The sequence below is a fragment of the Eschrichtius robustus genome, chromosome 3 (genome assembly GCF_028021215.1).
Source record: "Eschrichtius robustus isolate mEscRob2 chromosome 3, mEscRob2.pri, whole genome shotgun sequence".
Classification (NCBI taxonomy): domain Eukaryota; kingdom Metazoa; phylum Chordata; class Mammalia; order Artiodactyla; family Eschrichtiidae; genus Eschrichtius; species Eschrichtius robustus.
Window position 1 is genome coordinate 124,446,126 of NC_090826.1, and position 133,356 is coordinate 124,579,481.

General features: G+C 38.3%; 1 pseudogene; it reads left to right on the plus strand.

Annotated features, from left to right (window-relative positions):
* The first annotated feature begins 75,588 nt into the window (after positions 1–75,588).
* On the plus strand, positions 75,589–112,262 carry LOC137760702 (flavin-containing monooxygenase 5-like; annotated as a pseudogene).
* Positions 112,263–133,356: the final 21,094 nt, after the last annotated feature.

Consider the following 133,356-nt stretch of genomic DNA (forward strand, 5'->3'; position numbering starts at 1 on the left):
ATTGGCTGAAAATCTATCCCACTACATACTGATTAAGCTTAGGGTGGTTGAATCCCTATTGTGCTGTGGAAAGTTGGTCTTCATACTCATGTCTGTGCTATCAAAACAGCCTCTCACTTGTCTCCATGAAAATGGTGACACCATTCTCCAAACTATCCTTCACACTAACTCCAGAATTTTCTTTGAAAAACAAACAAGCAAGCAAAAGACTTCATATATCTGATTACGAAAGTAACTCTATTCATGGAAGAAAATGCGGGACCCCAGAGTTGGGAGAAATTGCCAAGGGTGCCTAAATTGGTCTGTCACTTCATGCTTTGGAACCTACTCTCTGATTTTTCTTTCCAATGGGGACTTTCCATTGAGAGGAAACTCTCCACTCCCCGAGATAGCCAGTACTTTCCATCTTTGGGAAAGTGTGCATGACACAATTAAGCAGAAAATGTAAGTATGTGGGTCAGTTAATGCAAAGGTTCTAAAATAGGAAGGAGGTGGCCTTCCAGAGAAAGAGAAGTAAGGCCAGTGAGATTGCAGTGCTGGAGTTAAGGCGAGGTAAGAGAGGCAGGCCGGGGACACAAGATATAATTATAAGCCAGGGTTAGGAGTTAGAAGTTTATTCTAGTTGCAGAGAAAGTCACTGGAGGATTTTAGGTAGGAGAGTGATAGGATCTGAGTTATGCATTGGAAAGATTATTCTGGCAGCCCTGTGGAGCATGGACGTGGGAGGGGAACATGGCCTGAGTGGAAATAGGGAGACCAGTTAGGAGGCTGCTGCAGTAACCAGGTGAGAGATGATAGTGGTTTGGATCAGGGGTACAGTAGTGGGGATAAAGATAGATGTGGGTTCCAGATATATTTTGGAGAGAGAGGCAGTAGGGTTTTCTGATATATCTAATGTGGAAACTTTGGGCCTGAGCAGCTGGGTGTAAGATGGTATCCTTCGGTGAGATGGTAAAGACAGGGTGAAGAGCAGGGTTTGGTTGGGTTAGGATGCTGTATAATGACCTCCTTGCCTTCAGCTTCCCAGCCTCTACTCCTTCTCCAGGGGGAAACCCCTGTTCCACCTTCTCTGCCCATGGAAGCATCTCTTCTCAGCTTTTCCATTACTGAACCTGACCCTTTACTGAACTAAGGAGCCACAACTGTTTCTTTCTGGAGCCTCTGAAGTGGGCTTTATGCAGAGCAGGTGCGCCCCCTTTTGGAACACATGGTGAGCACTGCTTCTGGGAATCATGCAGACACCCTCCCACCTACTACTACAGGCAAGCACACCATGGGATAACTAAAAATAACAAGGGATCCCCTGGAAACACTTCTGCTCCTCCCAGGATATACTTTCATTCAGTGACACCATAAGATAAGACAGATGAGGCAACAGGTGCCCACAGTTGTTGTTCAGGTTACTGTTTACACTAATCCCAATCAGAGTTCTGGAGCCTGTAGGCTCAGTTTAACCCTTTTATATAGAATCCCCCCCACCAATATTTCATGAAGATCTCATCCTGTGTATGTTACTCTAATCCCTTCCAAACTTTGGCTCAGTAATTCCCCTTATGAAAGATAATCATAGTAGCTAATATTTGCTGAGTGTTTATTCTGTTGCTAAGTGTGTTACATGGATTATCAATTCAATCCCCATGAAAAGCCTATGAGTAAGTACTATTATTTTCACCATTTTACAAAGAATGTGACTGAGGCTCAGAAAAGTTAAATTACTTGCTCAAGGTCACACAGCTAGTGGGTCACAGAGCCAGGACTTGAACCCCCTTCTGTCCTCAAAGCCACACAAAAGTGGTTACACATAAAGATATTCATTGCTGCATTGTTAACAGTGATGAAGAATGGAAATAAAACATCTGATAATCTGGGAAGAGTGAACTAAATTATGTAAAGCATATGATAGTTTTCAGCCATTAAAATCATGAGCTGGAAGTAAATATTGTGGAGAAAATCTCAGTATTTCATACATGAAAAAACAAGTTATATAACTATATTTAGTGTTGGGCAACATTTCTAGGATATCTGTACTCATATGTACACTTTGATAAAGGAAGGGCATACAATTAGAGTTTTATCATAACATTTATGGGGCTTATCCAAGTAAACCTACTTTCAGGTATGATGCCTTTCTGTTGGTTAGCTGATCTGGAAGAGTGGTTGACTGGACCTAGCACAACTCCAACAGCAGCTTAACTGGGCAGCCACAGACAGGAAGACACATGAACAGGCATCTTAATTCTCTAATTCTGAATTTGTTTTCAGGAGGATAAAAAAAAGTAGACTTAGATGTTTAACCCTGCTGTCTGTTTTCCTTCCCCAGTGAAGACTTGCCAGTCATCTTCTCTTCTAATCTGTCTCTCCCTTTATTAGAAGCAGGTCAGCCTTGCCAGGTGAGAAGTGTCCTGCCCCTCCTGGCCTGGATGGCTCTCATTCTGCTTGAAATACTTTCCTCTGATGCTTCATAGTTGCTATATCCTCACTACAACCCTGCTCACAGGAGCTTGCTCACCAGGCTGCTCTGGCCTCTCCATCCTAAAGGTCTCAGGATGCAGAGCTGGATACACTGGCATCAAAAAGTCCTGACATTGAGAATATACAAGTGAGAAGGGGATAAAATGGTGGGCCAAATAGATTCTAAGTAAGATTCTAATTTGCCCACTTACCAACTTTAAATGGAGCAGTAGTGAGAATCCCTTGCTTGGAAAGCTTATCATGTGACCACTATCTCAGAATCCAACAAAACTACACAATGCCTAAGCATAGACTTGGATGGATTGGCTTATGTACTTCAGTGCAAGTGCATTAAAAGGAAAACAAACAAAAAAGCAGAAAACCAGTATTACTGCACTTCTTTGTTCCAGGTATTTCTACATGCATTGTCTCCTCTAATTGGCATAATCAAATGAGGTAGGTATTATTGTCAACATATTACAGATGAAGAAAGTAACAATTATTGAGTTTAAGCAGCTGTTCAGGATTACAAACTTAGTTGGTGACAGGCAAGATTTGAACCTGGGTATTTGACCTCCATTATAGCAATCTCTTGCACTCACAAGTGTTCAAGCAATGTTCAAGCAAGAACCAAATTTTGCAAGTGGGTTTACTTAAAATGCTCTCCAATCAGGTAACATGTTTAGATGCAATTATTTTCCATGAAGAATAGATTAAGCAAATATAATCCCTGGATAATATACCTGATTAGCCTTATTCTTTCCAACTTCAGATAAGCTTTTGTGGGACTCTTCTTGTCCATTAAACTGACTTCCATGATTAAATGCCATGCCACTGGACTGCTCTGGTTCAGAGAATCTATATTTGCTGGGCTCCTGATTTGTAGGATCATCTATATTGCCTAGTTTTTTCTACTCTGTATATTGGGATTCATGCCAGAAGGTCTTTGAGGGTAATTCTAATTAGCTTTCTTTGGAGATTATTATCTTGCCAATGTCTCTTTCTTTCATCAATATTCTCAGTGCAGTCTCATGCTTTTATCTTTGTCCAGGGCCTAATTTCCACTTGCCTGGTCTATTCTAATAACCTCCTAAGTGGTCTCTCTAGACTTTCATGCTATTACTTTTGTACAAAAACTCCTCTCCCCAGCCCCAAATCATAGGCTATACCTATGGAAAAGTTTAAATTCCTTGTTATGTGTTTAAAACTCTCGAATTTCTTGCTTTAGGATAATTTTCTAGATGTATTGCTTTCTATTCCCCCTCAGGATACTTGTTCTAACCAAACTGTTCCTTTGCTGTTCCCAGCACATGTTTTATGATTTCCTTCTCTCTACCTCTTGCTACATGCTGGACCTAAAGTGACCTTATCCCCGTCTTTGCTTGATGACATCTTACACCTTCCTAGCCCAGTTCAGATTCTACCTCCTTTGTGAGACCCTTCTCATGCTTTGCAAGTCCACCTACTCTCTCCTTCATTTCAGCTTCCCTTGCATTTTGAGTTTCTTACTATTATACATTTGATAGTTTCAGCCTTGACTTACAGTTGCTTGTAAATATATGAGTCTGTCTCACCACTCTATAACTTCCCTAAGGGAAGGACCATTTCTTCTTCATAGTTGTATCCTCTGCGAAGCTTAGCACAGCACCTTGCTAATAATAGGTATTCAGTAAATGCTTGATGACTTAAATACATTCTAATAAAGTTAGTGTCTGAGTGTGTGACAAAGGTTATGAAACCATTAAAACTGGATGTTTAAGAAGTAAGAGCTAAAATTATTTTTAGATTCTGCTGTCTTACTGACAGTATGGTATGTTTGGTCAGATGCTTTCTTTAATGTTATCCTTCTGAAACACCCAAGATCTTCATGCAAAGGAACTCACTATAATCTGCTTCTTTTTCTAGATGTCACACTTTGCCTGTTTACTTGATGAGTATTTTGGCTGCCTTTGGATAAAAGCAGAATAATTTAATCTAACCTGGGTCCATTATAGTGCTTTGTTATGATCTTATTGGCTTGTAAAAACTATGAATTGTTCTCTCACGATAATAGAGTTCTCTAAACTGTCAATGAGATACAATTCATGTCACAAAATTGATTATTGGGGGCCCTCAATTTTCACCCTTTGCTTCTTTCCAAATTTTCTTCTTTCTATTTTCCATTTCTAATAAAAGAAGGCTTGTATGAATGATAATATATATGTATATATCATTTATACATATTTATTATGTATCTGGTGTATTTTATATATACCAGCAGTGGAAAAACTCCAAAGAATGACAAACTTTGAAAGATAGTAATAACAATTTTTGGGCACAGTGATCTTAAAATGAATGTGCAAGTGCTATGTAAATCCTTTGTAAAATTAATTTAAGGTCTTTTTGGCCAAACTGTGCCAGACTAAGGCCAAGAAGAAAGTGTCCTTCAGTACCATGTAACATGCTTGTGTTATGTAACTCACCAGTTTGGTCCTAGACTAATGAATGAAGAGGCACATGGAGAAGTTGAAATGTGTTCTGAGAATAATAATGAAAATGACAAGGCTTTTGAAATATGATGAAAGGTTACCAAAGTGGATTAAGTAGCAATGAGAGGGCCTCCCTTGAGGCAGCGTTTTCAAAGTTGTACCTCTGTCGGCAACCAGCCTCCTTCTCCAGCCCAGTGGTCAGGTAGGTCTTTTCAATATCAGACACCTACCAGCTGGTGGTGAACCATCATTTCCCCTGCACAGTCCCTCCTGGACAAGACACTGACCTCTTCTCTCTTGAGACTACACACAGTAAACCCTACCCCCCTTCCTTTGTCTGTGATCATAAATGTGACACTTGCTTGTGACTATACCTATATCTCAGTGAGTTTTCATCTTTTGGGCAATGGCCCCTGATCAGAATCAGCTAAAAGGTATTCACCCTGCACTCTGAAAAATGCACATGCTCCCCAAAGCTTTGTATGTAATTCTGGGAGTTCACAGACTCCCTGAGCCCAGTCCATGGGCTCTAAGCTTATAATTCCTTCACTAGACCGTAAACTCTAGTTGAGCAGAGATTGTACTTTAATCACATTTGTATTCCCAATGAACCTGGCATGTCATACATACCTGGTGAATGCTTGATGAACTACCAAAAATAAGAAATTTGAACAATTATTTTGGAAAAGAAAGAGGGAAGATCTGCTCAATTAGTTATAAGAATGTCTATTACATTAGCTCTTATAGCTATTAGTTTCTAGCGCCATTGAGTATATAAAAAGGAGAAATAGGATTACTCCCACTAATTTAGTTTGACATTTAAGCTGGCTATAAAGGAGGCCTTCCAGTAGAAAGGCTGACATCTTCACGCTGAAGTGAGTTTAAAAGGCAAGAGAACTTCTCTGGCTTCCTTTTCGAGCAGGGTTGTTCTCCATGGTGGAACACAGCAGCATGAAGGCAGGGGAGCCAGGCTACTGAAGGACCAGTCTGGAGATGCCACCATAGATACTGCCTTCACACATGGGGGCTCTGCAAGCACCAAACTTCGAAATGAACTCTCTGTCCCCGAGGGCTTAGAACCCTAATCTGAGACCAAACATCAGAATGAATAGGACCCCAAATCAAGTGCACACTAGGTGACCAGAACGACACTGGAGGCATGAGGAGAAATCCACTTCAAGGGGTGAGGTAGGGGCTAGATTTAGAGGCGTGTGATGACACAGACTTGGAAGTTTGGTCCTGGCAATGAGGAAAAGAAGGTAACAGGGAATAACAGGAAAAAAGAGGCATCTGCTGCAGTCACTACTTGGTAAATGTCCACTCGCCATTAAATTCTACATCCTGGAGTCTACCCTCAAGGTTAGGAAGGAACAGAAGTCATTCCAAAGACCCAAAGTGTTTTACCAATGTTATTCAAAGGCTTAAGGTTTCCCAGAAGCATCATAGTTCAAAATCAAGTGTGGAATGCATCCAAAGAATGACTGGGGTCTCAAACAGAGAATGTTGTTGTCAACTCTCTCCTTGTTTTTCCTACCCTTTGCCTCTCTATGACCTTCTCTAGTTCTTTCTGCCACTCTTCACCATCTTCCTATTTCTTCCCTTTCCAACTAATTTTTGTTACTTTTCCAGGTGTGTGGTTTACTGGAAACAGAAACATCCTGGTTGGCTTCTGCAACTGTATGATTTGGAGCAAGTCACTTCACCTCTTGTAGCCATGTTTTGTCATCTGCTCAGTAAGGGCACTGGACAAAAATTTCTAAGTTGTGATGGTCTATGGATGGCTAAGGCTTACCCTCCCTTTCTCTCTATTCATTTCTCTTATCCCAATTTCTGGGCCCAGGAGAGGGCATCCCTCAGGGCTGAAATCTTTTTTACGAGTATTAGGCCATAACATTAATAATAATTATAGCTGTGGTAGATCGTATCTTCTGAAGATGGCCACCACCATATACCCCACCCCACATGCTCTTATTACACCATGGAATTGACATCCTCCCATTAGGTTGTGATGTCTGTGTCCCTTCCTCTTGAATTTGGGAAGAACTTGTGACTGCTTTGACCAGAAGAAGACAGAGGAAGTGATGCTGTGCTAATTTCTGGGCCAAGATCTTCGGAAACTCTCAACTTCCAATTCCTGCCTTTTGGGATACTGAGTCATGAAAGCCAGCCACCATGCTGAGAGAAACCAAGTACCCACACGGAGAGGCCCTGTATGGGTGTTTGGACCAACAGACTCTGCTGAGTTCCCAGCCAATAGCCAGCATCAACTGCCAGACCTGTGAGTGTAGAAGCCTTCAGATGATTCCAGCCTCCGGCTATAGAGTCACCCTCTCACTTCCCAGCTGAGGTTTCAGACTTTGTAGAGCAGAGGTAAGCTGTCCACACAATGCATTTTCCAAGTTCCTGATCCACAGAATCCAGAAGCATAATAAAATGGTTGTTGCTTTATGTCATTAAGTGTGGGTGGTTTGTTAACACAGCAGTGAATAACCAGAACAGTAGCTAACCTTTACTGAATGCTTGATGTGTGCTTAACACTATTCCAAATGCTTCACTTGTAATAGCTCATTTAATGCTCAGAGCAATCCTGTGAGGTAGGTACTGCTATTCTCATCCTTTACTGAAGGGAAATTGCGGCCTAGAGAAATTGAATAACTTGTCCCTATTTACCCATCTGGTAATCCAACGGAGGTGGTCCAGCCCTGGGGCCATACACTCTTAACCGTTATGCTATTATGCCACTCAAAAACAGGATTTTTGAGAAGATACAGATGTATTTCAACCATGGTTTATATCTGGAGGAAATCACGGGATCAGAAGCCTGGTATCTTGATGATCAGCTAAATAAAAAGTTAGGGAAAGGGCTTCACATGTGTTAACTCATTTAAATATCAAAGGACCCTGCCAGAGAGGTATTGTCATCTTCCTTTTCTTATGGATGACGAAGGGAGACCCAAATATAGGTTATATATAACCTGTTGCTTATATACATACAACTGGTTGAGGGAAGATTGGATTTGAACCCAGGCCTGTCAAAGTCTAAAAGCCGCTTTATCCTGTTAAACTATCCACCCTCCCACTAGGTCATGTAGGCAATAAGGACTGGAAAGATGAAGAAATAAGAGAATAACATAAAGAATACATTTTTTCTTATTATAAAAAGTCCTAATTACTATAATAAAAATATAGTATCAGGCAACTAAGCTCCCTGAGGGGTGACATTGTGCCTCACTTTTGATTCCATGATTACATGGCAGGCACTTAATCAATGTTGGTTTAATGTATGAATATGACTATTTTGTAGTTGTTCTATGCTAATGTAGATTCCTATTATTCAGATTCATTATTTATTTATTATTCAAATTTATTAATATTAAATTATTCAATATATGTTTATCTGCTTCTTCTCAAGTAATAGTTTAACCGTGTTAGGATACAGTTTTCAACAAGAAAAATGAGGTTTCTGCTCTCATGAAACTTATATTTTAGTTGGCAAGCAAACAAAAAATTGTATCTGTGTATACACAAATTATTTATATAAAATATGACAGTGACATTTAAGTTGAAGGCTGAATGACTAGGAGATGCCTATGTAAAATCTAGAAGGCAAAGCATTCTAGGCACTGGAAACAGCGCATGTAAAAGTGTGTTTAAGGGAAGTAGGAAAGCTAGGGCTCTTAGAATTGGGCACGAACCCAACATGTTTGACGAACGGTGAGAAAGCAAGTGGGCTGGAAAGAAAGGTGAGAAGAGTGGTATCAAGGGTCAGAAAGGGGAGCAGGGACTTGATCATGTAGGGGATGGATTTTATTCTGAGGATGGTGGGGAGCCACTGATGGTTTCAAGCCAGGAGTGGTATGATTAGACTTACATTTTAAAAAGGTCACTAGATGCTGTGTGAAGAATGGATTGAAGGGCCCAAAGTGGAAACAGGAAGACCTGTTTGGAGGTCATTTTAGAAACCCAGACAAGAGAAATTGTGCTTGGGACTAGGGTGATGGCGGCAGTGATAAAAGAGACAGCAGATGTTAGATACTTTTGAGAGGCAACGTCAATATAATCTGCTATTGTATTGGTCATGGGGGAATGAAAGAATGAAGGAAATCATGGAAGGCTTCTAGTTTTGTGTGAAGCACTTGGCAGGGGTGATGGTGCTAATTGATGAGGTAGAGAAGATGGTGTTGGTGGGGAGCAAGTTGGAGGAGAAAATAAGAGACATATGGTAGTAAAAACATGTCACAAGAGACTAAGTAAGTACTTAATGATAATGGCTGTAATTTCTCTAAACTGTGATCATGTGTACGATAATCCATAGCTCTTAGAATGCCCCCACAGTGCATTATTCAGCATCCACATTTTATTAATGACCTTACTGAGGCTAAGAGATTAAAGGAAGTATGCGAGACCACTCAGCTAAGAAGGGGAGGAGCCGGGATCGGAGCCCATATGGTCCGACTGAAAGATCTTCATTAAACCACACTGCCTTCCAACACCAGCAGGTTTATCCTCTAGGTCTTCATCTTGTGCCTCAGATTTTTTTTTTTTTGCTGGATTTGCTGCCCCCTGCTGTTCGTTCAATGTAACCATATGTAGTTAGGAAGGGTTATTCCAGAAGCGGCCATGTTCAATTAAGCTCAACAAAATCTACTGGGCACAAACTAATCACAAGCTTTTGTGGAAGGCTTTGTGGGAAATATACACGAAGAGGAGACAGGCTCTGCCCTCAAGGCATTGTAGAAGTGACAGACGTTTCTTGAGCAAAGCAGGGAAATGCCTTAATAGGCACAAAGAGGAGAGGAGGGAAGGAAATCCCAAAGGGAGGTGAGGGAAGTAGGGATTAAGGAAGACTTCTGGGACACAGTAGCATTTGAACTGGATCCTGAAGGATGGGCAGAGGTTTTGGGAGAAATGGCATTCCAAACCAAAGAGGTCGCTTGAGCAAGGGCAGACTGGCATCAGCAAGTCCCTGGAACACAGTGGGCAGTCGTGGTTAGAGCCTGAGCAGTGCAGTGAGAAGGCCTCCACCAGGCTCTATCACCGACCTCATAGGTGACCCCGAAATTTATTTAACCTTTTTGAGCCTCAGTTTACTTTTCTGTAAAATGTTGATAATAACAGAATCTACTTCATAGGGTTCTCATGAGATATAAATGTTATAATGAATTTGAAGGACTTAACACAGTCCCTGATTCATAGGAAGTGCTATAATTCACCTGTGAGTAATTGTGGGGGAAGGGAAGCCAGAAAGTCGGAATCAAATCTTGGAGAGTCTTGAGTGCCATATTAAACATTTTAAGCTTTATCTGTAGCCCACAGTAATTCATCAAAGGCTTGTGAGACGGGGACTGACATGAGTAGTTGGCCTTTTGTATTTGTGGATTCCACGTCTGCAGATTCAACCGAGGGTGATGGAAAATATTTGGGAGAAAAAATTCTGTAAAGTTCAAAAACTCAAAACTTGAATTTGCCACAACTGTTTACATAGCATTTACAGTCTATTTATAACTTTTTACATAGCATTTACATTGTGTTAGATACTATAGGTAATCTAGAGGTTATTTAAAGTATACGGGAGGATATGCCTAAGTTATATGCAAATATTACATCATTTTATTAAGGGCCTTGAGCATCCATGGATTTTGGTATCCCTGGGGGATCCTGGAACCAACCCACCGCCTCTCCCTCCCCCCAGACACTGAGGGAGGACTGTAATCTTCCAAAGATAATTCTGGCCTCTATATGTAGAGAGATAGGAAGCAGGTGACCAGTTAGAAGGCTATCAAATTGCCTCACTAAGGTGTATGTAAGGTGTGAATGTGTGTGTGCCTTGTATTTTCTTGCCTTCACAAATGTTATAACTGTGAATCCACATGAATCAAAGACTGATTTAACTTGTTGCAAAGGGACTGTGACTAGATGTGTTTACTAAGGGAAATATTTTAATTTTTCTAGAAATGCTTCATCAGTGGAAATCTATGTAGTACAGAAACTTCACAGTAAGACTGGGGCTCACTGGATAAGACAAATTTCTGTGCAAATATCTTTCCAAAGTAGAGATAAGGAAAGGAGTCACTCTCTTTTCAGAAATGCAGACAGAAATGATATCAACAAGGGCAAATAGAAAATATCTTTCTTGGTTTCATTGAACAAGCAGATTCAGAAGTGATCCCCCAACCCATGCAAAAAATTTTCCCCCAGGCCGCCCCTAAAAGGAGTTAAAAAGAGAGAGGAACAAGGTGATAAACACACTTGCTTTTTTTTTAATTTTTGGCTGTGTTGGGTCCTCGTTTCTGTGCGAGGGCTTTCTCCAGTTGTGGCGAGCGGGGGCCACTCTTCATCGCGGTGCGCGGGCCTCTCACTATCACGGCCTCTCTTGTTGCGGAGCACAGGCTCCAGACGCGCAGGCTCAGTAGTTGTGGCGCACGGGCCTAGTTGCTCCGTGGCATGTGGGATCTTCCCAGACCAGGGCTCGAACCCGTGTCCCCTGCATTGGCAGGCAGATTCTCAACCGCTGCGCCACCAGGGAAGCCCCACACTTACTTTTGAACTTAAGAAAATTTGTCTCTTTCACCACAGTTGTTCTCTTAACAAATTAATTTTTTAACCCGAATTAGTGAGGTTATTTGTAAATGTTTCGTGAGCAACTTCAACAATAACTCACAGGAAAATTGCTTGGGCAAAAATCAAGCAAACTGATTCACGAAAACAATACTTGCTATATGCAAAGAAATACATAAAACTGTTTGCTTTTTTTGAGCGTCATAGAGCAGAAGTGAGTGTTCTGATTTCCAGAATCCATAAAAGCACCAAAGCTGAGAAAGTTGTGAACAGAGGAAAGAATTACTGCCAAGATATGTTCCTGTTTGACCTAATGATTATAATTAGATTTAACATAGCACCTGAATGAATGTTTATTTTCATTATTGTCACTTTGTTTTGTTTTAAAGCAAACATTTACTGTCTTCTATTACAGGCATCCTCACAATATAGTCTCCTAGGCAGGAAAAAAAAAAAATCTGTGGCTTGATACATTGATTGGACTGTGACCTGACCTTGGGTGAAAAATGATTCTTACTACCTCATAAATTTCTAGCAATAATTTCTTGGTTTAATTTGAATTCAAAACATGCAAACTGTTCCAAGAGACCTGGATTTTAGCAATTGTACTGGGATGTGTGGTATCTGGTTTGAAAGATTGCACCTTTGTCTACCACTGGTTGAAATCACTGACCCTTTTATTGCCTTGAATATAAAGTACCAAGGTTGGTGACTTCTTTACAATCTGCGTACCTAAGCACATACCTACACTTTTTTTTTTTTGTTTTCCTGTTTATTTGTCCTGCTGTTATCACAGTAAGATAATAGCCTCTGCTTTACCCTCCATTTCTGTGTCTGTGATCATAAAAAGCCTGATGGATCAATACGAGGCTTTTAATGTACCTTTTCTGCCTTTTTCATTACAGGTTTGCAGCCAGAATACTAAAATACAGTTGAGACATAATCTCTTTCTAGTGTTTGTTTCCCAAGAAGTGCTTCCCAGGGAGAATGAGGGTCTACACATGGAGGCTTTCAAGAAATAAAGCCGTGGAGCTCCAGTTCCAACAATTTTATGGGACTTTTTCTTTCTCAGGCATTAGAGATTGTTGAGCAGATGCTTACGGCATCCTCCGTGTGCATTCTAAAACACTGTCTTCGTTTGAATGTTTCATTCTCATTGTGAGCCAAGTAAATCAATAAGCGTTTATTACAGTGCACATCAGTGGTGTGCTGGCAATGATTAACAACAGGTTCTGGGGGCAGGGGATAGCCCTGATTTGTAGCATTCGCTCATTTCTAGAGTGTAAATACTCCCACCAAGGCCAATTTCAAGCTACCAAATGATATCATCGAATGTGGAGTTGGGAAAGAGAGGCATAGTGGTACATCATTATGTAGTATGGTACAAATACAATGGATATTAAAAAAAAAAAAACCCTCACTAGTATGGATAATAGTAAAATGTAGCAAAACAATTAGGAAGTGATGGGGGTTGAATTTTCACTGTCTTTGTTTTTAACAATATTCATTTAGTTGTAAGTTTACATAAATTTTACTAATAACTGTTGTGGTCTGAACACGGGTCAGAAAAGAATTTCCAGACACAAGGCAGAACGTAAAGAAGATAGAATTTGTTAAAGGGAAGGGTCGCTGCCAGAGCAGCAGGCCGACTTCCTGATGATCAGGGAGAGTCAACCCCGAGCAAGGGTTACTGCTCTGTTTTTATAGCCAGGGAACAAAGGAACCTGCAAGTCATCTGCTGATTGGGCAGGATATGTATACTTTCAATGTGCAGAGCATGAGAAGAATGGGACAAATACCTTTCCATATGTGGGACAGGAAAGGCACAGGGCATGCTGCTTGGGAAGGCTCTGGGACATTGTAATGGTCGCAACGTGACAGAGTGATAGGAGTCCTGTAACTCTTTGTTCTGGTAATGTTGGCCCTTTGAGTTTATCTTGTTCTTTGTCCCTGGAGCACCACATTTCCTCCTCTCTTTATTTATAGGGCCAATCCTTTGGCCCTACTGGACACCCTGCTCATGCCTACATATCTGCGTAGCTCCTTCTCAGGTGTTCGGGAAACCTTTTTGTAAAGAGAAGGGGCGACGGTCTCTCTCCGGCTACTTCCTGCTGGGCAGGGAGGGCGTAGGGGCCCTGGGTTTCTGATGCCTGTTCTCTGCCAGGGTATTTCTAGAGAGGAGTAGGGGCTCCATGGTGGAAAGTGATGGTGGCTTGTTCAAGCGCTGTCCGGGTGTTGACTGGCTGGTATTCTTGTTGCCTTTCCATTTGGAGGTTCATTTGTTGTATTCTAGAAGAGACAAACTTAACAAGGAGGTTAAAAATACATGGCCCAAAGATCAGTAGAAGTAGGAAGGCTATTACAGGACCTAGGAAAGGGGTTAGCCAAGAAAACCAGGACCAGATATTAGTCTTGAAATCTCACCAGTCAAATCCCCCTGAGGCTCCCTTCGTGTAAAACCCGTTATCTCTTTTGATAATATTCCTAAGGTTAGTTTGAATTTTGCCCAATTGGTTGACAAAAAAACAGCAATTCTTGTTTAACATTGCACAGGTCCCACCTTGGTTAGCTGTTAGTAAGTCTAAAGCTCTCCTATTCTGTAAAACCACTCCTGCTAGAGAATTTATTTCTTCCTGTAGAGTGTTAATTTGAGCTGCTAGGTAGGCAGTCCGTTGTGTGAGTTCAAGAGAGAGTTATCGGGCAGTGAAAATAGAGTTTAAAAGTCCAGTTGAGCCTGTTCCTATCCCAATGATAATCCCTAGGACTGATATTACAGTGAGGGCTGCCCACTTTTGTTTATGTGATTCAGAGTATAAGGGAAGCGGAATGCTGTCATTTATAAAGGTAAGGTTAGGAATAATGTATGCAAGGGTACAGGCCCCTGTTCAGTTGGCTGGAAGGCATAAATAGGCATTGGATCTGCAAAGGAAATAGGTGTGATTTGTAGGGTCTAGGCAGACATCTAAAGTGATGTTGAAGTAGGGTTTTCCTAAATGGGTACGGGAATGTTCTATGCCCTCATAGGTAGTAGCTAAAGTCATTCCAGCTATAGGAGAGAGGCAAGCAACCTTTGAGGGATAAGAGGAAAAGTTATAAGCCCAGTTGAAAGAAGGAATAGTAGGGTTCCACCTTATGTCATAATCCTTGGGTGTCTTGAGTTTTTTGCAGTCCTCTTGCTTAATATTAGAGGGTTGGAACCAAAAATTCTGGTTCTGATAGGGACAACTTGGGGACGGGGTGGGGCAGATGGAGGTCCCAAAATAGCTAGCTTGTGTCCAGTCGGTGGTAATATTGGGAGGTCTGGGGAAGTACATGTTGTAGAAAGGGGAATCAAAATAGTAAGCATGGGGATAGTTAGCTTGAGCAATGTGTCTCTTCCCAGAGGTTAGCACTAGCCCTAGGAAAGTGACCTGCTGGGACGTGATTTGTGCCTAGCTGGGGAAACCCCATATCCCCGGTCCGCTAGATGTTTAAGAACAAGAATAGTATTATTGTCTGAGGTGGGTCTGTCTGGGCTACAAATTAAGAGATCATCGACACATTGGAGTAAGCAGTTTTTGCCTTCTAGTGTCAGTGATGAGAGATCATTTGCTAGTGCTTGGCCAAACAAATGAAGGCTGTCTCAGAATCCCTGGGATAGGACCGTCCAGGTAATTTGTCAGGTACATTTGGTATTGGGGTCTCTCCATTCAAAGGCAAACAGGAATTGGGAATCAGGATGGACTGGGATACAGAAGAAAGCATCCTTCAAATCCAGGATAGAGTACTACTGCATCTGTGCTGGGATCTGGCTCAGGAGGTTATATGAGTTAGGAACTATTGGATGAATAGCGACCACAACCTGATTAATGGCCCTTAAGTCTTGGATTAGACGGTAGGAGACATCAGGCTTCTTTACTGCTAAGATCGGGGTATTACAGGGAGAATTACAGGGGGCTAGTAGTCCCTTTTGGAGGAACTTGGAGATTAGAGGCTGTAGTCCCGTCAAAGCTTCTTCCTTAAGAGGATATTGTGGTACCCTAGGAAAAGAGTTAGGGTCCTTTAAATGGATGACTATTGGGCTGGCAGTGGTGGATCTGCCAGGAGTGGAGGTGTCCCACAGCTCCAGGGGAATTTGGTGGAGGATATGGGGTGGGACTTTAGCTAGAGTAGGCTTTGTGGTGGCTGTTAAGGCCATATTCACTTGGTGTAAATGATAAAGTAGCTTTACATTTTGTTAAAAGGTCCCGGCCTAACAGAGGTGTAGGACAGGCTGGGAGGACTAGGAAAGAGTGCGTGAATAGAGTATTTTCAAGAGAACAGGGTAAGGGAGGTGTAAAATGGCCATAAGAGGGTTGTCTGTCTACCCCTGTTAGGAGGATCTAGGAACGGCGAGTGGGGCCAGAGCAGGAGTTCAGGGCTGAATAAGTAGCCCCAGTGTCAATCAGAAAGGTTATAGTAGCCCCTGCCACATTTACCCAGGGCTCCTCCAGTCTTATGGGGAACATACGGGCCTGTAGGTTAAGCCCTGGGCACCTTCAGTCATCTGCATCCAGGAGCCCTAGATCTAGAGCACAATCCAGTTCTTGCTCCTGATGGTCAATTACCACCAACAAGGGCAATTGGTCTTGACTTTGGCCCAGGGGGCCGGGACCCGAAATACCCTGGGTGTTGGTGGTTGTGGCATTGGCCTACCCGCTGGAGGAGGAACAACTCCTCTTCCAGTGGCCCTTTGGGTGACAGTAAGGGCATGGGGTATGGGGTGGCGGCGTGTGGCAGTTCCTGACAGTGTGCCCCTGCTGACCGCACTGGTAGCAGGTCAGTGGTGGTTTTTGAGAAGAGGAGGGGATTCCCGTAGGTCCCTTTTGTGGCAGGGACCGAGTAATGGCAAGGGCTATATATTGAGCATGTCACTTTAATTATTCTTCCTCTCTTAGTTCTCGCCTATTCCTGGAAATTTCCTCCCTGTTGTTAAAGACCTTACAGGCCGTGTCAAGTAGGACAGAGAATGGGGTTTGTGGGCCCTGTTCTAATTTTTGTAATTTTTATCCGATGTCAGGGGATGCTTGGCTTATAAAATGAACTGCAAGTATGGCCTGACCTTCAGGGGTCTCAAGGTCTATGTTGGTGCATTTCCTCATAGCCTCTGCTAATCAGGCCTGAAAAAGGGCCGGATTCTCAGAGGGTTCCTGTGTAACTTCTCTGAGTTTATTATAATTGACAGGTTTGATGATTGCCTTTTTCATACGTTAGCAACCTCTCATGGGGGAAGCATATTGGGACTTGGTTTGGAGCGTTGGGCTGTCCATGACCGCATGTGGGGAGGGGAAAGAGGGTCTGCGTCCGGGTGAGGAGGTGGAGGTTGAGGAGGAGGCGGGTGCAGCGGGGACAAGAAGGGTCATCCAAAACACCTGATGGAGGGGGAGATGGAGAGGGGCAAGGTGGTAAAGTTGGCGGAGGGGGAGAAGGAGGAGGACGAGGCAGTAGAGTGGCAATGGAGAGACACATGTGGCAGGAGTCCCTCAGGCTCAGATTCTGACTAAGGGCCACGAAGGCCTGGATGTATAGAACCTCAGAATCCTTTCTCAGCCTCCAACAATAAAGATCAAGTTAGAGGATCGTGTTATAATTTAGCATCCCATTAAGAGGCCATGGTTCTTAGTCCCCCAGTTTGTACGGGGGCCAAGCCGTGTTTCAAGAAAATGAGCCTCTTCTTTTTTGAGATTGTCTGGGTCAAATTCCTTCCAATTCCTAAGAATACAACCGAGAGGTGAGTCTAAGGGGATAGATGTACCTGAACCCATTCTTAGCCCCAGTGCCATAGAATGGGGGTACTGAGAATCACTGACAGACAAAAAGGCATCCCTCTTTGTCTCAGTGATGTCTCCGTGCGACTAAGGCACCAGTGAGAACCGTGCCACTAAGACACAAAAATGCCGACCGTCTCAGCAGTCGCGTCCAACTGAGAGAGGTGGCCAGAGCAATGAGAAACCGTGCAACTGGGGCACCAAAAACCAGAGAGGGGAATTCCCATAGCCAGCCAGGAATTGACTCACCGTTAGAAGATCCTTGGGGACGGGGAAGAGTTTCTCAGGACGATCTAGAGGCGGCGAGGTCCTTTGGAGTCAGTCCGGGCTGGAGAGGAGGAAGCGGAAGTGACAGAAAAGAGGACTGAAGATCCCGCCTTTTAACCTTACTGAGGAGGCGGTGGCCAAGGGACTGTGGGCTTTGTGTTTTGCTTCAACCACTATGTACCTCACGTTGCACGGAAGTTGTCCTGATGGAGGCAGACGCTGTAATAGCCTGGTCTGTTCCATGACCCCCTTATCCTTTCATGGGAGTCTTCAAGCGGCAGGCGCCCTAATGGCTTTTAAATGCCTGACCCCTGCCTGCACAATACCAATCGGCCTCAGTCAGAAGGAAGACAGAGGGCTTCCCCGGTGGCGCAGTGGTTGAGAGTCTGCCTGCCAACGCAGGGGACACGGGTTCGAGCCCTGGTCTGGCAAGATCCCACATGCCGCGGAGCAGCTGGGCCCGTGAGCCACAACTACTGAGCCTGCGCGTCTGGAGCCTGTGCTCCGCAACAAGAGAGGCCGCGATAGTGAGAGGCCCGCGCACCGCGATGAAGAGTGGCCCCCGCTTGCCGCAACTAGAGAAAGCCCTCGCATAGAAACGAAGACCCAACACAGTCAAAAATTAATTAATTAATTATAAAACAAAAAGAAGGTATGGGGAAAAGTTTCTTTAAAAAAAAAAAGAAAGAAGACGGAGGGACCCTCACCTATTCTGGGCGGCAGTTACTGGGGCGAAGTGAGCTGTGGAGCCTTCGGAACACACCAGGGTGTGGCCCTGGCCAGAGTTCCTCTGTTGCTTCCCCGGCAACTTGCCTGTTCACAGAGGGTCCCAAGGAATGAGGGGAGGAGGTGGGGAAAGAGATCCCCTGGAGATCCCCGTAATGGCCTCCAGAAATGTTGTGGTCCGAACGAGGGTTGGAAAAGAATTTCCAGACACAAGGCAGAATGTAAAGAAGATAGAATTTATTAAAGGGAAGGGTCGCTGCCAGAGCAGCAGGCCGACTTCCTGATAATCAGGGAGAGTCGACCCTGAGCAAGGGTTACTGGTCTGTTTTTATAGCCAGGGAACAAAGGCACCTGCGGGTCATCTGCTGATTGGGCAGGGTATGTATACTTTCAGTGTGCAGAGCGTGAGAAGAACAGGACAAATACCTTTCCTTATTTGGGATGGGAAAGGGACAGGGCATGCTGCTTGGGAAGGCTCTGGGACATTGTAATGGTCACAATGTGACAGGGTGATAGGAGTCCTGTAACTCTTTGTTCCGGCAATGTTGGCCCTTTGAGTTTATCTTATTCTTTGTCCCTGGAGCACCACAATAACTGTGTTTAACAGTAGGTTTGCAAAATTCCTTAAAACTTAACAATTGGGTCTGACAGGCTAATTCCAACAGGCTGGTGCACAGGATTTTCTGATCAAAAAATTACGTTTTCCTAGGTAAATGATCACTTCCACAACGCCTCTGGCCCTTAGGGGAGAAATCCCTGCAGCCATTTTCTGGAAAGCTGGTTACATTTACAGAAAGCAATCAGAAAGCAAAATCAGTTGTGGTAGCAGGCTAATGCTCATCATTCAGAGGGCAGACCATCTGAGCCCAGTGCTGGGAAGGCTTCAGATGGCATGGCTATAACCCAGTCAGCAGTGGTGTTCTATGAAAAAACATGGAAATTTTACAATAGGGTTCAAAACTTCTGCCTTGGAATTCAACTTGAAGGAGACATGCTATATGCTGTTAACATATTCTTTTAATGGAGGTAGGGGGATGGAATTGGACTTTAGGTCAGTGATAAGTTTTTCACATTATTTGCTCTTGGTTTAAGAGTACACGTTGGCCTCATTTCCTGAGGTAAAGCTGTCTTTGGTAACATGCTCATTCATTCTTCACATACTTATTGGCTCCCTATGGCAAGCAAGGTGAGGCATGAAGCACAGTGTGTTTAAAGACAAGTAAACTAGTCTCTTCTGTCCTGGAAGTCACAGTCTAGGGTGGAGACAGATATGTATATAAATCACAATTTAACATATTAATATTTTATTGCAGAAATAAATAAAGTGAGCCATGGGGATGAACAACTGATTGGAACTTTTCATAAACTTCTTGTTAAAAATTTGGGGAACTAAGTAATAATTTAAAGAAATATCCCAAGAGGTGCATGATGAAGAAAGGACCCACTGTTTCAGGCTAGTTTTATTTCCTGCTTCTGTTTTGGTAAAGCTGCCATATGTAGTGGCATCTGAGTTGTCTAGTCAGCACCGTTTGTAGGAAGGGCTCAGTACTCTGACCTCACTGGGACTCAGATTGACCATAAATCATGGCACAGAGTCTAGCTAGCTAAAGATATTTGGGTTATTTCAAGATACAGAGAACCACAGGTGTTTGGGGAAGCCAAGGACCTATCTCCTTCTTTAAGAGCTGGGCCATTACTCTTCTGCTTCTCTTGTCTTTTCCTCTCTCCCTGCTGAGTGATGTCCTCACTTTACCTTACCCATGGCCCAGAAAGGCTGCCCTAGCCTCCTCTGCAGCATTGTAGCTCTCCATATGTTACATCCCTTTGACCGCTCTCCCTCAATGCCAAACCTTGAAGGGCTAGGGGCTCACTCCCCGTCTAGTAGGCTGATACCAGGGCTGGGAAAAAACACACTGTCCAGAGCACAACTGTTTAGGACAGTAGGTGGTCCAGGCAGGAATTCCCCAGAAGGAAGTGTGGATGGATGGGCATTGCAAACTCTGGTGGGCAGGTCCCAGGAAGTGCTGGGGAAAAGCATCTGGCCAGAAGTCAGTCAGCCTGTGTCCTTGGCCTTGCTTTACTGTTTGCTACTTGCAGACTTTAAACAAACGACTTCCCTTCAACGAGTCACAGTTTTCCTCTTCAGGAAAATGGGCTTGTAGCAATACTTGCCTTACCTACTTTTCCTGAGGACCAAATTGGAAAAAAAAAGTTTACTAAGTGCTGGGAAGATGACAACTAAGCATTGAACGAATATAAGATTGCTGTGAGAATTTATCTAGGTACATATTCAGAAATAGCCACAACATGGGCAGTTGCTGCAGACCAAGGTCCCACCAGGTAATATCAGCCAGGTCCTAGGGTTGGAGGATCTAGGACTGTGCTGAGCTACACCATTGGCCCTAGGGGTGAGTCAGTAATGCGCTGAGTCCCAGGAAAGTGATAACACTCATCTGTCATGAGCTGACAGAGATGTGTTGGAGGAGGATGAATAGAATTCAAGTTGAGAAAGCATGCAACAAAGGTCATTGTCTTATAGAACAACTCCATGGAGTCCTGTGGATGCTCTCTGCCTTGCAGGTACTGGAGAAGTCTAGCAGAAGTTCAGATTCGCACATGCCTCTTAAAACACAATCTTTCTCTTCTGCGTTATTCATCAGGAACTCGTTGGGAATGTTTCCCTTTGCTTTCTAAAAAAGAAGGAGAAGTCAGAAGAAGGAAAGCCCAGCATCATAGATCTGTGAACATCAACACTTCCAAGAAGTGACCTGCTTCAGTGTCTTCCCCATACCTGGTCATTTTCCAAATTACATTCACAACTCACAGCTCCTGGAGTATTTGAGGCTGTATGCCAAGCACCTTGACCTTGTGAAATATATCTGTTTCCAGGTAAACTTTAGAATTTTTTGTCATCTTGACCCTTGAGAATCTGATGAAAGTAATTGTCACCTTTCTCCAGAATTGGACACATAAATTCATTTTTCATGCAATTTCAGGGATTAAGTCCACTGGTTTAGAAACACTGACTACTGGGGAATTCTCTGGCGGTCCAGTGGTTAGGATGCCATGCTTCCACTGCCAGGGCCTGGGTTCGATCCCTGGTCGGGGAACTAAGGTCCCGCAAGCCGCGTGCGACCAAAAAATAAAAATAAAAGATAAAAAAATAAAAAATAGAATCACTGACTACTGAATTAGAGGCAATATTGTGTTTATTTGCAAAAGCTTGTTGCTCGCATAGTTGTCTTTTTCATATATGCACACATCAACCATGTAATTTTCTCATGTGTCATTTTCTTTGCAGAAACTGAGACTATTGATACAGTCCCCTTGCAGAGGGGTATCTTTCCAGATTAAATGAATTCATGCATAGAAAACACTTAGGTCAGTGCTTATTGTAAGAAAAACACTCAGTAAGCATTAGCTACTATCATCATCATCATCATCATTTTTCTAGACTCATAGAACCTTACATTTGGAAATGCTTTGCCAGAGTTATCTCTCTTGCAATTCATTTATTTGATAGATGGATATCTAGTTCCTGCTTGATTACTGCCCACAGCAGGTTTTTTACCACCTCACAGGAGAGTTTCATTTAGTATTAGGATTAGCATTATTAGTATTAGCATTTAATGTGGCATAAATCTCTAAAAAGACAACTTTTAAACATGTGTCCATACATTTACCATCTCATCTGTCTGTTAATCCAGTTTTTAGATCAGTGGGTCTCAAACTTTGATATAGTAGAAATCACCTGGAGACTTTGTTCAATCACATTGCTGGTTCTAACTCCCTGAGATTCTGATTCAATGTGTCTGGAGGATTGTAATGTAATGTTTTGATGACTGGCCCATGGATCCGCCCTTGACAGGGTTCCCAAGTGCTGCTGCTGCTGCTGCTGGTCTGCAAATCACATTTTGCATAACAAGGCTGTATTACTATATCATGCAAGCTTGGACCAGATGACTCTAATTCTCCAATTACGGGCATCCATAATAATAATCATAGAAAAAAACATAGTACACTGTATGAATTTGGGTATCATCAAAATGAATTTGTAAAAGTATATATAAAATAACTTCATGTGTATACTATGGTAAATCAAATTTCCGTTAGTAACAATTGATGTTTGTGTATCATAGAAGGACCAATGGAAAAGAAGTTGAATGTGATAATATATAGATTTTAGTTTTAAAGTGGGATAACTATGCAACTGTGCAAATACAATGTAAGAGCTAATGTCAACTTTTTGTTTCTAAATCTAAACTGATATTTTCCATTTTTTTGTTTACAAAGCGATTGAGAAGTTCGAAGGTCAGTATTTCCACAGCAAGGCATATGCAAGTCAGGAGGGGTTTATGGGGAAGAAAAATCCTTGTGATTGGCACTGACCTGGCTGTGGAGTTCAGCCACACAGCAAAGCTGGTTTGTTTTCGTATAGTTGTGTGTTGTTGACAGGGGATTCTTCACCTGCCTGTGCAGATGCACAAACCTAGGAGAGCTAAGATTCAAGGCTTTTTAAAATCGTTTTCCACTAAAAACATACATCTATACATGAGAGGCAGGAGAGGTTTGAGCATGTTGGCTGGGCCAAATGGTGGTCAATAATCATGAACAGAAATAGTCAGCCCTTTTGCTCTTTGTCAAGATCCCTACTACTTAACACATTTATATTAGGGGAGACTACATGCTCGTTAGAAAGAATGAAGCACAATTACATGTGCAGATATCAGAAGATACTCATTAAAAACTCAAATTGTAGGATCATGTACATTTGTGATAGCATTTTCAGGAAAAAAACCTTAATACCCATGGTTGCACATGTATATACAACTTCAGGAAGATGCAAAAAAACTGTTAACAGTGACTTCCTCTGGGGATAAGGAATGTGTGTGTGTGTGTGTGTGTGTGTGTGTGTGTGTGTAAAATAATAGTGAAGCAAAATAGACAGCAACATGGATAATAAATTCAGCCCATCACTTTGCTATCCTGACTGGCGTGGTTTAGAAATATCCCTACCACCTGCAAAGAAGAGTTGAGCAGGGACGAGGAAGGATTTAGAATGATCTAGATAGATGACTTAAATATTTCAAGTTTTCCAAATAGGTATTTAACATGCCACTCACTTTGAGGTCTGTGAACAATTTTTACACATGTGTTGTTGTGCCTATTTAGTATGGTTAATATGGTGCAAATAGATCAGTTGTTGGAAATGTGTTAAGTAATGGACAATTATTGAGTTGTACGCTGAGGGGAGCTAACACACCGAGGTAACTCATCTGAGCCAAGGGTCAGTTTTGTCGATGTACAAGCTCGCCCTCTGCTGCCCATTCTTGAAAAATAACAGCTATTCTAAAGCGACTGTGTCTTCTCTATGGTCCAGATCATTCATTCATTCCGAGTATTGATCACCTACCATGTGCCAGGTGCATATATGAATCATCATACATGATACTTGTATGTCTGTTGTATGAGTCTATTTACTTTTTTATACATTTAAATATTCTTATTAAAAAACTATCCAATGTTAAGAGGAAAAAGGGTCAGAAAAATATATGATAAACAAAATTTCATATCTTAAATTCAGATGGTAGTTCTTTGGACCAATTAAATGAGGTAAAGTCAAGTAATATATAAAATATCATAATATCTTAGAACTGCGTATGGCTTAAGAAATTATTTAGTTCAACTCTTTTTATTTTAGAGCCAAGAAAACTGAGGTTCATGGGCATTAACAGCCAGTGTAGAGGCAGGCAGAAAATTAGAAAGAAAAAAAAAAGCCAGTACTAAAATTTAGATCGCCTTGTTAGTGGATCTGCCACATTTTCAACCTAAGAATAAAAGAAATAATCAAGTTGTGTGTGTGTTTGTATTTTTTTGTGTTTACACAATGACCACTGGTTTGACAAAAGAAACGAATAAAGACCAGTTCAAACTGTTTGCATAGAGATGTATATTTAAGGTTAATCCACACAGAAGTAAATAGCTGACATTAGAGAATGGATGAGGACACCAGGGTGTGAATTGAGAAGAAAAAAAGAGGAAAGCTAATCCCAGACCTTTGCAAGATGTAAGATTTAGGAGATCCAGCTGAGAAAGTGCTCATATTAATCCAGGGCTAGAGACTGGCAGCGTTCAGGACACCCAGGGGGTGAGAGGACCCAGGCGCTGCTGGGGAATTTGATACATAAAAGACGAAAGCACTTGATCTTGAGAAGTCTATAGATTAGGAGGAAACATATAGTTACTCCATCCAAATATTGAAAAGACTTGGTTTACTAAGTCTTTTTTAAAAAGAGGAACACACACTAAAGTTTGGGGAAGAGTTGAAGGCATTTGTCTTTTTCAGCCCTTCTGTCAGTTCACAGGCCACCATCCTCAACAGGATTTACAAAGCAGTGAGAGGGCCAGGTTATGTTCCCAAGAGCCAGCAGCAGGTGTTGAAGTGATGGAAAGGGGAGGAATTCTGGCTCATGCATAATTCCCAGACGTTTACATCATTTACCTGGTGAAGTAGATCATATGGTTTTGTTTTTACTGAAGAGGTCAGAAACTTCTATGTCTTTGCCCTGCCCCACAACTGCCTGACTACTCCACTTTGAACACACTTTATTTTATTGTAGATATTTCTTAGATGCAGACAGCCTGGGTATTGAACTATGTATGGGATGAAGGCTAGTCCCATGGACACTGTCCTTTTCACTTGCTTTAATATCATCAAGAAGACCATGGAGGCATTTATATTGAATAATTGGGCAAAGAATGAATTATTTTTGTTTTTATCTCCACTACTCTAGGAAACAGATCAAAAAATATATTGCCGCAATTTATGTCAAAGAGTGTTCTGCCTAGGTTTTCCTCTAAGAGTTTTATAGTATCTGGTCTTACATTTAGGTCTTTATTCCATTATGAGTGTATTTTTGTGTATGGTGTTAAAGAATGTTTCAATTTCACTTTTTATGTGTAGCTGTCCTGTTTCCCCAGCACCATTTATTGAAGATACTGTCTTTTCTCCATTGTATAGTCTTGCCTCCTTTGTCATAGATTAATTGACCATTGTTGTGTGAGTTTATCTCTGGGCTTTCTATCCTGTTCCATTGATCTATATTTCTGTTTTTGTGCCAGTACCATAATGTTTTGATGACTGTAGGCTTGTAGTATAGTCTGAAGTCAGGGAGCCTGATTCCTCCAGCTCCATTTTTCTTTCTCAAGATTGCTTTGGCTATTTGGGGTCTTTTGTGTCTCCATACAAATTTTAAGACTTTTTGTTCTAGTTCTGTGAAAAATGCCGTTGGTAATTTGATAGGGATTACATTGAACCTGTAGATTGCCTTGGCTCGTATAGTCTTTTTGACAATATTGATTCTTTCAGTCCAAGAACATGGCTATCTTTCTATCTGTTTGTGTCATTTTTGATTTATTTCATCAACGTCTTATAGTTTTTGGAGTACAGGTCTTTTGCCTCCTTAGGTAGGTTTGTTCCTAGGTATTTTAATCTTTTTTGATGCAATGGTAAATGGGACTGTTTCCTTAATTTCTCTTTCTGATCTTTTGTTGTTAGTGTATAGAAATGCAACAGATTTCTGTGTATTTATTTTGTATCCTGCCACTTTACCAAATTCATTGATGAGCTGTAGTAGTTTTCTGGTATCACCCTTAAGATTTTCTATCTATGGTATCATGTCATCTATAAACAGTGACAGTCTTACTTCTTCTTTTCCAATTTGGATTCCCTTTATTTCATTTTCTTCTCTGATTGTCATGGCTAGGACTTCCAAAACTATGTTGAATAAAAGTGGTGGGACTGGACATCCTTGTCTTGTGATCTTAGAGGAAATGCTTTCAGCTTTTCACCATTGAGTATGATGTTAGCTGTAGGCTTGTCATATATGGCCTTTATTATGTTGAGGCATGTGCTCTCTATGCCCACTTTCTGGAGATTTTTTTTTTATTATAAATTTGTGTTGAATTTTGTCAAAACCTTTTTCTGCATCTATTGAGACAAACATATAGTTTTTATTCTTCAATTTGTTGATGTGGTGTATCACACTGAGTGATTCGCAGATATTGAAAATTCCTTGCATCTCTGGGATAAATCCCACTTGACCATGATGTATGATCCTTTTAATGTATTGTTGGATTCAGTTTGCTAGTATTTTGTTGAGGATTTTTGCGTCTATGATCATCAGTGATATTGGCCTGTAATTTTCTTTTTTTGTGGTATCTTTGTCTGGTTTTGGTATCAGGGTGATGGTGGCCTCATAAAATGAGTTTGGGAGTATTCCTTCCTCTGCAATTATTTGGAATAGTTTCAAAAGGATAGGTGTTAAATCTTCTCTAAATGTCTGATAGAATTAGCCTGTGATACCATCTGGTCCTGGACTTCTGTTTGTTGTGAGTTTTTAAATCACAGTTTCAATTTCAGTACTTATGACTGGTCTGTTCATATTTTCTATTTCTTCCTGATTCAGTCTTGGGAGATTGTACCTTTCTAAGAATTTGTCCATTTCTTCTAGATTGTCCATTTTACTGGCATATAGGGCTAGTAGTAGTCTCTTATGATCCTTTGTATTTCTGTGATGTCCATTGTAACTTCTCCTTTTTCATTTCTAATATTATTGCTTTGAGCCCTCTCCCTTTTTGTCTTGATGTATCTGGCTAAAGGTTTATCAATTTGTTTGTCTTTTCAAAGAATCAGCTTTTAGTTTCATTGATCTTTTCTATTATTTCTTCATCTCTATTTCGTTTATTTCTACTCTGATCTTTATGATTTCTTTCCTTCTACTAACTATGGGTTTTGTTTGTTCTTCTTTCTCTAGTTGCTTTAGGTGTAAGGTTAGGTTGTTTATTTGAGATTTTTCTTGTTCCCTGAGGTAAAAGTGTATTGCTATAAACTTCCCTCTTAGAACTGCTTTTGCTGTGTCCCATAAGTTTTAGATCATTTCCATTGGTCTCTAGGTATTTTTTTGATTTCCTCTTTCATTTCTTCACTGATCCATTGGTTGTTTAGTAGCATATTGTTTAGCCTCCATGTGTTTGTGTTTTTCAGGTTTTTTTTCCTTGTAGTTGATTTCTAATCTCATGGCATTGTGGTTAGCAAAGATGCTTAATATGATTTCAGTTTTCTTAAATTTACTGAGGCTTGTTTTGTGGCCCAGCATGTGATCAATCCTGGAGAATGTTCCATGTGCACTTGAGAAGAATGTATTCTGCTGCTTTGGATGGAATGCTCTATAAATATCAATTAAGTGCATCTAGTCTAATGTGTCATTTAAGGCCTGTGTTTCCTTATTGATCTTCTCTCTGGATGATCTGTCAGTTGATGAAAGTGGGGTGTTAAAATCCCCACTATTATTGTGTTACTGTCGATTTCTACTTTTATGGCTGTTAATATTTGCCTTATATATTGAGATGCTCCTATGTTTGGTGTATATATATTTACAATTGTTTCATCTTCTTCTTGGGTTGATCCTTGGTCATTATGTAATGTCCTTCTTTGTCTCTTGTAGCAGTCTTTATTTTAAAGTCTATTTTGTCTGATATGGGTATTGTTACTCCAGCTTCCCTTTGATTCGCATTTCCATGGAATACCTTTTTCCTTCCCTGTACTTTCAGTCTGTATGTGTTCCTAGATTTGAAGTGGGTCTCTGGTAGACAGCATATATACAGGTCTTGTTTTTGTATCCATTCAGCCAGTTTATGTCTTTTGGTTGGGTCATTTAATCCATTTATGTTTAAGGTAATTATCAATATGTATGTTCTTATTGCCATTTTGTTAATTGTTTTGGATTTGTTTGTTTTTATATTTTATTTTATTTCTTTATTTTTTAACACGTTTATTGGAGTATAATTGTTTTACAGTGGTGTGTTAGTTTCTGCTTTATAACAAAGCAAATCAGCTATACATATACATATATCCCCATGCCTCCTCCCTCTTGCGTCTCTCTCTCCACCTCCCTACCCCACCCCTCTAGGTGGTCACAAAGCACCAAGCTGATCTCCCTGTGCTATGGGCTGCTTCCCACTAGCTATCTATTTTACATTTGGTAGTATATATAAGTCCATGCCACCCTCTCACTTCATCCCAGCTTACCCTTCCCCCTCCCTGTGTCCTCTAGTCCATTCTCTACGTTTGCATCTTTATTCCTGTCCTGCCCCTAGGTTCTTCAGAAGCTTTTTTTTTTTTTTTTTTAGATTCCATGTATATGTGTTAGCATACAGTATTTGTTTTTCTCTTTCTGACTTACTTCACTGTGTATGACAGACTCTATATGCAAATTGATCAATGTGATACACCATATTAACAAATTGAAGGAGAAAAACCATATGATCATCTCAATAGATGCAGAAAAACTTTTGACAATATTCAACACCCATTTATGATAAAAACTCTCCAGAAAGTAGGCATAGAGGGAACTTACCTCAACATAATAAATGCCATATATAACAAACCCACAGCCAACATCATCCTCAATGGTGAAAAACTCAAACCATTTCCTCTAAGATCAGGAACAAGACAGGGTTTTCCACTCTCACCACTATTATTCAACATCGTTTTGGAAGTTTTAGCCACAGCAATCAGAGAAGAAAAAGAAATAAAAGGAATCCAAATCAGAAAAGAAGAAGTAAAATTGTCACTGTTTGCAGATGACATGATACTATACATAGAGTATCCTAAAGATGCTACCAGAAAACTACGAGAACTAATCAATGAATTTGGTTAAGTAGCAGGATACAAAATTAATGCACAGAAATCTCTTGCATTCCTATACATTAATGATGAAAAATCTGAAAGAGAAATTAAGGAAACACTTCCATTTACCATTGCAACAAAAAGAATAAAATACCTAGGATAAACCTACCTAAGGAGACAAAAGACCTGTATGCAGAAAACAATAAGACACTGATGAAAGAAATTAAAGATGATACAAACAGATGGAGAGATATACCATGTTCTTGGATTGGAAGAATCAACATTGTGAAGATGACTATACTACCCAAAGCAATCTACAGATTCAATGCAATCCCTATCAAGCTACCAATGGCATTTTTCACAGAACTAGAACAAAAAATTTCACAATTTGTATGGAGACACAAAAGACTCCGAAAAGCCAAAGCAATCTTGGGAAAGAAAAATGGAGCTGGAGGAATCAGGCTTCCTGACTTCAGACTATACTGCAAATCTACAGTAATCAAGACAGTATGGTACTGGCACAAAAACAGAAATTTAGATCAATGGAACAGGATAGAGAGCCCAGAGATAAACCCACACGCATATGGTCACCTTATTTTTGGATTTGTTTTTGTAGGTGTTTTTTCTTCCTTTCCTCTCTTGTTCTCTTCTATTGTGATTTGATGACTAACTTTAGTGTTGTGTTTAGGTTCCTTTTTCTTTTTTGTGTGTATCTATTGTAGATTTTTTGGTTTGTCATTACCATGAGGTTTTGGTATACTAGTCTATAGATAAACAAGATTATTTTAAGTTGCTTGTCTTTTGATTTCAAATGCATTTCCAATATCCTGCGTTTGTGCTCTCCTCCTCTCACAATTGCTGGTTTTGATATCATATTTGTGTGCAGATTATTTCCTACCTTTAATGTATGTTTGCCTTTACCAGTGAGCTTTTCCATTCGTAATTTTCTTGTTTCTAGTTGTGGCCTTTTCTTTCCCACCTAAAGAAGTTCCTTTAGCATTTGTTGCAAAGTTCGTCTGGTGGTTCTGAATTCTCTTAGCTTCTGCTTGTTTGTAAAGATTTTGATTTCTTCATCAAATCTGAATGAGACCCTTGCTGGGTAGAGTATTCTTGGTTGTAGCTTCTTCCCTTTCATCACTTTAAATATATCATGCCACTCCATTCTGGCCTGTGGAGTATCTGCTGATAACCTTATGAGAGTTCCTTTTTATGTTAGTTGTCATTTTTCCCTTGTTGCTTTTAACATTTTTCCTTTGTCTTTAATTTTTGTCAGTTTGATTACTATGTGTCTCAGCATGTTCCTCCTTGGGTTTATCCTGCCTGGGACTCTCTGTGCTTCCTGGACTTGGGTGACTGTTTCCTTTCCCATGTTAGGGAAGTTTTCAGCTATTATCTCTTCAGATATTTTCTCAGGTCCTTTTTCTCTCTTCTCCTTCTGGGACACCTATAATGTGAATGTTGGTGCATTTAGTGTTGTCCCAGAGATCTCTTAGACTGTCCTCATTTCTTTTCATTCTTTTTTCTTTATTCTGTTCTGCAGCAGTGATTTCCACCATTCTGTCTTCCAGCTCACTTATCCATTCTTCTGCCTCAGTTATTCTGCTATTGATTCCTTCTAGTGTATTTTCCATTTCAGTTATTGTATTGTTCATCTTTTTGTTTGTTCTTTAGTTCTTCTGAGTCTTTGTTAAACATTTCTTGTATCTTCTCATTTGTGCCTCCATTCTTTTTCCAAGAGCTTGGATTATCTTTACAGTACGTTCCCTACATATGAACGAGTTTCATGCTGAGAGCACATTTGTAAGTCCAATTTGTTCATAAGTCCAGCAAAGTTAGCCTAGGTACCCAGCTAACACAATTGGCTATATAGTACTGTACTGTAATAGGTTTATAATACTTTTCACACAAATAATTCATAAAAAACAAACACAAAAAATAAAGAAAACATTTTTAATCTTACAGTACAGTACCTTGAAAAGTACAGTAGTACAGTACAACAGCTGGCATACAGGGGCTGGCATCGAGTGAACTGGCAAGAAGAGTTACTGACTGGAGGAGGGAGAGGAGGTGGGAGGTGGTAGAGCTGAAGGATCATCAGCAATAGGAGATGGAGGGCAAGCTGCAATTTCACTCATGCCTGACATTGATTGCACAGGTTCTGCTTCCTTCCTGGATTCAATTCTATCTACCCTCTTGTAAAAATCAGCCAGTGATGTCTTTTTTTCTCATCATAGATGACAAGGTAGCACTGGATTGCATTCTGAACCGCTGCTGCAAACTTCATGTACTGTTCTATATTCGGGTCCTGTGCCTCAAAAACTAACAGTGCCGCCTCAAATAAATTCCTTTGCCATTTCCTGTGCTGTGAATCTCTTCAGTTCTTCAGTTACTTCTTCTTCCTTTTGTCTCTCTTCATCCTTTCTCTGGGCCTCTAATTCCATCAGGTCTTCATTAGTAAGCTACACAAAGTAAGTATACAAAAGCACAACCACTTGTAGAGGATGCACACACATGACAACGTACGCCAGACAACATGAGCTAACTTACGTGATTGGACATGAGAAAGCACGTTCTCATTTTTGAAAGCTCACAACTTGAAGGTTCATATGTAGGGGACTTACTGTACTATCATGACTCTGAATTCTTTTTTGGGTAGATTGCCTACCTCCACTTTACTTAGTTGTTCTTCTGGGGTTTTATCTTGTTCTTTCACCTGGGACATATTCCTCTGCCATCTCATTATGTCTAACTTTCTGTGATTGCAGTCTCCATTCCACAGGCTGCAGGGTTGCAGTTCTTCTTGCTTCTGTTGTCTGCCCCCTGGTGGATGAGGCCATCTTAGAGGCTTGTGCAGGCTTCCTGGAGGGAGGGACTGGTTCCTGATCACTGGTGTGTGGAGCTTGTCCCTCTGGTGGGCAGGGCTGTGTCAGAGGATGTGTTTATCGGGCAGCTGTGTGTTCAGGAAGACTTTAAGCAGCCTGTCTGCTGGTGCGTGGAGCTGTGTTCCCACCCTGTTGGCTGTTTGGCCTGAGGCATCTCAGCATTGGAGCCTACAGGCTGTTGGGTGGGGCCAGGTCTTGGTGAGAAAATGGCGGCCTCCAAGAGGGCTCACGCTAATGAGTACTCCCCAGAACTACCTCTGCCAGTGTCCTTGTCCCCATGGTGAGTCACAGCTGCCCCCTACCTCTGCAGGAGACCCTCCAATACTAGCAGGTAAGTCTGGCCCAGTCTCTTATGAGGTCATCATTTTTCTCCCTGGGTCCTGGTGCACACAAGACCCTGTGTGTGTCCTCCAAGATTGGAGTTTCTGTTTCCACCAATCCTGTGGAATTCCTGTGATCAAACCCTGCTGGTCTTCAAAGCCAGATTCTCTGGGGCTCCTCCTCCTGTTGCCAGACCTCCAGGCTCAGGAGCCTGATGTGGGGCTCAGGACTTTCACTCCTGTGGGAGAACTTCTGTGGTATAATTATTTTCCAGTTTGTGGGTTGTCTACCCGGCATGTATGGAATTTGATTTTATTATGATTGCATCCCTCCTATCATCTCATAGCTTCCTCTTTGTCTTTGGATGTAGGGTATCTTTCTTGGTAGGTTCCAGCATTTTTTTGGCAATGGTTGTTCAGCAGTTAGTTGTGATTTTGGTGTTTCTGTAAGAAGAGGTAAGCTCACATCCTTCTACTCTGCCACCTTTTGTCCCAGGCAAAGAATAAATTAAATTCAAGATACAACCATGTAAAGTACAGTTTAAATCCTTAGAAAAGATATTCATGTTGCCCATTAGGGTGCAATTATTTTGTCTCAGCTGATGTGATTATAAGAACTGGAAAGGCCAAACAGACTTCTATACATTATGGCCTGTACACTTCACTAGTGAGATGGAATTCAAGACAATCCCTCAGAAGATATTGATTCTTATTTTACAAATAATTCTAACCATGAGTTGTCTTGTTTGTCAGGTCAAAGCTACAAAAGAGAAGGGAAATACTTCTGGCTACAGATGCAGTGACAAGAGCCATAATAATGAAAAACATAGGGAGGAGACATTAAAAAGGTATTACAGCACTTAGGCAGTAATTAAGTTGCTTATAATGAGAATGAGCAATAAGAGAAGGTTATGCTCATTATGCATTGTTTAAGGAATAAGATGAATATAATAAATTTTAGAAATATTTTCATCAAAACATAAAGTAAAAAGTAAAAGAAGGATTTCTTCACCTGTGTAAATTTCAGTTCCTCAAAATTCTGATTATATGAAAGTGCCTGGTAAATGAAGCTTTACTGTATATACACAATCACCACCACCATGTGAAATTCCTCTGAAGCTCTCAGCACCTGGCAAGAGCTGTGTGCTAGAGCTGAGGCATCACAGCACAGAGAGAATGAAGAGTAGGTCATTGTGATAAATGCTTGACCAGAGTTGAGAATCAGAATCAAAGATAAGAATGGGACCCTCACATTGCAGTGTTTATCTATGCCACTGTCTTGTGCTAGTGTAGATAGCTATCTTTAAGGGCGGAAAGCTAGACAAAGCCTTTTGCACTGGAGGACCAGAATTTTGTTTTCCTGGCTTTTTACTGGCTTCTTAGTATGAGAATTGCCTTATAAAGGAAGAATAAAAGAAGAGGAAAAGGATAACCCTGGAGTCTTAACCTTTTCTAAAGAATATTTTCATCTCATTTATAGAAACAGAGGGGAGAAAAAGAGTAGCCAATAAAATTTTCTGGAATGAATAAGTGGTTAAGTGAATGAATAAATGAAGTGAGACAAAGGTTAATATGAATCATCTTCCCTGTTTTTACAGATTTCTAAACTCTCAAATGAGCATTCATGGCAAGCTTTCCAATCACATCATTTCTGGAAGAATACTGGTCAAATCCAGCGTGAAAGACTAAATGGAAATAGCCAACACTTTGAAGATGGTAGCACTGTGTATTGACGTGTTCATTTTTACCACAGGATATACCTTCTCATTTCTTTTCTTCAATGATATGTGAATATAATTTATGACCAAGTATCTTTATATCTTTGTGTATTTCCACTTCATTTGGAAAAGTTAACTTTGGCTTACATTGGTTTAATCCAGCCAGTGGTAACACCAACAATGGAACCCCACAGTCACTGGACCGGATGTGTATTTAAAGGTAAGAGAATGTTGCTGAATGAATTCCCATGGTTTCTCTGCTACTGTTAGGTACGCTGAACCAGAGGAGTATTAAAATCAAGCCAGTTTAAATTAAAGGACTGGACAATTACAACCAACATTACTATTCACTCATTTCTTTCTTTTAAAATAATTCCATCTTCCAGTCAGATTTTATTTAGCTTAAAGGTCATAACAAGGCCAGATTTTTTGTTGTGTTAGTTGCTGCTGTATAACAAAGTGAATGAGCTATATGTATACATATATCCCCATATCCCCTCCCTCTTGCATCTCCCTCCCACCCTCCCTATCCCACCCCTCTAGGTGATCACAACGCACTGAGTTGATCTCCCTGTGCTATGCTGCTGCTTCCCACTAGCTAGCTATTTTACATTTGGTAGTGTACATATGTCAATGCTACTCTCTCACTTCGTTTTGGGGAATTTAGAAATGTCTTAAAAAGAAAAGTAGGAGAAATCCATTTATAACAATTTTACAAATGTGGAAGACTTTCCCATCTTTTTCTTTTTTAAGTGATTCTGCTTAACAATATAAGAATAAAAACTCCCATCTCTGTTGCTAACCCGTAAAAGTCAGGTATGTATTTTCTTTCAAGGGGTCCTCTCTCAGGTCCTTTTAATCAGCTTTGGAGAAGCTCAGCACGAGAATCCCACTTTTTTAATTTCCTGGAACCATACTCTGTCTTTCCCTAGACCCTTCTTTATACTATATTTCCTTTCATAGGACTGAACATGTTGCCCTTCTCTGAGGACATGATGGTTGATATTGTCTGGAGAAGACAATATCTTCTTTGTGGGAAAAGGTGGGGCCCTCCACCAGTGGGCAATTACTGAAAGCAGGGTTTATGGGCTTAAGGAAGTGGGGTCTAAAAAGGCAAAATCGCTGAGTCAGATTTTAGACATAACTTCTAAAACCAGGGAGGCAGCTTCCAGGAATATTCAAAGAACAGATTGAAAGCTCCTTACTGTAGGCACTTATTCTGTCCTTGGCTTTAATATTCAGGTATAATTTGATTATCCTACAGGCTAAGAGAAAATATTTCATAATGTAGAAATGATAGAAACAAAGCAGAAATTCACTGATGAAAAATGTCAGAGTGCTTGCTATGTGCCAGAAACTTTGCTAGTCAGATGGGATCAAGGTATCAATAACATCATTCCCAACAACAAAGAGCTCCCACCTGATGGTGATTAAATGTTTCCCAACTGAGAGAATGAATCTTCACAGAAGCTAAGACAACAAGTGTGTCCTAAGAGATATTCTGAAGGTGGGAGGAATAATTTTAATGCTCTGATCAGGAAAAGACCTAAGGCAACTAGAACAGTTTTTAGACTCCTTTTTGCTATCTTTTAGGAGACTTCCACATAGGTCCATTTTTAAGTTTAGTAATGAAGGATAATGACCTTAACACTTAGAACAGGAGAAGAAAAAAGCCAAATTCAACCTTTTGTGGCCAGATTCTCCAAATGTATCCTTAGATAATTGCAGTGAATGGTTAAGTAAATGTCTACTCCATACCTAAATATTTGCTGAGACCTCTGTAGACTGTAAAAAAGACTATAAGATCTGATCATTGCCCACAGACAGCTTACAGCACAAGACTCCATGTGCACAGACCACACCCAGACAGTATACAAAGTAGAGACAAGCAATGGTAAGAGCAATTAGTTAGGGCAAGGGCGGCTGGCTGGGGAGAATTCAAGTGGTCAGAAGGGGAGGACTTGAGCTTTGCCCTGAAAATAACAGTTGTTTATGCAAAAGGGAAGGAAAGAGGCTGAGCCTCCCAAGATGAAGTGTGACCCCAGAAACTGCAAAGTCAGTAATGGTTTCTTTTCTCTCTGCACAGCCAATGAGAGCCATGTGGTTTGTTTACAGGTATACTCAGAATCTTTAGCAGAGGCTTCAGGAGGATTATAACTCCATGGACAGAGTTGTTTCTCTGGCAGGAATGAAACCCAGTTTGCTATCTCTCTTATCCACTGATCCCAAACTAGCAGTGGACGTTGTCTTTGGGCTATGTACCCCATACCAGTACCACCGGCAGGGACTGGGGAAATGGGATGGAGTGCAAAGAACCATTCTGATACACAGTGGATTCTCAAACCCATAAGGACCCTTGGAGGTACGTGAAGACATCTGCCAATCTGATAAACCAACCTGGTTCCAGTTTCTCTGTGCCAGCCTGGCCATCTCAGTGTTCATGATCACCTATTAACATGACAGAATAAAGCAAAGGCTACAGGGGCCCAAGTGTCCATCCACTTCCTAAGGCAATCCCTGCTGCCTTTGGATGGCTTAATTCCCCTTGCCTGGCTTGCTCCCAGAAAGGCATTTACTCATCATAGATCACTGAGACAGAAGGTTTGACTGGTTGTCATTGTCTTCCTCTATCACTGTCTATTAAGTGCTCACTTATGCACATGGCACTGTACCCAGCAATGGTAAGAACCCACACTGGTTGAGCATCAGTTAAACGACAAGTCCATTGTGGAATTTTATTTGAATTGTATCTCCATTCAGTAAGAACATTTAGATAATGGTGCCTTGACCGTATGATCTCTATGTATTTATTTGTAACAGAGTGGAATTTAAAAGATACCCACTTCCCTTAGTGTATGGCAGGAGTCTTGTGTAATTTCAATTGCCCAAGATTCAATGATATAAATATAAATAAATGAACATTTATTTTTCTACCATGAGCTAGCCACATTCTAGGTGCTTTACATGTGTTATCTGATAAACTTCACAACAGTATATACAAGGGAAGAATTTTAAATTCCTCTTTTAGAAGGTGTTAGCTAAGATTGCCCAAGATTATATATTATAGTAAATGGTGGTTCAGGGTTTGAACCTGATACCAAAGACAGTGTTCTTTACTGTATATCATGCTCCCTCTCATTCATTTTAAACTGCTACATAGTTTACATACTAGAATATTTAAAACCCTGCTAGTGTGATATGTTTTTTCTTTATTGCTGATTGCCTGCTGAAGTAAGCAAATTGTTACATTGTACATAGGCAAAAGATGTATTTTTCTAACAACACATAAATATTTATAACAGAATGCCTTGTTGAAGTTTCTTTCTTCCATATAATTTACAAATTGCATATTACCATGATGTGAAGCCAAAAATATTTTCAGTCAAACTATATTTCCTAACATGAAAATGTTTATCATCTCAGTCCATTTTAAATGTTTGAATAAAAGAATGTACATTTTTTTTACATCTTTACTGGAGTATAATTGCTTTACTATGTTGTGTTAGTTTCTGCTGTATAACAAAGTGAATCAGCTATATGTATACATATATCCCCATATCCCCTCCCTCTTGTATCTCCCTCCCACCCTCCCTATCCCACCCCTCTAGGTGGTCACAAAGCACCGAGCTGATCTCCCTGTGCTATAAGGCTGCTTCCCACTAGCTATTTATTTTACATTTGGTAGTGTATATATGTCCATGCCACTCTCTCACTTCATCCCAGCTTACCCTTCCCCCTCACCGTGTCCTCAAGTCCATTCTCTATGTCTGCGTCTTTATTCCTGTCCTGCCCCTAGGTTCTTCAGAACCTTTTTTCTTAGATCCCATATATATGTGTTAGCATACGGTATTTGTTTTTCTGTTTCTGACTTACTTCACTCTGTATGACAGACTCTAGGTCCATCCACCTCACTACAAATAACTCAATTTCATTTCTTTTTATGGCGGAGTAATATTCCATTGTATATATGTGCCACATCTTCTTTATCCAAGGAAGGTGCATTTTAAAGAATCTCCAGTTAAAAAGCCTTTTTTTGAATGATTAATATGGTATATATCACCAGCTCCCAATTTCTGGCTCACAAGTGAAACCTGAGGTAATGATAGTGTAAAATGTGTATTAACACTTATTTTCACATTATAAAATATTTGAAAAGGCATCTATAAATCCACCAATCTCATTGTGAGATTCGTTAGTGTTGTTCATCAAATATTTCTGGTTCTCCCTCTCTGATCACATAGTAGGAATTAGCTTTCTTGCTCCCTTTGAAGTTTGGTATGATGATGTGACTTGCTTTGGCCAAATAAATGTAAGTGGATATGAAATATTTCACTCCTGTGTAGAGTCTTTAAGATATAGTGGCAACCACATCTTTCTTCTGCTGAGGTTGAAATAATTGAAGAAGCAGTTGTACAGATGGAACCTTCCTCAGTCTGGGTCCCTGAGTGGTTACAGTGAGCAAAGTCTGATTTCATAGAATGAGGTTTGTTGTGAGTGACTGATAGGGAATGCATAATCTGTCTTATCCTGACTGATACATTGTTACATCAAGGGTCTCTATTTCTTCATGTTCCCATCACACTTTATATACATAAATATACAGTTTTAACGTGGACGTAATCCATGATAATGGACATAATCATAATCATATCTTCTTTGTCACTTTTCAAAATATTATATTGTAAACATTTTTCTCAGTTTTTAAATGAACATTGTATTTATCATTTTAATAGTTACATTGGGACTTCCCTGGTGGTGCGGTGGATAAGAATCCGCCCACCAACGCAGGAGACACAGGTTCCATCCCTGGGTCGGGAAGATCCACATGCCACAGAGCAACTAAGCCTGTGTGCCACTACTACTGAGGCCGCGTGCCCGCATGCCTGAGTCCGTGCTCCACAACAAGAGAAGCCACCACAAGGAGAAGCCCTCACACTGCAATGAAGAGTAGCCCCGCTCGACACAACTAGAGAAAGCCTGCGCACCGAAGACCCAACACAGCCAAAAATAAATAAAATTAAACCTTATAAAAAGAAATGGTTGCATAATAACCTACCATAGCAACATGCAATTATTTATTAACTATTTGTCTATTATTTAAGTTGTCTCTGTTATTTTATTTCTATCATGAATAACGCAGCTAAAATTATCTTTGGACATGTAACTTTTTTCTTTTTCAAAATTATTTTCTTGGGATAAAGGAAAGAAATAATTGCTTTCTTTTCAAGTTTATGGTATGGTATTTTACAGTCAAACTTACAGTACCCTTATCTTAAAATTGGCATAAGAATTTTGGTAATAATAAAATTGAGAAAAGATTATTCTTTATTTTGTCATCCTTTGAAATTATGACACTAATTGGTTCAAAAGATAATGTCCAGAATATTAAAAAGCTGTCTGAAAAGATATTCTTCTGAGATAAGATCAGGGCACCCTTTAAATCTGACATCCTGATAAAATAAACTACCTGATCATAGAATTTTTTACTTACTGTAAATGACTTAAAGTTATATGAGCATGTGTCCTAAAGACAGCTAAATTGTTTCTGCTGAGACTAAATTAGCAGTCTTTCACCCTCATGCTGAATGAAAGAAGCAATATTTCTATAGACTTTTTTTATTGGTGGTAAACAACTTTACACTACATTAATCCTTAGGAAAACCAGACTGGTTACCCTGCCGAGAAGCAAAAAACTCTGCTTTCTTCACGTTATACTGGTCATTTTGATGAATAAAGCAACTTTATTTCTTCTAATTCAGAGAATATATATCTGAGATTGTCTTCCACTTTTATACACCCACTATTTTATATTTGTCTAATACTATTTTCCAAGGCACTCAAAATGCTTCTTAGATATTATCCCATAAATGTTTAGTAAAATGATGAAGTCAGCACTTTACACAAATATTTGCACCATCCAGAGCCACCATCTGTGAAATTTTTTACTACTGCTAAGGTTTTCTCTTCTTTCCTTCTTCTCTTCCCTCGTTCTCACCTTATGCATTATTTTAGCTTTCTCTTAATTTTCAGTGACTAAGAGATTAAGATCACCGCATCTAACACCCTGACAGTAAAGATGAGTGCTGCACAGAGAGACGTGGGGGGCCCTTATTTCCCTAGTGCCCACTGATTTATGAGTGCCATTTATAAGCCAGGCATCTACTGACATTACCTAATCAGCACTTGTATACTGATTCCCCATGTGGGCACTATCTCTAGACTGAGCGTCTAAGAGGTGCTCCTGGGCAATTCTGTGAGACCTTGGTTGATCACATGGTCTTTTTAGCATTAGATTCTTACCTCTCAAATGGAACTAGTCACTCCTATTTTGCCATTCTAAAAGAGTGGCTGAGAAAATCAGATGAATAAAACATGCAAGAGTGCTTTGAAATTGTCTAGGTACATACATAACCACATTAATCTGATAAAATATAACTGATGCTATTATAAAACACTCTACCACTAAGGGAGAAACAAAAAATTTAAAAAAAATTTTTAAAGCTGCTTTCTCCAGAGGAAAAATCTTATGATATATTATACCCTATTGTGGGAAAAGAGAATGTGGCAGAAAAAAAACTTTGTTTTGAGAAATAGACATTTTACACTCACTGGCATTTTGCATTTATAAAAACTGAGTTCTTTAGAGACCCAGTTCTAAATTAGTTTTCTGCCACCACCCCAGTTATTCTCATCCACTGCCAGCAAACCTGAATTAAAATCTTGGGATATTCCTTTCGTGACTTTGAGAATAATCACCCTATCCTTTGGAGTCGGCTTCATTGTTAATGTGAGAATACTGAAAACACATTCCCAAAGATCAAAGGTGAAATTTTACATCGAAAACATTTTTATAAATTAAAAATAAACCAACACCTAACAGCATCCACCTCCATAAACTCAAAACAACATTTTAAAAGGGTATCATTAACGAATTCAGGTACCATTTCTAAATCAAAAAGAACTTGATCATCATCAAATGTTAGTAGAAAAAAAGGGAAAAGATGAGGTCATCATCACTCATAGAAATGTAGAGATCAAGTCCTCTTTCATTTTACAGGTGAGGACTCTGGGAAGGAGAAGGGGCTTGCCCTATGCTCTTGTGTAGCCTGACTAGGATCTGGCTTAACAGCGCCCTGATCAGGGTTTCTCCTCTTCTCTGCCCAGCCTTGCTCTGAGCCAACTTCCCACATTACCCTTCCCACTTCCTGCCCACCAACCCACTCACACCTGAGCCTACCCCTCTTCTCCCTGAACCGCAGCTCCAAAATCACCAATGAACTTCCAATTACCACAGCCGATAGACATTTCAATCCTTCCTGTTTTTAGTCTCTCTTTGGCATTTGTCATATAACTGCTCCCTCATTCTTTAAACTGTCTCTCCCTTAGATTTTGATGTTCCCACAGCTGCCTGCTTTCCTCTTACTTTCTTATCATACCTAGTTTACTTAATTTTTTAGAGCTATTTTCTTCTGTCCACCATCAAATATTAGTGTTTATATATTAATTTTCACACTTGCATAGACTTTACTTCTTGCCACGCACTGCCCTAAGGGCTTGACAAATATTCATTCATTTAAATGGCATGACATACAGAGTGAAGTAAGTCAGAAGGAGAAAAACAAATACCGTATGCTAACACACATATATGGAATCTAAAAAAAAAAAAAATGGTTACGAAGAACATAGGGGCAGGACAGGAATAAAGACACAGATGTAGAGAATAGACCTGAGGACACAGGGAGGGGGAAACATAAGCTGGGATGAAGTGAGAGAGTAGCACTGACATATGTATACTACCAAATGTAAAATAGATATCTAGTGGAAAGCAGCCGCATAGCACAGGGAGATCAGCTCAGGGTTTTGTGACCACCTAGGGGGGTGGGATAGGGAGGGTGGGAGGGAGATGCAAGAGGGATGAGATGTGGGGATATATGTATATGTATAGCGGATTCACTCACTTTGTTATAAAGCAGAAACTAACACACGTTTGTAAAGCAATTATACTCCAATAAAGATGATAAATAAATAAATGTCATGACAACCCTATAATGTAGGTACATATACAGTTGGGGGAGAGTGGGGTGTAGGAAGAATAAGTAACTTGCTGTGCTGCTTCCTACTATTCTATGCTAGCTCTGAGGTTATCAGAGCTCTCCCATTGGTCCTCCTGGCTCCTGACTTCATCTATTCTCATGAGGTAGTAGTAACATTGCCTGCCCTGGTCTTCAAAAGATCTGCATCCCAAACCTATATGTTTAGTCTCGACCCCTCTCCTGAGCTCTACATTCCAACAGCACATTGGATATCAGAATCTGGATTTACCATGGGCATCACAAATGTAATACAATCCAAACAGAATGCATTGTCTCTCCTCCCCAAACTTGCCCACCACCCAGTCTTCCTGTCTTTTTACCTCTCTGGGCCTTGGTTTCCTCATCTGTATAATTAATGGGTTGAAGGAAATAACCTCCACAAACATCCTTACCTTCACATTGTTTAATTCTCTAAATCTCTGTCCCTGCACTGTCTCCAGGTTTTATTCTCTCTCTTCCCTTTAAGTTTTCTTTATTCATTTATCAATTCTATAAGCAATAATTGAGCCTATTCTGTGAACCAAATACCGGGCAAGCACTGGTTGAATAAGAGAAGAAACGTGCACTGGGGAGCGGAATGTAAGGGAAGAAAGGCAGCTCATAGACTTCGACAGGGCGGACACTGTTGTCCCATGTGTCCAAACAGAAGCCAGGAGATGGGAGCATCACCACAGAGCCAGGTGCCAAACCAGAGGCCCACCAGTCAGCTTGACGCCTCTTTCTCCCTCACCAATCACTCCATCGGTCGCTGAGTTCTGTATCTTGACCTCTTCAATGTCGGTCTTATCTGTAACCTCTGCCTATGCAGGTCCTTGTTTCACGATGGCTCACCTCCTTCAGTTCTAGCTAATCAGTTTTCCTTCCTTGATATTTTCTCCACTATTTACAAAGTAATCCTTCCAAAACCCAAGTCTGACCACGGCACTGTCTTGTTTGAAATCCTTCAGTGATGTAGGAAAAGTCTTGTGAGTAGCAGACTCCTTCCCCATCAGGCCATGGAATCTGCCCCATCTTCTTTCAGCCCCTTTGCTCTGCCCTCCAGGAAAGCCTTCAACACTTGTAGTCGCCTGCCTGCCTGGACTGCTGTTCCCTTCTGTGTCTGTGTACACACAGATTCTTCAGTCAGTCTGCCTCTTATCTGGGTAATCTATTTCTATTTCTTCTTAGAATCTCAGCTCAGATAATGCCCCTTTTGAGCAAACTTCTCTGTCCCCACCTCCCTTGGAGTCATAAATTTCTTCTTCTTGTGCCACTTCTCTTCTATAAATGTACTTCTGTTACTGCCTGCAACATTGTACACATTGTAACATACACATTGTAGCTATTGCTTATTGTTTGTTTCCCAGCTACAGCAGGGCATTCTCTAGGGTGTGTACTGGGCTAGGTTAATCTCTGAACAGCCAGAGATACCTGGATAGCAACACATCATCAGCCTGAGATAAAGGTTTGCTGACTGGATGACGGAGAGGCACCACTTGGAAAAGTCGCAAGGGCCAGAACTAGAGTATGCTAGGACATCCGGACAAGAGTCCAAAATCTAAAGTCACAAAATGCAGTCAGTTTGGGCTACATCACTGGCATCAGAAGAAAGGAAAGCAGAAAGCAGCTCCAGGATGTGAATGAGATGACAACCACTCTCACATACCCGAGCCCTTCTGCACTTCATGTCTCAACTCATCTCTGGGACAGAGGTGTGGGTTTGCCTCAAGAGACAGATGGGGTCCAGACGGACTCTGCACTCTTTAGACACATGTGCAGAGCAATATGAACCACCTTACCCCAATATTCCACTGCCATTTAGGGCCAGGGTTGGGAAATGAAATTCTGTTTATGCAGTGAGATAGTTCTGCGGAGGCAGAAATTTGACTGACTCAGGTCCTTAAATATGTAATTAGAGAAATAATCTTTCTGCAAATTGAGGGTGGTGCAAAGGCTTTGTATGTGTCAGAAGGGATAAGCAAAGTCTTAATTTGTTGTTCTGCAATTCTCATGTCCTCCCCAGGCCTCAGCCTAAAAAGGCACACACAGGCTCATGTAGGCTCCTGGCAAATGCCCCAAATGCCTTGCACGCTATGGGCAATCAGAAGGTGACCCTTGGGTGAACAAGGTAGAGAGTACTTTAGCCCACAATTATTTTGTTTGTTCACTTGTATGGGCATCAAGCCAGGAAGACAGGCTGACTCCACATGGAATGAAAGCCTTTTTGAGAATGTAACCTTATCTTCTCTGTATTTTTGTGGCAGAGATAGGATGAGCCTATGACATGACACCAGTAGTGCAGCTGCTAAACCAGTGCTCAGATATTAGAAAACTGCTAAGCTCAATTGCTTTCTCAGAGGGTCAGCTTCTAGATTTCCTGTGCATTATGCAGCCACTCAAGTGATGAGTAAAGCCCCAGCTTTATCCTCTGCCACCCTCCTTCCCACCTCCCACTTGTACCCAACACACACTCAAGGCTCTGGCCTCTATAGGGGTCACCCTCTTGAAGTGTATGAGCTGCTTTTCTTCACTTACATTTCTCTCCCCTGTGCATGTTCTGAGGGCAGGGAACTTACCTTATTTAACCACATATTCCCAGAGCTCAGCCCAGGGTTTGACCCACAGAATATGCTTAATCATTGCTTGTAGAATTAATGAATGAATGAAAAAAGTTTAAAAAAGGAGAGAGATCAAGAGTAAAACCTGGAGACAGTGCAGGAACAGAGGTTTAGAGAATTAAAGAATGTTAAAGTAAGAATGTTTATGGAAATTATTTAGTTCAACTTAATTGTACAGATGAGGGCCATGGTAAGGAGCCTCACTTATTTTGGTGAAATGAAACTAAAATACACCTGTTATAACAGGAATACTATTAGGCTATTAGGTAGGTGGTTTTTGAACAGGGGATTTTTACCCTCCAGGGAACATCTAATAACGTCTCCTTTTGGTTTTCATGACTGGTGGTGGGTGGTGCTACTGGCATCAAGTGGGTAGAGGACAGGAATGCTGTTAAACATCCTGCAGTGCCCAAGACAGCTCCCTCCCCACCCCATCAACAAAGAATCATTCAGTGCAATATGCCAATAGTGCCGAGGTTGAGAAACCCATAGTGGGTCAACAAGATGAGTCTACTGGTGTTGGCTTCAGTCAAGTGTGATTGTCTCACCTTGTGCCTTTCTCTCCTTGCAGCCCTTTCACAGTCATCTACGATCTAGGATCTGCAATACATAGCCTAGAGTGAACTCAGAGGCAGCTGCTCCCATGGTGATATAATAAATTGTGATTTTTTGGAATCCATTATTAACTTAATTCATTTGGATTAATTTTATAGTCTATATAGAACTGGAAGGCTTTCATATAACATGATTGTTGGTTCCTAGTTTAGTGGGTAGTCCAATTACATGATATAGTTGCTTCTCCCTCTGCTGTCAAACAAGAAGCAAATGATGAAATTCTGGGACTTGTAGCTTCCATTTTCAAGGTTAGAGGAAATTATTAACAGATATGGGAAATATGTCCTCAGGACCATCTCTCTGGGTGCAAAGATCGGGTTGTTATGAGATCCAAGAAATGTAGAATGGCAGATGCCAAGCTTTTACAAGTATTTTTGTGTATGCCAAGTTTTTGTAATAGGCTTGTATATTTCAGTGCTTTTTGCCACTGTCGTATTTGCTTCGCTACTTTTAGCCCTATATGTGATAATTAGCTGTTTATGTGTTTGCCTCTTCTCCAGACCTCGGGTTCCTTGATGGCATGAGTTCCACATCTTATTCCCCCGGCTTGGCACGATGCCTGTGAAATACAGGCTCCTTGTGCTAAATAGTTATGATAAGAACATTCTGGATTCAGGCCCAGATTTAGAGTCCAAATTAAACTACTAATTAAAGGAAGAATAAGGATACAGGGTTTCAATTGTCAAGCTGAGGTCAGTTGGGATACAAGGAATGATGTCAAGAGTTAGTTTTGCTAAACCAAGATCAAGCACACTCAAAGTCAGAGTTGGAAGCTGTCGAATAAGCACTCTAACTTAGGGTCACAGGTAAGTTGAGAGCTGTACCTTTATCAGAAAGGGGTTAGGAGCTTTAAACACCTGGCCACAAATGATAACATCTTCCATTCTTATTCACCCAGTTGCAAAGGTTGACACCTGGTGCTCAATTTGCTTGCTTCTCCAGAGGGTTCTGACACTTTCAGTAAAGCATCAAATACTATTGTATATCTGCTATGTCAGGCACCAATGATATAGTAACGAACAAAAGAGGGACCCTGCTCTCAAAAGAAGTTTACTCACACAGGACTTATATACCATATTTACAAATGTTATACTTGCTGAGGAAGCCCAGTCTGAGGGTGGAGATTAAGAAATGGGTAAAATCTCCAAAGTCCTTCGCCCCTTTGTCACTGACTTTGCTTTGTAACTTGAAGCCAGATCTGAAAGTGGAACTTTGATTCTTGAATATGGTCTTTTCTATTCTCTGGAACTTTTAAAACATGAACACTATTATTAAATCTAATTGAAACTTTTGTTGCAAATATAGAATTATTGCTTGGAACATGTTAAAAATATTTATTGGTACTTTGTTTAGTTAAGTTTTGTTTTGTTTTAGTGGATGCTATAAGGTTGTAAAATATATTTTTAACTTACTGCACTCTCAAATAATGTTTATGGTACAGCCCAGTATACTTATTTTCTCTCTCTGTCCTTTGTGCTATTCTTATAATATATTTTATTTCTACATATATACTTTAATCTTTACAATACACAGCTGTTAACTGTACCCTCAGACATCTATTATCTTTTTTTTTTTTTGGTTGTCCATGGTCATATGATTTTTTTTTAATTGGAGTATAGTTGCTTTACACTGCTGTGCCAGTTTCTGCTGTACAGCAAAGTGAATCAGCCATACATATACATATATCCCCTCTTTTTTGGATTTCCTTCCCATTTAGGTCATCACAGAGCACCAAGTAGAGTTCCCTGTGCTAAACAGTAGGTTCTCATTAGTTATCTATTTTATACATAGTAGTGTATATATGTCAGCACCAATCTCCTAATTCATCTCACCCCCACGTTTCCCCCTTCGTATCCATAGGTTTGTTCTCTACATCTGTGTCTCTATTTCTGCTTTGCAAATAAGATCATCTTTACCATTTTTCTAGATTCCACATATATGCGTTAATATAAGATATTTGCTTTTCTTTTTCTGACTTACTTCACTCTGTATGACAGTCTCAAGGTCCATCCATGTCTCTACAAATGACCCAGTTTCATTTCTTTTAATGGCTGAGTAATATTCCATTGCATATATGTACCAAATCTTCTTTATCCATTCCTCTGTTGATGGACATTTAGGTTGCTTCCATGTCTTGACTATTGTAAATAGTGCTGCTATGAACATTGGGGTATATGTGTTTTTTTGAATTATGGTTTTCTCTGGGTATATGCCCAGTAGTGGGATTGCTGGGTCATATGGTAGTTCTATTTTTAGTTTTTTAAGGAATCTCCATACTGTTTTCCATAGTGGCTGTATCAATTTACATTCCCACCAACAGTGTATGAGGGTTCCCTTTTCTCCACACCCTCTCCAGCATTTATTGTTTGTAGATTTTTTGATGATGGCCATTCTGACTGGTGTGAGGTGATAGCTCAACGTAGTTTTGATTTGCATTTCTCTAATGATTAGTGATGTTGAGCATCTTTTCATGTATTTGTTGGCCATCTGTAGGTCTTCTTTGGAGAAATGTCTATTTAGGTCTTCCACCCATTTTTTGATTAGGTAGTTGGTTTTTTTTTAATATATTGAGCTGTATGAGCTTCTTGTATATTTTGGAGATTAATCCTTTGTCAGTTGCTTCGTTTGCAAATATTTTCTCCCATTCTGAGGGTTGTCTTTTTGTCTTGTTTATGGTTTCCTTTGCTGTGCAAAAGCTTTTAAGTTTAATTAGGTCCCATTTATTTATCTTCGTTTTAATTTTCATTACTCTAGGAGTTGGGTTTAAAAAGATGTTGCTGGGCTTCCCTGGTGGCGCAGTGGTTGAGAATCCGCCTGCCAATGCAGGGGACACAGGTTCGAGCCCTGGTCTGGGAAGATACCACATGCCGTGGAGCAGCTAGGCCCATGAGCCACAGCTACTGAGCCTGCGGGTCTGGAGCCTGTGCTCCGCAACAAGAGAGGCCACGATATTGAGAGGCCCATACACCGCGATGAAGAGTGGCCCCCACTTGCCACAACTAGAGAAAGCCCTCGTACAGAAACGAAGACCCAACACAACCAAATAAATAAATAAATAAATAAATAAAAATTATAAATAAATAAATAAATAAAAAGATGTTGCTGTGATTTATGTCAAAGAGTGTTCTGCCTATGTTTTCCTCTAGAGTTTTATAGTGTCTGGCCTTATGTTTAGGTCTTTAATCCATTTTGAGTTTATTTTTGTGTATGGTATTAGAAAGTGTTCTAATTTCATTCTTTTACATGTAGCTGTTCAGTTTTCCCAACACCACTTATTGAAAAGACTGTCTTTTCTCCATTGTATATTCTTGCCTCCTTTGTCATAGATTAGGTGACCATAGCTACTTGGGTTTATCTCTGGGCTTTCTATCCTATTCCATTGATCTATATTTCTGTTTTTGTGCCAGTACCATACTGTCTTGATTAATGTAGATTTTAGTATAGTCTGAAGTCAGGGAGCCTGATTCCTCCAGCTCCATCTTTCTTTCTCAAGATTACTTTGGCTATTCAGGGTCTTTTGCATTTCCATGCAAATTGTAAAATTTTTGTTCTAATTCTGTGGAAAATGCCATTGGTAACTTGATAGGGATTGCACTGAATCTGTAGATTGCTTTGGGTAGTATAGTCATTTTCACAACATTGTTTCTTCCAATCCAAGAACATGGTATATCTCTCTGTTTGTGTCGTCTTTGATTTTTTTTTCATTGGTATCTTAGAGTTTTCTGGTACAAGTCTTTTGCCTCCTTAGCTAGGTTTATTTCCTGGTATTTTATTCTTTTTCTTGCAATGGTAAATGGATTGTTTCCTTAATTTCTCTTTCTGATCTTTCCTCATTAGTGTATAGGAATGAAAGAAATTTCTGTGTATTAATTTTGTATCCTGCAACTTTACTAAATTCATTGATTAGCTCTAGTAGTTTTCTGGTGGTATCTTTAGGATTTTCTATGTATAGTATCATGTCATCTGCAAACAGTGACAGTTTTATTTCTTCTTTTCCAATTCAGATTCCTTTTATTTCTTTTTCTTCTCTGATTGCCATGGCTAGGACTTCCAAAACTATGTTGGGTAAAAGTGGTAAGAGTGGGCACCCTTGCCTTGTTCCTGATCTTAGAGGAAATGCTTTCAGTTTTTCACCATTGAGACTGATGCTTCCTGTGGGTTTGTCAGGCCTCTATTATCTTTTAAAGGTATTGTTTAATTACGAAAATACCTTTTATATTTATTTCCATATTTATCATTTTTGATGCTCTTCATTCCTTTTGTACATCTAATTTTCCATCTGGTATAACTTTCCTTTTTCCCAGGTAACTTTTTTTAACATTTTTTCATAGCAAAGATCTGGTAGTGAGGACTTCCTTCAGTTTTTGTTTGTCTGATAATGTTTTTATTTGACCTTCATTTTTGGAAGTTATTTTCACTGGATACAAAATTTTACGTTGATCTTTTTCTTTAAGTATTTTGGTGATGTGTTCCATTGTCCTCTGCCCAGGAATCTGCTGTCAATTTTATCTTTTTACCTTGAACACAATATGTCATTTTTCTCTGGTTACTTTTAAGATTTTTAATTTATTCCTTGTTTTTCAGCAGTTTGATTATGATGTATCTAAGTGTGGTCTGCTTTAAGTTTCTTCCAACTTGGGGTTTTTTGAGCTACTTGGATCTATTGGCTTACATTTGTTATTAAATTTGGAAAATTTCTGACCATTAATTCTTTACCTACTTTTTCTGTCACCCTCTCTCTCTTCTCATTCTGGGACTCCAATTGCATATTTAGATTGCTTGATGTTTTCTCACAAGTCACGAATACTCTGCTCATTTTTTCCTGCACTTTTTTCCCTCCCTGCCTCATTTGGATAGTAGCTATTACTGTGTCTTCAAGAAATTCACAGATCTCTTTTTCTGCAGTATTTATTCTGTTATTAACCTCAAGCATGTATTTTTCATTTCACACATTGTATTTTGCACCTCTAGAAGTACCATTTGTGTCTTTTTAGGTCTTCTATTTCTCATGTCTATGTTTTCCTCTACATGTTTTGAGCATACATAACTTTGCTATGATAGCTGTTTTAATTTTTCTTTATATCATCTCTTTCATTTTTGGTAAAAAAAATATTTTTTTTTATTTTTCTCCTGGCATGGGTCTTATTTTCCTGCTTCTTAGTTTTTCTGATAATTTTTTTTGCATACTGGACATTTTAGATTTTATGCTTTAGGATATTAGATTTTAATGCTTTTCTTTAACTAATTTTTACATTTTGCTCTGATATGCAGTTAAGATACTTTGAATCAATTTAATTCTTTTGAAGTTTGCTTTTAAGTTTGGTTATCGTTGATCTAGATCTGGTTTTAGCTTAAGACTAATTTAACCACACTGCTAAGGTAACACCATGGGGGGAATAGCGAAAGATATATCTAAACAGTTATACAGGTTGTTCAATGGTTCCAGTTATTATCACCATGTAGCAAGTTACCCCCAAACTTAGAAGCTTCAAATAACCATTTTTTATAATGCTCACAGGTTCTATGCATCCAGAACTCAAAAAAATGGTGTAGTAAAAATGACAGTCTCTGTTTCACTATATCTGGGACCTCAGATGGGAAGACTTGGCAATTGGGGGCTAGCAATCTGGAGGCATCTTCACTCTCAAGTCTGGTGGTGGACACAGTTGTCAGTTGGGATCTTTCCAAGTGTCCTGAGCTTCTTCATAATATATGGTGGCTTTGAGATAGCTGGACTTCTCACATGGAAGCTCAGGCCTCCAAAATGGGTGTCCCAGTGAATAAGACAAGCTGAATCACTTTTTATGATCTGGCTTGAGAAATCATGTGTTCACTTTCATTACATTCTATTGGTTATAAGTGAGTTAAAAACCCACCCAGATTCAAGGGTAGGAAGCACAGGCCCCACCTCTCAATAGGAGAAATATCAAAGAATTTGAGGCCATTTATTTGAAACCACCACAGCAATCATTAAAGGAGCTGATAAATCAGAGTGATGAAGAAAGAACTTGAATTTGGATAATCAAGGGTTTCCATTCTATCTCTACCATTTACTGGACAATTAATCTCCCTTGAGTCTCTTTCCTTGTCTATGAAAGGAAATAATAATTTTTGTAATTGAGTCGTTGTGGGGATTAAATGAGACTATACTTACAAAGTGCTTATTAACTTAGCACATAGTTAATGCTCAATAAATAATAGCTCTCTCCAACCTAAATTAAATCAAAACACTTAACTACAGTAATAACCTATGCTACAGAAATATTCCAGGGTGTAATTTTGAAGTCAGATTTTAAGAAAAATAAGAATTTTTGGAAATATCTTTTTAAAAATAGCAAAAATTAACTAAGAGGCATAAAATATGCTTTATATATTGAAGACAGGAGAAGAAAAAAGACTAAAGAAGATGTTGACACCACTATCAAAGAAACACTTCCCATCCAGAGTCCTGGGCAAAGGAACAGGAAGAAAAGAGTTCCCTCTCTGGCCTAGTGTACATCTCAGGGACATTAGGGGAAAGGGTCCCCAATGTCTCTCTTGCCAGACTTTCAGGCACCACTATGTGAAATGTCACCCTAATTAAAGAGCAGACCAGGGTCTCATCCCACATTGGCAGAACATTCCAACTTCTGACAGAAATGCTTTTTAAAGTATTAAATGCGGTATACATGGGGGAAAAAAATATAAGCTCAAATGAGGCTAAAGGACCAGTGGAAGAAGAATAAGCTGTGAACCATTTATTGTGCTCTCAAATTTTGGCCGATGTGCAAAATTAAGTTTTGTCAAACTAAGTGCCTATACTGTTAGGACAGTGAATATTAGATGGACATCGAGAATATTAATGTACGTAAGAAATGAAAGGCACAATGCCGTAGGGAGCCTGCACCAAAGAAAGACACACCATCATGTGTCTAATGGAACATGAAATGACTCTACTTCATGAGAGGGTGAGGGTTCAGTCAGGCAGTAACATTCTGCTCCAACAGCGTCACACTGTAAATGGGCAGCTAAGTGACACCGACCTGTTTAGAAGGGCACCGTTATACTCTGGCCATGGCTTGTTCTCTTATTGAGTCTTGTAATCCTTCCATATACACTGCTAGAAATTCTGACCCTAAAATATGCTACAAACACCCAAAAGTTGAAAACCAATGGCCATCTGACAGTCTTAAGTTTCTAATGAGGTTTCCACCACTTGAGAGTTGTGTGACCTTGGGGATCTTGGACATGTTATTTAATCTTTCATCATATGTAAAATGGGCATAATAATACCTACTTCCAGAACTCTTGTGAAGTCTAAATGACATATCAAGTATGGAAAAAGTGCCTACCTTTCAAAGTATCTATACCGTAGTATCTGACAAATAATAGCTATTCTTTTATTAGTGATATAGGTCTGTAGTACCTAGGTAGCTTAATAAAAATATTGACTTGGGATTCCTCCTTAGGGCATCCTGATTTAGTAAGTATAAGGTGAAGCCCAGAGAGAATTCACCATGTACTTATTTTGAGTTCCTTAGTGATTCTAATGCTCAGCTAGGTTTGAAAACCACCAAAATAAACTTCTAAAGTAATAAAAACCAAATGTGTAGCTTATGTTCCACTTTTGAAAGTATCTTTAAGTATAGCTTGTTATCCAAACCATATCATAATTCTGTGAGGTTGGTATTCATATATTATCATTCTTACTTTATATATTTTTTAAGAAAGAGGCATTGCTCTAATTCACACAGGTAATAGCAAAAATTAGAGAGATGAGAAATTCTTCTGACTTATAGTTCAATGCTTTTTCTCTGCACAATATTTCTAACTGCTTCATTTTGAATATTTACTTTCTGTTGAAACAGATGGATTTAGCTGTGTTTAAGGAAAGAGGCAACATATGACTGTCAATTATCTATAAATGATAGTCAATATTATAGTCATAATATGTCTATATACACTGTGTATGTAAATTACTTGTTTTGGATGTAACAAGAAAATTAACTTCCAGTTTTTACCTTTCTACACTCACTTCAGGAGGTCTCAAAGGAATGGAAGGTGTTGATTTTAGGGACTTCACCTTCTTCATATTCCATGAAATCACTAAAAAAATACCCTAGTTCAGTGTCTTTTTACCTTGTCTATTCTTAATTAATTATAATAATCACAATGTCCATTAAACAGACTCACTGGTTTTAACTAACTGAAGAAATATTGGCAATGATTTTAAAGGGCTAATAGATTTAATAAAAGTTATTCAGATGTGTCATAATGTTACAGTTCATTATCATGAAATAGAAAAACTTTATTATATAAGCTTCAATCTATTTTTTCATCACCTATAAAGCAAAACTTGAGTCAGCACTTGAGAACATGAATGTAGAAATTGGGATGGATTCAGTTCTTAGAACCTCTCCCATAATTAGGTATACCATTAGTCATTTCAGAAGTTTGTGCTTTTGACTAAGAAAACAAGCCAAGATGAGATGCTGGAAACAAGACAGCTGGAGGAGTTTCCATAAATTTCAACACCCTTATTAGTATATTTGTTCATTGTGTGTCCTGAAACTTTTGATTTCTAAACGCTCTTGATATGCTTCCACTATACATTTGATGCCGAGTGGGTCCCCACTCGATTGACTATCAAAACAGCCCTAGGTCAGCCCTCTGCCTACTTCTTTCTTTCCACCCAAGGATTTGCTTCCTTTGCTTTCTGCTTTAGACCTGTTAATACTCATTTTATTTCTGGGGGTTCCATGACCGTGGAGTGAGATATGGAGTCATTAAATAAGTAAACTAGGTGATTTTTTGTTTGTTTTGAGATCTTCCATTCTGGGAAATGGTCAGGGAGTAGCAGCAACAACACAAGTACAGGGGATTAAGAAAGTTTACTCAGGTCTCATGGTGAAGATCCTTGATCCACAGCTCCTAAGTTCAGTGGGAAGTCCTAATGGTCTCCTGTTCCCTCAAGAACACTGGAGCTCATCAAGGTACACTGCCCTTCCCTGAGTATACTTTATCTTTCATCAATTTTATGTCTCCATCAATTATCAATGTTAACTGACTAAATAGTCAATAAATATTCATTACCATCTCCTATGTGGTAGCACTATCCCAGGCACTGCTAGGTGGGAAAACCTGCTCTCTAATGCCTTGATCTTCTTTCAGCTTCTTTTTTTGATAATTTAATTTGGTCATCTAGGATTCTAAGATTTTTATAAGTTCTCTATAGACAAGAACTTTTTAACTTTTTTGGGTTTCATATGCCTTTAAGAAAGATAAACACTTTGGATAATTTTCCCAGAAAAATGCACATTCACACGTGCATGACCTTTGCAAACATCCTCAGGAAGTTCATGGACTCCTGACACCCATCCATGACACCTTGGATAGCCACGGGTTTCAGATTTAGAACCACGGACACAGGCATTTCTGTATATTGTTTTCTGAATCCCAGAGAAGAGTTTTGGACCAAAGGAAATAGGGGGAGGGACAGAGAAGGAAGAGCTGCAACAAGAAGATGGAGGACAATTTTCTATTTAAGATTTTGGTTCTGAAAATGGCCCTGGGAATGATTTGGCCACCATGTTGGAAGCATAGGTAGAGAATATTTTTGTCTTTGCAGAAACTTCTATTAAACAGCACTTCGCTGGAGAATCCTGGATTGGACATAAACTCTATGAGATGACCATCATTGGAAATTAGTGTAAACTTACATTACCCAGAGATGGAAAATGAGGAGGTGTCACACATAGCCTTGTGTAGTGGAAGCTAGAGGGCACAACTCAAGTTTCAAGAAGTGTTAAGACCAGTTGGTAAAGGGGTTGATGGTAATTACTGTAAGAAAATAGAAACTCGTGCTAATGGTTTTAAATGAATATAAGATGATTATCGTCTCAAGTTTTCTCCACCATTTTAAAAATCCATCTTTTCTGCCATTTATGCCATGTAACTCTACCACCCACTCTTCCTATTCTATGCTATCGTCTATTAACCTTCTAGCATCTTGGCACTTCCCTCATTCACTTCAGACTTTGGCACCTGCATTATAGCTTTCCTTTGCATCCCAAATTTGGGATGACTTCTGTCATAGTGGATGATCTATATAACACCCAGGTTTCTCTATTCCTTGACCTTCTCAGGTACAATGATGTTTTGTATTTAATTTTGCTCACTGACTTCCATAGCCACTCTGTGAATTACCTATAGCTTTCTAAACTCCAAAATAATTAATTCAGGCATTTCCCTTCCTCAATAAAACCACTTACTCTTCCCGTTTGTTTTCTTAAAATTCCCTTCTGTGACTTTCTGAAACTCTTTGGCACTTCTAGTCCATAGAATAATACTTCACTTTCTCTTTCTGCCATCTCTACTCTGCCTTCACTCCTTTAATCTATTCTAGAGTCCATGGTGTATAATTTATAATTTCTTAAAAATATACTAGCTATCTTTGTTCCTCTAGTCTTTGCCACTTCAACCCAAATCTTTGTCTTTTCTCTACTGTCACTTGGGCAAAAGCATCGCTGTTGAAAGTCATACAGCCAACTAGATAAATTCTGTTGTAAATTCATGGTCACGAATATCAGTCTTGTGTTTATTTGTTTTACATCTTACTAGTGAGGAAAGAAGCTAGGTCATATACAAAAAGAGAAGCTGCTGGATGGATGTTAGGAAAATAATAGAGACTGAATAATTAATCATTGGAAATAGGTTTGCTAGATAAAATACAGGATGCCCAAATCACCAAAACTTTGCCTACTCTTTGGCACATAGAAAGCACTGAATGTGCCACCTATGGTGAGAAGTCTAGATTTGCTTACTGAAGTAGCCCACACTTTTAAAAAAGATAATAACCAATGGGTTGAAGATTTTATTGTTGGCAGAAGTTTTGTATTGGACTGATCCTAGTTTGTTCTTTCAGTTTGAGCATGAGTGGCAATTAGGAAGCTCATCTTATCTTCTGTGCCCAAAAGTTCTAGGGGAAGAAGTAGAGGAAATGTGTCTTCAGATCTCAGAGGTACTTCCAAATCTTCATAAATACCTCTGCTTATGCTGGGTTAGGGTCTTCAGGAATTTTTGACCTCTCCGGAAATAGGCCTGATTGCCAAGTTATAGTTCAGACAGTCTTTAAAATATTAAGACTCTGCATATGTGGTAATTCTCCTGTCACTAAAAAGCCTGAGTATTTAATGTCTTTACTGGCACCAAGTTGTTGTCTTGCCTCTTTTTTTTTTTTTTTTAATAATTTAACCATTGAGGAATAATTTTCTATTAAAGTTTTATTTTTTCCATTATAAACATAAGCATCAAGGGAGAATTTCCTATTAAAATTTTATGTTTCCATCATAAAGATAATATAATCACATTATAAAATTTTTAGGCATGTGAGAAAAATATCACACATAATCTTACCTCTCTAACTCAAAATTACTAGCATTTTGGTGTTTTTATTTCAGTCTTTTTTCTTACACATTTTTAACCTCGCCATAACCAAGGGATACATGGAGTTTTGCGTTCTGCTTTTTTCTTAACATCATGTCTAAGCATTTTTTCACATGATCACATAACCCACTTAACCATTCCTTTAAATGACAGCATTATCATGACAGTTAATTTTATGTGTCAACTTGGAAAGGCTATGGTGCCTAGTTGTTTGGTCGAACACTTGTCTAGAGTTGCTGTGAAGGTATTTTTTTTTTTTTTATTGTGATTAACATTTACAATTGGTGGATTTAAATAAAGAAGTTTACTTTCCATAATGTGGGTTGGTCTCACCCAATCAGTTGAAGGCCTTGAGTAAAGACTGAGATTTCCCAAAAGGAAGAAATACTGCTTCAAGACTGCAAGATAGAAATCCTGTCTGAGTTTCCAGCCTACTGGCCTGTCCTATAGATTTTGAATTCAAGACTGCAGCATCATCAGCTCTTACTTGAATTTCCAGCCTGCCCTACAGATTTCAGAGTTGCCAGCTGCCACAACTGCATTAGCCAATTCCTTAAATAAATTTCTCTCTCTCTTTCTCTCTCTCTCTCTCCTCTCTCTATATCTTCAACAAGATATATATACTATAACTATCTCCTGTTGGTTCTTTTTATGTAGAGAATCCTGACTGAAACAATTGTATTCTACTGAGTTGTTAAATTTACTTAACTGTTATGCTATTTTGGATAGTTTAGTTTTTTTCCAAATTGTGCTACTATAAAAAACGCGTCAATAAACATATTTATGCACGTCTTCATATTTTGGATTACTCTATCTTAAAAAAGATTCCTAGAAGTTGAATTATGTATCTTCATAGTATGCTTACATACTTCTGCCAACAATATAATCTTCAACCCATTGATTATTACCTTTTTAAAAATGTGGGCCACTTCAGTGAGCACTCCAAACCCCTTACCATAGGTTACACATTCAGGGTTTACTACATGCAGGCTTTGTCTAGGTACGAGGAGCTTGCAAAAGTAAACAGAAAATTAAAAAGAAAGAGAATCTCCCCCACGCATGCCAGGCAGAGAGAACAGGAAGTGCAAGGCTAAGATCCTTCAGCAGAAATGAAGTTTGGCTTGATGAAAGAAGGCCAGTGAGGCTGGTGCAGAGTGAGCAATGGAGAGAGTGGCAGCAGATTGCCTGGACTGAAGGGTGTGAGGGTTATATCCCAGGGGTTTTACAAGCCATTGGAGAATTTCAAGCCTGCCATGCTGGCATGATCTGACTTATGCTTTTAAGGATGACTCTGGCTCCTGATTGAAGAAGCAAGAGTAGAAGCAGGTGGCCAGTTAGAACGCTATTTCAGTAGGCAGGTGAGGGATGATAGTGTTTTAACTGGAGAGGGAGAGATAAAGAAGGCAAAAAGTGTTTGGATTGGGAAACAAATTTGAAGGTAGAGCAGAAAGAACTGGCTGTTGGATTGTGTGGAAGTGATGGTGAAGGAAAGATAGGAGGTATAGTCTGTACATTTGTAACCTTTACCCACCACTGAATGCTAGAAAGCCTGTAAGACAATCAGCAAGAGAAGAATACCACCTCCCCACCCCCATACACACCCACTGGAGATAAGGACCAGCTTACATTTTCCTGAATCAAACACACACTTACCAGGCCCTGATAAAGTTTCAAACAGTTTTTCAATAAAGAGTTACCATAGTTGTTTCCAAGTTGTACAGAGGTGGAAACAGGAAAGACCTTATATCCATTAGAGTGACTGCTCCTTTATTAAATGACCACTGCCAAGGTCATTTGCCTTGGATTCTGGTGAGGCATAAAGGCTGGGTTTCATGGTTATGCCTTTGTTCCCTGCCTCCTCATCCTTTCCTCCCTGCAGCTTTCTCTCTTTAGTACTTTCCTCCAACTTATGTTTTCCTCCAAGATCTGCTGCCCCTCATCCTAGAATCAATTCTCATCCTCAACAAGCCCTTCCTTACGTCTTGATCATTTAACCATATTAGGCACAGACTAACTATTGATATCAGTGACTTTTCTTCTCTGCCCAATTACTGCTATTCCACAAAGGGAAGATGATTGCATTTGTGGGCTACTAATTTACGGATGAGTGAAGACTCAGTTTTGGTCCTTTGGATGAGACTAGGTGGTGACAGTAGAAATGATGGTGGAGACTGTGGTGGTAGTGTGTTATTAAAGTGTGTGTTATTAAAGGCAGTTTTCTCCTAGAGGTTTCCAAAACACTTTTCACAAACCACAATGATGAATTTCCTTTTCACCTAATCTCATCTGACCCTTATAAGAGGTATGTATTCCCCTTATTAACATAACATTGAACCATTGTTTTAATGAACTAGTGACCTTGCCTTTTAATATTGAGAGCCTCTTTCCTTCTTATTTTGAGCTATATTGCTAAGCTTTCTGCATTAATTGACAGTGAATGGTACCATTCACTTCTTTTTTTGTCTTCTTTCCAGTTACTTCTTTTTAATTAACAATTTTCTCCAAGCTAAGAGGAAAGGTGGACAATGAAAATTTTGGACATCTTACTGTGTATGGCCTAGAAATTCTCACCTCTGTGGAGATCACAAAATTCTGTCTGCATATTGCAAACAAGAGAAACACCATGAGGGTTATTTGGTGTTCCAAAGTTCTGCTTACTAAAGTGAGCAGAAGTTTGCATGGCATGCACCTAGAGAAAGAAGGAAACTGAATGCAGCTTCCACCTGTTCTTGGTGCAAGAGCCAGGCAAAGTGAAAGCCAGAACTTATGAGGAGTAACTTCTTTTTTTTTTTTTTTTTTGACAAATTTCTCTTTATTTATTTATTTATTTATTTATGGCTGTGTTGGGTCTTCGTTTCTGTGCGAGGGCTTTCTCTAGTTGCAGCGAGCAGGGGCCACTCTTCATTGCGGTGCGTGGGCCTCCCACTATCGTGGCCTCTCTTGTTGCGGAGCACAGGCTCCAGACGTGCAGGCTCAGTAGTTGTGGCTCACGGGCCCTGTTGCTCCGCGGCCTGTGGGATCTTCCCAGACCAGGGCTTGAACCCGTGTCCCCTGCATTAGCAGGCAGACTCTCAACCACTGCGCCACCAGGGAAGCCCAGGAGTAACTTTTTGAACATCACAGAGAAGAAATGACGAGGAGACAAAGCTGGGACTTTCCAATTCCGGTTCTCTTCCCACTCCAACTCAGACAAAGGATCACTGATGTGATTGTGTATTTTTTTTAAATGTATTCTTTTTCCTTCTTTTTTGGTCTGAGTTGTAAGAATTCAGATATTTTCCCTTCAAAATCTTAGACAGGGACATCCCTGGTGACGCAGTGGTTAAGAATCTGCCTGCCGATGCAGGGGACACGGGTTCGAGCCCTGGTCCGGTAAGATCCCACATGCTTCAGAACAACTAAGCCCGTGTGCCACAACTACTGAGCATGCGCTCTAGAGACCACAAACCACAACTACTGAGCCTGTGTGTTGCAACTACTGAAGCTCACGTGCCTAGAGCCCATGCTCTGCAATAAGAGAAGCCACCACAATGAGAAGCCTGCACACTGCAACGAAGAGTAGTCCTTGCTTGCTGCAACTAGACAAAGCTCACCCTCAGCAATGAAGACTCAATGCAGCCAAAAATAAATAAATAATAAATAAAAAGAAAAGAAAAAAACAGAAAAATCCACAAAATCCATCCCCTCAGACCAAAAGCTAGTTCTTTGAAAAGCACGATGAACTTGATAAACTCTAGACTGACAAAGAAAAAAAAACCTTAGGCAGAAGACATGTCTACCTAATTATAATCCAATACTTGGTGTGGCAGAGATATGTAGTTATTAATCAAAATCCATTTACTGGTTCATCTTTCAATATTATTCCCAAGTTTTAGATGGGTAAATGATTACCTAACCAAAGATTCCATTTCCCGGCCTCCCTTGCAGCTAGATATAGCCATGAGATTAAGTTCTGTCCAATAGGATGTCAGTGAAAGTGATGGGTGTATCCTTCCTGGCTGTATCCTTCCGGGCTGTATCCTTAAAGAGAATGAGCAAATTGGCCTCAATTCCTCCCTTCTTACCAGCTGAGATGCAGATAAGTTTATGAGAGCTATACAAAATACCCTAGAGCCAAAGATGAAATCTGTGTGTTGAGGATGGCAGAGGTGCCCTACCACGGATTGCCTGCTTCTTCACTGTTGTATGAAAGAGATAAAATTCTACCTGCTTAAGCCATCCTATTTTGGAGTCTCATTTTCAAAGCAGATTAAATTGAACTTTAATTAATATATAAGGTACGCACTACAATTGCAAACACCTAACATTTGAAGGCATTGTCTAGGTGATTGGGCAGGGAGCAGTGAAAACATAGATATTGTGGCTGAAAAGCATATGGCCCTTATTATACAAATAAGAGCAAAATATTTGTTAGAAGTATCATCTATGATACCTTAGAAGGATGATCATGTTCTTACTCAGCCTTGAGTTCTAGAAAACGTCATTGGAAAATATAGGAGTTTATTGGATATTTTTTGGCCTTTATGTTAAAAATTCTTCGACAGAGAACTCCGGCAAGAAGTAGCTATTTTTCAAGCAAAGGGAAAAGATATACAGCTCTGTTAAGGGAGGCTCATTCTTCCTTGAACCAGGAATTTAAATACCCTGGGATGACAGCTTTGAAAAAGAACAATTTTTCTCTCCCACCAACTTAGGACAAGAGACTGTGTCTTTCTCAAGTGCCTCGTTCTAGTCTTCTCTGTAAGACAAAGGGAACCAGCCCAGGAGCAGTATCAGACTAAGGGTGTTGTCTTCCCACCCAAGCCTGTTGTTTCAGGTGACTTCAAGATAGGCACCACTGAACTCAGTGAAAGAGAGATGGGTAAGGCACAGAGACCAATGAATAAGAAGAGAGTCAACAGGTTTAAGAATGTTGTCTGAGGAAGCACTTTGATTATGGTTATTTATATTTTTCTGGACATAAAACAAGCCTGGAGCTAATAACCTAAAATCCGATGAAGTCTTTGAAGAGATTATAATACTGAAGGAAACACAAACATTGTTTTCAAAGGTTTGTGACTATTCAACTCTAAAGCATCACCTGGGCTCCCAAACCTGTACCATCAGAAAGTGAGTTGTGAAATCTGAGAAGCCCCTACAGAAGGCATATTATTCCATGTCTACACCAGATGTAGCTGTGGAGTATAGGAAAGAAGAGAGCTCCACAGATTGTAGAAGCATGGTCTAAGCAAGACCCTTTTTCCAAAGCTCCATCTAACTCATTGTAGCAAAGAGGGTCTACCCCAGGTGCAAAAAGCCAAGGACACTGGAGCTCTGATTGTTTCCATTCCCAGCTCCTGCTTGTAGGGCAGAGTGTCCATGCCATAAGGGGAAATACCGAAAAATAGGGCTGCTACCCTCTTACATCTCCAATTGGTAGGGTGTGGTATTACTCTACAAAAGGTAGGCCACCCCGTTACCCTTGTCTCCACCTCCAATGGGATATCACAGCATATGCCCAAGAGCTGGCATGCTGCAACTAAAAGATCCCGCGTGCTGCAACTAAAGATCCCGCACGTGGCAATGAAGATCCTGAGTGCCGCAAATAAGAGTTGGTGCAGCCGAATAAATAAATAAATATTTTAAAATATATATATAAAAGAAGGGGGAAAAGTCTGAGCAGTGACATCAGAGGTTACACACCGCAAGGAAAATATACTTCACAGAATTTGTCCACGCAAGCCACCAAGCAAATAAACTAACAAAACCCCCCAGCAACATTAAAAAGCCCTGGAATGGGAGAAGGGAACTAATCAGAATCCAGACTTACTACAATAACTTAAATGTCAAGTTTTCAACAAGAAATCATGAGACATTTGGAGAAACAAGATAGTGTGATCTTTGTATGGGAAAAAAAAAAATAGCAGGCAATAAAACTACCTTTGAGGGGACCCAGATGTTAGACGTAGCAGACAAAGACTTCAGTGCAGCAATGATAAATGCATTCAAAGAACTAAATGAAACCATATTTAAAGAATTAAAAGTAAGTATGATGACAATGACTCATCAAATAAAGAATATCATTGAGACAGAAATTATAAAAATGAATGAAATAATAATTCTGTAGTTGAAAGTACAGTAACTGAAGTGAAAAACTCACTATAGGGCTCAATAGTATATTTGGCTGGCTGAATACAGAACTTGTGAACTTGAAGCGAGATCACTGGAAACTATATAACCTAAAGGACAGAATGAAAAAAATAAAGGAAAATAAACAAAGCCTCAGAGACCTCATTTAGTGCACCAACATATGTGTAATGAAAGTATCAAAAGGAATGGAGAATGAGAAGGGGGCAGAAAAAATATTTTAATAAACGGTTGAAAACTTACCAAATATTGTGAAAACATATTAATCTACACTGCCACGAAGCTCAACAAATTCTAAGTAAGATAAACACAAAGAGGCCCATGCCTAGACACATTATTATTAAAATGTTGAAAGTGAAAGCCAAAGAGAAAATGTTGAAAGCAGCAGGGGAAGACTGACTTATCGCAACAAGAGAACACCAATAAGATTACTAGCTTAGTTTTCATCAGAAATAATCAAGTGTGGAGGCAATGAGATAATATATTCAAAGTGCTTAAATTTAAAAAAAACAAAAAACTGTCCACCAAGAATCCTATGTTCAGTAAAACTATGTTTCAGAAGGGAAGGTGAAATAAAGACATTCTGAAACAAGGGCTGAGAAAATTGCTAGCAGGAAAATCACCTTACAAGAAATACTAAAGGAATTTCTTCAGACTGAAAGGAAGGGACACCAGATAGTATTTTGAATCTACATGAAAAAAAAAAAGACTGCCTCTGTAGGAAATTATGTAAAAATAATAGAAGACCATATATTTAAAAATTGGAGAGAATAACACTATAGTAGAGCAATGAAGTGACATCAATAATAACTTGAATCCACACAAAAAATAAAGAGAACTGGAAAAATCAATATAAAAACTTTATAAAGATATTTTTTCTTAGTTTCTTCAAAGACATATGATTATATAAAACAACAATTATAACATTGTGTTGTTGGGTTTGGAATACATATAGACATACTATATATGACAGTAATAGCACAAAGAAGGGGACAGGGAATGGAGCTATAGTAGGACATCTTTTCTACATCTCACTGGAATTAAGTAAGTATAAAATATGAAGTAGCCTCTAATAAGTTTTTTATTCTAAACTTACAGCATCTATTAAGAAAATAACTCAAAAATATAGTTAATAAACAAAAAAGGAATTAAAATGTGTATTAGAAAATATCCACTTACTAGGAAAGAAGTCAGTAAAAGAGGAACAGAGGAACATTAAATGAGACATATAGAAGACAAAAAGTAAAATGGCAAACATAAAATCACCTATAGCAAAATAACATTAAATGTGTATGAATTAAAGAATTTGATCAAAAGAAAGAGGTTGTCAGAATTGACTTTAAAAAAGAACAAGATTCAACTATGTGCTGTCTATAAGAGGCACACTTTATATTAAAAAATATAATTGTCTAAAAGATGAAACAATGTATAAGATATACCATGAAAATAGCAACCATAAGAAAGCTAGAATAGACATACTGATACCATATCAAACAAAATAGAATTTAAGATGAAAATGTTAATAGAGATAAAAGGGACTATTTTTAATGATAAAGGGGTCTATTTATCAGGATGATATAACAATTATAAATATATATATGTATCTAACAACAGGCCCTCAAGATATATTAAGCAAAAACTGACAGAACTGAAGGGAGAACTAGAAAATTCAACAATAATAGTTGCAGACATCAATATACCATTTAGAATAGACTAGAGTAGAAAAGAATAGAGTAGAACAGAACAACTAGAGAGTAAATCAGCAAGGATATAGAAGACTTCAACAACACTATTAAGAAATCAGACATAACTGATACCTATAGAACTCTCAACAACAGAACATATAATCTTAAGAACACAAGGAATGTTCTTCAGTATAGACCATAAGCCATAACAGAAGTAGCAACAGTTTTAAAATAATTGAAATCATTCAAAGTATGTTTTCAGACCACACTGTAATTAAATTAGAAATCAACAACAAACAGAAATTTGGGAAATTCATGAACATGTGGAAATTTAAAAACACATTCTTAAATAACCAATGGATCAAAGAAGAAATCAGAAAATATTTTGAGATGAATGAAATTGAAAATATAACATTCCAAAATGTTTGGGATATACATTGTGATAAACATTGCAAAAGCAATGTTTAAAGGAAAATTTATAGCCATAAAGTCCATGGTAGAAATAAAGAAATTAAATAATCTAACCTCCCAACTTAAGAAATTAGAAAAAGAAGGGCAAAGTAAACTCAAAGAAAGCAGAAGTATGGGAATAATAAAGATTAGAGTAGAAACAAATGTAATGGAAAATTTAAAAAAATAGAGAAAATCAACAAAGCCAAAAGTTGTTTTTTTGAAAAGATCAACATAATTAACATACCTTTAGGTGGACTCAGAAAAAAAGAGCAAAGATTCAAATTAGTAAAATCAGGAATGAAAGAGGGAACATTACTACCAACCTCACAGAATTTTAAAAATATTTACAAAAGAATACTATAAGCAACTGTATACAAATTTGATAACTATATGAAATGGAAAAATTCCCAGAAAAAAATAAATTACCAAAATTGACTCAAGAAAAAATTGAAAATCTTAATAGAACTATAACACACAAAAAGATGAAATTAGCAATAAAAATCTTTCCATAAAGATAATCCCAGGCCCAGATGGCTTCACTGGCTAATACCAAACATTTAAAGAAGAATTAATAGTAATTATTAGCAAACTCTTGCAGAAAATAGGAAGACTTCTAATTCATTCACCATTCATTCACTACCCTAATATCAAAAACAAAGACATCATAATGAAACTACAGGCCAATGTCTCTTATGAATATAGACAAAAATCCTCAACAAAATACTAGAAAATTGAATCCAACAACATATTTTAAAAAATTATACATCTTGAGCAAGTGGAATTTTTCATAGGCATGAAAGTTTGTTTTAATTTCTCAAAATGAATGTAATCCATTGTATTAGTAGAATTATGGACAGAACTACATAATATTTATTGATGCAGAAAAATCATTTAACAAAATCCAACACCCCATGATAAAACCTTATAGGACTATAAGTAAAATTCTTCAACCTGATAAAGGTCTTCTATGAAAAATCTACAATCAACATCATCATACTTAATGCAGAAAAACCGAATGCTTTTCCTCTAAGATACGGAACAAGGTAAGAATGTCTGCTCTCACCACTCTTATTCAACACTGTACTGGAGGATATAGTTGGGTCAATTAGACAAGAAAAATAAATAAAAGACATTAAAACTACTAGAATTAATAAAAAATTTGGAGAGATTGTAGAAAATAAGATCAACATACAAAGTTTAATTGTATTTTTATACACTAGGAATAAATATACTGAAAATGAGATTAAGAAAACAACTCTATTAACAATTGCATTAAGAAAAAGAAAATACTTAGGAACAAATTTAATGAAGGAAGTGCAAGACTTGTACATTGAAAACCATAAAGCATTGCTGAAAGAAATTAAAGAAGACATAAATAAATGAAAAACATCCCATGTTTGAATGAACTTAATTGGATTAGAAGACTTAATATTTTCAAGGTAGCTATATTCCCTAAATTATTGTAAAGATTCAACATAATCCCAATCAAAATCCCCGGTGGCTCTTTTGCAGAAATTGCTAAAATTCATATAGATAGGCAAGGGATCCAGAATTACCAAAACAATCTTGAAAAAGAAAAACGTTGGAGGACTTACACTTCCCAATTTCAAAGCTTACAACAAAGCTACAGTAATGAAGTCAGTATCAGTGTCTTGCTAGCATAGGTACGAACATATAAATTGATGGAATAAAAATGAAAGTCCAGAAATAAGCCCTTACATTTATAGTCAACTGATTTTCAACAAAGTTGCCAAGATCATTCAATGAAAAAGAAATAGTCTTTTCAACAAAAAACTATGGGACAATTGGATACTCACATGCAAAAATATGAATTTCAGTCCCTACTTCATACCATACACAAAAATTAATTCAAAATGCATCACAGACCTAAAATTACAACTCTTACAAAAACATAGGAATGAATATTTATGTTGTGGGTTGGGCAGTAATTTCTTAGATATGATACCAAAAGCACTTACAATAAAGGAAAAAATTAGTAAGTTAAACTTTGCATTTCAAAAGGCAAAGTCAGGAAAGTAAAAAGGAAATCTATACTGAGATGTATACTAATCAGGAATGAATGCTTATCCTCACTATAAGTATATATAAGCATATTTATGCCATCATTATTCATAGGAGTTGCAAACTGGAAACTCCTCAAACAGTAGAATGTATAAACAAATTGTGGCATACTCATATATTGAAACACTATACAGAAGTGAAAAGGAATACACCATAGATTCATATCTCAACACATAATATTGAATGAAAGAAGCCCCACATAAAATAATGCATACCATTTAATTTCATTTATTATTAGATCATAGTTGTAGAGACTAAGATATGGTCATTGTTGGGGGAAAAGGTGGGTAGTGATTGAGAGGTCATGAAAGGAGCTTCTGCTATCTGGAAATATTTTATTCCTTGACCTAGATAGTGATTATAAGGGTATTTGCTTTGGGATAATTCATTGTGCTGTAATATGTATACTTTCAGCACTCTTCTGTGTAGGTATTATTTCAATTAAAACAAAACTGATTTCAAAACGTATATTAGCAGAAATAAAGAACAAAAGAACAGGGAAATCATGGTACAGATGAATTAATAGCAAATAGTAAAACAATTCAAATGTTCCAGTCTTAATAATTGTTCTCAGTACAGTCCCCCAAAGCATGAAAATGGCATTAAGAATTCTTTTATGAAGAATAATTCCTTTTCTAAAGGAATTATAATTTGTTTAAAAAACTAGTCCAAAAATTTTAAAACTCCAAACAAGTACTGGGAAAAGCAGGGGAAGGTTCAAAGAAGTGAAGTTGTGCTGAATAGACTCATCCTGCCTAGTCGGGGAGGTCAATAAAGAATTATAGATTACGTTTTATTTTGCTTTGCTTTTGAGGTTTTTAAAAACAATATACTTAAAAAAACATCTAGCTGTATATTGCTTACAAGAGATATACCATAATAAAATGGCTCAGGAAAGGTATAAATAAAGACTTGGACAAAATATATGAACAAATATAAACAAAATGAATTTCATAGGAATGTAAATTGAGACAGCCACTATGGCGAACAGTATGGAGGTTCCTTAAAAAACTAAAGGTAGAACTACCATATGACTCAGCAATCCCATTACTAGGCATATATTCTGAGAAAACCATAATTCAAAAAGACACATGTACCCCAATGTTCATTGCAGCACTATTTACAGTACCCAGGACATGGAAGCAAACTAAATATCCATCAACAGAGGAATGGATAGAGAAGATGTGGTACATACATACATTGGAATATTACTCAGCCATAAAAAGGAACAAAACTGAGTCATTTGTAAAGATGTGGATGGACCTAGAGTCTTTCATACAGAGTGAAGTAAGTCAGAAAGAGAAAAACAAATATAGCATATTAATGCATATGTGTGGAATCTAGGAAAGTGATACAGATGAACCAATTTGCACGGCAGGAATAGAGATGCAGATGTAGAAAACAGATGTGAGGACACAGGGGGAAGAGGAGGTGGGATGAATTGGGAGATTAGGATTGACATATATACACTACCATGTGTCAAATAAGTAGCTAGTGAGAACATGCTGTATCGCACAGGGAGCTCAGCTCGGTGCTCTGTGGTGATCTAGATGGGTGGAATGGGAGGGAGGGAGTGGGAGGGAGGTCCAAGAGGGAGGGGATATATGTACACATATAGTTGATTCACTTCGTTGTACAGCAGAAGCTAACACAACATTGTAAAGCAACTATACCTCAATAAAAAAAAAGAATTTCAAAATAATAAGCAAAGTAAAATGCATGAAATAGTATAAAGGATTCACAAGTCATTTTATGCACAATAATATATAAAAAGAGCTTGATCCACAATGGAGATATATCAGAATTGTGTGCTAAATAACAGAGTCAAAATATGTGAGACAAAATCTCTGAATAAAAATATACTGATAACACTCCAATAATGATTTTATTTCTTAACAGATAATCAAGATAATTTAAATAAGGACACTAAAGATGATAAATTTATACTGAACTCCATACCCTAGAAAAAACTACCTTCTCTTCCAGAGCTTATAGGTACATAAAATGTATAATATGTTATGTATCAAAGAAAGTATCAATAAATATCTGTCAATTGAAATCATTTAGGCAATATTTTTCAACAATCGACAATCGCACAAGTACAATTTGAAATTAAGAGCAAAAGTACAATGTAAAATGAAACAAAATTTCACAAAAGATCTGGCAAATAATTCAAGTTAAAGGAGAGAAATTTGACCATAATTACAGAACATTTTAGAAAATAATGAGCATAAGAATACTATATCTTAAAAACTTAAGAGGGGACATGGCCAAAATAGTAATTGAAGGAATATTTATAACCATACAGAAGATTAAACTATAATAAAATACATAAATAAATAGGTAAATAAAAAAGAAGTCAGAAAACAAGAAATCAAACCTAAGGAAAGCATAAGAAAATAAATAAAAATAAAAGCATAAATTCATGAATTAATAAAGCAAAATCTGTAGACTTCATGGGTAAACTGAAAAGCTGATTTTTTAAGGAGTGCAAAGTAAAATAAAATAAACAAGGTTCCAGCTCTAGCTCAGTGTGGTTGTATTCTCAAATTGACTGCAACTTATCTACTATGAGACAAGGGGTTTGTGCAAAAATGTAAATTGACTAAATCACTAAAGACACTGCTGATGCTCACTAACTTTTTTGTGTCATTGCTAGCTTCTCTTGAAGCTGTGCATTGATTTACATCCTGATACAAGCCCCTTATCTCACTGTGAACTGATTGGACAAGCCCTGCTATTAGTCCAATAAAATTAAGATAATGCACAATATACAAAATTAATAAAGAACATAGAGACAGTTACAAATCAATAGAAATCTAAAAGTCATAAGATTATACATAATAGCAGATGAAACTTTTGAAACTCATATAAATGAATAATCTTCAATGAAAAGAGTAATTAACTGAACGGATACATGAAAAAATATAAAACCTATAAAATGAAGAGATTAAAGAAGTAAAAGAAAATAACTGGGCTCATACAGTTACCCAGGAAAATGGGTATTAGCCTTCAATATATAGATGATTACCATACCATGTAAACTGTGCAAAGTATAAAGCAACTATGAAAGCTTTTTTGTAACCCTGGTAACAAAGATAGCATAGCCTTGACAAAGACAGCACAAAAAAGTAGTAACAGACCAATCTTGGGTATAATTTTAAATGCAAAAACTCTTAACAAACGTCTAAGAAATAGAATACAACATTTTTGAATACTAGTATATCAATACCAAGTAAGATTTAATGTAGAGAAGAAAATATGAATCAAATGATGAAATCTATTAATATAATCCATTACAGCAACAGATGAAAATGAAAAAAACTATATGATTTTCAATAGATTCAGGTATACATTCAATAAAATCAATATTATTTCCTGATCAGACACACATGGGTGCACACACACACCCACAAACAGAGTTACCTAGAAAGAGAAAAAATATTTCCTTAATATGATATAGAGTATGTTCCTCAGACCAAGAGCCAGCATCATACTTAAGGGTGAAACACACAAGGGAACATATTCAGTAAGCACATTTGTTGGAAATTGTTCTGAAAATTCTAGACAACTCAGTAAATGAGAGGGAAAACATAGGAATACTTATCAGAAATGGAGAAAATAAATTATATTATCATTTTGATTCTTTGATTTTTTTTAATGTGAACTGACATGAGAATCTATGAAATACTTAGAATGAATGTGTTTGAAATGATTGACATTATATGTGTATGTATGAACTATTAAAAGATAACATATGTATAGTTTTCTGTATAATATATAAGTAAATGATATAGTATATAACTATTAACTAATATGCCAGCAGTAAGTTTAAAAAATACAATGGAAAAATTAACATTGCCAATAATAATCAGATATGCAACTAGAAATCAACAATAAAATTTGTGAGCCCGTGTAAAAAAATTTTTACAATAGGATACAAAAAATGTGAATAAACAGAGAAGTTCCATGTTATAAAGATGTCAATTATCCCATAATTAGCTGATAAATTTAATAAAATTTTTCTGTTGGACCTATGAAAAATTAATCCAACTTTCATTGAGCAAAATAAATGATAGAAAAGTCAAGGAAATATCGAAGAAGAAGAGTAACAATTGGAGACTGCACAGGGAAATATCATAAATCCTTTAAAGCAACAATAACTAGTGTGGTTTTGATATCTGAATGTAAAGAAGCATTCGTGGAGAGGAAATAAAGATTTACAATAAAACCAAAAGTATAAATATTGAATATATTATAAAGGTGTCATTTCCAGTATGGTAAGGAAAGGATGATTTGTTCAATGAAATGGTCAGAGGCACCAGATGAACTATTGAAAAACAGGATCAAGTTGAAACATTGACTTACACCATATGTCAAAACTGAACTCTAGAAATACCAAAGAGTTAAATAAAAACATAAAACCATAAGAAGAAAACTAATATACATGAATAATTTCACAATCTTGAGACAGAGAAGATTACAAGTATGATATAATAGCCATTAACTATAAAGGAAAAAATATATATCACTTGATCAAAATGGAAGAAAAATCTGTAATTTTTAAAAACTAATGACAAAATGAGAGAAAATATTTGAAAAATGTATGAGAGGAAGAATGGTGTCTATTAATAACATTAAAAGATTCCTTTAAACAAAAAGAATAGAAAAATGTAGAAGTGATATTCATCAAATTCACCAAAGAAGAAATACAAATGGACAAAAATACATGTACAGAGCTTAGACTTATTGATATTCAAAGAATTGCAGATTCCATTAAGAAAATTGAATATTTTGTAATTAGCAAGGAGAAGGAAAAGGTATCTTCAAACATTTTAAATCATAATGAAACTGCTTTAATCTTTATAGGAGATGATGAATTGAAGATCTGAAAAATTGTTCCTCAAATGCCTTTTGACTCAGCCATTGCAGTTGTAGGAATTTACCATAAAGAAATAGAAACATACAAAATGTGTACAGGGTGTTTTTGGTCAATTCCTCCTGTTCCCTATTCTAGCTTTGGTGATAATGCTCTATCAATTGCAATGCATTTACATTCATTTTTATCACCCCAGGAGATAAAACGTTACCCCCTATTTTCCGAGTTTCACTATAGATCAATTCCCTAGCTGTGCCCTCTGGGCTTCATCATACCTTTGATTTAATTAGACTTTGTGAGATCAACACAATTACTGTTTAGAAAAATTTGATGACATGCCAGTTTCTTTACCTGGACCCCAATTTTAAAAGCCAGGTGAAAAGGAGGGAGACATGGGGGGGAGTTTTGCAAAACAGCCATCTTATAAAACACCTGGTGGGCTACCTCATCACAGAAAAGAGCAAAGAAGAAACCAGTGGTCTCCTTAGAAGACAAGCATTCTGGAGCCCATTTCTTACCACAGCGCCTGCAGACTTCAAGAGCAAATCTGCTTTTATTTTTCTTCTTGCTGCAGGTTAGTTCTATGACCTTTATTTCCTCGAAGAACTTGGAGCTTAACAGGTACTTCAAAATTTTTATTTTATGGCATATAATTGCATAATTAGAAAAATATCTCTGTGTTCTATATAGGCAATAGAAAGAAAAAGGCTAATTAGTATGGAATATTCACAAGGGAAGGAAAAAATAGACCAAGAATTCATCAAAAGAGCAACTTATTACCATTTCCCGCAGGGTATAAGAAGGGTTGGGAATAGCATCTGCTGCATGTATGGAGAGGGATTTGGCCTGCTGAGAATTTATTTGGGCTTGTTTCAGATGAGAGGATAAATGGACAGACATGATCAGAAACTAGAGTTTAAGGGGAGCTGCCGGAGTCCTGAGGCGATATAAATGATCAAGGACACACCTATAATATACTAAACACAAATCACATGTGCTAATAGCTTTTCATTTCAACAGCCAAGGAATCTAAATACCCTGAAAAAAAAGTATTTGACTAGACATTTTTGACATTTGAAAGGTGATTTTTCAAACAAATTTATATATCTTAGTGGAAATGTAATAGCCTTGGCATTTAAAAATGGACAGTGAGTATTTGGGTCGACTTTTGAAATTAATAAATGCAATGTTCTTTATCCATGTATTTCTGTGATTCATTTTCCTTGTTAATATAGGCTCATTCTGCTATTGTGTGGTCCAGCGTGCGGCTGACATTATAATTCTGCTAAATACTTGGAATACCTATGCTATGCATTAACTGGTGTACTCAGGGGGGATTATTTAGGTGCTTGCTGTTGTCATTGGCTAAACTCATTGTTATAGTCTCTGGATACATTTTCAAGTAGTAACAAAACATCAGTGGTACAGGGTAATGTTAATAAGCCTTAAATGAAAAGAACTTACCAAGGAATCTAGATTGGAAAATAGTCATATTTTAATAGCTGCTCTAATCCACTATAATAAAAACTTATTGAAATGCAGTACAGAGTATCATTCAGTTTCTCTGTCAATTCAGAGTAGAGAGCAAAGACACAGAGAGAAAATCACCACATCATAAGTGAAGGAAACATCCCTTAAGAAAATTCTATTACTTTGTGGTTCAGTTAAGTGGTAGAGGATAAAGCATAATGTTGTAGAGTAGAGAGGATGAGAATAGAAGTAGTGTCCTCAGAGGCACTTACAGGTAAGTGGCATTTCTGAATACCATATATTTTCTTTGCTCCATCCTTTGAAAAAGCACCCCGCCTAATCTGACCCCTGATGTTGATACTGCCTCTGATACTGGTGCCTAACACTTCCTGTCCAACCTCATTGTACCCCTTATGTCCTTTTGGTCCAGTCATAAAACTTCCCTTTCTTTTCTTCACATAAAGTCCAACAAGTGCCTGCCTTAGACTCTCTGCTTGAAATTCTCTTTCAGATATACACGTCTTGATTCCTCACTTCCTGCTTAAATGTCATCCATGAGTCCTTCTCTGACCATATTGTATAAAATAATATCCTCGCTCCTCTATTTCCTATAGACCCTACCCTGCTTTGTTTTTCTCCAAAGAATGTTATCATCATCTGGCTTACTACTTATTTGCTTATTTGTTTGGTCTCTACCTCATTAGAATGTTTTCAAAGAACTGTGTCTGATATATTCACTGGTGTATCTGCCCCACTAAGGTAGTGTCTGGTACATAGAAGGTACCCAATAAATATTTATTGGATGAATGAATGGCAGAATATTAATCTCTGGTGTGAAGGCAGTTGGACTAGTTTTCTAAAGACCCCTCAATCTTACGTAGTGCACACTCTGCCCCAAGGAGAATGTAACGAATGATACTTATATGATGAAATCTCTGTTGGGTTTTTCTTTTTTCCTCCTACTTCAAACCCTATCATGAGACAAAAGTAGGGATTCTCTGACCTAAATAAAGTAAACTGTGCAGAAGTACCCAACATAAATGTTTCTATAAGCAGATAGTAGTAGTGAAAGGAATTAAAAGTCAGTTTGGACTATAATTCAAAAAGACACATGCACCCCTATGTTCACAGCAGCACTATTTACAATAGCTAAGACATTGGAGCAACCTAAATGTCCATTGACAGAAGCATGGATAAAGAAGATGTGGTATATATACACAATGCAATATTACTCAGCCATAAAATAGAATGAAATAATGCCATTTGCAGCGACATGGAGGGACCTAGAGATTATTATACTAAGTGAAGTAAGTCAGAAAAGGAAAAACAAATACCATATGTTATAACTTATCTAAATATGGAATTTAGATAAGTGGAATCTAAAATATGACACAAATGAACTTATCTACAAGACAGAAACAGACTCACAGACACAGAGAACAGACTTCTAGTTGCCAAAAGCAGGGAGGGGATGGTTGGGTGGGGAGTTTGGGACTAGCAGACGCAAACTATTACATATAGAATGGATAAACAACAAGGTCCTACTGTATAGCACAGGGAACTATATTCAATATCATGCAGTAAACCGTAATGGAAAAAAAAAAAGTCAGTTGGGCAAAATCTGTGTATAAAGAGGTTTTTCATGGTGTGTGTGTGTGCGTGCGCACGCACGTGTACGTAAACGTATTAGGTAGAAGGAAACTATCAAAAAAAGAAATGTAAAAATGTGAAGTCATATGACCAGGAAAATTTTAGGAGTCAAACCTTTTTCAAAAACAATCTCCTTCGTACTTAAAAATAAGAAAGCCGGGCTTCCCTGGTGGCACAGTGGTTGAGAATCTGACTGCCAATGCAGGGGACACGGGTTCGAGCCCTGGTCTGGGAAGATCCCACATGCCGCGGAGCAACTGGGCCCATGAGCCACAGCTACTGAGCCTGCGCGTCTGGAACCTGTGCTCCGCAACTAGAGAGGCCGCGATAATGAGAGGCCCGCGCAGCGCGATGAAGAGTGGCCCCCGCTTGCCACAACTAGAGAAAGCCCTCGCACAGAAACGAAGACCCAGCACAGCCATAAATAAATAAAAATAAATAAATTTAAAAAAATAAGAAAGCCCACGTGAGCTAGGATTTTCTGTCATTCGACGTGCCTTTGAAAGGCATAACAGCTTTGAGTAGGATATTCCTTAAATGCATTAACTAGCAATTTTAGGGAAAAAAACTAATCTTGTATGATAGAAAAAAATTACATGGCAATAAAAATCTGATTTTATACTAATATGTTTCCAAATACAAGACACAATGCCAGGAGAAAGAATTGCGGTGATTGGTACTGGGGTCAGTGGATTAAGCGCCATTAAGGTCTGTCTGGAGGAAGGACTGGAGCCCATCTGTTTTGAAGGAAGCAGTGACATTGGAGGGATGTGGAGATATAAGTTTGAATAGACTTATGCTTCTATATGTGTAATGACATTTTTTCTTATCTGAAAAATAGGAATGCAAGGATTACAGCACTGATTTATCCTTCAACTACCAGCATAATAGTTGCTATCTTTATCAGTACCTGCACATGTGCTTTGAATCCCACTCCTTCCTTCCTCCTAAGGATGATGTTCAATTAATCTTTCTTCCTTTCAGGGTCTAGCTCCTTGAAGGAGAACTGTGTGCTTCCTCTTCCTTCATCTCTACCATCACTACATGATGGTCATCCCAGCACTTCCCCAAAACTGCTGTCACTGCCATTACCAATAAAAGTTGACAAATTGAATGGACTTTCTGCCAAGAATTTTATTGCCTTCTCAAGGGGATCCAATGATGTTAAAAACCAGCTCCTTTTTGAAACACTTGTCACTAGCTTCTGTGATTTCACTCTGTTTTCTTTCTGATTTTCCTTCTCAATATTTTTCTACTTGGTCTCTAAATGTTGCTGATTATAGCTCTATTCTCAGTCTTCCAGTCTTTTAACGTTTTGCAGGTTCCTTAGGATACTTCCTTATCCCTCCTTGGCTTCAGTTATCAAGGTGTCCTTTATTTTCTTGGTAGGAGAAGACTGAAGGTGGCAGGCCCAGTGTCTATAAATCTGCCACCAGCAACACTTTGAAGTGATTATCCTTTCTCTGATCATTTTCCCAACTACTTGCACAATTCCAAAATCATGGAGTATCTCCAGATGTATGTCAAACCCTTTCACCTCTTGAAGCACATCCGGTTTCTGGTAAGTGGGGCAGAGACCACTCAGCATGCATGGAACCCTCTTGTTAGAGCCAAGAGCCAAGCCAGAGCAAAATGCAGTAAAGCATCCATTCAGTCTTGGAGGTGAGCTTTACATAAATCTCCAGAGAAGTCGGCGAGAGCTTCTCTCCTCACTTTCCTCAGGAAAAAAGTATGGTGGATTGGCTGAAATGCCAGACTGTACACGCGGTGTTGGCTCACCCCTAACTACATTCAGGACTGCAGTTGGAACAAACTGAGATACATCTCTACTTAAAAATGCCTTGGTAGGGAGACCAGTTATAAATGAACTCTTTAATGAAAGCCCAGAGGAGAGTAGCTGTAACCAACCTTATTCATTGAGGCAAAGAGTTCTTGGGCAGGAGGGCAGCTGGGAAGAGCGGTCACAAGTCTGAGTTAGTCTCATTCCCAGTCGAAGCTGTGCAACGTGAGGAAGCGCTCTGACTTCTCTTGCACAGGACAGTGAGATGTTGTCGTCCAGACCGAAGGGAAGCAGGAATCCTATGTCTTTGACGGGATTATGGTGTGTAGTGGCCTTGAAACCGATCCCTTCATGCCACTCCATAACTTTCCAGGTATGTCCTACCGAATGCTAAGGCACTGGTGTTATGGGGTTTTATCATAGTGGCTATTGTTATTTTGGGAGAAAGTTTATAACTCTGAAAGGCATCTTAGTTTCAAAATAAATATGATATTTTCTGATTATAAAGAAATGCATGTTCTTTCAAGTTCCATTCAAATAATACATATTATAAAATTGAAAATAAAAATTACTAATACAACCACCAGTTCTGGGCTATTTTAAGAGGAAAGTGCTACATTTTACCACAGTTGGAAGGCAAAATGTGGGAATTGTTTTGTGTTGGTAGTAGTTTGGAGTAAATAGTAAGATCAAAGATACAGAAAATATATTAATAATTAGCTTTATTCCTGAATGTGTATCTATATGCATAGCATGATGAATATAAATAGCTCTGTGCTAGTGTCACTATACATCTTAGAAAAGACTGCAGTGCTATTGTTTACTATTTGGAAGCTTAAGCACCTTGAATATAAGGAATGGTACAGGAATGATTTACCTGCACAAGATCTCCTTCTTTATCTCTAGAAGCAGGATATATACTTGGTCTTTTCAAAGAGGGCTGGACCTGAGGCTCCATTGGGGTCTAAGGAGATGCTAGACTCCCTCCACTTCCATTGCTCTGAATGTCTGTTTCCCAGTGCATGAGATGATAAAGTTAAAATTGGTCAAAAGAAGTCTATTAGTTAGTTATTAGCTTATTAGATGTTTAAATATTCCTGTATTCATTCATTCAGCATTCATTCAAGAAATATCTACTGAGCACCAACTGTGTACCAGAGACTTAGCAGAGAATAAAACAGAAAAAATCTCTGTCCCCAAGGAGTGTACATAGCAGTAGATGGAGAGAGACACAGAAAGAAATAAATACGTGGAAGGTGATGACTGTGAAGAGAAACAATTGCCAGGGGAGGGCAAAGGGGTGGGTGGTTGGGGAGAAAGGCTTGTGATGCAAGATTAGATAAGATGGCCAGGCAAGACTTCAGTGAGAAAGGGGCATTTGAACAAACACCCCAAGGAGTTGAGGAAGTGATGCAGATATATGAGGAAAGCAGATCGTACAGAAGGAAGAAAAAAGTGCAAAGGACTTGAGGTGGGTGTGCACCTGACAGGTCCAGTGTGGCGGAAGTAGAAGAAAGAGTAGAAAGAGATGATGTCAGAGAGTCAATGTTACGCCAGATCAAGAAGGACCTTAAAGGCCATTGTTTGGACGGTGGCTTATGTTTGTTTGATTTGATTTGTTTGATTGATTTCAAGGTCTCCTCCCATATTGAGCCACAGGGCAAAGGGTTCATTTTGGAATAGAAGAGAAACATTTTATCTTGGGGAAAGGAGACAGAGGAAGAATAGATGAAAACATAGTAACTTTTAGGTGTTGAGGGACGCACCTCAGATTTTTATTGTTTCATAACAAAGGAGAAGAAAAGGTTATCTTCAGAGAGTGAGAGGAATTTCAGTAGGGTCAAGGGGAGGAGAAATAATTGAAAGAGCTGCAGTCAGAAATTGAATGGAAAACTGAACTTGACAATGATTGAGTTCAGAAACATTTAGATCTGTGCCAGGAGTTCACTAGGTGATCAAAGAACTGCTTCCAGGGGAAAGCTGAAGTTTGGGAGCATATTCTCTAGGGAAAAAGGAACAGGGCAAGGAATGAACCACAATTAAGATGGAGTAGGGCTGTTCAGTGTCACAGGAGGAGCAATGAAGGCCACATGTGCATGCCCCAATATTGTTTAAAAGATGAAAGACTAAAATATCAACCAGCTATTATGGCTTTGCCATATGAGGTTTTTGTTTAAGTCAGAGCATATTTTTAAACAAAAATAATAAGCTCTTATGTCCTCTCAGCTTCAGGGTCTGTGAGCACTTGTCCCTAGTAGGAGAGCAGAGTGAACACTGCTAGTGTTAGAAGGAAGGGTGTACTGGGCCTAGAAAGAGATGGAAACAAGCTAGACAGGGATGAAGCATGGTTTGGGAAAGCAAGACAGGGAATTGGGTCAGAGCAGTATTTGTAAATAACAAAGATGATGGATAAAGAAGATATATTACTTAATGAGGAGCCAAGCTCTTCTTTGAAGTCTTGGCAGGGTACAGGTAAGTAAAAAGGAGGCAGAAATAAAATATCTGAGTTTCTAGTAAACCTGAGATCATAAAATTTTTGGTCCAGAACAAAACTGTAGGAGAATTAATTCTGTCTGATAATGTTCGGCAAGCACAGTTCACAGACCAGGAACAGTAGACCAGAAAATGAGAGGTTTAAAGAGCATAGCATTTGAGTTTAGCAATAAGCTTTAGAATAGGCCAGCAGTTAAAAAATAAAATAAAATAATGGTCAATACTTGAGCAATTCAGGAATCACAAGTTTCAAAGGTCAGTGTGTCCACAGTTGGGAATACAAGAGTCCAGAGAAATTTCATGGCAAGAAAATCATTGTGATCAGCATTGGAAATTCTGGAGGTGATTTGGCGATTGAGCTCAGTCATGTAGCTGCACAGGTTTGGTGCCTAAATTCTCTTTCCTGAGATGCAACCTGCCTACCACCTTCTGAGATGTGATCATTGCATGAAATATGTGTAGTGTGTATTCATACACTGCTTCAATATTGATTAATTACCTTCTCACACCAGTTTCCTCAATAGACATCTTGTTAATCCATTCCAAAAAAAATAGAGAATGGAATACAAATAAATATTTCAAACTTTAGTGACTTCCATAATGTTTATTTTTAACAGAGTGTGGAGGCTTTACCAGCTCAGCTAAGAGTTACAAAAATGAACTTACCAGAAAACCATTTTTAAAATCCCTTAATATTTTTCATTGTCATGACACTTGACACCGTCTTCCAACTCCAATTCCTTCAACAGGGATACAGATTAACTAAGTGTTCTAGATACTACAATACAGTAATTAACAGATGGATGGGATATTTTGTGTCAGTTTGTTGATCTCTAGTCTTTTTGCATCATTGTGTTTTTACAGAATTTGGAATTTAAGAGATTGCAGGCATCAAAGACTGCCTTGGAGAAGGTTCAAAAGGGATAGTGGGTGAGGTCCAGAGGAAAGCTTGATGAGATCTCTGGAGCTATAAGCAACAAGTTAGGTGTTTCCGTATGTGGGAATGTGTGTGACTATCTGTTGGTCTTCCTGTCTTGAGAAAGAAGAACTCTTCAAGCTAAAATGACAAGAGAGTTCTTATCCATTTCTTCTCATGAGCCAATGAGACATATCTGAAGAAGTGAGAAAATGATCCTATGAAAGTAAACTGTTATATTGGGAAGCATCTATTGTGCATTTATTTGCATTCTCTCCTAGGTATTTCTCAGCACAAGGCGTGGTGCATGGATTTGGAACTGGGTCTGGGATTATGGGATGCCCATGGACACTGTTCTCTTCACTCATTTTAACTCTGTTGTCAACCAAGTTTACCCTACATTCTTAATCAACAGATGGGCAGAGAATAAATTAAATGCTTGCTTTAACCATGACATTTATGGTTTGCTTCCTCAACACAGGTATGTTCTAGGATTTTTTAAGAATAGTTTTGCTCCTGCCTTTTGGAGTCAGCAGGTCAAACTTGGAACATAAGGAAGATTTAGAGTTCAGTTTTACCACCTTGAAAATAGACTTCAACTATCTTAGGAGAATGTTAATCATTTCTTTTCTCATGTTTCTTTGGACCTTTCTATTTACTAACCTTAGAAGAAAAAAATTGAATTTCAGGACATGGTAGCAGCTTCATCTGTCCCCACCCTTCATGTTTTCAGGCTAATATGCACGTCTTTAGGCTCTGAGACCTTAGATGGTGGACAAGCAAATGGTATATTATGTCATAAAAATTAACTCCATTTTTCCAAGCCAAAAGAAAGAATCAGGAATCTGGTAAGATTCCAGCAATAAGATGGGAGACCTTGGGGAGAGTCCTTTGAAATTCAACACATTCTTTCTTTGTCTTGAATAGAACTCTGAATCCAGACAGCTGTGGTTTGGATCCTGGCTTCACCACTTTCTAGCTGTGTGATATTGATCAGATTTAGTTAACTATTTGTGCCTCACCTTCCTTATATATAAAATGGCTATAACATTAGCACCAATTCAGAGGGTTGTTCTGCACATTAAAGAGGAAAATACATGTGTAATTTATACTAGTCCCCAGCACATAGTAAATGCTCAACAATTTTCTGTTGTTTTATTATATTATTAATTTTCTAACTATATTAAAATTATACTCATGGGATTTTAGTTTTTGGAGATGATTGAGCGACAACATGGAGAGGTCAATGCCATTGAAGGAAGAATGTATTACTTACATTTCCTAAGAGAAGGAGACATGCCAGGCCACGCAGGGCCACATGGGAGCACTGGGTTTGTTCAGACAGAAACAGGAACAAGAGAAAAGCTGAGGCCAGAGCCTTTATTGGGGTTTCTGTGGGACAAGGAAAGCAGGGCATGGTAAACAGTTTAGGATTGGCTAGTTTGAATAATTCCCATGGGCTTTAATCTATAGAGATCTGCCTGGTTCCTAGCCCTGGGATGATTTAGGGCAGGAGAAATATTGGGTTGGGGTATGAGAGTTAGGTAAGTACTTGGTTGGGGCTACAGACTTGGGAGAATTGTTTGGGGCTATAGACTTGGGCTTGGCTGGTTCGCATATGAAAGACATGCTCCTGGCAGAGCTTTTCGTTATCTTTAAAACAGGCTAGCCCTCTCCCTGGCCAACAAGCTTTTTAAGATGTCAAAACATCATAAAATATAGAAAATAAAAGCACGATTATACGCTGACATCCAGTTTCTAGCTTGAATGATTGAGTAGAGAGTGTACCATCCTACAAAGGTAAGTAATTCAGGAGGAAAGCAACTTTGGAAGATCTTAGGAGGCTTGCTGATGACTTAAGGTTTAGAAAACTGTTTGGGACACTTGTGAGGTATCCCAACAGAGATACATGGCAAGCATTAGGATAGATGATTCTGAAAATCAAAGTAGAGATTAGGCTTGGAGTCATCAGCCCTGAAGATGTATATCAGAGTCTCAGTGATGGAGTATGTGATTGTCAGGATTAGGAAGAAGGAGACTGGCAAAGTTCGAACAGGTACTTCTGTTATTCTCCTTTGTGTGCACGCGCACACACGCCCTTCTTCTCATGCTGCCTTAAGAAACAATAATCTTGATTGAGTGTGGTTCTGGGGGAGAGGTTCTAGGCCAGAAGCTAAGGAATCCCAAATATTAAAGAGGAATCTGAAGAAGAGTAGCCATTAAAAGCACTGAGAAAGAAATTACAAGGGAAGAAGTAGGAGAATCAATAGTAAGGACAGGGAATAAGAAGGGGAAATTTTCTAGAAGAGAATGGTCAACAGTGTCAAGGGTAATGAGTCAACACATATTTTCTGAACCCCTTCTGTGTGTTCATTATTATGTAGGTAGCAAGTGTGTGAATTAAAAGAGTGGAACTATCAACTCCCAGGAATAAGTCATGCTCATTCCTGCCTTTGGACTTGGTATTTCTTCTGCCTGGAATGTTATTCTCTCAAGTTCAAAATATAAAAAAGACAAGCAGAGTCACAGAATTATGAACTGTGAATTATGAAAATTGTGGCAGAGTCATAAAGTAACTGGAATAGCACTACAGCACAATTAAAAGAGCAAGAGCTTTGTAATCAAATGAACTCGGAATTAAAACCCAGTTCCTCCATGTACTGACTGCATGGCCTTGACATATTACTTGACCCCAAAATTCCCTCACTTATAAAAATGGGAATACTTATATGCACTTTGCCGAGTGGTGAGAATTAACAATTAAGCACCTGACTTTTGTAGGCATTCAATAAATATTGATTGAATGAATGAAGATAAGCCATTGTGGTTGAAATTCTTTATTATATCATTAATTCTAAGGCTGAGAATAAAGTGATGAAGACAGATTCAAACCTACCTTAATGAAATGATGTCAATCACGTTATAATAATTCTGCTCATTTGTTTGCTTCTCCTTTAAAACGTCTCACATATTTTCCTAGAATATTCTGTTTCTCAAAATGTAGGATGTCACCCATCAAAGAAATGAAGATATAGGAAAGTGTCTTCCATGCGTTAAGATGGAAAATTAAGAAGAAATCTCTATCCAATGAAAACAATCAGGAGATACTGAGTCACCATTAGTAGCTATAATACAATATGTATCAGAAAACTAAGGGATAACATAACTGAACAAGTGTAACTCACTATTTAAAGGAGAGCCAGAGTGAATACTCTGGTAATGGGACTACACACACATTACCTTGTGTCTTGTCATGGGATGCAACTCCTTTCAGTCCATCCTTCTTCGTGAGCTTTGAGGTCTGCTAGTGAACTCATTAAACGCATGTCTTTGCATCTGTAAGGCACGTGCACCTGATAAAACAATGAATGGAGGGCATTGCAAAGCAACTCCTGAATCCATCTCCCCCACTCCTGTGTTACCTCACTCATGAGGTTCTCTACCAAATTGACTCTCATAGTACCCATTTCTTCCTGAAACCATGTCTTTTCAATAAGAAAACCATGTTCACATTTGAAATTTCTTTCCTAGGATTGAACAAATTATCCTCAGGGAGTGGCATGATGGCTGACGTAAGAAAGAAGAGAAAAAAATTTTGAAAAAGAGTAAGAAGCTGGCTTCTTGATGAAAGTCAATTGGAAGTGTTTAGGTGGAGCTGTTTGTCTTTCTAGTATTCGTTATATTTTTCTCATGATAGAATCTGAGTCTATTTGCCTGGATGAGATCTCAAATTATCAACTTTTAATTTCCTCTTAACCAAACATAAATATCATATATGGAATATTTATGGAATGGAATGGATAGAGAATGGTCTAACCTGGAAAATTCAGAATTTTGTTTAAAGTTCATGGAACACTAAATACAACATACAATTATAAATTTATGTCTTACCATAGCCTTAGAGATGTAAAGCATGTGAATATATGTGTGATGAAATGGAAAGATTGTTTCACCCTTTTAAGGTGTTGAGAAGATAAACCAATGTGAGAAATGAGATAGCAAATCATTACAGAATCCAATTAAAATTCTGATGTGAGGTCAGAAGCTTGTGGGTTGCACCAAATCTTCTTAATGGAAAATTATTCTCAACCACTGGGGCTGGGAATGTAATTTATTTCTATTCAGCATATATCTATTGAGAATCTACAATGTGAAGGTCACAGCGTGTTTGGCTCTATGAGCCAAAGCCTTCATCCTAAGAACAGTCAATTATCCAGTAACTTTGGTTTCAGAAGCTGGGCCAAGAACTGCATTTCATTAATATTTAAAATCAAATTAATGTCACACATATCTAAATAACTTGCCTGGACAATTCACATAGCATATTTCTCACCACCGATTTACCAAAATGAGACTAGATCCTAACTGAGAATTAATTTAATGGCCAAAGTACAGGATTTAGGAAAAGACAGAAATCTTCCAAAACCCACCTATTACTATCCAAGATCCTTGGAAGGATTTAATGGGGAAAAATACACTGCATGAATATTTTGTTAGAAACCACTGAGACCATAGTCAATGAAAACAAGAAAACTCATTTTATCTCTCAGTTTTTGGAGAAATCATCAACCAATGTTTAGAGGAAATTGTGCTTGGAGAGATGGAGGTTCTGATACTTTCCCCTTCTGGTTTCAGATTCCTGAATAATCCCTGTGATACACGCAGAATGCAGTGTAAGGATTACGTGGATGAAATTGCCTCTGAAATAGGAGTGAAACCCAACCTGTTCTCACTTTTCCTGTGGGATCCAAAGCTGGCTCTGGAAATTTTCTTTGGGCCATGCACACCTTACCAGTACCACCTACAAGGGCCAGGGAAGTGGGCTGGGGCCCGGGGAGCCATCCTGACTCAGAGAGAGCAGATCATCAAGCCCCTGAGGACTCGCATCCTCACCAGTGACCAGGCTCCATACTCTGTGCCATTTTGGCTTAAAAGTGTCTGTGTAGCCCTTCGCCTCTTTGTTCTCACTTTAGTCATTATTAAAGGATAATCCTCCTACAATCATTACGATATTAGAGATTAACAGTGACACACACTAATTACGAAACCGGGCATGTGCAAGTGTTTATCCCTCAGTTCAGATTGGATCAGTGCAGTGAATTGTCTAATAATTCCAAAATTACTCATGTATGAGTATTTGGCAAAATTGGACATTTCAGAAGTCCAAAGGGACAGAGTAACAACTTGAGCTAAAGCCGACCTGAAAATTGGCGATTTCTAATGAAATGGTTTATATGAAATCTTGCCCTGGCAAAGTATATTTAATTTCTATAATATGACAAATGTTCTAAGTTACCAAGTTCTCCTAGCCTCCTTTTATATGAATTGGCAAATTCTTTGTTTTATATGTAAAACACAGGCTAGGAAAAAGTATCTCTTCAATGATTTAGAAAAGTTAACAATGAACAAACGTCTTCACCAGAAACTCTTTCCACTAGGGTCACATTCATAGAATCATGGATATTGAGGTAGCAGGTTATTTCAGGTATTATCGAGGGTATTTTCAGGATATGGGGTGTGCCAAGGAGAGAAAAAGAGGGACTAATGGAAGTCAGGGAAAGAAGAAACAGGGAGAAAGAGCAACTATTTACAACATTTACAGAAACTTTTACAATTAATCAAAGAGATGAAATATTTTAGTCTCTGGGTCAGTCACTTATATTACAGGCTATGTCTGAGCTTAGTCCTGATACTCTGTAAAACAGATTTCTCCCCCAAATTTCTTAAGATATGATTGATAATAAAAAATTGTATATTTTTAAAGTGTACAATGTGGTGTTTTGATATACATACACAAAGAGAAATTATTACCACAATGAAGCTAATTAACATATTAATTACCTCATAGTTACCTTTGTGTGTGTGTGTGGTGAGAATACTTAAGATCTGTCCTTCTAGCAAATATCGAGTATACAATACAGTACTATTAATTATAGTCACCACACTGTACATTAGGTCTCCAGAAATTATTCATCTTATAACTGAATGTCTGTTCCTTTTGACCAACATCTCTCTATTTCCCCACCAGACCCCGGTAGCAACTCTTCTGCTCTCAGTTAATAAGAGTTAAACTTTGCAAAATTCCACATATAAGTTAAACCATGCAGTATTTGCCTTTTCATGTTTGGCTTATTTCACTTAGCATAATGTCCTCCAGTTTCATCCATTATACTCAAATGGCAGAATATCCTTCTAAGACTGAATAAAATTCCATTGTGTATATGTATCACATTTTCTTTATCTCTTCATCCTCTGATGGACACTTAGGTTGCTTCCATAACTTGTGATTAACACTGCATTGAACATGAGAGTGTAGATATCTCTTCCAGATCCTGTTCTCATTTCCTTTGAATATATACCCAGAAGTGGGATTGCTGGACTATATGGTAGCTCTATTTTTCATTTTTTGAGGAACCACCATACTATTTACCTAAGTGGCTGTACCAGTTTACATTTCCACCAACAGTGTACAAGTACTCCATTTTCTCCACATCTTCACCAATACTTATCTGTTAACTTTTTTATAATAGGCATCTTAACATGTGTGAGGGGATACCTCATTTTACATTTGCATTTCCCTAATGATTAGTGTTGTTGAACATCTTTTCACGTACCTGTTGGCCATTTATGTCTTCTTTGGGAAAATGTCTAATCAAGCCCTTTGCCCATTTTTAAATTGTTTTTTTTTTTCCATTGAGTATGACTTCCTGATATATTTTGGACATTAATCACTAACTGAATATATGGTTTGCATATATTTTCTCCCATTCCATAGATTGCCTCTTAATTTTGTTGATTGTGTCATTTGCTGCATAGAAACTTTTTAGTTTGATATAGTCCCACCTGTTTATTTTTGCTTTTATTGCCTGTGTTTTTTGTGTCATATGAAAAAACAATTGCCAATACCGATGTCAAGGAGCTTTATCCCTATGTTTTCTTCTAGGACTATTATGGTTTCAGATCTCACATTTAAGTCTTTAACTCACTTGAGTTGATTTTTGCATATAGCATAGGATAACAGTCCAATTTCATCCTTTTGCACAGGGACATCCAGTTTTCTCAGTATCATTTATTGAAAAGGTTATCTTTTCCCTGTTATGTATCCTTGGTATCTTTGTCAAAGATTAGTTGACTGTATATGGTTGAGTTTATTTCTAGGCTATATATTCTGTTCCATTGGTATATGTGTTTGTTTTTATGCCAGTACCATGCCATTTTGATTATGATAGCTTTGCAGTATATTTTGAAATCAAGGAGTACAGTGTCTCCAGTTTTGTTCTTCTAGCTTGAGATTGCTTTATCTACTCAAGGTCTTTTGTGGTTCCATACAAATTTTAGGGTTGTTTTTCTATTTCTCTAAAAAATACTATTGGAATTTTGATAAGAATTGCATTGAATATGTAGATTGCTTTAGGTATCATGGATATTTTGGCAATATTAATTATTCCAATCCATGAACACAGGATATCTTTCCATTTATGTGTGTCTTCTTCAATTTCTTTCATCAAAGATTTGTGAGTTTTAGTGTACAGATATTTTACTTCCTTGGCTAAATTTATTCCTCACTCTTTTATTCTTTTTGATGTTATTGTAATGAGATTTTGTTTTCTTAATTTCTTTTCAGATGGTTTGTTGATAGTATATAGAAATGAAACTGATTTTGTGTGTTGATTTTGAATCTACAACTTTACTGAATTCATTTATTAGCTCTAACAGTTTTTGGTGTAGTCTTTAGGGTTTTCTGTATATAATATCAAATCATCTGCAAACAGAGACTTTTACTTTTTCCTTTCTGATTTGGATGACTTTTATTTCTATTTCTTATCTAATTGCTCTAGCTAGGACTTTTAGTACTATGTTGAATAGAAGTGGTAAGAGTGGGTATCCTTATATTGTTCCTGAACATATGTGGACTTAATTATGTTGAGATATATTCCCTCTACACCCAGTTTGTTGGGAATTTTTATCATGAAAGGCTATTGAATTATGTCAGATGCTTTTTCTGTGTGTATTGAGATGATCATATGATTTTTATCTGTCATTCTGTTAATACGGTGTATCACTTTGGTTCATTTGTGTATATTGAACCATTCTTGCACCCAAAGGATAAATATAACTTTATCATGGTGTATGATCCTTTTAATGTGCTGTTTAATTCAGTTTGCTAGACTTTTGTTGAAGAATTTTACATCTGTGTTCATCAAGGTTATAGGCCTGTAATTTTCTTAGAGTGTCCTTGTCTGACCTTGGTATCAGGTTAATGCTGGTCTTGTAAAATGAGTTTGAAAGTATCCCATCCTCTTCAATTTTTGGAAGAGTTTGAGAAAGATTCGTATTAATTCTTCTTTAAATGTTTCGTTGAATTCACCAGTGAAGTCATCTGGTCTGGATTTTCTTTGTTGGCATGTAATTGTTAGTAGTCTCTTGTGATCCTTTGCATTTCTGTGGTATCAGTTGTAATGTCTCCTCTTTCATTTCTGATTTATTTTTTGAGTATTCTCCCTTTTTTCTTAGTCTAGAAAGGTTTGTCAATTTTTTGATCTTTTTAAATAACTCAGTTTTGATGATCTTTTCTATTGTCTTTATCGTTTCTATTTCATTTATTTTTGCTCGGATCTTTGTTAATTCCTTCCTTCTGCTAACTTTGGGCTTTGCTTGTTCTTCTCTTTGCTTTCTCTTCCCTTTATACCTTGAGATATAAAGTTAGGTTGTTTATTTGAGATTTTTTTCCTCCTTAATGTAGGCATTTATCATTTTATTTTTTTAACATCTTTATTGGAGTATAATTGCTTTACAATGTTGTATTAGTTTCTGCCGTATAACAAAGTGAATCAGCTATACGTATACATATATCCCCATATCCCCTCCCCTCTTGCATCTCCCTCCCACCCTCCTTATCCCACCCCTCTAGGTGGTCACAAGGCACTGAGCTGATTTCCCTGTGCTATGCAGCTGCTTCCCACTAGCTATCTATTTTACATTTGGTAGTGTATATATGTCAGTGCTACTCTCTCACTTAGTCCCAACGTACCCTTCCCCCTCCCCGTGTCCTCAAGTTCATTCTCTATGTCTGTATCTTTATTCCTGTCCTGCCCCTAGGTTCATCAGAACCATTTTTTTCTTTTCTGTTTTTTTTAGATTTTAAACTTTCCCTCTTTGTACTGTTTGGGCCCATCAATGGCAACAGATCCCCCAACTCTATCAGCGTCTATACACAAAACACCTCCCACAGAGCTCACATCAGTGGAACTCACAATAAATACTTATACCAGAATTATCAAGTTCCATTGAACCCAAATATGCTGGCAGGATTCAGGGCAAGTGGAAAGTAGTTTTGAAATTTGTTTCTTGCTATATACTCATCCTGGATCTTCGGTGGTGTCTTTTTCAAAGAAACAATAATTGCATGTATATTATAATTTTTGACATCAGATAATACTTTGTACAAAATCCTTCAGAGCTCAGAAAGTGTTAATATCCTTTCCTCCTCCAGAAATGAAGCATATATGTTAAGCTGTCTGGCCTAAGGCTGCACACTGAGTCACTGCAGGGTGTGGAGATTAAATACCCAGGAAATCTTAAGAGCTACATGTTGTGCCTGAAACAATACAGCTGCCCAGTCACAGTTCCTTCACTTTTCTTGAAGAAATTACTAAATGAATTGAAGAAAATTAAGAGCTCAAAAATAGAGAAATCAGGGGCTTCCCTGGTGGCGCAGTGGTTGAGAATCTGCCTGCCAATGCAGGGGACACGAGTTCGAGCCCTGGTCTGGGAAGATCCCACATGCCGCGGAGCAACTGGGCCCGTGAGCCACAGCTACTGAGCCTGCGCGTCTGGAGCCTGTGCTCCGCACCAGAGAGGCCGCGACAATGAGAGGCCCACGCACCGCAATGAGGAGTGGCCCCGGCTCACCGCAACTAGAGAAAGCCCTCGCACAGAAACGAAGACCCAACACAGCCAAAACTAAAATAAATAAATAAATAAGTTGCCATTTAAAAAAAAAATAGAGAAATCATAAGAGTGGAATTATTCTCTGAAGCCAACTAAACATAGAAATATCTAATAATTATTTCAATTCTGAGTACAATACTGAACACAAATGCCAATGTTATTTTCTGGGAAAAAAAAGTTACATAATGACCCTGGTTTTTAAAAATAACAAGGAAACCTGGTCTAAAAATCTCAAATTATGTCAAGACAAGTTGGGATGGAGATGAAAGGAGACTAAACTTGTGGTAAACGCCCAGTCTTAATAAGGGGTATTGAAAATATGCCATTTACTTATGACCACACTGTGGTAATTCTGAGATACCACTGGGCGTGGGTAATGTTTCTGATTTGGTTCTGATTCCACTTTCTGGAAGTTTGGTGTTCTGTGCCCCTAGCTCCACCCCCTGGCAGTTCTGTTTGTTCAGTTATCCTCCGTGGCCACACCTGAAATGTGCTTTAGGGACTCTGCCCTCCCTCCTGACTAAGCGGTTTTTCCTGTGTGTTGTCTACATCCATTGATGTTTGGGATCCCGAGGATCACTTTCAGTCTAAACTTTTACAGTCTATTTTAGTCTAGACAGATGGTTCTTCTGGCAGTACGACTCTATCAAAAATTTAGCTTCCTGTCTGTTCAGTTCCAGTCAGCTCCAAGTATCAGTAGCCACGACCACAGCCTTCTCTGTATGTACTTTCTATACTGCTGTATTTCCTTGCCTTCTCCCAGCTATACTTCTTCCCCTGCCCCACCCACACCCATACATACTCCCACCTCTTCTGTTTCTCTCCTTCTCTTTCTTCCCCACCCCTGTCTTGAGTGAATTACAAATTCCTTGGCCCTGCAGATATCAATGGGAGAGCAACACCCTGAGCTTTTTTGCTCAACTGAATGGATTTACTGGGCACTAGTGCCCTGGCTGGACCTTGATACCTTAATCCACTCAGAGGCTATAACAGTGGGTGGGATGGCTGCACCTTTAATTTGATGCTGATCCCGAGGCTGAGTTTTAATCAACGTTTGTCATTCAAAGATCTTCCCAGTTTTATATATTTTTTAATTGGGTTAAGAATCAGTTGCCTCTTCCAATTCTGTAAGCCCCCAAATTTTGGATTCTCTTTATTCCTTTTTCTAGATTTTTGGCAGCATCCCACTTCAAAGCATCAGTTTCTCCATCACTCAGGATAAGGTAGATTTTGCTGTGGTTCAAACAGTCCCCAAGCCTCATCACTCAGAATCACAAATGTTTATTTCTACTTGTGGCAGGTCAGCAGGAGGTCTCCACACGTCATAGTCAATCAGGGACCCAGGCAGAAGCTGCATCTCTACTCATGTTTCCAAAATTGTTGAGACATGCAAAAGCAAACATGGTAAATTGTGTACTCACTCTTCAGTCACCTCCTGAAAGTGACACATGTCACCACCATTCACATATTATTGGCCAAAGTACATCATGTAACTTCATTCACATATTGTTGGCCAAAGTAAGCCACACCTAACTTCAAAGAAGAAGAGAAGTACAATCCTACCACCATTAGATAAAATGCTTTCGCAGGAAAACCAAGAACTGGAACATTTTTGAACAGCCCTGATGTCTAGGACACAGAGATAGGTTAGAGAATACAGCTGGAAAGTTTAACCAATAAAACTAAAAAACAACAACCACAATATGTACAACTTTCTAAATGCCAGAGAAGAGACAAGCAAAGAAAGCATTGTGCATATAGCTAAGGAAAATATATGGATACCTTAAAAAATGAAAGCCATAAAACACAGTAATAGAAATAAAGTCCAAAGGTATCACTCCTGAAAATATGTAAATGTAAATGTGTTAAACTCTCAAATTGGCTGAATAAGACAAAGTCTAACTATAGAAGACACAATAAAGTGACACCAAAAGTTAGAACAAGGGACAGAAAACTATGACCCACAGGCCGAATCCAGGCCAGTCCACTGCCTATTTTTGTAAGTAAAGTTTTATTGGAGTACAGCCATGCCCATCTGTTTATATATTATCTGTGGCTGTTTTCTGTTGACTAGCTGCCACAGAGACCGTATGGCCCACAAAGCCTAAAATATTTATTTGCCTCTTTAAAAAAACAGTTTACTGACCCTTAGGTTAGACAATAAAGGATAGATTAATATATGTAAGACAAATAGGGATAAATCAATTGTTATAATATTATTAATAAAGTGGAATAAAATGTCAACCTTCATTAAGAGTCTGGAAAATCCCTGAGTGTTAAAAGGGAAAATGAGCTCAGAGTAGAACAACCCACACTTTTCAATTTCTTTTTAAACTACACTATAATCTCCTTTATGTAGAGACTTATTTAATTTCCCAAATCATAGTTCTTCCTTTACATTCAATAAAGGTTAAATAATAGTCTTTCTTTCTATCTAAACCAAATCTTCAATCTCTAATTTACCTCTTTTCAGAGAAGGGTTAATGAACCCAGCAACACAAGACTTTGGGCACTGTGTTTGACAATGCAGAGATGACTTTTTGTTAAACATATGAAGAGTTATAGGAAATTTGTATAGCATACATTTACAACATACAAAAGAATTTTAACAACTTCATTAAACCAAGATGCTTTGGATAAAATGTTTTTTTTAATAAGGTAAATGCAACGTTTCTCTATCTTTATTCTTGTATTGGATAAAAATTTTTAAACTGCAATCTGAAAACACCATGAATCTCCTATTTGCAATATATGCTCCTCTCTTTTAATGTCTTGGAGGGCTCTGTTCTAGTTAAAAAGAATTCTCCACTGGAGCTGGCATGGGCTACATGCCAAGATCCAAGACAGTCCTACTCTAGAAGAAACCAGCTCCTTTAACACTTTTGAGTCATCAAAACAAAGAGCCCACATATACATTGCATATATTTTAATCCACTGACTAGTTTTTTAACATCTGTGAAAGACAGTGTATATATCTATGAGTTCTTCAGGTAATTAATATCATGAAATAGTGTCTTAATGTAGAATATCCTGCCCCAACACTCCTGGACAATATGTTTATTTGGAACAAGCAGGGTTGTGCCACAACCCCACTCTCCCTCCTATTCATTCATCTCACAAATATTTTTTGAATGTCCACTGTGTGTGTTAGCCAGGGTTCTCCAGAGAAACAGAACCAATAGGATATATATATAGAGAGAGAGATAAATAGATAGATATAGGTAGATTTCTATGCATAGAGAGAGTGAGATATAGAGACAGAGAGAGGGAGAAAGGGAAAGAAAGAGAGAAATCTGTTGTAAGGCATTGCCTCTGTGATTATGAAGGCTAGCAATTCTGAAATCTGCAGGACAAGCCAGCAGACTGGAGACCAAGGGAAGAGTTAATGTTGCAGTCTTGAGTCTGGAGGCAGAATTCCTTCCTTCTCAGGGGATCTTAGTCTTTTCTCATAAGGCTTATCAACTGATTGGATGAGGCCCATTCACACAATGAAGAGTAATCTGATTTATTCAAAGTCTACTGATTTAAATGTTAATCACATCTAAAAAATACCTTCATAGCAACATCTAGACTGGTGTTTGACCATGGACACCATAGCCTAACTAAACTGATGCATAAAATTAAGCATCACACCCACTGTGTGCCAGACACTGAAAATATAGAGGTGGATAAGGCTAAAAAACCCGTGATTTCAAGTAGCATGCAAACACAGGATTATAGAGCTAAACTGAATTAACACAAAACATATAGAGAAAAGAAGTATATCCAGATGTTTCATGTGGAAAGAGCAGAAAGACCTGGCAAGTGTAGTAAGGCAAACTTGGCCTCATGGTCACTGATGTGGAACAGATATGCTGTCCTGAGATTCATCTATGACACATTCTCCAGGAAGCCCATCACCGTAGGTCCCTGAAACATTCTTCTAGGGCCATCTTTATTGCATGCACTGCTCCCTCGGGTTACTGAGAGTTGTACTGTACATGCATATGGGGAAAAGTCTCAGCAGAGTGGCGGCTGTGTTTTTTCTGTCTCTACCGACTATGTCTCCACCTTCTTTCCAGTTTCATCTTTTTGCACGACTCCATGAGAAAACAGGACAAAATGCACACCTTTGTGGAAGTGTCATTCAACTTAGCCACCAAAACTTGGCCAACATTCCCTCTGGTGACAGGTGCAGTGAATTCCAATCATTGCCCTGAGTTGCATGTTGTCTATTTTGCTCCACTGGAGTCAGACGTGACATTTTTTTGCATGACTGCCATTCCATTTTGAAACAGGAGGGATGGAGGCAGGGCACAACCTTTGAAAGAATGATATAGCCTGAGAACATGACACAAACTGATTAGAACCAAATGGGTCCAAGATGGTGGATGAGTCAACTTCCACTAGACCTTGAGCCTCAGTATACACTCACATCAGCAAGCTAAATGACACACCCACAGGCGCCATGACAGTTCTAAGACTGACCATAAGGATCAAAAAGTGGGCAGTGACCCAATTTCTGGAAATCCCCGCCCCTTCCTAAAATAGCTGGAATACTCCTCCCACTCATTAGCTTATGAAATTACGCACTCCTATAAAAACTGACAACCCCATACCCTGGTGCCTTCTGAGATGGCCCACACTCCGTCTGTGGAATGTATTTCTCTCTAAATAAATCCATTTCTTACCGATCACTTTGTCTCTCACTGAATTCTTTGTGATACATATCAAGAACCCGAGCTTCATTAAGTCCTGAAACCAGGTGGGTGATCTCAGTTGGAAGACTGTGGGTTTTGGCCGGATCTGAGTCCCAGCCATGTGGGTTCAAGTCCCAGTCTGGGTTTTGGCTGGGTTCGAGTCCTGGCACATGGGTTTAAGTCCCAATCTGAGGTGCACAGTTGCACTTTTACCAAGCATATTAGTCTCATATGACCTGAAAGTGATCTTTGTAATTACATAATCTCCTCAACCCTTTCCCAGATATGTCATAATATGTTTATCATCTGGAAGGAGAGAGAAGTATTATGTTAACCAACAGTTGAGTGACAGATAACGAATTACTCAAGCGTCAAGAGGAACTTGCTACTGTGAGTTTTGAGAGAGAAAATGTAACCAAAAGTGGGGTCTGCGGCTTCCCTGGTGGCGCAGTGGTTGAGAATCTATCTGCCTGCCAATGCAGGGGACACGGGTTCGAGCCCTGGTCTGGGAGGATCCCACGTGCCGCGGAGCAACTGGGCCCGTGAGCCACAATTGCTGAGCCTGCACGTCTGGAGCCTGTGCTCCGCAACGGGAGAGGCCGCGATGGTGAGAGGCCCGCGCACCGCGATGAAGAGTGGCCCCCGCTTGCCACAACTAGAGAAAGCCCTCGCACAGAAACGAGGACCCAACACAGCCATAAATAAATAAATAAATAAATAAATAAATAAATAAATAAATAAATAAATAAAATTTAAAAAATGAGGCAATAACACCTTCTGGGGTGGATCACTGTGAGGGTCAATGGATACATGTGTATAAAAGCAAAAAAAAGAAAAAAAAAGTGGGGTCTGGCTGCTCACCACTCAAAGACCAATAAAGGGCTTCCCTGGTGGCGCAGTGGTTGAGAATCTGCCTGCCAATGCAGGGGACACAGGTTCGAGCCCTGGTCTGGGAAGATCCCACATGCCGCGGAGCGGCTGGGCCCGTAAGCCACAATTACTGAGCCTGCACATCTGGAACCTGTGCTCCGCAACAAGAGAGGCCGCGACAGTGAGAGGCACACGCACCGCGATGAAGAGTGTCCCCTGCTTGCCACAACTAGAGAAAGCCCTCGCACAGAAACGAAGACCCAACACAACCATAAATAAATAAATAAAAATTAAAAAAAAAAAAAGACCAATAAAGAAGGCAGGTTGATGGAAAGGAAAGTTTGCTTTATTTTGGATGCCGGCAACCGAGGGGGAGGGCAGACTCCTGTCCAAAGGCTGACTACCTCCCACTGCCCATCAGTGGGCAAGAACTTTTATAGATGGAGGGAGGGAGCTACATGTAGAAACAGCACAGTCATCTTGAAATTGGTCATTGGTGGTCTGATCAGTGTCATCTTGATTGTTTTAAGTACAGTTAATCTTTAGTTCCAGGGTTGGTTTGTTCCCATTTCCTGAGGCCAGTTCTCGGAATTGTGGCAGCTTATGTCATGGCTACATTCTGATCATCATGTAGTTAACTTCTTCCTCCTGGTGGGGGTTTCAGTATCTATAAAACAGCTCACAGGATATGGCTCAGAATATTATCTATAGCCCTTGAGAAGGAACTAAAGGTCCTTGACTATGCTTAATGACTAAACTATTATTATTTGGTCTCCTTTGACTGTTTTCCTTTGTTTCTGCATTTTCTCACTTCTCTGATTAAAGGTATTCGTTGACTAAAGTTTTTCCACAGACAAAAGTCAGGCTGAGGACATGGAGCGTAGGGAAAAGGACCATAAGGTCCTACTCTGTTTCAAAAAGGGTTTGTCAGAATAATCCGATCTTGTCAAGACCCTGCAAGTTCCCTAGCGGGGAGATGATTCCACCAGGTGGGGTCAGCTGTTTTAAGTCCAGGGCACTCTAATCTGGGATTTGCTTCTGTCTTTTTTTTTGGCTGTATTGGGTCTTCATTGCTGCATGGAGGCTTTTCTCTGGGTGCGGAGAGTGGAGGCCATTCTTCATTGCGGCACACAGGTTTCTCATTGTGGTGGCTTCTCTTATTGTGGAGCGTGGGCTCTAGGCGCGTGGGCTTCAGTAGTTGTGGCACACAGGCTTAGTTGCTCCGCTGCATGTGGGAACTTCCCAGACCAGGGCTTGAACCCATGTCCCTTGCATTGGCCACTTAACCACCAGGCAAACCCCTCTGTCTTCTTCTGTTCCTCTAGTGACCCTATATTTCTTCTCCTCCTAGTGTTAAGCTTCTGAGTTCTCATCCTTATTTCTTAACGACTTTGCCTGCTGCTCCTCAATTCCATCCTCTAGTCTCTCAACCTGGTAACTTCCTTCTGATTTCTTAATGGCTTTTTTGTTTCAATTTTCTGTTCCCCATGGACTGTATATGACTTGCTTAAACCTAGTAATTCCACACAAAAAAACCCAAGCTTTTACTCTAAACAAATATCTTTTAAGGACAAAAACTGAGCCTTGTACAAAAAGGGAAGAAATAAATATATTTTGTATTGATTATTAAATAAAGTATCCGATTCTGCTCCACATAATATGCATATTTTTATATTAGGTAAACACTAATTAAATTAAAAAATTGTTTTATATGCTTAATTCTGAAAACTTTTTCCCCCTTCATATAACCATTACCTTAAAATAGTTAATTAATATGATAATATGACACCTCTGTAAATTTAGGCATTGCATATTATATTCAAGTAATAAAGCAATCAGAGTGAAAGTCAGCAGGGAGAAAAATTGTCTAGTAGTCCCTGAAGAGAACCTCATCACATTACAGGTGACTATGGTACAGGCACTCAACTAACGCATTATTCAATCTACAGAGGTGCTTCTAAAAGGATAACTGAAATATTATTGAGTTGAATGTAATGAAACTTGAGGACATTATACTAAGTGAAGTAAGTCAGACAGAGAAAGACAAATACCATGTGATCTCAGTTATACATGGAACCTATAAAAAATAAAAAATTTCTTTAAAATCTCATAGATTTTAAATTTTTATTTATTTATTTGTTTTCTTTCTTTTTTCCCTCCTGAGCCGTGTGGCTGATAGGGTCTTGGACAGCTTGGCCTGCTGTCAGGCCTGAGCCCCAGAGGTGGGAGAGCCAAGTTCAGGATATTGAACCACCAGAGACCTCCTGACCCCACGTAATATCAATAGGTGAGAGCTCTCCCAGAGATCTCTGTCTCAATGCTAAGACCCAGCTCCACCCAATGGCCAGCAAGCTCCAGTGCTGGACACCCTATGCCAACAATTAGTAAGAGAGGAACACAATCCCACCCATTGGCAGAAAGGCTGCCTAAAATCATACTAAGTGCACAGACACCCCAAAACACACCACTGGACTTGGCCCTGCCAACCAGAAAGACAAGATCCAGCTCCAATCACCAGAACACAGGCACCAGTTCCCTCCACCAGAAAGCCTACACAAGTCACTGAAACAACTCACCCACTGGGGGCAGACACCAAAAACAACGGGAGTTACGAGCCTGCAGCCTGTGAAAAGGAGACCCCAAACACAGTAAGTTAAGCAAAATGAGGAGACAGAGAAACACACAGCAGGTGAAGGAGCAAGGTAAAAATGCACCAGACCAAGCAAATGAAGAGGAAATAGGCAGACTACCTAAAAAAGAATTCAGAATAATGATAGTAAAGTTGATCCAAAATCTTGGAAATACAATGGAGAAAATACGAGAAATGTTTAACAAGGACATAGAAGAACTAAAGAGCAAACAAACATTGATGAACAACAGAATAAATGAAATTTAAAATTCTCTGGAAGGAATCAATAGCAGAATAACTGAGGCAGAAGAAAGGACAAGTGACCTGGGAGATAAAATAGTGGAAATAACTACCACAGGCAGAATAAAGAAAAAGGAATGAAAAGAATTGAGGACAGCCTCAGAGACCTCTGGGACAACATTAAATGCACCAACATTCGAGTTATAGGGGTCCCAGAAGAAAAAGACAAAAAGAAAGGGTCTGAGAAAATATTTGAAGAGATTATAGTTGAAAACTTCCCTAACATGGGAAAAGAAATAGTCAATCAAGTCCAGGAAGCACAGAGAGTCCCAAACAGGATAAATCCAAGGAGAAACACGCCAAGACACATATTAATCAAAATATCAAAAATTAAATACAAAGAAAAAATGTTAAAAGCAGCAAGGGAAAAGCAACAAACAACATACAAGGGAATCCCCATAAGGTTAACAGCTGATCTTTCAGCAGAAACTCTGCAAGCCAGAATGGAGTGGCGGGACATATTTAAAGTGATGAAAGGGAAAAACCTACAACCAAGATTTCTCTACCCAGCAAGGATCTCGTTCAGATTCAATGGAGAAATTATAACCTTTACAGACAAGCCAAAGCTAAGAGAATTCAGCACCACCAAACCAGCTTTACAACAGATGCTAAAGGAACTTCTCTAGGCAAGAAACACAAGACAAGGAAAAGACCTACAAAAACAAACCCAAAACAATTAAGAAAATGGTAATAGGAACAAACATATTGATAATTACCTTAAATGTAAATGGATCAAATGCTCCAACCAAAAGACGCAGACTGCCTGAATGGATACAAAAAGAAGGTCCATATATATGCTGTCTACAAGAGACCCACTTCAGACCTAGAGACACATACAGACTGAAAGTGTGGGGATGGAAAAATATATTCCATGCAACTGGAAATCAGAAGAAAGCTGGAGTAGCAATTCTCATGTCAGACAAAATAGACTTTAAAATAAAGACTATTACAAGAGACAAAGAAGGACACTATATAATGATCAAGGGATCAATCCAAGAAGAAGATATAAGAATTGTAAATATTTATGCACCTAACATAGGAGCACCTCAATACATAAGGCAAATGCTAACAGCCATAAAAGGGAAATCGACAGTAACACAATAACAGTAGAGGACTTTAACACCCCACTTTCACCAATGGACAGATCATCCAAGATGAAAATAAATAAGGAAACACAAGCTTTAAATGATGCATTAAACAGGATGGACTTAATTGATATTTATAAGACATTCCATCCAAAAACAACAGAATACACTTTCTTCTCAAGTGCTCATGGAACATTCTCCAGGATAGGTCATATCTTGGGTCACAAATCAAGCCTTGGTAAATTTAAGAAAATTGAAATCTTATCAAGTATCTTTTCCGACCACAAGGCTGTCAGATTAGATATCCTGTAGATACTACAGGAAAAAATCTGTAAAAAATACAAACACATGGAGGCTAAACAATACACTACTAAATAACCAAGAGATCACTGAAGAAATCAAAGGGGAAATCAAAAAATACCTAGAAACAAATGGCAATGAAAACATGATGACCTAAAACCTATGGGTTGCAGCAAAAGCAGTTCTAAGAGGGAAGTTTACAACAATACAATCCTACCTCAAGAAATAAGAAAAATCTCAAATAAACAACCTAAACTTAAACCTAAAGCAGTTAGAGAGAGAACAAAAAAATCCCAAAAATAGCAGAAGGAAAAATCATAAAGATCAGATCAGAAATAAATGAAAAGAAATGAAGGAAATGATAACAAAGATCAATAAAACTAAAAGCTGGTTCTTTGAGAGATAAACAAAATTGATAAACCATTAGCCAGACTCATCAAGCAAAAAAGGGAGAAGACTCAAATCAATAGAATCAGAAATGAAAAGAGGAGAAGTAACAAACTGACACTGCAGAAATACAAAGGATCATGAGAGATTACTACAAGCAACTATATGCCAATAAAATGGACAACCTGGGAGAAATGGACAAATTCTTAGAAAAGCACAACCTTCTGAGACTGAACCAGGAAGAAATAGAAAATATAAACAGATCAATAACAAGCACTGAAATTGAAACTGTGATTAAAAATCTTCCAACACACAAAAGCCCAGGACCAGATGGCTTCACAGGCAAATTCTATCAAACATTTAGAGAAGAGCTAACACCTATCCTTCTCAAACTCTTCCAAACTATAGCAGAGGGAGGAACACTTCCAAACTCATTCTATGAGGCCACCATCACCCTGATACCAAAACCAGACAAAGATGTCACAAAAAAAGAAAACTACAGCCCAATATCACTGATGAACATAGATGCAAAAATCCTCAACAAAATACTAGCAAACAGAATCCCACAGCACATTAAAATGATCATACACCATTACCAAATGGGGTTTATCCCAGGAATGCAAGGATTCTTCAATATAGGCAAATCAATCGTGATAAACCATACTAACGAATTGAGGAATAAAAACCATATGATCATCTGAATAGATGCAGAAAAAGCTTTTGACAAAATTCAACACCCAAAAACCCTCCAGAAAGTAGGCATAAAGGGAACTTACCTCAACATAATAAAGGCCATATATGAGAAACCCACAGTCAACATTGTTCTCAATGGTGAAAAACTGAAACCTTTTCTTCTAAGATCAGGAACAAAACAAGGTTGCCACTCTCACCACTATTGTTCAACATAGTTTTGGAAGTTTTAACCACAGCAATCAGAGAAGAAAAAGAAGTAAAAGGAATCCGAATTGGAAAAGAAGAAGTAAAACTGTACATACATACATAGAGAATCCTAAAGATGTTACCAGAAAACTACTAGAGCTAATCAATGAATTTGGTAAAGTAACAGCATACAAAATTAATGCACAGAAATCTCTTGCATTCCTATACACTAATGGTGAAATATCTGAAACACTGGTAGGAAACACTACCATTTACCATTGCAACAAAAAGAATAAAATACCTAGGTATAAACCTACCTAAGGAGACAAAAAACCTGTATGCAGAAAGCTGTAAGACACTTGTGAAGGAAATTAATGATGATACACACAGATGGAGCTATATACCATGTTCTTGGATTGGAAGAATCAACATCATGAAAATGACTCTACTACCCACAGCAATCTACAGATTCAGTGCAATCCCTATCAAACTACCAATGGCATTTTTCACAGAACTAGAACAAAAAATTTCACAATTTGTATGGAAACACAAAAGACCACAAATAGCCAAAACAATCTTGAGAAAGAAAAACGGAGCTGGAGGAATCAGGCTCCCAGACTTCAGACTATACTACAAAGCTACAGTAATCAAGACAGTATGGTACTGGCACAAAAACAGAAATAGAGATCAATGGAAAAGGATAGAAAGCCCAGAGATTAACCCAAACACATATGGTCACCTTATTTTTGATAAAGGAGGCAAGAATATACAATGCAGAAAAGACAGCCCCTTCAATAAGTGGTACTGGGAAAACTGGACAGCTACATGTAAAAGAATGAAATTAGAACACTCCTTAACACCATACACAAAAATAAACTCAAAATGCATTAAAGACCTAAATGTAAGGCCAGACACTATAAACCTCTTAGAGTAAAACGTAGGCAGAACACTCTATGACATAAATCACAGCAAGATCCTTTTTGACCCACCTCCTAGAGAAAAGGAAATAAAAACAAAAATAAACAAATGGGACCTAATGAAACTTAAAAGCTTTTGCACAGCAAAGGAAACCATAAACAAGACAAAAAGACAACCCTCAGAATGGGAGAAAATATTTGCAAATGAAGCAACTGACAGAGGATTAATCTCCAACATTTACAAGCAGCTCCTGCGGCTCAATATCAAAAAAACAAACAACCCAATCCAAAAATAGGCAGAAGACCTGAATAGAAATTTCTCCAAAAAAGATATACAGATTGCCAACAAACATATGAAAGGATGTTCAACATCACTAATCATTAGAGAAATGCAAATCAAAACTACAATGAGGTATCACCTCACACCAGTCAGAATAGCCATCATCAAAAAATCTACAAACAATAAGTGCTGGAGAGGGTGTGGAGAAAAGGGAACCCTCTTGCACTGTTGGTGGAATGTAAATTGATACAGCCACTATGGAGAACAGTGTGGAGGTTCCTTAAAAAACTAAAAATAGAACTGCCACATGACCCAGCAATCCCACTATTGGACATATACCCTGAGAAAACCAAAATTCAAAGGGAGTCATGTACCACAATATTCATTGCAGCTCTATTTACAATAGCCAGGACATGGAAGCAACCTAAGTGTCAATCGACAGATGAATGGATGAAGAAGATGTGTCACATATATACTATGGAATATTAGCCATAAAAAGAAATGAGATTGAGTTATTTGTAGTGAGGTGGATAGACCTAGAGTCTGTCATACAGAGTGAAGTAAGTCAGAAAGAGAAAAACAAATACCATATGCTGACACATATACATGGAATCTAAAAAAAAAAAAAAATGTTCTAATGAACTTAGGGGCAGGACAAGAATAAAGATGCAGGCGTAGAGAATGGACTTGAGGACATGAGGAGGGGTAAGGGTAAGCTGGGACAAAGTGAGAGAGTAGCATTGACATAATACAGTACCAAATGTGAAATAGATAGCTACTGGGAAGCAGCTGCATGGCACAGGGAGATCAGCTCGGTGCTTTGTGACCAACTAGATGGGTGTGATAGGGAATGTGGGAGGGAGACACAAGAGGGAGGAGATATGAGGATATATGTATACATACAGCTGAATCACTTTGTTATACAGCAGAAACTAACACAACAGTGTAAAACAATTATACTCCAATACAGATGTTAAAAAAATGCTCACAGATACAGAGAACAGATTGCTGCTGGCCAGAGGCAGGGGATAGGAGGTGAGTGAAATGGGTGCAGGGGACGAAAAGGTACAAAATTCCAGTTATAAAATAATTAAGTCCTGTGGATATAGTGTAGAGCATGGTGACTATAGTTAATAATACTGCATGGCATATTTGAACATTAAGAGAGTAGATCTTAAATGTCTTCATCACAAGAAAAATATTTTATAACTATGTATGGTGACAGTTGTTAACTAGACATTGTGGTGATCATTTTGCAATATATACAAATATTTAACCATTACATTGTACACCTGAAATTAATATAATGTTATATGTCAATTATGATGCAATTTTTAACAAAGAGTTAAATCTAAAAAAACTGGTTACAATAATTAGTTTTTTCCAAGGATCATGCTAGTGAAAGATCTTTTTAGAGGATAGTCCCAGTACATTTTTTTCCTTGGCAAGATAAATAGAATTTATTTATACTTCTTAATGAAGGAAATAAAAATTTAAAGAAAGATTGCTGGAACAGAAATGCTGGGAGCACCTACTTTTATGAGTATTTCTTCCCCAATGCAAATTCTTCAAACACTGGGATTATATCTTCTGCTTTTATTTTCTTTCTTGTTCTTTTATTTTCTTCATTTGTTATTGTATCCTTTTTGGTACTTAGCAGATTGTCATACTTAGAAGGCACTCCGTAAGCTTGAACAAAGGGGTTTCAGAAACAAGGAGAGAGAGGTACTCTGAGGAGAAAACAAAGCTGAGTGGAACAAACCTTTCCAGCTTCACTGGACAGATGACTGGATACAGGTGACTGTGGCGATGTCAACTTCACCTGTTTCCATGTTTACCAGTGAGAGCAGAATGACTCCTAAAGAATGGTCTTAAACATATCGTACATATAACTAAAATCAAGCAAATAGTGAGAAGCAGAAGAGTAGCTTAGCTGGTAGGTCAGCTATTATTATTGATATGATGCTTCAACAGGATGTTGTGAAAAACATTACTTATTTCCATTTAATCTTACTGGAAAACTATTGACCTGTGCCCAGGGTCCAACTTAGAGGATTATGTGCATTATCTGCCAAGGAGTTTCCTCAAGCATCTTTACAATTGAGTTTCCATTTCTGGAAGTAAGTGTTCCAAGGAGTAGAATATTTTATCTGTATTTCTTCTTTTTTCCCAGCAACTCAGAGGAACACATAAGTCTTATAGTCCAATAATTCATTTTGTGTTCTATCCCATAACTTGATTCAGAAAATACTTAAAGTAAATTATTGGTCCTGTATTTTCAAAAGAAGTTTGGAGGGGAAAATGATAATAAATTACTAAATTTAGGGAAACAAATTAAAGAATAAGGCACCCCTACCCCTTATTCCACCAGCTATATTCTCAATCCTCTCTACCTTTTCTTTTTCCATAACACTCATCATCTTCCAACATGGTCTATATTTTACTTATTTATCATGTTGATTGATTTTTGGCAGTCTACCCCCACAAGAATGTAACTTCCACAAGAGCAGGCACCTTCGTTTTCTTCACTGATGTATTCCAAGCAACTAGAACAATGTCTGCCACTTACTCATGAAATTAATTTCATGTAATAATCCTGAATGCAAGTTTTAAAAAATTTATATTGAGATTTTTATTTTACATATCATATGAGTTCTACAATCTGTGTATACAATCCAAAAGGTGTCAAACTTTTTCTACAAAGAACCAGATAATAAATATTTTAGGCTTTGCAAGTCATATAGTCTCTGTTGCAACTATTCAACTCTGCTGTTGTAGTGCAAAAGCAGCCATAGATAATAGGTAAAATGATAATAATAACAATAATAATAATAAGTGTGGTTGTTTATTTTATCTGTGGATAAAACACAACACAACTTTATCTATGGATATTGAAATTTGAATTTCATATAATTTTCACATCTCATAAAATATTCTTTTTCCCCCCAACTATTTAAAATGTAAAGACCGTTCTGTGGGCTGGATTTGGACCATGGGCCATAGTTTGACAATCCCTGTTATAAATCACCCTTCACAAATCAAATCATATTGTAAATGAAAAAGGAGAGTCACTAACGGATTTTAGGAGAAGTCTGTTAACGGTAGGGAATTCTAGTACATGGTACTCGAGTGCTTTTCTACACTGACCTAACAAAAGATGTTGACAAATCTGATGGTGTCATCATTATTTTTTACCTCTAATGGAGTAGATAAAGAGCTCATACTTGGAATAAAAGAAGTGTCAGCTCAGACTTTCTTGTTAATTGATTATTAACAATTATTATTACATTAATAACATTATTAATATTATCTTCAATCAAGGTTTCTTGGCAGTAACCCTTTTTAAGCCACATGTTCTTTTGCAGAGGTTAGTTTGGTTGAACTTGATTGATATAATCTATAAACCCACATAACCCAGCTCAGGCCACAAGACCCTAAGGGCAGAAGACCAAGTGGGGGCACCATTGCCATCCCCTCCGCGTCCCTCAGGGTCACCGCAGATGGCATGTGCCTCCACCTTTTGACGCAGATATATGTCAGCATCAACACATATGTTAAATACAAAAAGGCTTAATGTAGTGCTTATATTTAGAACAAAAATACAGTAAAAGTCTAATATTTTCTTCTTGCTCCCCATTGGATGGTTTCACTCACTGACTTCTCTTTGAAGATCACTAAACTGGCATATGATTTGCTAACCAAGCCTACATAAAATCACACTATACATATATGTGTTAATATATGACATTTGTTTTTCTCTTTCTGGAAAAATGGTATAGATGATCTTATTTGCAAAGCAGAAATAGAGACACAGATATAGAGAACAAATGCATGGATACCAAAGGGGAAAGGGAGGGTTGGGAGGAATTAGGAGCTTGGGATTGACACATATACACTATTGATACTATGTATAAAATAGACAACTAATGAGAACATACTGTATAGGACAGGGATCTCTACTTAATGCACGGCGGTGACCTAAATGGTCATTTAGGAAATCCTAAAAAGAGGGGATATATGTCTATGTATAGCTGATTTTTTTTGCTGTATAGTAGAAACTAATACAACATTGTAAAGCAACTATACTCCAATAAAAATTAATTTTGAAAAAATCACATAAAGCCAGAGACAATTCTCCATTTCAAACTACCCTAATTACTTGAACATGCAATTTCCTGCCTCTTGTCTCCCTTCCCTGTTCAGTGGTAGTCATTAAAAACCTTCATCTCATTGTGCAGCCTTTCCCAGGTCCTCAGTCAACCTTGACAGGACGAAATGCATTAAGCCCAAGTGCCAAGAGTGGGTGGTGTCTGGAATGTTTTGTTTGTGCATCTTGAACTGAGTTGAACTTCAGACATCTGCAGGCTTCCCAGTCCCATTTATACCCATAGGCTACCTAAGACAAATTATCTCATAAACACTTTTACACCCTTGCATCCTGCTCTCCTGCAACATCTGTAACTCCAATCATTCCAGAGCACAGTTTTAAATCCATATATCTCACTGCTTGCTTTCCCCAACTGCCAAAGCTACTGCTCTCCATGATCCCTCCCTCTCTGCAGGGCACCTTCCTATACCCTTATCACAGCATATTATTTCTTTGTAAATCTGTATTTGCCACTAATAGCAAGACGCTTGAAGGTAAGGAGTGTTGTTTTATTCATGATTCTACCCCAAGTCTAATTCAATGCCTGCCTAACCCAATCAATTTATGCCTCAAAACTGACTACCAAACTGAACGCAATGAGGATGCCTTGACTTTCTGCTCAGTGCCCCGTAAGAGATAGAAGCTCATCTAAATTTCATTCCACCTTACTGGAGTCAACATTCTGTCTCAGCACAATGCCAGGGGCTGGTGTCTTTTCTCTCTACTTCAGTATTGTTCCAAATGCATGTTTTTTCATCTAGAGCTACTTTATCACATCCCATCAGAATTTGAATCTTGGCAGTCTAGAACCGTTAATTTTATGCCCTACTCATTGGACATAACCTCTAGAATATAAGTGTGACTTTTATTATTAAATGTATTTTGCCTTTTTCTGACTAAATATTTGCTTGAAACCAGAAAGCAATAATATTTCGAATCCATAGGAGACTTCTTTAAGAAAACTTATAAGTGTAAGCTAGTCTTTATTGATTTGACCACCTGTATGTTAGTAGGCAAAACTGGCCACTGTAAGGTGGTTTTATTTTGAGACCCAGAAAAGCTCACAGAGAATTTAATTTCTGTTGAGACCTCTTGTTTTTTAATGACCCATTTGTACAAATATTTGGATTAGCACAAAACAAGTTGTGATACCCTGATACTACATACTGGTATGCAAAGTATGGGTAATTAACATAAGAAAGATGTCTGTTCTATTTTATGTCTTACTATCTTCAATTTCCCAAATTGCTTTCCTAAAAGTCATAACTTATTAAGATGTCTTTAGTTATTATGTTATATATGATAATTATGAAGATTAACAAATTACTCTTAAAAATCTGAAACAAATCCTGACCATCTCATAGTATTGTGTATTAATTTAACTAAAGCCCCAACTTTCAACAAAAGCTCTTTTAGGAAAAGAAATGTAGGAATTCATCCATGGTTCTGCACTCTACTTTCATCTGTTATGTGGAATACTATGCACTGAGAACAATATCTTATGAAGAGCCTTAACAAACTGGAGCAAGTCAAGAAGTAAACAACTAGGATGGTAATCTGATTTAAAATCATTAAAAAGAGGAATATTTCACCAAAAAATTGATAATGGTTTTTTCAAATATTTGAGAATCGTTATATAAAGAACATGCACTCATTCTATGTCACCTGAGAAGGCAAAACTAGAATTAATGAATAGACACTAGAGAGAAATAGATTTCAGCTCAAAGTAAAGAAGATTGTTCTAATAACTAGAGCTGTTTGAAAATGAACAGGCTAACTTGGGCAGTGACACAATCCCCATTTCTAGAAAAGTTTAAGGAAAGAATGGGTGTTCCTTACTCAAGGATGTAATAGTAGACGGTAAGATATGTGATGAGAGCTGATTGATGACATGAACAGACATGAAATTCTATGATTCTCTAACAAAAAGAGATTTCAGAGCCTTCATAAGGGTTAATTATCTCATTTTCCCCAGAGTCTGGATTGTCTGTGATCTCCAAGAAATCAGTCTGATCTTATGCACAACAGCCAAGAAGCAGCTCAGACTTGATCAATGAAATAGGTAACACAGATGCTGTCCATGTAGTGAGCCAACACACACACACATTATTTCATGGCATTGAATTTTTAATAAAATCAGGTATATTCACGTGTTAATACATATATGAATACATCTGAATTTATATGTATATATAATATGAATATATATGAATATACCTGATATATATCTTAATTAATAGTGCATAATAAAAGAGGATTCTGTAGAAATTATTAAAATTCTCTGGGTTCTAAGATTAACAGGATTGAGAGACTTCTGGTTCTAACAATCTGGTAGCTTGAGCTAACATTGACAACTATTCACCTCTTCCCACTACAGATAAATATAACAATAATGATATAAAGTGGATTCAAAATAAGTAATAGGAAATTCTTGGACTCAGAAATGAAAAGGGAACTTAAAGCCAGAGCAGTACGTACATGAGCTGATATCAAGATAGCCAGAGGAAATATTGGGCTAAAGAGACCCTATGAGTTATGGGCTAGAATTTTAAAACCCAACTAAGCATAGGGAACACATGACATGTAGATTTCAAAGTATGACTCCTGCATATAGTAGGGAGCTTAGAGAGCTACCCTCTGAATGAAATGGAGTCTAGAAAAACTTTTACCTTTATCACAGGAAAACATTAAGATTTATTTTGTATGGGTTTCTGGACTGGGAAAATAGATTCCCATGAGAAATAGAAACTTCAGGCCTAAGACATACACAGGTGTGGTGTCCAAATGTACAAGATGTCTAAATTCCTAAAGCAAGAAATTGATAGATCATAATATAGCTAGAGTACACAGCAAAAGCAATTGTGGAATTGCTCTTACGTCAAGCTGCAAGGAAGTCCCAGAAGAAAAAAAAATCTCTGCTGAAGGTGAGATCAAAAATTTCAAATGACATAAGTCAGAATTGTCCAAGATGATACAGTATAAACACACAAAAATAGTATAATGCGTTCCTGAAATATTTAAGATAATAGGACATTTGAGATAAGACAATTTCAAATGGAAGACAATAGAGCAATCTCAGAACAATAGCACAATGTCAAAAATATATGAGTTTTAAATTATTAAGGAAACAAAAGAATGAATATAATTCATAAAAAGGGTTTCTTCTTACCACTAGTTCTCTTCTTTCAACCCTTGGAAACCTGACAGACTCTGAATTGTCTATTCTAGGACTAGGCCAATTACCCTCGGTGAAGAACATGATGGCAGATATTGCCCAGAGGGAAAGAGCTATGGAAAAACGGTAAATAAATAATTAGTAACAACTAGTTGGGAACCATCATAGGGATCATGGAATCCCTAATCTGGGATCAAAATCCATGCTCATCTCACTCAATTCTGTGGGGTTTTTCCTCCATATCCTAAGTAATTATGCAACACAAAATGAAGTATGAATCTTAGTCCCCTAACTCAGTTCTGCAACAAATAATCGTATTTATTCTCTTTAAGTCATATTAAATCTGAATTTCAGTCTTTAAACTCAGTCATTATTGGTTATTTCTTCCAGGGTCTCACCAGAATCCAGGAAACATATGTGATTCCCCAAAACATGGGCATAGTCTCTGATTTTCACCACATCACATTCCTTACTGGCATCCTCATTGCTTAGGTCTAAAGTACACTTTTAAAGTCTGGAGGCTTTTGACTTTCCTGCCATAATTAGGGTAAAGGGATCTTTGCTGAGGCTGGGGTCTCCAGCTGAGATGGGCTCAGAGTCCAGTCTCCCCAGGGACCCAACACAGCTATTCCCTCTGAAATCTTGCCATGGGTTCCTAGACTATTTCACACCACTCTTCTATTTCACACACTGTGTGAAATCTCCCCCTCTCCCTTCTTGTTGCCTTCAAAGATATTACATTTTCTTCCTGAGCCTAGTATTTAAGCAAACAAAAGCTAGAAGTGGAAATATTCTGCAAGGAAGCTATCTCTTTGACCATGTAACAAAAAATGTCTGAGAAAAGGAAATACAAAAAGCTCAACTACTTTGATACAATGGTGGAGAACAGTAATATACACAGAAAATATACAAATTAATATCTTAATTACTTTGCCACATCATTTTAGGATTTTAAAGACTGTAATGTGGATGTATGTGTCTCCATATAAAGAAACAAAATTCATTCTCATTAACCCACTCCACTTTATACTCAGTTTTACAAAAGTTGCAACACAAAGAACACCATTGGTTGAAGTATTCAAGTACCATTCTTATCAATATTTGGAAGAAGCGGTGAAATGTCTCTAATTCATTCAAAGAAAATCTATTTTGTGCATATTACAGCAGGCATATTGCTAAGCATTTCCTATATGACAATGGAGAGTGGTGTAAAATGGAGACACTGTGGTTTCTTCTTATGTAACAGTACCTAAAACAAGTCTTCTGTTCTCAGACGTGAAGGCCACAAACTTTATGCTATGGTGAAGGTCCCACACCATGGAACAAATGTTCAGTTCATGCAAGAGAGGTACCAACTCTCACACATCTTTTTTTTTTTTTTTTTTCTCACACATCTTTAAGATGAGGCTTTATGTGTTCTTGAACCAGGAAATATACTGTACCCTTGCCCCACATTGTACAGGTGTGCACAGGGCTGCTGATATTCCATAAAACACATATATACATATTAGAAAAGATCACTCCTTCCTCAAGACTCTTTACTTCTAGATGTGAGAAGTAAAACTGTATAATGAAAATCAAACCTGCAATATGAGGGGGCCTCTAGTGTTTTGCAGTCCTTGGATATGCATCATGCTGGATCAAGCAGCTGCATCAAGGCAGAGCCGCAAAAACAGCTGCCATTTCCCAGCAGTGCTGCAGTCATTGTGCTCCGCAAAGCAGCTACAACAACTGCATCCCTATCCCATTGCAGCCACCAAGCACCTGGGGCCATGTTCTCAGTGACTGATTGACTATCCATCCCCTAGTTGATTGCACACACACAGGGGGCTATAAGTTAAGAGTTTTCCATCCCACCTACACAACACACAGGGAAGTACTTAACCGGATTGCAATCCTTCATTTACAAAATGAATATCTTAGAGGGTACAGATCCCTGCCAAAACTAATCTGCAGTGCAGTCTCCCTGGAGCAGTGAAAAATGAAGAGACAAGAGCATGGGAACTTGAGCTCTGTGAACACTCTGCTATTCAGTGGCTGAGGGGAGCAGGGTTTGTCATTTAGCTTTCTAGTTCTCAGTTTTTCCACCTCTAAGGTGAGTAGAAGTAAACTGGTAGCTTTCAGATGATGCAAAGCTCTGTCCTCCCACTTGTTTCAGGTATGTGAAGACACCCCACCACACCATCCAAGTGGATCACATTGAGTACATGGATGAGACCGCCGCCCGGGTGGGAGTGAAGCCCAACCTGCTATTCCTGTTTCTCTCAGATCCAATGCTGGCCATGGAGGTTCTCTTTGGCCCGTGCACACCATACCAGTACCGCCTCCAGGGGCCAGGGAAGTGGGCTGGGGCCCGGAGAGCCATCCTGACCCAGAGAGAGCGGATCATCAAGATCCTGAGGACTCGGATTACTAGTCAGGACAGTCATTCATCCTCACCGCTCTCTTGGATAAAGATGGCATCCTTTGGCCTTGCATTTCTGGCTGCTGGCTTAGCATACTTTAGATATATTCATCATTGTAAATGGAAATAAATGAAAGAACATTGAGTAGAAAAAGCATGTAATAGTTTCTACTCATCCTGGATCATTATGTTTAAGTCAGTAACACATGTACAATATTATTTAGTACTACTATAACTGCTCTAAAATATATTACCTAGATACACTTTACAAATAGATTTCTTAAAAATAGGTATACATCATACTTCTAGAAGTAATATGAACGCCCAAAGAAAGTTTATCATTAAAAGGAATCCTGTTTAAGCCTTAAGAATGTTTTCCAACATAAATTGTACCCAAATTGGTTTCACAAACCTCAATTCTCCTTTTAGGAATTTATAAATAAAATTTTACTTTATCATTTTATTTTCAATGTTATTCTTTTCTTCCCTCCAAGTAAATTCTATCACATTCTCATTCAGAATGAAAGTTGAAACTTTTTTTTTTAAATTATTTATTTATTTATTTTTGGCTTTGTTGGGTCTTCGTTTCTGTGCGAGGGCTTTCTCTAGTTGCGGCAAGCATGGGCCACTCTTCATCGCGGTGCGCGGGCCTCTCACTATCGCGGCCTCTCTTGTTGCGGAGCACAGGCTCCAGACGCGCGGGCTCAGTAGTTGTGGCTCACGGGCCTAGTTGCTCCGCGGCATGTGGGATCTTCCCAGACCAGGGCTCGAACCCGTGTCCCTTGCATTGGCAGGCGGACTCTCAACCTGCGGACTCTCAACTGCACCACCAGGGAAGCCCTGAAACTTTTATTAAGCTTTTCTTTTATGCTTATGTTTACAGCATAGAAACTAAAAGTCAAAAGGAAAAATATTCTAGGTTTTAGTTTATTAGAAACTAAAAATACTTTTGAGTGCATTTGCAAACAACCTTTTTATTTTGAAGAAACAGCTACAGAAAAAAGTGCAATGTATTTCAGACATTTTCATAAATTACTCTAAACTTTCAGTATTTGGAAATAAGCAACTACATTGTATTAAGACAAAGGCTGTACCGATACCTAAGTACCAAACAAAACTACAAGCTGGCTGACCTCATCCTTTAGCTCAGTTTTCAGAGCAGCCCTCTCCATGTGTTGGGTAGGTGACTTCCTCACTGATGTCCTTTCGGGGGTGCCAGAAGGGTTCTCTGTCCACAAATGCTTTCTCTTCCTCCTGACTGACTGACCATGTGAAATCTTCCCAAGACTCAGCCTCTGTTATTTAGCTAAAGGGTACTCTACCTGTCTCCTTGTTAAAATCTAAAACCACCATGGAATAAGAGTATGAAAGTTGAGTGGGATGAGGGATGGGGATTGAGCAGCCTGTGTGACTGTAGACGTAAGAAGGAACATCCGTATATATGCTAAAAGCATCACAAAGCAGTATAAATATTTACTAAAGTCTCTTAAAGACAAACTGAATTTTAATGACAGCAAAATTTAAGCTCTTCCTATATTTCTCACAGTAGCTTACATAGCATGGCTGCTCTTTTGTTCCACTATACATACACAACCACCTTAGAACACCACGAGGAGGACTAACCTTATAATTACAGACCACTGTTTAAAAAACTGATCCTCGGAGCCTGTGAATGTATTACCTCCCATGGAAAAAGGGACTGTGCAGGTGTGGTTAAGATAAGGCTCTTAAGATGAAGAGAGTGTCCTGGATCACCCAAGTGGTCCCAGTGTAATCAAAAGGGAAAGAGGGAGGTATGAGAATCAGAGGACTTGTGATGAGACAGCAGAGGTCAATAATGCAACGGCTGGCTTTGAAGAGGTAAGAGGGCAAGGAATGTAGGGAGCCTTTGGAAGCTGGAAAAAGCAAGGAAAAGGATTCTCCCCTAGAAACTCCAGAAAGAATACAGACCTGTCCACACCTTGGTTTTAGCCGAGTAAGACTTCTAACCTCCAGAGGCACAAGGTAACAAATCTGTATTAGTTAGGTAACCAAATCTGTGGTAATTTGTTACAGCAGCGATAGGAAATTAATACCTTCTAAGTATAGAAAGACATTAGTATCAATAAAAAAGAAAAAATATATTAAGGCAGTTGATTTTTTAAGTTATGTTTAAAGTTATTGTATTTTAGTGACTAAAGAATAAGCCTTAATTTAAAAAATAAAAAGCCTTAATTCTTTAGTTTTGTGGGTTTTCCTTTATCCTTTCTTAGCTACTTTTCTTTCCACTGGACTTTATAATCATCTCAGTGGTCAGTAAAGCTCATGTTAAAGTAATATGTGTAATAATTTTTCTCCAGAATTAAAAGTAGATAGCTGAGTTTAGTATAGCAAATTACAAAGCATTTTTAACTTGTTATCTGGCTTGATCATATAGTAAGAGGATAAAGAGTAGTTTTTTGGGTTTTTTTTTTTTTTTTTTGGTCTTAATCTACCTTTTGAATAATCAAATGAACAACAACTTTGCAGGGAAAAGACAGAGGCTTAGAGATGGTTAGAAAGCATAGCTAAAGGTGGAAACTTGGACCTTCCCTGCTGAACCCTGTCTCTCCAGGTGTGTTTCATCACACAGTACCCCCACCACACTGCACTGGTATGATTTGGTACCCTCTGCAAGATTTTCATTTGTGTGTTCTCCCACAGTCTTTTAAGCAGCTCTGAAAATTTCATCCAAATTACTGAGTACTCTTATTTTTTAATTTATAATTTTTTCATCGTAGCTTAGTTACTTTTTAATCGTTGCTTCCTTTACTGTACAAAACATGTGGTTTTATGCAGTTCTCACTCAACAGTGCACATGTTTAAAGATAAGTTATACAAAAGCAACTTATGAACGTTGACCACTTGTATAAAGAGTATGTTTCAAGAACAAGGTGTAGTCAGAAGAATCTTGACGCATGAATGCTGATTTATTTTGTGATAGTACATGTGTTTCAAGAACGAGCTGTTTTCAGATGAATCCTAATTAATGAATTAATTTTTAATAGTATAAGCCCTATAAGAATAGGGTGTACCCTGATGAGTTCTCTCGGGTGAGTGAACCTTTTCCTCACACCCACCCATCTCCTAAAGATTGATGTTCCAAGGTTCCCTTGTTGACTCCTCTCTCTTATCACGCTACACCCCCTCCACAGAGGATGTCACTCAGGCTCGATCTTTAGCTACAACCTGGTGACTTCCAAATCTTTATCTTCCAGCGTAGCCTTTTCTCTTGAGATACAGTTTCATGTTTATACCTGCCTTGTGGACAGCTCCATAGGCACATCACACTCCCGTTCCTTTTTTTTTTTTTTTATTTTTTTGGCTGCGTTGGGTCTTCATTGCTGCGTGTGGGTTTTCTCTAGTTACCGCGAGCTGGGGCTACTCTTCGTTGTGGTGCGTGAGCTTCTCATTGCAGTGGCTTCTCTTTGTTGTGGAGCTCAGGCTCTAGGTGGGCGGGCTTCAGTAGTTGTACCACGGGGGCTCAGTAGTTGTGGCTCGGGGCTTTAGAGTGCAGGCTCAGTACTTGTGGCGCACGGGCTTAGTTGCTCCGTGGCATGTGGGATCTTCCTGGACCAGGGCTCGAACCTGTGTCTCCTGCATTGGCAGACAGATTCTTAGCCACTGTGCCACCAGGGAAGTCCCCACACTCCCATTTCTAAAACTGAACTCAGTTTATTTCCATTAAAACAATTCCCCAAGTACTGTTTCCTGATCCTTACTTCCCTAACCCAAGCAGAATTAGGTACTTAGTATGAAATTATGAAAAAGCAAAAATAAAAAAGATAAAAAACCTTGCTATTTACTGTTGTATTTTGGGTAAATGAGAATGGGCTAAAAACAGTGATTCATTGTCTTACCTCTGGATAAAAGAGACAATGAATTCCTTGAACCAGCAGCAACAGTCCCTCCAAATCTCTCTCATTTTGTTAATGGCTCTGTTCCCATTACTGCTATAATAAATTACCACAAACTTAGTGGCTTAAAACAATTTGAATTTATTATCTTACAGTTTGGGAGTTCAAAAGTTCAAAATCAGTTGCACTGGGATAAAATCAGTGGCAGCAGGGCTGCGTTCCTTTTGGAGACTCTAGGGGACAATCTGTTCCTTGCCTTTTTCAGCTTCTAGAGACCTCTTACATTCCTTGGTTCATGACCCCTTCTACCATCTTCACAGACAGCAGCAAAGCATCTCTTTCCTCTCTGATCTTTGCTTCCATTCTCACATCTCTCTCTGATTCTAATCCTCTTGCCTCCTTCTTATAAGAACCCATGTGATTAGATTGAGCCCCACTGGATAATCCAGGCTACTCTCCCCATATCAATATCTTTAACTCAATCTCACCTACAAAGTCATTTTTGCCATATAAGTTAATATATTCATAGGTTCTTATGATTGCGACATGGACATCTTTCTAGTTGAAAATTCTGTAATAAAAGATTCTCTGCTGATCTCAAAGGTTCAATAAGATTTCTGAACATGCCTATATAGAGTAGACCTTATACTTTTGTCAGTGTTTCCTGTGATCTTGCCATATACTGTAACTACAGCCTACATAGAATTGAAAACTGACGAGAATTTACTCCTTGGACTCATTTCAGCTATGCTATAGACCCCACTGTGATTAGTGAGAATTTGGCAGAAGTGTTTTTATACACCAGAACAACTCATTAATGAGACCACTGTTTTAGAAGAGAACGTCCAAAGGTACGGAGAAGATAAATAAGAGCTAGTTCCATCTGCAGGACCAGCAGCCCAAAAGGAAAATCTTCTCTTATTCTTGGTGAAATATCCTACTGGAAAATTTCAAGATTATGCCCCACTTGGCTTTGGATTTCTCATTAATTTTTTTTCATGAACTAATACTAAAATAATTTAGTCTACCATGAGCTATTCCTTGGTTAATTACTGGTACTTAGTTTTATAGAATCTTCCCAGTTTCCAAATTGGGTCAGATTAGATTAGGAAAGAACTGCAAAGGGGAAGCACAATAACCTGTGTCAGCTCTTAGGTGATACTATATATCTTTCTCCACAGCTGAGTCCCATCTACTGGCTCTCCACAGTGTCCAGGAACAACTCTGACTGAAATTGGGAGATATCTAATATAGAGTAGAGTAGAGTTCTGTGTGCTATACAGCAGGCTCTCATTAGTTTTCCATTTTATACATAGTATCAATAGTGTATATATGTCAGTCTCAATCTCCCAATTCATCCCACCCCTTTCCCCCTTGGTATTACGTTTGTTCTCTATTTCTGCTGTGTAAATAAGATATACCAATTTTTTCAGATTCCACATATGTGCATTAATACATGATATTTGTTTTTCTCTTTCTGACTTAATTTCACTCTGTATGACAGTTTCTAGGTCCATCCATGTCTCTACAAATGACCCAACTTCATTCCTTTTTATGGCTGAGTAATATTTCATTGTATATATGTACCACATCTTCTTTATCCATTCCTCTGTTGATGAACATTTAGGTTGTTTCCATGTCCCGGCTATTGTAAATAGTGCTGCAATGAACATTGGGGTGCATGTGTCTTTTTGAATTACCGTTTTCTCTGGGTATATGCTGGTTAGTGGGATTTCTGGGTCATATGGTATTTCTATTTTTAGTTTTTTAAGGAACCTCCATACTGTTCTCCATAGTGCCTGTATCAATTTACATTCCCACCAACAATGCATGAGTGTTCCCTTTTCTCCACACCCTCTCCAGCATTTATTGTTTGTAGATTTTTTTAATGATGGCCATTCTGACTGGTGTGAGGTGATACCTCATTGTAGTTTTGATTTGCATTTCACTAATAATTAGTGATGTTGAGCATCTTTTCATGTGCGTCTTGTCCATCTGTAAGACAGTATGAGTTTTGTTTTATTCTAAGATTAATGACTTATGAACTCCCTTTTGAAATAAGGATAGAATTTTTACATTAAAAAAGAAAACTTCCTTGAAGGAAATTAATATATAACTGTTATGAATTTGGAGGTGCTAGCAATAGACAAATATATTTCTTCCTATTGGTTCTAAGTGAGTGAGAAAAAGACATAGAAGAAAAATGTGGATTAGTATAGCATTGCCTTCCTCACCCAAAATACAAGGTTTTCCTGTTCAAGCTGGATTAGAAAATTTCGCTTAACCCACAATCAGAATCAGAATCCTATTTCTTCTCTCCCAGATATAGACTTTGGAAAGTGCCTTGGACAGTGGGTTATTCAAAGAGCTCATCTCTAACCAGATGCATGGAGGACCACAGTCTGCTTCCCATCCTTGAAGAGCAGAAGAAACAGCCTAAGTAAGACAGGCAGGGCTCCAGGTCTTCTTCAGGTCAACCAAACGACAGTCTGCCATTTCACCCATCAGAAAAGCCATTTCCCCTCCCACCAAGAGAAGTGAATGAGGATGCAGAGGGAGGAAAAATCAGAAGTAACACCCTGAAAATGCTCTCCTCCTGGGCGATAAATCAGGGCTTCCCCCATCAAGACAAGGTTAAGATACAAATGGCTTGACCTTAAGAGTATTGAACACATTTCTTCCTTCATGAATCCCTATGTTGTCCTTCAGTTCTATGATGGGGACTCAAAGAGAATGGTCATGTACTATCCTCACAACCTCACTATCTAGTTGAAGGGGAATAAGAAACAGATGAAATAATGGGCAGTAACAGAAAACTAGAAAATTACATGGTTATGTCTTAAATTGTGTATTACCAACTATAGGTATAGAAAAAAGGTCAAAGAGAATTAAAGTAGTCAAGAAAGACCTGAAAGGGGAGACAAAATCTGAGTTTTAATTACGTTTTTCTCAATTAACAGAACTGAGTCTTAATGAATAGATACAATTGGGTACATATAGAAAAGAGAAGACTTTTTGGACAAAAGGAATAACAGTAATATTATATATTAAAATCAGAAGGTCACAATGTGCTGTGTAATGTAATGGTGACATGTAAGAACAAGGGCTGGTGTCAAAGCTGTAGCTTTTTTGTAGTCTCTGTTAAATAACTCAGGTAGAATTGTAAAACTTTTCTCAGAATGTATCCTTTATTTTTCATGGACTTTGTACTTAAATTTTCCATTTGTAAATATTTAAGATTTCCTAATGTAAATTTCCACATTGTATTTTTGTTGTTTTCCCAGACTTCATATCCAGTATACAAGCGGATAGTTCTCTAACAGTTTGAATTGTAGAATGACAGAGCTAGGAGAGAACTAACTTGTAGCTCCCAACATAGTAACTTATTTGAGTTAATGTTTGTTTGTTTGTTTTTCAGATTCTGAGACCTAAACACACCTAACACAGCTATAGTAAACACTGAGATAGAAATAGGTCATGAGAAACAATAGGTAAATTCAAAACTTTAAGTGACAGGACCTGAGAAATGGATCAGACATTGTAGGTAAGGTGATGTGAGAAGTTAATCCCCTGCTCTTAACAATTTATAAAAAACACATCTAAGGCTCTGAGATAAGTAGGATAAGAAGTAAAATGATTTGGCATAACTCCTCTCTTATAGGTTTTGCTCAGCACAGGACAAGGTGCATGGATATGGAACTAGGTTTGGGATAATGGGAATCCCCTTGATACCATACTCTTTACCTGTTGTAATAAAACAGTCCAAAAATTCTTTCCCACATTGATGATCAACACATAGGCAGAGAATACATTAAATGCAAGGTTTAACCTGACAATGATAGAAAGGAAAATACCTTTCTTTGGAATATTTGATAAAGGGCTTTGGTTATGAGTTCCATAAAGATATGATTTTTTTAATTTCTTAATTTCAGGTTTTTTACATATTTTTTCTTGTGGTGAGAACTTTTAAGATCTACTTTCTTAGTGACTTTCAAATATACAACACAGTAGTATTAACTAAAGTCACTTCTGTACATTACATCCCTAGGATTTATTTATTTTATAACTGGATGTTTGTACCTTTTGATCACCTTCACTTATTCCCTTCAATCCTCGCCTCTTTTTAAATTCCACATACAAGTGAGGTCGTTCAGTATTTGTCTTTCTCTCTATGAATTTCACTTAGAATAATGTCCTTGAGGTCCATTCATACTGTTGCAAATGGCAAGATTTCCTTCTTTTTGTGGCTGAATAATATTCCATTGTGTGTGTATGCCTTTTTGATTTCTTTATTAATCTAAAAATGTAATATTTTAGTTTTTAAATATATTATAGCACAAAGCCATACAGAATATGATATATCCTAAATAGCTTTCAACTGCCCTATCTCACACCTCATTGAATAAAATTTTAGTAGCATCATTCTTAACTCTTCTTGCACATTTAATTCCCAAAATTGTAAGCAGTGAAAGGGGTCTAGACACACACATCGTGACTGAAAGGCTCAGGTTCCAAAGTCAGAATGACTCGGGTTCAAACCCCAGCCCTAACTCCTGTTACTATACAATATGGGGCAAGTTGCCTCACCCAAACAAGCTTCTGTCTTCATCTGTGACATGTGGATAATAGTTTCTACCTCACAGAAGAGTCATGATGATAAAATGAATGAAGCACGAGTGATGCACCTTAGCATTGTGCCTTATAAGTATCAGATATTATTGTGATTACTATAATTTTCTGCTGCATTTCTATCCTCCTGAGGAGTTCAGAAATTCAAGTTAGATCTTGATCTTTGACAAATGGCACACACAAGGCTATTGAGACAGCGTGGACAACAGAAGCCCCCCCGCACTCATGTAATGTGCCTTAAAGTTTATCCAAGCCAAGTCTGGGAATTCCCCAAAGAAAATACTTTCAACCTCTTTAAACTCTTCATACTTCCACTTCTTAGAGGAACTACAAACATAGTTTTCTGAATCCAAGTGCTTCCCAATAGTTATAGTTCTTTACCACAATGCAGATGCCTATCAATAATGTTAATTTTGATGATAAGTTGTTTTATGAAGGTTAAAAAACAAAAATTTGTTGAACTGACCCTAGACATAAAAGTTTTATTGGAAATGAGGATGTGGATCAAAATCTTCAAAAACCTTTTTTTTTTTAACATCTTTATTGGAGTATAATTGCTTTACAATGGTGTGTTAGTTTCTGCTTTATAACAAAGTGAATCAGTTATACATATACATATATCCTCATATCTCTTCCCTCTTGCGTCTCCCTCCCTCCCACCCTCCCTATCCCACCCCTCTAGGTGGTCACAAAGCACTGAGCTGATCTCCCTGTGCTATGCGGCTGCTTCCCACTAGCTATCTATTTTACATTTGGTAGTGTATATATGTCCATGCCACCCTCTTACTTTGTCCCAGCTTACCCTTCTCCCTCCCCGTATCCTTTTCTGTTCCCAACATACTTGGGCATGGTGGCAGCAGCAATGTGAATGCAAGGACCAGCTAAGGAATATTCTGCTGTCCTTGGTTCTCTAGACTTCTCAGACTCTATAGGCTGAGGAGATTACCCAAGGTATTTGAAGAGTTGGGACTAGATATGAACTCCAGAACCTTTCCTTTCAGGGTGAATGAACTATCAGATCCATTAGGAAACCATGAACAAATACACATAATCAGAAATATGCGTTACTAAGAATGGTTCAGTCCACTTCAGAGAGACCCCTTCAAACAAATGGATCCTTCTGTAGGGCATGAAAAAGCCTCCACCTTCTCTCCCTTGTATCAGATAATACCCAACAAGGAACTGCATCCAGTGAAAGCTCAACAAACACTTCTGACTAAATAACTCCCACTGGGCAAGCCCATTCCCAAGGGTAGTAAATGAGTAAGAAGACATGCTATAAGCTTAGTATTTTTGACATGTAGTTTTCTCTGACTCTTTGAAGGAGTCTATTTCAAAATAATGATACTTATAAATGTGAAACAATTTGAAATATGAACTAATTACTTTACATAATGTTCTTTAGATGCCAGGAAGCATTAATAGCCCTTCATGTTTGAAATGATGAAACAGATCTGTACAGTTGGCTGGCCTAAGGCACTGCAGGGAGTAGATTAAGAACCAGGAACGCCCAAAGTAGATCCTGTGGTTTAAATCACACAGCTGGCTGTCACTGTTTCCAAAGGCTTGAAGGAAATTCTAGCCAATTAGTAAATCAGCGACTCCAATGCTGCAGGAGGTGGAGGCACCAGCTGCCTTGTACTGTACACCACAAGACAGCTTCACACTCCTGCAATGACACCTCGATGACAGGGAATCACAGGTCCCAGTTTTCCCAGCTTATTGGAATTCAAGTGAGTATCACAGTAGATGGCTCATAGCTTGGTGCCCCAGCTGGTTACAATTCAAAGCATGACTAGGTCCTTATATTCTCAGAAAATCCTTCCCTTAGCTGGCTTAAGCATCCTGTTTAATTAGCAGACAAAACCAGTTGAAGCATGATCCTACTCTGAACCTAAAGGAAGCACCATTGTTCTAACACTGTGCTAGCAGTATTTTCCATTTATGCAGTTTCATTCATTCATATTCAGTCATCCGTACAACAAACGTTTCAGAGCTCCAGACGCTGTTCTAGGCACTAGGAATACAGCAGAAAACAAGAAAAACAAAGTCCCTTGGTAGTATGGAGCTACATAGTGTAAGGGGAGACAAATACTAAACAGATAGATAAGCATAATGTCAAGGAGGGAAAAGGACCAGGAAGAAAAATAAAAATTTGTTATATAGACTGGTCCGGGAAGGACTCTCTGGGGAAGAACATTGCAGCAAAGATCTGAATGTAGTGCAAGAGGCAACTATTGTGAGCAACTTGGTATCTAGTCTTTCTCATTCTTTTTGATGTATATAAATATGTTTTTCTGCAAAAATTGAAACACACCTACCTTGTTTTAAACTTACATAATTTATTTCAGTAACCCACCCATTGTTGGAATTTAGTTTGTTTCAACATATTGGAATTTATAAAAATAATTGACTGAAAACTAATTATTAATTAATTATAAAATAGTGGATAATGAAGACTGTAAGTAACTAAAAGACTAAAGGCTGGAAAATGTGCCGATGGTATATCCAAAGATCATTTTCATGTTGATCAGTTTGCTCTTAGCCAATTACTGCACTTCACCCAGAACACTCCTTTACTATTTCACCATCACCTTCATAATCAATCATTACCCTGGAGAGCCTATGAGCCACTCCAACACACAAGTAATTCAAGAGCTACCATCCGTGGCATCGAGAACCAAGAAAGAACATCTGAGCAGGAAACATCATCTGGCTCCCCTCCTTAAACAGACAAGTCCCTTACTGATAACAAAATACACCTGGAACCTTCCTAATGCTGTGGAAATTCTACCTCAGCCTAACCTCTGCTTTCATGTGGATCTACCCCACTAGCCATCCACTCTCTGCCATACCCTGCACTGCTTCTCTGTACCCCAGCTTTGAAAACTTGAGGAGGTGACCTAGATACATGACATAAGAAGTACTGAATTCCCACAGGATGCAATCCATTCTGTCACTTAGTACAAGGGAGGGTATGGACTGAAAGAAGAGTCATGGGAGCCTAGCCACTGTTCCCCCCTTAATAAGTTAGGTCTTTTCAAGGACCCTGGGGCCCTGCTGCACCTGTGATACAAAGCCTAAGGAAGAGGAGACTTCCTGTTCATCTCTTTAAGTGGGCCAACTCACTAGGCTGTCACCCGAACCCCTCCACCCTCATTTGTTCCCCACTTACCAGTCCTTACTACTGTACTTATTCCTTGGCCATTATTTATAGCCCCAGCCCATCTCTGTGGTTGCCTTTTATGCCCTCTCATCTGGGCAGCCTTCAAAATTCCCTTAGTTATTTTCCACCTTAGCTTTCTAGCAAAGTTTGATTTTATTCACTCCTCCCCCCATCAAAAAAAAAAAAAAAAAGCAAAACCTCATAAAATATAGCTATCTGGAGTCTTTTTAGACAAAGATGGACAGCCCCAAGTTCAACTAAACATACAAACCTTTTCAAAGTTAAAAAACAAATGTATAAATAATATAAACTAGAGTATAAATATTTGACTTAAAGTATCTGAGAAACTATCTCTGTAGGTGTGCTAAATATGAATTGTCACATTCAAGTAATTTGGATAAAAGCCTTTTCCCTTTCTACAGAATGGGGATGTCTGTGAATTGTGAAACTGCAGAATTTGTTCCAAATTGGAAAGAGAGTTGGAAAGAGAAAAATAGGGAGGCAGCAGGTGGGTGGTAGAAGCATTGTTGTACCAATCTTTCTGGAAACTTGTTTCCATTGCTAAGATGAGCACACCACTTCCACCTAGTTGGCAGGTGGAACTCACAGAGGCAGTTTTACAATATTACAAAGTGCCATTTGTAGCTGTATTTGCAAAATTAAGATTATGGAACGTGCCCTATTAATGTCATCTAATTTGTCTTTCAAGACAAATCTAGGACAGACGTGTAACAACAAAATATATGGACAAAAATTGGGACAACAGAGTGCAGACTTAGAACTTTGTGATATGATGGAATGTTATAAACATTTTCTCCAGATTATGAACTTCTGCCTTTTCCATTGTGTTCAGTTCAATGCAAAGGCAGACCTCTAAGGAAACCCCAGTGGATGACCCAATGCAATATCAGGACTAAAGCAATGCACCAGGCAAAGCAAATTTCCCTGTGGGTATTTCCAATAAAATCCTAGTGACAGCTGATTACATGGACTTTATTTAAATAAATAAATTACATAATTTCCAAGGAATGCTGATTAATGCTTACCAGCTATTCTTGGTCTCATGTTTCTGTATGAACAAACTGGAGTCAGGAACTAGAGATTGACCAGATGGGACTTGGGCCAAGACCCCCTGCCAGGACTTGACTGGCTCAACACAAGTAACTTCTGGAGATCCTGCCAGGTCAAAATGGTGGTGTAGTAGCAGATATTGGGTTTCCCCACCTCAAGTTGGGGGTAACGTATAGGACTTGCAGAGAGCAACAGGTCTTTGTGCAAACAGGAGCTCTGTAAAGGACAAAGTCAGAGGCACAGAAGTCAGGCTGGGAGCCACGGGGGTCTGGAGGCCAATAGCATTGATACCTCTGGTTTTACTGGTTGTCACAACCTGGTATTACTGTGATCAAAAAGCAATGTTGAGGAAAGTCCTTGCTCAAGGACATATTAAAGGGCTTACATGGGCACTGACATTATTCTCACCACACAATCCATTAGTCAGTGCTTCTCTAAAAGAATGTATGCTATTTCTCCAAAAGAATTTATAAGTTACTCTTTTTAAAATTAATATAACCATATTTGGGATCATCTGGATGACCAGTGACCAAAGTCATTTATGTTCATGACTGCATTGGTGCCAAAAGGAACAAGTTTTTAATTGTCTCAGAACAACTGAAGAGAATGTAATATGTAAATGATAAACAACTAAGTGAAGGCTAAGCAAGTTTTCTGTGGTAAAGAGAGAAAAGTAAAAAAAAATTTTTTTAACATCTTTATTGGAGTATAATTGCTTTACAATGGTGTGTTAATTTCTGCTTTATAACAAAGTGAATCAGTTATACATATACATATGTCCCCATATCTCTTCCCTCTTGCATCTCCCTCCCTCCCACCCTCCCTATCCCACCCCTCTAGGTGGTCACAAAGCACTGAGCTGATCACCCTGTGCTATGCGGCTGCTTCCCACTAGCTATCTTTTTTACGTTTGGTAGTGTATATATGTCCATGCCACTCTCTCACTTTGTCACAGCTTACCCTTCCCCCTCCCTGTATCCTCAAGTCCATTCTCTAGTAGGTCTGTGTCTTTATTCCCGTCTTGCCCCTAGGTTCTTCATGACCTTTTTTTTTTTTCTTCTTAGATTCCATATATATGTGTTAGCATACGGTATTTGTTCATCTCTTTCTGACTTACTTCACTCTGTATGACAGACTCCAAGTCCATCCACCTCACCACAAATAACTCCATTTCATTTCTTTTAATGGATGAGTAATATTCCATTGTATATATGTGCCACATCTTCTTTATCTATTCATCTGTTGATGGACACTTAGGTTGCTTCCATGTCCTGGCTATTGTAAATAGAGCTGCAATGAACATTTTGGTACATGACTCTTTTGGAATTATGGTTTTCTCTGGGTATATGCCCAGTAGTGGGATTGCTGGGTCGTATGGTAGTTCTATTTTTAGTTTTTCAAGGAACCTCCATACTGTTCTCCATAGTGGCTGTATCAATTTACATTCCCACCAACAGTGCAAGAGGGTTCCCTTTTCTCCACACCCTCTCCAGCATTTATTGTTTCTAGATTTTTTGATGATGGCCATTCTGACCGGTGTGAGATGATATCTCGTTGTAGTTTTGATTTGCATTTCTCTAATGATTAATGATGTTGAGCATTCTTTCATGTGTTTGTTGGCAATCTGTATATCTTCTTTGGAGAAATGTCTATTTAGGTCTTCTGCCCATTTTTGGATTGGGTTGTTTGTTTTTTTGATATTGAGCTGCATGAGCTGCTTGTAAATTTTGGAGATCAATCCTTTGTCAGTTGCTTCATTTGCAAATATTTTCTCCCATTCTGAGGGTTGTCTTTTGGTCTTGTTTATGGTTTCCTTCTAATTTCATTCTTTTACATGTAGCTGTCCAGTTTTCCCAGCACCACTTATTGAAGAGGCTGTCTTTTCTCCACTGTATATTCTTGCCTCCTTTATCAAAGATAAGGTGACCATACGTGCGTGGGTTTATCCCTGGGCTTTCTATCCTGTTCCATTGATCTATATTTCTGTTTTTGTGTCAGTACCATACTGTCTTGATTACTGTAGCTTTGTAGTATACTCTGAAGTCTGGGAGCCTGATTCTTCCAGCTCTGTTTTTCATTCTCAAGATTGCTTTGGCTATTCGGGGTCTTTTGTGTCTCCATACAAATTGTGAAATTTTTTGTTCTAGTTCTGCGAAAAATGCCAGTGGTAGTTTGATAGGGATTGCATTGAATCTGTAGATTGCTTTGGGTAGTAGAGTCATTTTCACAATCTTGATTCTTCCAATCCAAGAACATGGTATATCTCTCCATCTACTTTATCATCTTTAATTTCTTTCTTCAGTGTCTTATAATTTTCTGCATACAGGTCTTTTGTCTCCTTAGGTAGGTTTATTCCTAGGTATTTTATTCTTTTTGTTGCAGTAGTAAATGGGAGTGTTTCCTTAATTTCTCTTTCAGATTTTTCATCATTAGTGTATAGGAATGCAAGAGATTTCTGTGCATTAATTTTGTATCCTGCTACTTTACCAAATTCATTGATTAGCTCTAGTAGTTTTCTGGTAGCATCTTTAGGATTCTCTATGTATAGTATCATGTCATCTGCAAACAGTGACAGCTTTACTTCTTCTTTTCCAATTTGGATTCCTTTTATTTCTTTTTCTTCTCTGATTGCTGGGACTAAGTAAAAATTTTTAAAAAGAGAGAGAGAGGAAGAAGAACTCAATTTGTCACATGGCACATAGTGATGTAGCCATACCAATACCAGAAGAACTGCAATAGGTTATACCAGGTTCATACTGAAACCTTTGGAATAAGAACTAATTTGTGGTATACTGTACAGTTAAATCAATTATGAATGCCACACATTTCAGGTCCTCTGTAGGACAAGGCTAAATTAAGCAAAAGAGAGGACATTTTGATAAATGTGTACGACTACCTATCATAGGACAGACACACAGCCTGGCCTCAAGAAGAACTGGCTCCAGAAGCTGGAAAACTGCTCAAAACTCAGACAGGATCCTCTCTCTCAGGTCTCTGCTCTGACCACTGACTCCTTCTCCCCTCTCTCCACAGAGCATCTTCCTCTGCTCCCAGCCTGCAATGCAGAATATGGCTGTCCATAATTCCCCAGCTTGAGCCAAGAGGCCCAGCAATATGAGGGGAATGTGTTTCTCAATTCCTGTTCTAAATTTCCAGCGAATAAGCTAGGTCAACTTGGGTCAAGTTCTCACACCTAAACCAAGCAACCATGGGCAGAGGGCAGAGTTATTTTATACCCACATGGCTGCTGGGAGCCGCCCCCAAACCCCATGTGCATGAATTGAGAGGGGCCAGTTAAGAAAGTCACTGAAAGCTGGACAGATCTCTCCAAAAATGTTAACAGTAAATAACATATAAGGGTTCTGATTTTTGTGCAGTGCACAAAGACAAAATCTTGGAAACACTACTTCTTTATGACAGGATTGCAGTAAATTCTCAGCCTGTTTTCATTTGCTCAAAGGTTAAGTGTGAGTCCTCTTTGATATATTTCTCTCTTCCTCTATAGTTTTTTGCTAGATCTCTGCCATGCAGTTCCTTAGGAATAGCTTCTCTCTTCACCGGAATGGTCCTGAAGCTGCCCCTAGCTCCTCTGAGCTCTGTCTCTGGTACCTCTGTGTTCTCCAGAAGCCACTGTGTTCTCTCTTCTGCCCCTGGCTCCCAGGGTAGCTTCCTGACTGGACCTGGCCTGAAAGAGAGTCCAGTACACTTCCTCTGTAACACCTACACAATGTACAGTTAATCCACTCCTCACTCGGCAACCTGTGGGTACCACAGATGATGCAAATATAGGAAGTCTTGATCTCATCTTCAAATCTGCTCAACCTCTTTCATATTGGATTGAGAGTAAACCCCATAAAGAACATGATGCTGGAAGCATGTTCTTTCTATGCCATAGATTAAAGAAACTTAAAAACTAGAAAAAGGGGCAGTGTGATGTTTTATACAGACAGCAGTTTCAGAATATTTTACTAAACTTTCCAGTGGGAATTGTGATAGAAGTTATTGGTTCTGCCCAAGTAGCAGTGATTGACTTTATATAAGATGACTAGATGGGCAATCTCCCCTACTTAGAACATAGTAGAGGTAGTGCCCCTCAATTCTGCACTACCTTTGTATAATATTTCGCAGTGTCTTGTCAGGCTGTTTTCTGCTATCCAAAGAGAGGAGACCATGTCTTTTCCTCTTTTTATCCCCACCACCTAGAAAAGTAAGCAGCACATAGCAGATGCTGTATAAACATTTATTGGTTCATTCACAATATTCCGTGAATGAAAAAAAAAAAAACAACTACAAAAGGGTTTTATTTGAAGCAGGATTACAATCACTAAACAGATGAAAGTAAAGTAAACTCCACTGAGTAAAGTCCTGTTTGGGACACATTTTTTAAAATGCACTCTCAGCCATGTATAATTTGTGAATTTTGAGTGCTCTCTGGCAGGTAGGAAAGACCATGCAACTGCTTTGAATATAGATGTTTTTATAATGGGACAAGGATATTTCTTTTCACTGCTGACAACCATTTACATTTTTCCACTTGAGGTTAACCTAATCTTGTACCTTGTCATTTTGTGTCTCCTGCAGAAGTAAATCCTCTGTCTATAAATGTATACAACCGTAATCCTATGAGCTTCACAAAGACAGTGTGACAGTTTTGACTGGGTAACAATATTTAATAGCTCAAGGGGTAGCTGACAAAGAAGTAATTAAGAGAGAAAAGATTTTCACAAGCAGATCAAAATTCTTCCTGTAGCACAGTTTGCTAACTACAAAGGTAGGACTTAAATCCAGAGATAAATATTAGAGATAATTAGTTACTGGGTCCTTTCAAAGAAAGCTAAAAATAAATTTGAGTTTAAACCCACTGAATGTAATTAATGTCAGTTACACCTCAGTAGCCTTATTTCTATGTTTTTGTAATTTTTTTAAAAGTTGGCATTAAAAGATGATCAGAAACGCTAGAGTATGTTTATCTTTATTTTTTTTTTTTATTGCAGTGTAGTTGGTTTACAATGTTGTATTAGTTTCAGGTGTACAGCAAAGTGATTCAGTTTTACATATTATATATAAATAAATATATATATATTCTTTTTCAGAATTTTTTCTTTATAAATTATTACAAGACATTGAGTATAGTTCCCTGTGCTATACAATAGGTCCTTGTTGGTTATTCTATTTTATGTTTAGTAGTGTGTATATGTTAATCCCAAACTCCCAGTTCATCCCTCCCCCCACTTTCCCCTTTGGTAACCGTAAGTCTGCCCTCTCTGTCTGTGAGTCTATTTCTGTTTTGTAAATAAGTTCATTTGTATCATTTTTTAGATTCTATATATAAGTGATACTGTATGATATTTGGCTTTCTCTGTATGGCTTACTTCACTTAGTATGATAATCTCAAGGTCCATCCATGTTTCTGCAAATGGAGTTATTTCATTCTGTTTTATGGCTGAGTAATATTCCGTTGTGTGTGTGTAGGATAGATAGATAGATAGATAGATAGATAGATAGATAGATAGATAGATCTCACATTTTCTTTATCCATTCATCTGTTAATGGACATTTAGGTTGCTTCCATGTCTTGGTTATTGTAAATAGTGCTACAGTGAACATTGGGGTGCATGTGTCTTTTCGAATTATAGGTTTCTCCAAATATATGACCAGGAGTGGGATTGCTGAATCATATGGTAACTCTATTTTTAGTTTTTTAAGGAACCTCCATACTGTTTTCCATAGTGGCTACACCAATTTACATTCCCACCAACAGTGTAAGAGGGTTCCCCTTTCCGCCACACCCTCTCCAGCATTTATTATTTGTAGCATTTTTGATCATGGCCATTCTGACTGGTGTGAAGGGGTTCCTCATTGTAGTTTTGATTTGCATTTCTCTAATAATTAACGATGTTGAGCATCTTTTGTTATTGAATTTATGAGTGGTTTGTATATTTTGAATTAATCCCTTGTTGGTAGCATTTGCAAATATTTTCTCCCATTCTGTGGGTTGTCTTTTCATTTTGTTTATGGTTTCCTTTGCTTTGCAAAAGCTTATAAGTTTGATTAGGTCTCATTTGTTTATTTTTGCTTTTATTTCTATTGCCTTGGGATACTGACTTATGAAAACATTGGTACGATTTAGGTCAGAGAATGTCTTGCCTGTGTTCTCTTCTGGGAGTTGTATGGTATCATGTCTTATGTTGAAGTCTTTAATCCATTTTGAGTTTTTGTGTATGGTGTGAGGGAGTGTTCTAACTTCATTGATTTCCATGCAGCTGTCCAACTTTCCCAACACCACTTGCTGAAGGGACTGTCTTTTCTCCATTTTATATTCTTGCCTCCTTTGTTGAAGATTAATTGACCATAACTGTGTGGGTTTATTTCTGGGCTCTCTATTCTGTTCCATTGATCCATATGTTTGTTTTTGTGCCAATACCATGCTGTTTTGATTACTGTAGCTTTGTAGTATTGTTTGAAGTCTGTGAGGGTGATGCCTCCAGCTTTGTTCTTTTTCCTCATATTTGCTTTGGCAATTCTTGGTCTTTTGTGATTCCATATAAATTTTAGGATTATTTGTTCTAGTTCTGTGAAAAATGTCATGGGTAATTTGATAGGGATCACATTAAATCTATAGATTGCTTTGGATAGTATGGCCATTTTAACAATATTAATTCTTATAATCCAAGAGCATGGGATATATTTCCATTTCTTTGAATCATCTTCAATTTCCTTTATCAGTGTTTTATAGCCCTCAGTGTATAAGTCTTTCACCTTCTTGGTTAGGTTTATTCCTAAGTATTTTTTTTAGATCGCATCTAACTTGGGATTTGGGGATTTTTTTTTTTTTTTTTAATCCTAGTTTGGGATTTTTTTTTTTTTTTTTTTTTTTGCTTTCCCTTTCTGATATTTCATGGTTAATGAAAAAAAAATACAACATATTTCTGTATGTTGATCAGGTATCCTGCTACCTTGCTGAGTGTCATCCACATATAATGAAGAATGTCTCATCTCTAATGAAGAATGTCTTGTCTTTTTAAGTATGGAAGTTAAATTTTGCATCATAAATGTTTTAGTATTTTATGGTTTCACAGTACTGAAGAAAGAATAAAAACTTCCTGACATCTATAATTATTACTCAATGACCAGCAAGGACAATGACAAAGGTATCTGGACCACTGGAAAAGGGGCCCTGAAAGCTCCAGTTTTAGCTGCTACTCACTTTAATAAATCTACAACTTGAACTCCAGAGTTTTACACTTCAGTTGTGAACAATTTGACAAATTCAAACTGACTGCAATACCCTACAGTGTGAATATTTACAATGAGAAACGTTTAATTCCTTCTCAATTTCTGCAACAATTATGATCAGTGAAAGTATTCATGTTAATCTAAAATTTCTTTAGATGACAAGAGAGGCTTATTTTTGTACTAAAGACAATCCATCTTAGAATTTCCTTCTTTGTAATCATCTAAGTTCAAGTTTCTGCCCTTGGGAATTTGGTAATGGATGTTCTATATCTATTTGACTTCTTTTTTAATTTAGAAGATTACTTTTTTTCCCCTAGCCTTGATTTGTCTTGTTGTGTAGTTATTTGCTATTAGTATTTAAACATATCCTTAACAGGTGATCCCTAATGAGTAATACTTTTACAAAACAAATTATCCTTTAGCTATTTTTTGCATAAGGAAAATTTAAATTGTGTAAATTATCTAGAATGATGTGAAAAATCTGAACCTTTAGCCATCTAGAAAATGACAATATTTCCACCCTTTTCTCAATAATGTTAGTGGTTCTCAACCCCCTTTATATCCTTAAAACCACTGAAAACTCCAAAAGAATTATTTGTGTGAGTTACATCTATTGATATTTACCATATTAGAAATTAAAACTGAGACATTTAAAAAATATTTACCTGTTTATTTAAGAATGACAATAATAAACCCAATGCCTTTTAAAATAGACATATTTAATGAAAAATAACTCTTTTTCAGAAGAAAGAAATTTAAGTGTAAAGAGTGGCATTATTTTTTCATTTTGCAAAGCTCTTCAATGTCTGACTTGACAGAAGACAGCTAGATTCTAATATCTGCTTCTGTATTCAATCTCTTCTAATATGTTGTTTTCATTGAAGGTTATGAAGGAAAGCCAGCCTAATTCAGATATAGTTGGGAAGAGGAAGCATATTTTACTAGCCTTTGCACATAATTGAGGCTATTCCTCTTAGACATTAAAACAAAATTCTACAAGTGATAGCTTCTTACAGATTATTTGCAGTATGAAATCTGAAACTGCCTCAATGAACTGTTTGTAGTCTTATTACATTAAAATCCTTTGGTCTATCTTGCACTTTGAACACATCTTTTAACCATGCATAATTTTGTATCATCATACTTTGGTTTTTAGAAAATACTGGTTTCCTGAGTTGTGCAGATTTTCCAAATGTTGACATTATGTCATACAATATCAAAGAATCACATTTCTCATCAGAAAATCC